The 144,179-nt window shown below is 42.1% G+C and overlaps 2 protein-coding genes across 5 annotated transcripts; both read right to left on the reverse strand.

Annotated features, from left to right (window-relative positions):
* Window positions 1–706: 706 nt before the first annotated feature.
* LOC129815662 (ectodysplasin-A-like) lies at window positions 707–76,528 on the reverse strand. Of its 2 annotated transcripts, none has more exons than XM_055869671.1 (8): window positions 76,082–76,528; window positions 30,155–30,263; window positions 11,616–11,651; window positions 6,228–6,413; window positions 6,101–6,123; window positions 5,966–6,017; window positions 5,575–5,696; window positions 707–5,017 (listed from the first exon to the last, which is right to left on the reverse strand). In XM_055869671.1, the coding sequence occupies exons 1-8, from the start codon at window positions 76,379–76,381 to the stop codon at window positions 4,757–4,759; spliced, it is 1,089 nt and encodes a 362-aa protein (XP_055725646.1). In that variant the 5' UTR covers window positions 76,382–76,528; the 3' UTR covers window positions 707–4,756. The 2 variants fall into 2 exon arrangements, with proteins under 2 accessions (XP_055725646.1, XP_055725640.1); XM_055869665.1 differs by having other exon boundaries at window positions 5,575–5,705.
* A 3,802-nt stretch (window positions 76,529–80,330) lies between these two features.
* Window positions 80,331–130,976, reverse strand: LOC129815673 (NALCN channel auxiliary factor 2-like). Of its 3 annotated transcripts, none has more exons than XM_055869696.1 (4): window positions 129,789–129,875; window positions 114,114–114,316; window positions 83,334–83,505; window positions 80,331–83,198 (listed from the first exon to the last, which is right to left on the reverse strand). In XM_055869696.1, the coding sequence occupies exons 2-4, from the start codon at window positions 114,204–114,206 to the stop codon at window positions 82,888–82,890; spliced, it is 576 nt and encodes a 191-aa protein (XP_055725671.1). In that variant the 5' UTR covers window positions 114,207–114,316; window positions 129,789–129,875; the 3' UTR covers window positions 80,331–82,887. The 3 variants fall into 3 exon arrangements, with proteins under 3 accessions (XP_055725671.1, XP_055725661.1, XP_055725654.1); XM_055869686.1 differs by having other exon boundaries at window positions 114,102–114,316; XM_055869679.1 differs by lacking the exon at window positions 114,114–114,316 and having other exon boundaries at window positions 129,789–130,976.
* Window positions 130,977–144,179: the final 13,203 nt, after the last annotated feature.

Raw genomic sequence — 144,179 nt, forward strand, 5'->3', positions numbered from 1 at the left:
AGCCCAGTCTAGCTCTGTGGAAAGACAAGATAGGTTTGATTTTCTTGTACTGGTGGAGCAGGATGATGCCATGGAATCCACATCTACTGTCTCAATCAGATACTGATTGGATCATCTTGACAGGTGACAAAAACCACATGTTAATGCAAGGTGTAACCAGGCCTTTACATACAGCTTGTTGCTAGCTGGGCCCTTTTTAGGGTTTAGCATTTTAGCTAACCTTATCCCATTTCCTATCCCTAACCTAATTATCCTAACCTGCCATGTTAAATATCCTAACTTCAGGTCGTAGCTGTATTCTACCTAGTCAGAACCCCTTTTTAGGTGTACGTGTTCCCAGAGGACTTGTAATGATGGACATTGATATTGTACTTTATGTAATGGTAGGCCAATAATATTGTCTTATTTTCATAACTACATGTATGAAGGTGAATACCTGTATGGTGGGTAAAGCTGGTTGATTGAGGTTACGCTTACACAGTCACTCTTAGTATGTCCATGGCCCCCATGGGTGGAAAGCAAACAGCATTTTAGCCTGCATCAAACCTGCAAACAGAAGCTTGCAGCAAGCTACATACAGTATATTTGCTCTATTTTCAAAAGAGGCAATATATACCTCAGTATGTCAATACTGGAGAAGACTATGGTTTTAATGGAACTTTTGGCTGCCATATGCATTGTTAAAAAATATATCATATAACAAGTGTGAATTTAATACAATTTAATATTATAAATCAATTCAATTTACAAAAACAGAATTATATTTTCTATACATATTTACAATCACAACAGAGTATACAAATGTACATTATATTCAACAAAGCAGGGAAACAAATATATCCTATTTACCTACAAACAATCCAAATAATGCATATTCCAACACAAACCACAATGTACACTTCAACTAAACAAAGTTTTATTTAAGGGACATATAGCTACCAGAGTTTGGGCCAATTCTATCTTGACTCAACTTGACAAAGGCATTGAATTTAATCGCAAAGCATGAATTGGAGAATTAACCATTCTAAGCACTGAATTGAACCAAAGTACTAATAATACGTAATACTACAACACCATGGCTCACTGTCCTTTTTGGGCATGTTTGTAAACTGCAAGTTGTAATGTTTTATACCAACTCTTACTGCGGAAATTAGGCTACTGGATAATGTAGAATTACCATAATAACTTGAAAAGTAATATGTTTGAACTTCCTTTGGTAAATGGTTTAATATATGAAGAGTTTCGGTTCCAAAACGCTATATCCACCAATTTTTCACATTTGTACTTTTTCATCAGAAGTGATTGCTTATGGGTACCTTCATGTGTGTGTAAAATATACCTGTTCTCAGGTTTTTTATGAATAGATTTTAGATTAAAAAGTTTTTTTTTTGCAAAATGCTATATATACATTGTTAAGCCAAAATGGAATGTTCATATCTTGTACATTTGACTGTGATATGTGGTTGTCTCACCTAGCTATCTTAAGATGAATGCACTAACTGTGAATTGCTCAGGATAATAGCATCCGCTAATGACTAACATGTCAAATATAAATATTTTACATACAGATCTCATATAAAGCTTGCCAGCACGTAGTCCTAAAAATTGGAAATGAGTTACATCTGGTTCAGTCAGCCATTCCTATGGGGAAAATTAATGGGGAAAGAATAATGTTTTGGGATGAACACTGAAAATAAGGTCTGAGGTTAACACAGGCTTAGGAGATCTTATACATTTTGTTCTATGAGATAATGTCAGTCACATGACCTTTATGAATTATGAAGCCTTTATGTGCTTTTTAAATGACAAAAAGGCAAAAAAATTCACAAAAAGTGACATTAGCTGATGAAGATGATCCCATAGAACAAAACGTATAAGATATCCTAAGCCTGTGTTTACTACAGACCTTATTATCAGTGTTTATCCAAAAACCCTGGTGGAGTTAGTGCCTACAAAAAGACGCCTTTACTATTGCTCTCTACTCCTGTATTGGTTCATTTAAAAAAAAAAAAAAACATTTAAATATGGATGTCACAAATATATAATGTGTACAGTTCTTTATTATAAATGTAGTTATTTGTCACATTTGACTGTGTAAAACCTAGCAGTACTACTTACAGTACCAGTCAAAAGTTTGCACACACCTACTCATTCAAAGGTTTTTCTTTATTTGACCATTTTCTACATCGTAGAATAATAGTGAAGACATCAAAACTATGAAATAACACATATGGAATCACGAAGTAAACCAAAAAGTGTTAAACAAATCTAAATCAATTTTATATTTTAAATTCTTCAAAGTAGCCACCTTTTGCCTTGATGACAGCTTTAAACAATCTTGTGATTCTCTCAACCAACTTCATGAGGTAGTCACCTGGAATGCATTACAAGTTAGGTGCCTTGTTAAAAGTTAATTTGTGGAATTTCTTTCCTTCTTAATGCGTTTGAGCCAATCAGTTGTGTTGTGACAAGGTAGGGGTGGTATACAGAAGATAGCCCTATTTGGTAAAAGACCAAGTTCATATTATGGCAAGAACAGCTCAAATAAGCAAAGAGAAATGACTGTCCATCATTACTTTAAGACATGAAGGTCAGTCAATCCGGAAATTTTCAATAACTTTTAAAGTTTCTTCAAGTGCAGTCGCAAAAACCATCAAGCGCTATGATGAAACTGTCTCTCATGGTCAAATTGCTGCAAAGAAACCACTACTAAGGGACACCAACATGAAGAAGAATAGACTTGCTTGGGCCGAGAAACACGAGCAATGGACATTAGACCAGTGGAAATCTGTCCTTTGGTCTGATGAGTCCACATTTGAGATTTCTGGTTCCAACCGTTGTCTTTGTGAGACGCAGAGTAGTTGAACGGATGATCTCCGCATGTGTGGAAGGGTGGCTACTTTGAAGAATCTAAAATAAAAAATATATTTTGATTTGTTTAACACTTTTTTGTTTATTACGTGATTCCATGTGCTATTTCATAGTTTTGATGTCTTCACTATTATTCTACAATGTAGAAAATAGTAAAAATAAAGAAAAACCCTTGAATGAGTAGGTGTGTCCAAACTTTTGATTGGTACTGTACTTCTCTGAGAGTGAGGCGGATATATAGCGTTTTGCAACAAAACATGATTATTTGTCTCTCTGAAATTAAACCATCAAGTGATAGATTTTAAACAAATATATGTCTCTCATCGAACAACCCCATGCCAAGATTAGATGGTGAAAACACAACAATCTCTTTCATAAGTTATCTAAACAATAAAAACTAATTTACCAACATTTCTGAAAATGTATATATAGTGTTTGGAATGAAACTCTTCATCTATTGTTCCTTCCGTAACTGTTTTGAAACTTTTTCAAAACAACTGGACCAGATTCTGCTTTTGTCACCAATTTTCCAGAAGGTTGACTGCATGGTGATCGACCAAACCGTGTAATAATAACAGTACATGCACAGTGCAGAGCAGTTTCATAAACATCCAGAAACTGCACGTTGACAGATACTCTGTGCCCTTAAATTATTCCTTAAAGACTAATGTGTTCACTCACATATAAACATGAACATGAGAAGGAGTTATATGCCGAAAAATATTTTGACTGTGTGTGATATTTACAAAAGCGTCAAGCTGCCTATGTATATGGAAAGACAGAATTCTTCTGAGAAAAACTGAAACACAAATGGCCTTCCAGAAACAGGACATGACTGGTTCAGCTCAAAGGGAATGACAAGTGAATTAGTTATTTCAAACAAACCAAAGCAGAACTAAATAAAGAAAGGAAATATAACCCCATCCAGAAAAGTATTGTGATCATGACCGGTCAACATAGTAAAATTATGAATAGCATTTCAGGTCATGCTATTAGTAATTTGGAAAAATAAAACATTTAATCTACAGTATTATTCCAAGTGATTCCATATTTGACAAACAACTTAATTTCAAATAAAAAAGAAACATTCATACTGACCTTTTTATTATGAGAGAGAGAGAGAGAGAGAGAGAGAGAGAGAGAGAGAGAGAGAGAGAGAGAGAGAGAGAGAGAGAGAGAGAGAGAGATGCTTTAACCAGTGCACATTCTAACAGAGAAATGTTTTTGTTTCAGCTATAAATGTTAATTTCATCAGACAACTTCCACACATTGTATTTCTATACTGTTTTCAAAAACTTTTACAGTATGTACCTATGTTGTCTAACTAACAGACAGTTCTTTCAGTGGAGACATGACTGACTCCTGTCAACCTTGGTTTCTCAAGCATGTCATGACCAGGGAAACCAAGTTATTATCTATAAATGCACAATTCTAAAAGTAAAGTCTAATGTATTTTTTCTTCTAACAACTCCTCCCTTTCTTAATGCTAAGACACGTTGGGTGCATATTTGTCCATCATCACCTCCGAAGGTCTTAGTCCTCATCGCTCTGTGGAAGCAATCTTCCATTAAAAGATAACAGGCAGCGGTTAATATCATTACACCAGGTCATCCCACTATTATAAGGGAGGGTGGGGCTTATCAGCTCAGTAGTAGCCTGAAGGGGCGGGCCTGGCCCAGGCTGAGGGCAGATACTTTAGTACTGTACATGATGTCATCTCTGGAGTAGGTGGTTATCCTCATCTCCTATTGGTTGATATGTGATAGGTGGTGGTGATGGTTGTAGAGGAAAAGTAGAATGGGAGGAGCCTCCCCCGGACCATAAGTGGATATGCTGGTAGAGGGGTGGGTTGTGGCTTGACAAACAGGTTGGTAGGCCTGCCTCTTCAGGAGTGGCTGGCCAGGGGGGCATCCCCGAGGCGGATGCTCCCCAAGAAGGTGGTGTGGTTGGTCATACTGATGGAGGTGTCCTCGTACACCATCTTGATGGAGATCTTCTGCCGGGCACGCAACAGACACACCCCAGCCGTATAGCAGGTGTTGAACTTGCGCTGTCCCGTCTCAATGCTCCGCGTACAGCGCAGGAACGGCGTCTTGTCCACCATCACCTCATAGCTAGCAATGTCAGTGAAGTTCAGGTAGTAAACCTGGTAGGCAAATTTATGTGTGCACAAACATGCCAAACATATTATTTTAAATTCTGAGGAAATAACACAAATATGAGAATACAGATAATGAGACTACCGTACTTATTTAACTGAATTTATTTCCAATCATGAGATATAGCAGGCAAACTGGGCAAAAATTACCACAGCATATGAGTCACTTTGTACAATGTGGTTCAGTTTGAAGGGCATACAATACATTCACTTCACTCATCCAGACATTTCCCTATGCAGCCAAAAGCACAGTCAAAATCAACCATATGTGTTCTGAGAAATGTAGCCTACAGTAATCCAGATAATTGCTATTTAATATAAGTAATTTCATGGGGAAATCTAATTTGGATTTCTGTCAATAATAAAGTTTAGACTCAATGCTAAGGATTCATTATAGATTATGCCTAGTATAGTCAGCCTTACCACAGCCAATTTAGATTTTTTGACCTTACTAACCTTTGAGATCATAATTCACTGGGACTGCAGAGAGAAAGGATGAGTGACATGCAGGCGATAGGAAGAGTTAGGCCTAAGACCGTACTCACTTCTACCTGACTATAGATGAAGTAGGTGCCATCTACCAACACCTCCAGCTCCCCAGATCTCGAGTGCATCTTGAACACCTTGTGATGCATGGATATCATTTTCCAGTTTCTCAGTACGCCTTCTGAAAGATCTCAGCGTGAGAAAAGGGCAGTCACTCAACATCCGTCATTGCCATACAATTATAGACAGGCAAAAAATAAACTGCAGTAAATACAATGTGTATGTGTATGTCTCCTGCAGTGACTTCATGTCTTAACTTATTCCGATCTATTCTAAGAGAAACTAATAACAAATAATAGACTTCTTGAAAAATATTTCTGACTGTAAATTTGCGTTTATTTGAGTAATTCAGGGATGTGAGGACGAGAGGATCTAAAATTTAACTCTTACCTTCCTTGACCTGTATTGTTGTTTCCTGGCCTTGGAGATGTACCACAGCAGGCTGTAACACAACAATAAATAATTCATTTGTGGAAAAATGGACATACATAAAATAAATCATAAAAAATTGAAAGAGTAACACACCTGGCTATCTCTGACTCTGCCCCCTGTAGATTAGAAAACAATTATTGTGTCAGTTTTTTTTAATGAAAGGTTGAACAACACAAATAAATCAGGATTTGGGCCAAATGGAATGAAAGTGTGGAGGTACCTGAGGGTCCTTGAAGACCAGGGGGTCCCTGTGGCCCTGGGGGTCCAGCAGGGCCTGGAGGTCCGGGTGGTCCTGAGGGGCCCATGGCGTTGTTTCCAGGGATGCCTGGAATGCCAGGAATACCAGGTGGCCCCTGTGGCCCTGGAGGGCCTAGGGGGCCAGGTGCACCCGGAGGGCCCTTCTTACCTAAAAAGTAAAATCTGAATTCGTGGGTACTATGACATGAAAGAAAATACAAATAACCTCATCAGCACTGCACCATCACCTGTAGCAATGGAAGCGTTCACTTAAAGGAAAGATCCACCCAAAACCACTCATTCCTTTAATTTACAGTGTTAAATAACACTAATAAACTCAGCAAAAAAAGAAACACCCTCTCACTGTCAACAGCGTTTATTTTCATCAAACTTAACATGTGTAAATATTTGTATGAACATAACAAGATTCAATAACTGAGACATAAACTGAACAAGTTCCACAGACGTGACTAACAGAAATGGAATAATGTGTCCCTGAACAAAGAGGTGTCAAAATCAAAAGTAACAGTCAGTATCTGGTGTGTTTGGACCATGATAGTTTGTTGGTGATGTAGACACCAAGGAAATTGAAGCTCTCAACCTGCTCCACTACAGCCCCGCCGATGAGAATGAGGGCGGGCTCGGTCCTCCTTTTTCTGTAGTCCACAATCATCTCCTTTGTCTTGATCACATTGAAGGAGAGATTGTTATCCTGGCACCACACTGCCAGGTCTCTGACCTCCTCCATATATGCTGTCTCATTGTTGTTGGTGATCAGTCCACTACCACTGTTGTGTCATCGGCAAACTTAATTATGATGTTGGAGTCGTGCTTGACCATGCAGTGATGGGTGAACAAGAAGTACAGGAGGGGTCTGAGCACGCCCTTAGTCCCAGGGTCCTTAGCTTAGTGATGAGCTTTGGTGTTGAACGCTGAGCTGTAAACAATGAACAGCATTCTCCCGTAGGTTCCTTTTGTCCAGGTGGGAAAGGGCAGTGTGGAGTGCAATAGAGATTGCATCATCTGTGGATCTGTTGGGGTGGTATGAAAATTGGAGTGGGTCTAGTGTTTCTGGGATAATGGTGTTGATGTGAGCCATGGCCAGCCTTTCAAAGCACTTCATGGCTACAGATGTGAGTGCTACGGGTCGGTAGTCATTTAGGCAGTTTAGCTCTGTGTTCTTGGGCACAGGGACTATTGTGGTCTGCTTGAAAGATATTGGTATTACAGACTCGGTCAGGGATAGGTTGAACATGTCAGTGAAGACACTTGTCAGTTGGTCAGCGCATGCTGGGAGTACAGGTCCTGGTAATCCTTCTGGCCCTGCAGCCTTGTGAATGTTGGCCTGTTTAAACGTCTTACTCACATCAGCTACGGAGAGCGTGATCATTCAATCGTCTGGAACAGCTGATGCTTGCATGCATGCTTCAGTGTTGCTTGCCTCGAAGCGAGAATAGAAGTAATTTAGCTCGTCTCGTAGGCCCGTGTCACTGGGCAGCTCGCGGCTGTGCTTCCCTTTGTAGTCCGTAATAGTTTGCAAGCCCTGCCACATCCGATGAGTGTTGGAGCCGGTGTAGTACGATTCAATCTTGGTCCTGTACTGACGCTTTGCCTGTTTGATGGTTTGTCGGAGGGCATAGCAGGATTTCTTATAAGCATCCCGCTCATTGAAAGCGGCAGCTCTACCCTTTAACTCATAGCGGATGTTGCCTATAATCCATGGCTGGTTGGGGTATGTACTGTGGGGATCACTGTGGGGATGACGTCCTCGATGCACTTATTGATGAAGCCAGTGACTCAATGCCATCGGAAGAATCCCGGAACATATTCCAGTCTGTGCTAGCAAAACAGTCCTGTAGCTTAGCATCTGCGTCATCTGACCACTTCCTTATTGAGCGAGTCACTGGTACTTCCTGCTTTAGTCTTTGCTTGTAAGCAGGAATCAGGAGGATAGATTTATGTTCAGATTTGCGAAATGGAGGGCGAGGGACAGCTTTGTACATGTCTCTGTGTGTGGTGTAAAGGTGGTGTAAAGTTTTTTCCCCCTCTGGTTGCACATTTGACATGCTGGTAGAAATGAGGTAAAACGGATTTAAGTTTGCCTGCATTAAAGTCCCCGCCCACTAGGAGCGCCGCCTCTGGATGAGCATTTTCGTGTTTGCTTATGGCCTTATACAGCTCGTTGAGTGCCGTCTTAGTGCCAGCATCGGTTTGTGATGGTAAATAGACAGCTACGAAAAATATAGATGAAAACTCTGTTGGTAAATAGTGTGGTCTACAGCTTATTATGAGATACTCTACGTCAGGCGAGCAAAACCTCAAGACTTCCTTAATATTAGATTTAGTGCACCAGCTGTTATTTACAAATAGACACAGACCGCCACCCCTTGTCTTACCGGAGGCAGCTGTTCTATCTTGCCGATGGACCAAAAACCCAGCCAGCTGTATGTTATCCATGTCGTCGTTCAGCCACGACTCAGTGAAACATAAGATATTACAGTTTTTAATGTCCCGTTGGTAGGATAGTCTTGATCAGAGCACATCCATTTTGTTGTCCAATGATTGCACATTGGCTAATAGGACTGATGGTAGAGGGGGATTACTCACTCAACGTTCAGATCCTTACAAGGCACCCCAACCCACGTCCCCGATATCTCCGTCTCTTCTTCATGCGAATGACAGGGATTTGGGCCTTGTCGGGTGTCTGAAGTAAATCTTTCGCGTCAGACTCATTAAAGAAAAAAGTCTTTGTCCAGTACGAGGTGAGTAAATTGCTGTCCTGATATCCAGAAGCTCTTTTTGGTCGTAAGAGACGGTGTCGGAAACATTATGTACAAAATAAGTTACAAATAACTCTTCAGAGATGTGAGTTAACCTTTTCTAAATAGGGGGGTGCTGTTTTCACTTTTTAAAAATTCGTTCCCAAATTAAACTGCCTCGTACTCAATTCTTGCTCGTACAATATGCATATTATTATTACTATTGGATAGAAAACACTCTCTAGTTTCTAAAACCGTTTGAATTATATCTGTGAGTAAAACAGAACTCCTTTTGCAGCAAACTTCCTGTCAGGAACTGAAAAATCTGAAATCTGGGGCTCTGTTCCAGGGTCAGTTTATAAATCTGCATGTAATCTATGGGTCGACATGCACTTCATACGCCTTCCCCTAGATGTCAGCAAGCTGTGAGAATTGGAATGGAGTTGCTAGGTAGATCTGAGGCAGTATAAAGGCTCTTGGAACGGGTGGTGCACTCTTTTCAACGTTCGTCATGGCGCAAAGCAGACCTCAGGATGGCATTCTGAAAAGCTCTCGTTATAGGCCTTAGATATATCCGTCTCTGATTTTATTCGATATAGGTGTTAAAAACATCATAATATAGTTATTTTAAACCGAGTTATATCAGTTTATATCAGTATATTGCGATTTTAGTAATTTTCTTAGTGCTGCGTTATGAATAGTTGGACACGTCTGGGCCACATAGCTAATGTTTGCTGCTAATTCCTAAGTTGAAGACGACAATCTACAACCGAGCAACGATGATTCTGGACAGAGGACAACTTGCACAAGATTCTGATGGAAGCTCATCAAATAGTAAGAACTATTTATGATGTTAATTTGTTGTTCTGTTGAAAAATGTGAAAGTATTATTCCGCTATTCATTTCGGTGCGGTCTCGCTTTAACGCACACTGTATGTCGTAGTAACGTTAATTTTAAAAATCTAACACAGCGGTTGCATTAAGTACTAATGTATCTTTCATTTGCTGTCCAACCTGTATTTTTTAGTCAAGTTTATGATTAGTTATTGATTAGATTAGGTGCCTCTCCCAAGATTTCTCCCGACATTTTGTTTGTTGTTTGGCTACTATTCATATTGTATAACCACGATTTGTGCCGCTAAATTTGCACATTTTCGATCAAACCATATATGTATTGTGTAATTTGATGTTATAGGACTGTCATCTGAAGAAGTTTGAGAAGGTTAGTGAAAAATTAATATCTTTTGCTGGTTTATTCGTTATCACTACTGTTGGCTTGAATCAATTCTGTTGTGTGGTTGGCTATTGTAGTAAGCTAATATAATGCTATATTGTGTTTTCGCTGTAAAACACTTACAAAATCTGAAATATTGGCTGGATTCACAAGATCTTTGTCTTTCATTTGCTGTACACTGTGTATTTTTCATAAATGTTTTATGATGAGTATTTAGGTAATTCACGTTGCTCTTTGTAGTTATTCTAGTTGCTTTGGTGAGAGTTGTGATGGTGGCTGCAATGTAAAACTATGATTTATACCTGAAATATGCAAATTTTTTGAACAAAACATATGCTATACAATAAATATGTTATCAGACTGTCATCTGATGAAGTTGTTTCTTGGTTAGTGACTATTTATATCTTTATTTGGTCAAATTTGTGATAGCTACCTATGCAGTAAAAAAATGGTGTGAAAAAAAAGTTGGCTCTTTTGCTATCGTGGTTAGCTAATAGAAATACATATTGTGTCTTCCCTGTAAAACATTTAAAAAATCAGAAATGATGGCTGGATTCACAAGATGTGTATCTTTCATCTGGTGTTTTGGACTTGTGATTTCATGATATTTAGATGCTAGTATTTACTTGTGGCGCTATGCTAGTCAGCTTTTTTACTGATGAGGGTGCTCCCGGATCCGGGATTGTGTGCAACTAGAAGATAATTAACTTGCTCTCTGTAATATCGTATAGTTTTGGATTCATGACATTACGTATTTTAGAGGACAATAGTCACGTTTCTCGACATATACACTGACTTTGAGAAAGGATTGCGTGACGATTAGCTTAGCAATCGCGTGACGCAGCATGACAACGTGAACGAGATTGGTTGACAGTCTGCTGGGTGGGGCGTTATATGTTCCTTCATTCTTTGGATTCCTATCTCCTTTCTCTACTATCTCTGGCAACGGCACCATGCAATGTACCCTGGACTGGAGAGGCAGACAAATAGGAAAAATGTACTAGATCCTCCATTAAATTACAAATTTCTTAAGGTAAGAATGTTGCAAAAATATGATCAATGGCTCATTCGAGAGAAGACATCCTCCCGAGTTATGACATCGGCCAGTATTGAAATCTGACATTTATGATAAACATTTTCGCGATCTAAAAGTCGGATTCCTATTAACTTCCAGTGTATTGAGAGCGACTATATCACAGTGCTACATCATACTGGCCGGATTTCTGCCTGCTTGAAAGCCTATAACTCAGATAAAACATGAAATGACCCAGTGAATCGATAGAACATCACTCAGAGATACACAAAAGCAATATAACATTCAACATGTGGGAACCTTTCCTTTAAGGATAGATGTAGGAATGTTTTTCTTTTACTGTACCTTTTTTCCTTTCTTTTCGTTTGTTTCCATGTGATTCTGATGTGATTCCATCCATGTGAAAGAGAGAGAACATACAGATAGAGAGAGTCAAACAAGAATAGGGGGATGCAGATGCAGGACATTACAGCTTAAAACACTCCACCCCTGGCACAAGATGTATGCCACTTCTGATCAGTTCTCAAAGCTATGTATTTACGGTTTTCCATCTCATCTTTCCCCTAGTCTGGATTGCAGAATTACAGATAACCCATGAGTCATATAATAGTGTAGAAGCATGTGGAGTAAATGATTGGAGTTAGTTTGAGGATGTTTGTGGCTAACACAAGCTGAACCCAAATGCTATGAAAAGAATCAGCATGTTATTGACCTGAATTCAATAAACTCGACAAATATGATTTTAAAATAGTCTGTTCATGAAATTAGAGGGCTTAGTTTTGAGAGGACACCCAGTATGCCTAACCATTGTAGATGTATCAAGATAATGTATCGAGACATAAACAGACTTTCTCATTTTGGACATTTTGTGAATGCACAAAAGTTTGTAATTTCCACTTTAAAATGTTTCTCTTTAATAAGTGATATAAAATCTGGAACACATTAAGAGTGAAACATCTGAAATGCCAAACCCTTTGTGAAAAGTCTAGAGCAGGAGGTGGTCTGGGAGTAATTATCATTTAAAGACTCAGGAATTTGACTGATTTGAGGAAAATGTCTCTGAAGGTCGTTTTCATTGTTTATACTGCTGTATGTTGCAGTAGCTTTGGCTATGTCAAACAACACAAACAGAGACTTTGAGTTGACCATTGCTTGAGAAGCTTCTCTCCCAAATGTTGACATGGAATGAAAAGAAGTTAAGAGCATTGTGTGTTACATGAGCCATAAGAACAACTTTTAAGAAAGCAAAACTGGGGAAATCTCACATTCCAAAAGTTACATAAATATTTATTTCAGAGATGTTAAAAAATCCCAATCACTGTGTCCATGAAAGCCATGAGGGCCCTGAGCTGAAACACTTGTTATCAGTGAGAGATGGTGTGGCGCTGTGCCCGCTGCTGTGCTCTGTGGTCTATTTGGACCCGTTTCTTTGTATAAAGTGTGTTAGGGTTTCCTGAAAACAACTTCCCTAACCACAGCTTTCTGCCAGGTACTGCAAGCATGGGACTTGCTGAGCACAATGTAATTAATGTCAGGACTCCAAAAACAACAAGACTTGGATATTACTGGACCCGAATCAGAGTCTGGGATGGACAGTGAAAGTAAAATTCACTGTAATGAGTGCACAGCACATGTCATTTATTTGAGTTGAATTGCATGAATGGACCCATCCAAAGCGCTACAATTATACAATTGGAAAATAATATCCTAACATCCTTGTTCAACTCAATAAACAACATCTGTACAGCAAAAAAAGTGAAAATACGTAAGAAGACTGTCAATCACACTGTAAGACCTGTGATATGCACTTTTGTGTGTCTGTTTGAATTGGCTTAGAAGTTGTTTTCTCAATAAATGTCATCATTTTGCTGTTTTAATTACCATTGTTTCTTAATGTTTTCTGGTTGTCTTCTCACGCAATATATATATTTTTCTCAAAACATAAGAGATCAAAAGTAAGAAGAACAATTTGCTTAAGACGCTAGCTTAAATGCTGTATTTATTCCAGATGACTTTCATTTCAAATGAATTGAATAGTTTCTTTGATGTGCAAAGTAAACATGTATTGCATGGCTAACTATGGATCTGAATGGTGAACAACTTTACATTGAAGATGAGAAGATGAGTATGAGAGCACATGAAACAGACTCCAAAACATTCCAATTCACTGGATCTTCCTTCGTTTTGTCAATGTGCATACAGGCCCAACTGTGCTAAAATGTGAAAGACTTTACATGCAGGAACTATATTGTATAAACAAGATAGAAGTCTCCTCATATTAAAGGAAACTGTCCACCTACAACAACACCCACTCACTAATCAATCTGTCTAAAACCCTAGCAGAGAATCTTGGAATCTGTCATAGCCAGAAAACAGCCAAAGGGAGCATTACTCATTAAACAACTTACTAATCGGTTGGATAAGTGATAACAATACTTTTCACTTTGTTTTCATTGGCAGACGTCTAGGAACAGACTGTTTTACCGGAAAGAGGAATTGAAAGCTAGATGTAGGATCTTAAATTTGATCACTCTTTTGTTGCTGAAGGCTTCTTAAGTTTGTAATTTCCACTTTAAAATGTCATACTTGATTTGCCCTAACGCAAAATGTATCAACCCCTAAGAAAAATTTCAATTCATTATAATACACATAATATTTCACATTTCCTGTTGCTGTAGGATTATTTTTCTGCTGTAGCAATCTGGCTCAAATTAAGATCTCTCATCTGTAACAGATCAAAATGCCTTCAGCAAACCCTCTGCATACAGATAGTTCGGAAAACAAACCCCATGTCGATTAATCATCAATCAGATATAAGATTCAAAAGATTAGAAAAGAATAAGACTTATTTGTACTCTGTATTTTTATATAACTACCAAAGCATCCATGTCCATATGTGAGAAAGAACAAAATGATTGATCTTTTCACTGAGGAGTTTTGTGTATTTACACATTGTAATGTGTGTATAATATATGAGTTAACACTCCTTTGCTCTGTTTGGATGAAACATGCAATGGTTGGAGAGGGAGACAGAATCATTGAAGTCTCCATTTCTGACCTAACCGAATAAACACTTGTCTAAGATAGTTATGATGACATTGCGCCTTGAACAAATCCAGTTTGACAAGAGATTTGTACAGATATAACAAACATTTAAACACAATCTCCCCTCCATCCCAAGTATGTCTGCTTACTCTCATGGCCGTACTGTATCAGTCAACATGGGCAGCTTTGTTACCAGTAGATAGATAGTTACGGTAATGCTTAAGCTCTTCTACTCTGCCGCCATAAGTATGTTTTATGTTCAGGTTGTCAGTCACAAAATGTTGACACCAAAGGCCAGCATGTCCACAGCCTTGGACACACCCTGCCTGCCTTGACAATAGACGAGCGGTAAATGTTGATGGGGAAACCGTGGTCAACAAGCATATTCTTGTTGAGTGAAAATAAGAACATGATGACAAAAAAAATATATATATATTATTGTCACATACACCGGATAGATTTTTACAGGGTCAGCCATAGTAGGACTGCACCCCTGAAGCAAATTAGGGTTAAATGCCTTGCTCAAGGGTACATCAACAGAGTTTTCACCTTGTCGGCTCCTGTATTCAAACCAGTGACCTTTCGGTTACTGCCCCAATGCTCTAACCACTCATCCCAACTAGCAAGGTCAAGTCCTCCTCCCATCACCCTGGTAAAAAGGGACTGGTCCTGGCCCAGATGAGCTCCATTACACACACACACACACACACACACACACACACACACACACACACACACACACACACACACACACACACACACACACACACACACACACACACACACACATTACTCAGCTGTTTTTACAAGAGGTGTCCCCACTTAGGCACACGGCTCAGCACAGCCTCCAGAGGTGCACCAGGAAATTAATGGTTGGGGATATGGTTAATAAATACTGGTAAATGTGTTATGGAGAGGCAGGGGAACAGAACAACAACAAGAGAGAACAAGGCTGTCCCCAGTGTGACACAGCTCTAATGTCCGTACACTCATGATAATTGATTTCTGAAAATAATCTCCCATATTTCATCTATAAACAGATTGTGACAACAAAAGTGGTACAATACTTTAATGAATGGAACAAATTAGCATCAAAGAGGTCCAACATTGAAAACACATTTTCACAACACGTACTACAAAAACACATCTGCTGTGAAATGGCTTGCAAAGGCAAACTGCATATTTATGAAGACAAAGTGCATCTTACATGAAAGAGAAATTATTATTTTGGCAAATGCTTCAGTACCAGCTCCTTTGGCTTGATAGTGCAGAGGGCTCTTTTAAGTCCTCTCCCAGGGCCAGCTGATATACTTCCATCATTAACACATCCAGTCATGGCTCAACAGCTGATATACTTCCATCATTAACACATCCAGTCATGGCTCAACAGCTGATATACTTCCATCATTAACACATCCAGTCATGGCTCAACAGCTGATATACTTCCATCATTAACACATCCAGTCATGGCTCAACAGCTGATATACTTCCATCATTAACACATCCAGTCATGGCTCAACAGCTGATATACTTCCATCATTAACACATCCAGTCATGGCTCAACAGCTGATATACTTCCATCATTAACACATCCAGTCATGGCTCAACAGCTGATATACTTCCATCATTAACACATCCAGTCATGGCTCAACAGCTGAGGACTCTGTTGTATCCCACACTTTAGTGTTAACTGTTAACAGTCAAAAGATTACAGATGGTCCCTCGGTCTACCATTTGGAATCAATACAAAACATTTGCACTGGGATAACGTCTGTTATTTTGGATACATGTGACAAACACTGTTCTACATAGCACTGTGCACAGTCTGGCATATGTCAGATATCATGTCATACTGCCGGAAGCATACTTAGCTATGATGTTTGTTAGCATGTGTTAAACAAACAAATTGCAATACGTTGAATTATAGATACATACCAGTCTCTCTGTCATTCAATCACTTTGTCATTAGTGAATTGAAATCTAGCAGTGAGGGAACAGAATCCATATATTATGGCGATCAAACGGAGAACATAGAGGGAGTCAATGTGTGAAAACACTCAGTGTGTCAACACTGAGGGTTGGGAGTGTTCACTGTCAACACTTTGGGTTGGGAGTGTTCATTCCTGCTCAAAGCCACTAATGCAAAATAGCCTGATTTAAAACAAGGATACTTAATCTCTTGTAATGGCTAGAACTTTGAGAAAATATTTCTGCTTTGTTTCTTCTGTACTAACTGAAAGTACATACATGTACTACCACATGGCAACATACCTATTCCCCCCCAAAATCTAATAAAAAAGGCACAACGCAAACCTAAAATATCTGACTGTCAAGAAGCCCTCACCAGTTGTCCAAATGGAATAAGATCTGCTTTGTGTAACCTCATACTGCATCGGTCCTGCACAGTGCAGCTCTAACCCCTGAGCTCAGACTGTGATTCATGGCATGGGATTGTAATACATGGTCTTTTTTTCTTTTAATCAAAATAAAAGGACAGACCTGCCAGGAAGCAGGTGGGGGAAATTGTTAACATGCATTCCTCAGGCCTGAGAATTTCGCTATTTGCTTTAAAGCTCAGCCTTAATTGAATAAGCTTGTAATGTAGAGCTAAACTCACATATCCATTTGCTAATTCAACCATACTCAGCTTGTTCGATAACATCATCTGTCTTTTTAGCTAATTTGGAAAGACCTTTAGACCGGGGCTGCTTGGTCCTTAAAAGTAATGGACAAGAAATGTTTAAATCAAATTGAATTATAAAAACAAACAGCTGTTATTCTAGACAATGAGTAAGCCAATGGTCACATCTGAAAATTTGCTCTACTCTCTCCTGCTCTACTTGAAGGGGAAAAACATCATTATATAATCCAGTGAGCTGGTGTAAGGCCAGTCCTGCCAAAGGCCTTGTCATGGTATGCTGTCTGAGAAGAGGAGTGGCCCAGGGGAACCTAACACAAGCAGAGAGGGGATGAGTGGGGGGGTAACAAGAAGATGAGCCAATTGGCCAATCTGTCGTCTCTCTGGCTAATTTGATTTAAAAAAGAGTGAAGTTAGCCAGCAGCTTCATTGTTGCAATTTGGACAGGTCTCACAGTAGGAGGCCGGATCAGTTGCGGCCCATTACCAAGCAGTATTGACATGACACTGCATTAGTTCCTTGAATACTTTTAAAGTTATGTCTTTGTAATTGACCTTTGTGGATTTGTGAGGTACGATATGTACTCTGCACATTATATATTGTATGTGCAGCTGTCTTATGGCTTGGGAGTAGAAGCTGTTTGTCACGATCGTGTGGCGGATTGACGGACCAAAATGCAGCAGTTGGAAAATAAGCCATCTTCTTTTATTTTAACACGAAGATGAACACGACACAAAAACACTTTAACAAAACAACCAAAACAACAAAACGACCGTGAAGCTACAAACGTTGTGCACAAACATACAGGCTACTAACGTTCTTACATAGACAATTACCCACAACCAATGAGAGCCTATGGCTACCCTAAATAAGGCTCCCAATCAGAGACAACCGAAATCAGCTGTCTCTAATTGGGAACTCATTCAGGTAACCATAGACTCTCCTAGATAACTAACCACCATAGACAATGCTAAACATCTACACTCAACCCAAAACCATATACTACACCCATTAACCCCTTTACCAAATAAACACCCAAAACAACAAAACATAAACATTCCCCATGTCACACCCTGACCTAACTAAAATAATAAAGAAAACAAAGAATAATAAGGCCAGGGCGTGACATAACCCCCCCCTTGAGGCGCGAACTCCGGGCGCACCATACACAGTCTAGGGGAGGGTCTGGGTGGGCTCCCCTCCACGGTGGCGGCTCCGGCTCTGGTCGTAGTCCCCTCGTCACCACAGTACCTAACCACCTCCTAGGCTTTCTCCAAACGACCCCCCTCCACATTAACCCCATTGCATCAAGGGGCAGTTCCGGACTAAAGGACAGTACCAGGGTAAGGGACAGTACCAGGATAAGGGGCAGTACCAGGATAAGGGGCAGTACCAGGATAAGGGGCAGCACCAGGGTAAGGGGCAGCACCAGGGTAAGGGGCAGCACCAGGGTAAGGGGCAGCACCAGGGTAAGGGGCAGCTCCAGGGTAAGGGGCAGCTCCGGACTGAGGAATGGCAGCTCCGGACTGAGGGACTGCAGCTCCGGACTGAGGGACTGCAGCTCCGGACTGAGGGACGGCCCATGGCTGGCTGACAGATCTGGCTGCTCATGGCTGGCTAACGGATCTGGCTGCTCATGGCTGGCTAACTGATCTGGCTGCTCATGGCTGGCTGACTGATCTGGCTGCTCATGGCTAGCTGACGGATCTGGCTGCTCATGGCTAGCTGACGGATCTGGCTGCTCATGGCTAGCTGACGGATCTGGCTGCTCATGGCTAGCTGACGGATCTGGCTGCTCATGGCTAGCTGACGGATCTGGCTGCTCATGGCTAACTGACGGATCTGGCTGCTCATGGCTAGCTGACGGATCTGGCTGCTCATGGCTAGCTGACGGATCTGGCTGCTCATGGCTAGCTGACGGATCTGGCTGCTCATGGCTAGCTGACGGATCTGGCTGCTCATGGCTGGTTGGCGGCTCTGGCAGATCCTGTCTGGTTGGCGGCTCTGGCAGATCCTGTCTGGTTGGCGGCTCTGGCAGATCCTGTCTGACGGACGGCTCTAGCGGCTCCTGTCTGGCTGGCGGCTCTAGCGGCTCCTGTCTGGCGGACGGCTCAGTGGGCTCATGGCAGACGGGCGGCTTTGCAGGCTCATGGCAGACGGGCGGCTTTGCAGGCTCATGGCAGACGGATGGCTCAGATGGCGCTGGGGAGACGGATGGCTCAGATGGCGCTGGGGAGACGGATGGCTCAGATGGCGCTTGGCAGACGGGCAGTTCAGTCATTGCAGTGCAGACGGCAGACTCCTGCCGGCTGAGGCGCACTGTAGGCCTGGTGCGTGGTGCCGGGACTGGTGGCACCGGGCTGGGGACACGCATCTCAGGGCTAGTGCGGGGAGCAGCAACAGGACGCACAGGACTCTGGGGACACACAGGAGGCTTGGTGCGTGGTTTAGACACTGGTGGTAAAGGGCTGGAGACACGCACCATATAGCTAGTGCGTGGAGGAGGCACTGGTGGTACTGGGTTGGGGCGGGGAGGTGGCGCCGGTAATACCGGACCGTGCAGACGTACTGGCTCCCTTGAACGCAGAGCCTGCCCAACCTTACCTGGTTCTATGCTCCCCGTCGCCTGACCAGTGCGGGGAGGTGGAATAACCCGCACCGGCCTATGTAGGCGAACCGGGGACACCATGCGTAAGGCTGGTGCCATGTACGCCGGCCCGAGGAGACGCACTGGTGACCAGATGCGTTGGGCCGGCTTCATGACATATGGCTCAACGCTCAGTCTAGCCCGGCCGATACGTGGAGCTGCAATGTACCGAACCGGGCTATGCACGCGTACAGGAGACACCGTGCGCTCTACTGCGTAACACGGTGTCTGCCCGTACTCTCGCTCTCCACGGTAAGTACAGGGAGTAGGCGCAGGTTTCCTACCTGACTTCGCCACACTCCCTTTAAGGCCCCCCCCAAGAAATTTTTGGGTTGTACTCACGGGCTTCCAGCCTTGTCTCCGTGCTGCCTCCTCATATCGCCTCCTCTCGGCTTTCGCTGCCTCCAGCTCTTCACGAGGGAGGCGATATTCTCCAGGTTGATCCCACGGCCCCTTACCATCCAGTATCTCCTCCCATGTCCATGAATCCTGTGTAGGTAGGTCCTGTTGCCGCTTTCCATGCCGCTTGGTCCTATGGTGGGTAATTCTGTCACGATCGTGTGGCGGATTGACGGACCAAAATGCAGCAGTTGGAAAATAAGCCATCTTCTTTTATTTTAACACGAAGATGAACACGACACAAAAACACTTTAACAAAACAACCAAAACAACAAAACGACCGTGAAGCTACAAACGTTGTGCACAAACATACAGGCTACTAACGTTCTTACATAGACAATTACCCACAACCAATGAGAGCCTATGGCTACCCTAAATAAGGCTCCCAATCAGAGACAACCGAAATCAGCTGTCTCTAATTGGGAACTCATTCAGGTAACCATAGACTCTCCTAGATAACTAACCACCATAGACAATGCTAAACATCTACACTCAACCCAAAACCATATACTACACCCATTAACCCCTTTACCAAATAAACACCCAAAACAACAAAACATAAACATTCCCCATGTCACACCCTGACCTAACTAAAATAATAAAGAAAACAAAGAATAATAAGGCCAGGGCGTGACACTGTTAAGGAGCCTTTTGGACCTAGACTTAGTGCTCCGGTACTGCTTGCCGTGCGGTAATAGGGACAACAGTCTATGACTTTTGTGCCTTTATCTGACACCGCCTAGTATACTCCAGGCTGCATCACACCCGGCCATGATTGGGAGTCCCATAGGGCTGCGCGGATAGGCCTTCATTGTAAGTAAGAATTTGTTCTTAACTGGCTTGCCTAGTTAAATAAAGGTTCAATAAATAAATAAAATGGATTGGCAGGAAGCTTGACCCCAGTGATGTACTGGGCTGCATGTACTACCCCCTGTAGCACATTATGGTCGGATGCCGGGCAATTGCCATACCAGGCGGTGATGCAACCGGTCAGGATGCTATGAGGATTATGAGGATCTGGGGAGCCATGCCAAATCTTTTCAGTCTCCTGAGGGGAAAAAGGCATGCCCTCTTCACGACTTTCTTGGTGTGTTTGGACCATGGTAGTTTGTTGGTGATGTGGACACCAAGGAACTTGAAACTCTCAACCCGCTCCACTACAGCCCAGTCGATGTGAATGGTGGCGTGTTCGGCCTTCCTTTTCATGTAGTCCACGATCATCTCCTTTGTCTTGCTCACGTTGAGGGAGAGGTTGTTGTCAGTCTCTGACCTCCCTATAGGCTGTCTCATCGTTGTCGGTGATCAGTCCTACCACCGTTGTGTTGTCAGCAAACTTAATGATGGTGTTGGAGTCGTGCTTGATTACACAGTCGTGGGTGAAAAGAGAGAAAGGAGGGGCCTAAGCACGCACCCCTGAGGGGCCCCCGTGTTGAGGATCAACGTGGCAGATGTGTTGTTGCCTACCCTTACCACCTGGGGGCAGCCCGTCAGGAAGTCCAGAATCCAGTTGCAGAGGGAGGTGTTTAGTCCCAGGGTCCTTAGCTTAATGTTGAGCTTTGTGGGCACTATGGTGTTGAATGCTGAGCTGTGGTCAATGAACAGCATTCTCACATAGGTGTTCCTTTTGTCCAGGTGAGAAAGGCCAGTTTGGAGTGCAATTTAGATTGCATCATCTGTGGATCTGTTGGGGCGGTATGCGAATTGGAGTGGGTCTAGGGTTTCCGGGAAGATGGTGTTGATTTGAGCCATGACCAGCCTTTCAAAGCACTTCATGGCTACCGACGTGAGGGCTATGTGGCGGAAGTCATTTAGACAGGTTACATTCGCTTTCTTGGGCACAGGGAATGTGATGGTCTGCTTGAAACATGTAGGTATTACAGACTCGGTCAGGGAGAGGTTGAACATGTCAGTGAAGGCACTTGCCAGTTGGTCCACCCATGCTCTGAGTACACGTCCTGGTAATCCGTCTGGCCCCGCAGCCTTGTGAATGTTGACCTGTTTAAAGGTCTTGCTCACATCAGCTACGGAGAGCGGGATCACACAGTCTTCCGGAACAGCTGATGCTCTCGTGCATGATTCAGTGTTGCTTGCCTCAAAGCGAGCATAAAGGCATTTAACCTGTCTGGTAGGCCTGCGTCACTGGGAAGCTCGCAGCTTGGTTTCCAAGCCCTGCCACATCCGATGAGCGTCAGAGCCGGAGTAGTAGGATTCAATCTTAGTTCTGTATAGACGCTTTGCCTGTTTGATGGTTCGTCTGAGGGAAAAGCGGGATTTCAGAAAGAAGGCGAGAGAGAGCTTTGTACGTGTCTTTCTGTGTGGATTAAAGGTGGTCTAGATTTTTTTCTCCTTTGGTTGTACATGTGACATGCTGGTAGAAATGAGGTAAAACAGATTTAAGTTTGCCTGCATTAGAGTCCCCGGCCACTATGAGTGCCACTTCTGGATGAACATTTTCTTGTTTGCTTATGGCCTTATACAGCTCGTTGAGTGCGGTCTTAGTGCCAGAGACGGTTTGTAGTGGTAGTAGAAGGCTACGAAAAATATAGATGAAAACTCTTTTGGGAGATAGTGTGGTCTTCAGCTTATCATGAGGTACTCTAACTCAGGTGAGCAATACCTCGAGACTACCTTAATAGGGCCCCTGAGTGGTGCAGCAGTCTAAGGCACTGCATCTCAATGCTAGAGGCGTCACTACAGATCCTGGTTCGATTCCAGGCTGTACCACAACCGGCCGTGATTGGGAGTCCCATAGGGCGGCGCACAATTGGCCCAGCTTTGTCCAGGTTAGGATTTGGCCAGGGTAAGCCGTCATTGTAAATATGAATTTGTTCTTAACTGACTTCCCTAGTTAAATAAAGTGCACCAGCTGTTATTGACAAACAGACACACACCCCCACCCCTCGTTTTACCAGACGTAGCTGTTCTGTCCTGCCGATGCACGAAAAACCAAGCAAATGTATATTATCCATGTCGTCGTTCAGCCACGACTCGGTGAAACATAAGATACTACAGTTTTTAATGTCCCGTTGGTAGGATAGTCTTGAACTAAGCTCATACAGTGATTACACGTTGGCTAATAGAATGGATACTAGAGGCGGGTTACCCACTCACTGACAAATTCTCACAAGGCACCCTGATCTCCGCCCCCTGTATTTAATTATTTTCTTCATGCTAATGACAAGGATTTGGGCCTTGTCTGAGAGCAACATTGTATCCTTTGTGGCGGACTCATTAAAGAAAAAATATTTGTCCAGTTCGAGGTGAGTAATCTCTGTTCTGATATCCAGAAGCTCTTTTCGGTCATAAGAGACGGTAGCGTCAACATTATGTACAAAATAAATGAGAAACAATGTGAAAAAACACACAAAATAGAACAATTGGTTAAAGAGCCCGTAAAACGTCAGCCATCCCCTCCGGCACCATTCTTCCATATAACAGTAGAACTATGACTGCACCAAAACAGACTAAGAATTATTTGACATAATAAGCCTCTGATTTAGTAAGGCTGCAGTCTTTCCCCTTAGATCCATGAAACTCTGTACCTGTCTGTGTTTAAAGATATCCCCTATAAAACTGACAAATCCATTTTGCGGTGAGACAGAGAAGAGGCATATCCGGTGTACGAAGCATATGTAGGGCCAACCAACTCTGAAGACTCACATATGTATGTATACATATGTCATTCTGATAGTCCCCATGCTGAGTGTTCCAGTTTACACTATGGCACACAGAGCATACAAGGACAAGGCTTTCATGACTCACTCTCAGAATCCATTTCCAATGCAACCACAAACTCTACACTCCAGAAAGAATGAATAAATATCTTGGAATAAAAATTCTGTTAAACTGAATTAGATTCGACTGTGAAGCGAAGACAGATGGGTTTTGCGGTGTGAACACATCTCTGTGAATAAATTCAGTGACACATGTAGGTGATAAGGAGGAGGAACTTCATGACAGGTGAACATAAAGCTCTTCCTTTCAACAGCAGCAGTCGTCTGTGTCAGGGCATGTCTCCCAGCGATCCCACTTCTACCGGTTACAACACTGACCCCGTACTCTTTGACAGATGAAAAATCACAATCATTTTGTGCTTGTAAAGATTAATGCCACCCTCAATACATTGTTAAATCTCCCCAGGGAGGAAGTACAGAAGGAGTAGGTTCCCTCCCTTCCTCCTGCTTTGTCTCCTAAACCCAAGGTGGTATGATCAAAACAGATAAGGTGTCACAGAAGGTTTGTTCACCGCACAAGCGTCTCGTCTGGTTCTAAGGCAGGCGGAAGTGCCCTAAGCCTGAGCAGTGTGATCATACACGAACCGTCTGGTGTATTTTCAGTCCAGTGAAAATATACATTTGCAGTTGCTGTAGCCCTCCATATTGCCTATTCTTGTCACATTCTTTTGGGGGCTCTTTCGGAGAGGCCTTTCCTTCCATACAGTACCTGTTCTCTTTCCAATACTTTTTCTTTGGATGTTTGTAGGGGAGTCACTCTTCAATGCTGATCTTGGGAATGCGTGTAGTTCAAGGCCAGGCAGGCATTTCTGAGTCAGCCAAAAACCCTGTCATTTCTGGGCTCTGCCAACACCTATCTTGCAATACTCTGTGCTCTGGCACACTTCATATGGCATGCAGAACCTTTGTGCTTGTGTGTATCTTTATCACCAGTGGAAACCTTTCCTGGCACCAATCTAACATACTACTTTCTAACTCCTAATATCCTATTCCCTAATTGTTCTTGGTGACTGACACCTCATCAGTGACCATCAGGGGAGATCCTCAGCATTAAAGGAAAGAGTCACCCATTTTTAATGTTATATATACACTGAACAAAATATAATCGCAACATGCAACAATGTCAAAGATATATGATCCCACAGGTGAAGAAGCCAGATGTGGAGGTCCTAGGCTGGTGTGGTTACACGTGGTCTGCAGTTGTGAGGCCGGTTGGACGTACTGCCAAATTCTCTAAAACAACATTGGAGGCAGCTTATGGTAAGAAATTAACATTACATTCTCTGGAAACAGAGAAGCATAAATGTCTGGTGGACATTCCTGCAGTCAGCATGCCAATTGCATGCTCCCTCAAAACTTGAGACATCCGTGGCATTGTGTTGTGTGACAAAACTGCACATTTTAAAGTTCTTGGTATGCCACACCTGTCAGGTGGATGGATTATCTTGGCAAAGGAAAAATATTCACTAACAGGAATGTAAACAAATTTGTGCACACAATTTGAGAGAAATAAGCTTTTGGTGCATATGGAACATTTCTGGGATTTTTTATTTCAGCTCATGAAACATGGGACCAACACTTTACATGTTGCATTTATATTTTTGTTCAGTGTAGTTTTTGTGCATCTCTGATATGCATATTTTGTCTCAGAGATAAGAAAAAAATATAGTAACATTCAAAATGGGTGAATCTTTCCTTTAAGCCAAAAGAGCAGCTCTCCAGCTGGAATCACAGCACCACTTCTTCCCTACAGTACCTCTCCAATGAAAACACTGGACCTGCACCATATTTACATGTAAATACATCCTCAGAGCAGAAAGCAGCAGCGTCCAAAACACATGTCAATCATCTCCTCAGCCTCCCCTGACTGGAGGTAATCCGAGGAAAGGAACAATGCCTCACCAGCAGATCCTAATTCTGGCAGGATCATACCAACCTTATTGTGTGAAGCTGAAATATGTAGACTCACTTCAACTGATATCTAAGCAGCAGCAGTAGCCCACAATGGAAAGAGAGAGTGAGGGAGAGAGAGAGACTTAAACCCTCTAATGACAGAGCGCCCAAACAAATTACTGCATTGTAAATGTTCCAATGCAATGCATGTCAGGCTTTGAACTGAATACCACATCAAAAATCCAGTGCTCACTCCTTTCAAACCAAGAAATCAGGAGAACGGCCGCAAAAATGTAATTACTTATATTCTGGTTTTATACCAACAACATAGAAGTGGGGAACAACGTCTCCCTCCCAAAGTGCATAGATCCAGCCTCTGTAAATGCAACTAAATGGCCTGCCCAGTGAAGGAAAGGCGCCCTGTGTAATTCTTTAAACATGAGAAACAGTGACATGTACTCTGAATGACCTAAAATGATAAACCCAATTGTGATGATCGCCCAAAAAATCTCTTTCGCAATCTAAAGACATGCCTAATATAAGTAACCAGACATTTGAAACACTTTAAGGGTTTATGAGAATTCAAATTAATTTATTGAATGTAATATGTGTTTAGCCATGTCCTTCAGTACTGCCGATGTTCGCCTGTAATGAGAGAGAAATGCATGTTAGAGTTCACGCCAACATTAATTTGGTTTTGGATGCGCCAGCCATTTGTTTGTAGCGCTATGTTACTCAGTCTTAGTATGCTTCAAGTGCAAATATTTTGGTGATGCAATCGCTAGGTTAAAGGTAAAAAATTGTTTGCAAACATACCGGTAATCTTCGTTGAATGAAGAGGTGAATCCTTTGTTCCTGCTGCATCAGGAGGTGTGTCAAACACAGCAGTGTTCAGGAGCGCTACTTATCATGTGTTACTGAGATCTGTAATGTGGTTGAATTCCAAGGGAGAACAAATGTTACCCTGCTTTATGCAGGGTCCTACACTATTGACTGAAGTGTGTATATATTTAGTAATATATTGATTATTGTCTGAATATGTTTATTGTGCATTCATGCCTGTATTTGAACATGCTTTCGACATGCTTTCGAAGTCAAGGCTTTCGACTCTGTCAATCACCGTATCCTTATCGGCAGACTCAACAGCCTTGGTTTCTCAAATGACTGCCTCGCCTGGTTCACTAACTACTTCGCAGACAGAGTTCAGTGTGTCAAATCGGAGAGCCTGTTGTCCGGATCTCTGGCAGTCTCTATGGGGGTACCACAGGGTTCAATTCTCGGGCCGACTCTTTTCTCTGTATATATCAACGATGTCGCTCTTGCTGCGAGTGATTCCCTGATCCACCTCTACGCAGATGACACCATTCTGCATACATCTTGCCCTTATTTGGACACTGTGCTAACTAACCTCCAAACGAGCTTCAACGCCATACAACAGCTCCTTCCGTGGCCTTCAACTGCTCTTAAATGCTAGTAAAATCAAATGCCTGCTTTTCAACCGTTCGCAGCCCGCACCCGCCCGCCCGACTAGCATCACTACTCTGGACGGTTCTGACTTAGAATATGTGGACAACTACAAATACCTAGGTGTTTAGACTGTAGACTGTAAACTCTCCTTCCAGACTCATATTAAACATCTCCAATCCAAAATTAAATCTAGAATCGGCTTCCTATTTCGCAACAAAGCCTCGTTCACTCATGCTGTCAAACATACCTTCGTAAAACTGACTATCCTACCGATCCTCAACTTCGGCGATGTAATTTACAAAATAGCTTCCAATACTCTACTCAGCAAACTGGATGCAGTCTATCACAGTGCCATCCGTTTTGTCACCAAAGCCCCTTATACCACCCACCACTGCGACCTGTATGCTCAAGTCGGCTGGCCCTCGCTACATATTCGTCGCCAGACGCACTGGCTCCAGGTCATCTATAAGTCTACGCTAGGTAAAGCTCACTGGTCATGATAACAACACCCACCCGTAGCACGCGCTCCAGCAGGTATATCTCACTGGTCGTCCCCAAAGCCAACACCTCTTTTGGCCGCCTTTCCTTCCAGTTCTCTGCTGCCAATGACTGGAATGAATTGCAAAAATCGCTGAAGCTGGAGACTTATATTTCCCTCACTAACTTTAAACATCAGCTATCTGAGCAGCTAACCGATCGCTGCAGCTGTACATAGGCCATCTGTAAATATCCCACCCAATCTACCTACCCCATCCCCATATTGTTTTATTTACTTTTCTGTTATTTTGCACACCAGTATCACTACTTACACACCATCATCTGCTCATCTATCACTCCAGTGTTAATTTGCTAAATTGTAATTACTTCGCTACTATGGCCTATTTATTGCCTTACCTCCTCACGCCATTTGCACACACTGTATATAGACTTTCTTTTTTTCTCTATTGTGTTATTGACTGTACGCTTATTTATTCTATGTGTAACTCTGTGTTGTTGTTTGTGTCGCACTGCTTTGCTTTATCTTGGCCAGGTCGCAGTTGTAAATGAGAACTTGTTCTCAACTAGCTTACCTGGTTAAATAAAGGTGAAATAAAATTGAAAAATTAAAAAAATGCTAATTGATGATTGGTTAATAATGGTGTGGTCCATATTGAAACTGATACTTGATGATTGGTTAATAATTGGACGGTCCATAGTGAAGGTTCCAGGTAGGCTATCTAAGCCTCTTTCTAGGCCAGGCAAGGGACTGGTTGTGGACAGGTATTATTAAGTTCGGAGTTGTTTGAGTGCAACTGTTTTGGGAGTTATCCCCAGTTTATGTTCCTGTTGCAACTTCCAGTTTGTTACTTTCTTTTGTAAATAATTTTAAAGTTTTTGGTGGCTTATTTTCCTGTTTGCTAGTAAAAGCCTCACCCGGGCAAGAAAAGTAAAGAACTGCTGTTGTCTCCTCACTGTAAAATCCTACCGTATGGTCTCTCACTCATCTTGGTATAGTAGGTCTACTATTGAAATACATAAATTAAGCTTTCAACTGTGTCAGAAATTCATACGTTTCAGATTTTTTCAAAATGTTTTCAAGTTTTCGCTCTCACCATTTAATAAAAAATAGAAAAGCAACATAATTGGATATTCTAAATCCAAATCAGGAGATCACTTTTAAGAAATGTAGATTTTTGAGTGTAGTTACCCTTTAATTCAAGTGCACAGGCACTAGCACTGTTGTTTGGTTAGTGGTGTTTCTGTAGCGCACATGAGATGGAGTTTGCAAAACCAATGTCCACTGGATTGATGCAAATAATCATGATATCATTCTGCCAGGTAGGCATAGGCTACTTTATAGCTAGTTAACATTAAATGAGAAAGATTTTGGTAAAGCCTTTCCATCTAGGCTACCAGAAGACGATAGGCCGATCACTAGCATCACTATATTTTTCCTGTTCCTTAATTGTTTGAATCCTGGATGTTTTACTTCATATTATGAGGCATGTCTTACTTTTGTTCAAAATAGCCACACCAAAAACCGAACATAGAAATAAATATTTTATAAACAGTTCCTCATATGCAGTCTCCTGTTCTCTTGGCTTTCAAATCAACTTTCTTTCAATGTCTAGGAGGTCAAAGGCATTATGCTAGTCATATGTGGCTTGTTCTATCATAATCAGTCACATTGACCCCTAAGCACATGGAAGTTATATACACGGTTGGAAAGAGGACATTTTAAGCTTCAAAACAATGTATAATTTGAGTATTAACTATTCCAATAGAGCGCAGCATAGCTAGTTACAACGGAGGTCTCCCTGATGAACTGTTTATAGAAACCACCCTCAAAGTTTGTAGAAGACTTATATTGTTATTTAACATCACTTGAAACTGTCTGGCTACTAATTTAACAGTTTGACAAGATAATGTGCTAGCTAGCTGGTTAATATGATTAAAACAAGTTTGTGGGTATGCTAGCCAGCTAAACAGCTAGTTAACTAGCTTGTCAGTAGACTAGACTGTTAGCTAGCCATTGACTCGTTTTGATAGATGGTTGTTCTTATCATGTGACATTTAAACGTGTACTTAAATTATGATTTAGGTCATTTAAATTAATTAGGTTGGCTAGAAAACATGTTCTAGTGAATTCTCTTGTAGGCCTACCACTGTGTGCACATTCCTTGCTGCGCTTAAAATGTGAAGAAATAATAGTTTATCAACATTTTAAGCTAAACATTATGATATATTCCATCAGCCTTATTAATTGATACGGCTTATAACTCCACTACACTATTTTGATACGCATCAGTGGGGATTAAGAACTGAATATACGCAATGTACACTGAAAAGAAACAGGGTTACGGTGTATACCTGCGTATAGTTTCCATTATACCACTGCCCACCATGAACCATACAGCATACTGGGTTCAGGCCTGCTCTATCCCTGCTGTCTTGAGTCTTTTACCTGGAGGTAAAACCTTGATGTATACCCATCCGTCCAGTCATTTAACAAATTAGAACATGAAAGTTTAAGGCATTCTCTGAACGTAATGAAATCGTTGTTCCAAGAAAGAATCCATACCCGAATCAAGTCGTTTATTCTGCTGGCTCCTTTTGGTGCGATGGACAGCATTGTCTCTGTCTTCTTTGAGGTGAGAGCTTTCGTCACTGTTCCCCAGAGGCAACCTATTCTGTTGGTCAGTGAAGGAATCAAGGAAAAGTGTTATAAAATTGAAATAGAACTGTTGTTTGCATTGGAGTCTTTATCCTTTCAACAAGCAAGGCATGAATACTTGCATAAGATAAACAAAATGTGTTCCTATTATCTCATAACATTCATGGAAATCACGGGCAATGTGTGCAAAAGAAGAAAAAGTGTATGTTCTTTCAAATTATATTTCATATCCAGACTGGGGTTAGATTTGTCTGTTTTTTTTGGCCTTTGTTGACACAGGATTGAATTACTTGGCTTTGTTCACTTTGAGTATTTATGAGACCTGCACTTATGGAACATAAATTAGACCAAACTGCAACGCGATAAGCAGAGTTCCTCTCCACAGATACTAAGAAGAGGGGATAGGAAGAATGGGAGAGGGAGATAGTGTGCAAGAGATGAACATTTCAGATGCATGCCCAACTCCAGGGGAAACCATGTGAAAACCTGATTCCGTTGACGGAAGGCATTAGGCTTGGGTACAAGATGCAGAAAACCAAACCCAGGCAGTCTCTGTCTGTTGGATAGTAGACAATCCTATGTTGAGCTCATAACGCTGCCCTTGGCAGAGCAGGCCGCTCGTTGCAGAGGATCCTACTTGAGATGTGGTATTGATTACTCATTGAAAATAGCACATTTTATGACAATAGAAAGCAGCAGCCATCAATTCCAAAAGTCCACCAATAACCTTAGGGCAGGAAAATAAATGTTACTCTTGACTGGGTTTAAACATGGGTTGTCTGCATTCCAAAAGATTGTGTTAGCCTGCTTATACAAAGCCTGGGTGAACAGTTATAGGGAGTTTTGCCCCAATACATTACAGGACACTAATACCTCATTTTCACTAGTTCCGTTTTCCATAAACGTGTCTTCAAACTACTGTTTCAAAAGCCCTACATAAATGAGTGACGCTGATTAAGGCAATAACGTACCTGTAAAATTATGGGAAAATGTGCAAGAGAGACTAGGGCTTGCCAAACGTGAACAATGAGCATTACCCATCTGTCACATGACTCCCAGCCAAAAGTTTCATTTTATGGCCCCTCTACATTCCTTTGGGGTGATAGTCCACTTCCACCAACTATCATTAGACTCTTCAGAGGTGAGTCTCATATGCTGGTATACGCGTGTCAGCGTTTATAGAGTAGTCTCAGTTCTATATGGATATTGCACTGATATCAGGGTACTTACTACCTTACATGACATACTTTACTCTAAAATATTGGCGTTCAGGACAGGAATGTTACACGAAAACTGTAACCAATGGATACAATCAAATACAATGTAATAACAATGGATTTATTCAGCAGTACTGAGGATGTACGGTCATACTGTAGCTGAGTGATACCAACAACAGGCATGCTTCTGTGGATGCTTTGCTCGCTGCATGCCGGCTTAAAAATGCTAGAGTTTGTGCTTAACTCTGCACCTGGCCAACATTAAAACCGGGCAGGACAATAAAGGGTGAAAGCAGTGGTGGGAGTTTATTTTGTTTATCAGCGGGGCCTTTGATATCCCAGCCAGCCCGTAAAGGGAGAGGACAGCCAAAACTTTAGTTACCCTGACAGGCACTCATTATAGTCTGTAGAGCCTGAGACAAGACCTCTGAACCGCAGCTTTGTGTCAACTTGACTCTCACCAAGTACTTTTCCATTGAGGTATTATAACAACCAAATAGATGTAGTTTATACAGTATGCTGTTGCTCACCTTTATGATACAAATGCTATCTACATTACAAAAAGTTATAAATATGAAGAGTAAATGTGTACCTTACAATCTAACAAGAGGCTTCCATCCAATTATTACAGAGGAGATCCTCAGTCCCCCAAAAATGACAAGTATGGGATGACAAACACTATGATGTAATCTCATTTGATTCACCCCAACAGAAGATCACTACATCCTGACAATTACTGAGCATGTCAATCAAATATATACTGAATGAAAGAAGATATCTGCAAACACAGCCTATAGCGAGAAAGAACACAATGTTGTTGGACAAAATAATAACAATTATTTCATTTTAATTTTCAATTATTGAACAACCGAACAATACAACACAGCAAGAGTAAGTACTACAAAAAAAGCTTATTCAGCCCTCCCCACCCCTCCCCCCAAATATTTTTTTTATTAAAACAATTACAAATTACATTTAAAAAAAATAATAATGTTTGAATAATACTAATGCTAATAATGACTAAATAAGGCAAAAGACAAGAGAGACCAACGCATACATAAAGCAATATAAACAGTACATTACGGAGAGACAATATTAACATCGATCTACAAGCACATATCACCAACCCCAATGGAAGTATTTCCATATAGTCCAGGAAGGTTTGCCATACAAAGTAGTAGTTGAATTTATTTCTTAAAGCATAGGTCATCTTCTTAATAGGAATACACTTATTAATTTCAGAGAGCCATCTTGGAATTAGGAGAGGGGAATCAGATTTCCATGTCAATGCAACACATTTTCTTGCAGTGGCAAGGGCGATTTATTGTAAATATGATATTGAAGTTATTCCTCAAACTCACATTTGTAAAGTTACCCAGAAGGCATATTTCAGGGTCAAGTGGGAAAGGGACCTCCATAATTATATAGTACACTGCCAAGTAGAATGCAAAAAAATGCCTTCTGTTGTTCCACATCTAAAACACATTTCTGATATTTCAAGGTTAAATATATGTAGCCTCTGAGGTGTCAGATAGAGTTGGTGGAGGAAGGTGTAATGTACAAGTCTGTATCTAGTGTTGATAGTCACTGACACACTATCTTGGCATAGGTCCGACCATACCCCCTCATCAATTGTAATATTCAAATCAGATTCCCATTGCTCTCTTGACTTATGTACATCTGGTTTTGGTCATTGTTGCATTAGCAATGAGTACACTCTGGATATAAATCTATATGAGTCATGGTTATTATGGAGTAGTCGTTCAATACTTGATAGACGTAGAAAAGTAATGTCTCCAAGACTGCTTCTGAGAAAGTTTCTTAACTGTAAATAACAAAATAAACTATTACTGGATAACTGGTATATTTCTCTTTCAGCTCAAATGACATAAGCAGCCCATCTATATAACAATGTTCTAAATGACATAAGCAGCCCATCTATATAACAATGTTCTAAATTACATAAGCACCCCATCTATATAACAATGTTCTAAATGACATAAGCACCCCATCTATATAACAATGTTCTAAATGACATAAGCACCCCATCTATATAACAATGTTCTAAATGACATAAGCACCCCATCTATATAACAATGTTCTAAATGACATAAGCACCCCATCTATATAACAATGTTCTAAATGACATAAGCACCCCATCTATATAACAATGTTCTAAATGACATTAGCACCCCATCTATATAACAATGTTCTAAATGACATTAGCACCCCATCTATATAACAATGTTTTAAATGACATAAGCACCCCATCTATATAACAATGTTCTAAATGACATAAGCACCCCATCTATATAACAATGTTCTAAATGACATAAGCACCCCATCTATATAACAATGTTCTAAATGACATTAGCACCCCATCTATATAACAATGTTCTAAATGACATAAGCACCCCATCTATATAACAATGTTCTAAATGACATTAGCACCCCATCTATATAACAATGTTTTAAATGACATAAGCACCCCATCTATATAACAATGTTCTAAATGACATAAGCACCCCATCTATATAACAATGTTGTAAATGCGTTATTCACTTCTCATGCCACTGTTGAAATGTTTTGCTATTCAAGATCATTGGCAGGAGTCTGTTTTGCCACAGAGGTGTATTGGGTGACAAGTCTTGTTTCAGACCAAATAACTTACTAAATTGATGGTACAGGGATTGCTCGTTTTTGTTGATATAGTCTTAGGGTTCCACTTGTAGATAATATTACTCCCAACCTTTTCATTAAGAGGAAACATTTCCAAGAAAGGGCTGGTTCAGTTTCAAATAAAAAATACATATAATTTCTACAGGAAATCACGGACTACAAAAACAAAATACCACGTCACGGATACCGATGTCACGCTTCCAGACAAACTAAACCCCTTCTTTGCCTGCTTTGAGGATAATACAGTGCCACCGTCGCAGTTCGCTAACAAAGTCTGCACCCCCACCCTCTCTTTCTCTGTGGCTGACGTGAGAAAAACATTTAAACATGTTAACCCTTGCAAGGCTGCAGGCCCAGACGGCATCCCTAGCCACGTCCTCAGAGCATGAGCAGACCAGCTGGCTGGTGTGTTTACGGACATATTTAATCGCTCCCTATCCCAGTCTGTTGTCCCCAGATGTTTCAAGATGGCTAACATTGTTTCTGTACCCAAGAAGGCAAACTAACTGAACTAAATGACTACCGCCCCGTAGCACTCACTTCTGTCATCATGAAGTGCTTTGAGAGGCTAGTCAAGGATCATATCACCTCAACCTTACCGGCCACCCTAGACCCACTTCAGTTTGCATTCCTCCCCAACAGGTCCACAGATGACGCAATCACCATTGCACTGCACCTATCTCATCTGGACAAAAATAATACCTATGGAAGAATGCTGTTCATTGACTACAGCTCAGCATTCAACACCATAGTACCCTCCAAGCTCATCATCAAGTTGGAGGCCCTGGGTCACAACCCCATCCCTGTGCAACTGGGTCCTGGACTTTCTGACAGGCCGCCCCCAGGTGGTGAGGATAGGTAACAACATCTCCACCCCGCTGATCCTCAACACTGGGGCCCCACAAGGGTGCGTTCTGAGCCCTCTCCTGTACTCCCTGTTCACACATGACTGCGTGACCATGCACACCTCCAACTCAATCATCAAGTTTGCAGACGACACTACAGTGGTAGGCTTGATTACCAACAACGACGAGACGGCCTACAGGGAGGATGTGAGGGCACTCGGAGTGTGGTGTCAGGAAAACAACCTCTCACTCGACGGGAACAAAACAAAGGAGATGATCGTGGACTTCAGGAAACAGCAGAGGGAGCACACCCTATCCACATCGCAGGTACAGCAGTGGAGAAGGTGGAAAGTTTTAATTTCCTCGGCGTACACATCACGGACAAACTGAAATGGTCCACCCACACAGACAGTGTGGTGCTAGAAGGCACAACAGCGCTTCTTCAACCTCAGGAGGCTGAAGAAATTTGGCTTGTACCCAAAACCCTGAGAAAATTTTACAGATGCACAATCGAGAGCATCCTGTCGGGCTGTATCACAGCCTGGTACGGCAACTGCACCACCCTCAACAGCAAGGCTCTCCAGAGGGTGGTGCGGTCTTCTCAAAGCATCACCGGGGGCAAACTACCTACCCTTCATGACATCTACAGCACCCGATGTCACAGGAAGGCCAAAAAGATCATCAAGGACAACAACCTCCCCAAGCCACTGCCTGTTCACACTGCTATCATCCAGAAGGTGAGGTCAGTACAGGTGCATCAAAGCTGGGACCGAGAGATTGACAAACAACTTCTATTTCAAGGCCATCAGACTGCTAAACAGCAATCACTAACTCAGAGAGGCTGCTGCCCACATTGAGACCCGATCACTGGACACTTTAATAAATGGATCACTAGTCACTTTAATAAGGTTTACATATCTTACATTACTCATATCACATGTATATACTGTATTTTGTACCATCTACTGCACCTTGCCTATGCCGCTCGGCCATCGCTCATCCATATATTTATATGTACATATTCTCATTCACCCCTTTAGATTTGTGTGTATTAGGTAGTTGTTGGGGAATTGTTACATTACTTGTGAGATTTGTGTGTATTAGGAAGTTGTTGGGAATTGTTAGATTATTTTTTAGATATTACTGTACTGTTGGAACTAGAAGCACAGGCATTTCACTACACTCGCTTTAACATCTGCTAACCATGTGTATGTGACCAAAAACATTTGATTTGATTTTAATTTGCACTGCCCAGTAATACATGTTGTTAGACAAGATTATTAATGAAAAGTAATTTGAGGTCTTAAAAACGATCACACAAGCATTGTATACATTGAAATTAGAGTAAAACTTCAACCTAAATAAATGGACTTAACTTGACTAATAGGTTGTTACATCAATCTAATTTCAATATAATCATCAGAACTATGTACTGTATGCATTGAAATTGTGTTGAAAATTCCACATATTATAATCATTTTTTTGATCATCCTATACTCATTGGTGTTAATTAGGTACACCCATGTATCGAGTCAGACCCCCCCTTTGCCTCCAGAACAGCCTGAGTTCTTCGGGGCATGGATTCTACAAGGTCTGGTGTTCAAACATTGCGAAATTGGTGTCAAGGGACCTAACGTGTGCCAGGAAAACATTCCCCACACAATTACACAACCGCCACCAGCCTGTACTGTTGACACCAGGCAGGATGGGGCCATGGACTCATGCTGCTTACGCCAAATCCTGACTCTGCCATTAGCATGACGCAACAGGAACTGGGATTCATTGAACCAAGCAATGTTTTTCCACTCCTCAATTGTCCAGTGTTGGTTGGTGATTGCATGCCCACGGGAGCCGCTTCTTCTTGTTTTTAGCTGATAGGAGTGGAACCCGGTGTGGTCGTCTGCTGCAACAGCCCATCCGCAAGAAGGACCGATGAGTTGTGCATTCTGAGATGCCATTCTGCACACAACTGTTATACTGTACCATTATTTGCCTGTTTGTGGTCCGCCCAAGGTGCGATTTTACAGGGGAGCCAGGTGGGGCACAGCTCCCCTGAATGAGACATTAGCTCCCCAGTAGCAGTGTGCGGGTAAAATCAATGGGGAAAATTCAACCACACATTTGTTTTATCACAAAACCGGATAGCAACCTCTGTCCAGTGAAGTCCACAAAGCATATTGCACGTACAGTAACAGACAGTTACATGACCTACAGAATGGTCAAGCAAGTTAATGTTTCCAATATTTTCTGACCACAAAACAACTATTGATTTATAACCACAGAGAGTTACCGCGAGTCACAAAGAAAACAGGAGCTGCCTCCACTATTCCAGCACCATTTCAACTTTGACATATCAACATCATCAAATCACCTCTGCTTAGTCTAATACACTGACAACTAAAAGATACCAAAAACAATTTAGTCCAATCAATGTAAGCTAAATATGTTGTGGCTGTCCATGGTTCTGATTTCTGTGTGTGTGTGTGCGTGCATGTTTGTGCAAGTAGAAAACATGTGCTGACTCACCCTACTTGCAGAGAAACGCCAATACCATCCTTCTCTCTTTCATGTTAACCAAACTGTCCACCACTCTGTCATACAGTACACACTTATATTTTTTGTTGTCCTAGGCTACTTGGCTAAAAGCCTAACTTACATTCATGGGAAATGTTAGCTAGTTAACATTAGCCTTATACATCTAGCTACATATTGAACTTCCATCATTTAAGGCCAGGGGCACAACAATGTATGAATTAATGGTTGGATCAGAATCGTCGTTATAATCATTGGCCAATACGGAGAATTAAGTAAAACCACAAGTCCAATTCCCTATCTCCATCCATGGCTAATTTAGTAAAGGGACAATTTTTGCCAGCTGGCTAGCTAGCCACCGGAGGATAACAGCAAAACCAGATGCAACAATTCAAGTTTTTCTGTCAATGACGTATGCTTATGGGATTTGATAGGAGTGAAGCCAAATCCAAGCTGGGTTCCCTTTACACTTTTTTTTGGTGCGCCAGGACCATTCACAGTTGAGCTCGCTCAGATTAGCTCAACGCTGATTGGCTAATTTTGTACACTTTTTTTTTATCAAGGGAGGCCAAATGCTCGCTGGTTTCCCTTGCCTTCAATGCTACCGGTGGTGACAATGTCATACTCATTTGGACCAGACAGCATCAGATAGATGGCCTACACGTAGAGAGACAGAGGGGCACAGTTTCACTTGCTCGAATGCTTTCTCCTGTGAGATACATTCAGCCACTTGCGAATTGAAGGAAAATTATGAAACACAGAGAGACGAAAGATAAATAATTATATGTTTTTTTGTTGGATCATTTTTTTTGAGAAGCCTGATTTTCCTTGGCATCCATGAATACACACTACTGTAGCACCACTAAATGCAACAGAAGTCCAACATTGGGTGGGGGTGGAGAGGGTCTCTAAATAATGCTAATTTAACCATTCTCCTATTTGTTTAAAATGTAGTGGAAAATATGTTTTACTGTGGTAAACATGAAAATAAAAGCTTCCATATGAAATTAACACCTCCACCTCTCTGTCATGGCTTAAAACATTGATTTCTATGTTTCAGTACTGTCCACTCCAGGCAGATCACTCGTGATACAAGTACGTTTTCGACGTCCATCCATGTCTGAGGACATCAGGAGACTGCATGAAAACCGGCCACTAGGGGCAACAATGAGCACTGTTACCTTCAAGTAGGTTTCGGTTTTCTAGGGCGTTGTGGACGTGGATGATGGATGGGTGTAAGCATCTGCCTCTGATTCCAAAAGGGCAAATGTTGCATGCTCAAATCCACCAATAGAAATATATTTTTGTAATGGTTAGGTTTAATTTGACGTTTGGAACTACTTTGATAATCTTTTTGAAACATGGATGAACGTCTAATTCTGACGTGAGACTGTGAGAGCTGGTTGGTCCACTCAGTAGTGCTGAATTTCAGCCTAAGCTGAGATCCTTTACGCATAGATTTTCCTTTGTACTTCCTCATTTTTGTCATTTGTTTGCCATGCATCCTTGATAAAAAGAGCCTATATTTCAATGCATTAGATGTATTTGTTGAGTCATCATTGTTTGCTTTTGTCAGTCAGCTGTTTAGAACGCTCATTGCTTTGTTTTCCAGGTGCGCGCGGATACTGGTGTTCTCCGGCACCATCTGTGGCCAGAAGTAGTAGACCATTTATGTAGCTTTATTATTTTCTACCAATATTATTATATTATATTTGTTTTTTTTCCTGGATCAGCTGATGATGGTCGACAATATCACTAGACAACTAGCCTACAGCTAGACAGTAATGCGCATCCAATCCATCCAACAAGTATACGTTAATGACAGTAAGCCTATAAGATGACTCTTTCGGTTAGAAGAGGTTAACATTCGTTTAGAAGCATTCGATTTTGCAATGCGATAGGCCTACATTATTTTGGATTTGTGTGCCCATGAGAACTGTTTTCATGATGAAACGTAATGAAGTGTTAGGTGGCACAGTTACACTTACAGTGCATTTTCAGAGATCTCCAAGATCCATAAAGGGTTTAAGTTCAATGTTCTAATTCAATTGTTAAATGCTTAATAATGACAATTAATACTCTCATAAATGTCATTAACGTAAGGAAAGAAAGGTAGTGTTTTATGTTGCACAATCTGTGAAGACTCCAAGCATTAACAACTCATGAACTAGGGTGTAAAACATGTTTTGATTCAATGAATGTATTATATTGAATGTAGGCTACCTGTTCTCTGTGTATTTATGTCTGCAAAATTGCCTCGGCTGAGAGGGTAAGCTACCGGCAGAGGTGGCCTAGTGTAGGGTAAACGCAAGTAAACACTGTTTATCCACCTTTTTCTGAAAAAATTCAGAAAAAAGTATAGGGAGTGTAATTTGTTTTTGCAGCATCCGGCAATCAGAGTTTACCCACCTATTTCTTTACCACCACATCACTGGCTGCCTATTTGAAGTTCATGGTAATACACATTGCAGCGTAGTCTAGTAAATTCACCATGTGTTAGGGTGACCATCCCGTTTTCAAGGAATAGTTTCAGCCCCTTTTCATGTGTCCTAACTTTTCAGGCTACAAAAAAGATACATTTGTCAGCAAGACGTATCAATTCATGTAGGCCTAATCAATGGCAATTGCTGATTGTCATTAGGAACACTTTTTGGTGTTTTGTAACAGATGTCTATTTCCATTCATCTAATGGCACGAGTATACATGCAGTTTGGATGCTGAAATTATTTTGGACTGGACGAACATGCACCGGTAGCCTACTTTTTAAAGTGATTTGTATGACAATCATGACTGGTTGTGTTTATGCCACATTACAAGGTGTTTTACCTTTTATTATTTTACCTTTATTATTAGGCCCATAAAAATTGCACACGCTAACCCCCCCAAATGTCACTATTCTTGCCATTCTCCTTCGACCTCTCTCATCAACAAGCTGTTTTTGGCCACAGGACTGCCGCTAACTGGATGTTTTTTTGTTTGGCGCACATTTCTCTGTAAACCCTAGACACTGTCATGCGTAAAAAGCCCAAGAGGACGACCATTTCTGAGATACTGGAACCGGCGCTCCTAGCACCGACGATCATACCACGCTCAAAGTCGCTTAGGTCACTCGTTTTGCCCATTCTAATGATCAATCGAACAGTAACTGAATGCCTCGATGCCTGTCTGCCTGCTTTATATAGCAAGCCATAGCGACGTGACTCACTGTCTGTAGAGAATTTTTTTTTTGTGAATAGGGTGGTGTACCTAATAAATTGGCCATATTGGGTTGAATTTTAGGTTTAATTAGACATGTTATTTGACCTTGTTTCAATGTTGATAGTAAAATGTTTGTTTGAATCAACATCATTGTTTCAGCGTCATGCTAACAACCTAAATAAAGAGTTAGATTGAGATAAAATGTGAAGCCACAGTCCAACGATACCATCCTGATGCCTACCTCTATGTACGCTGCTTAGCTTTGGAAACAAGCTTTTTTTAATATCAGCTGAGCTATCATGTCAAAATATTCAGACATTGATCAGCTTCTATACTCATTTGAGTAGACTACCTAAATAACATTGAATAGTTGAAAGTAACTCTAACTTTTCTTAAACAAGCTGTGTGTGAAAGTAAATTCGGAGTGAGGTTGGCTTTATGTAGGCTCTATTAACATCTGATTTGCCCAAAGCACACCATCATTTCAACGTGAAGCTAGCTACATACAATATACTATCATTCGTCTATGGTTGACTGGATCTTTTGAAATTTAGAAGTAGTTACCTTAAGCTCTATAAATAGGATGCCAAATGCATGGTATTAGTAACACAATTTTATCTTTGGATATTGTCTTGTATATGATTCAACAGAATTTCAACCACCCAATACATTGAATATAGGATGAGGAATTTTCAACGCAATTTCAACGTATACAGAGTTCTGATGATTATGTTATAATTAGATTGTCTTAACCTGACTAACAGGTTGTTATGTCAATGTATTTAAATTGAAGTTTTACCCTAATTTCAGTGTTTACAACTGTTTGAAATTAGATGAAAACAGTACTGGTTAATGAGTTTAAAAAAAAATCCAATGTATTTTCCCTGTTGATTCCACGTCACAATACATAGAAAATTACATTGAAACAACGTTGATTCAACCAGTGTGTCCAGTGGGAGCGTTCCTTAAAGCATTTATTAAAGGTATTGGGTTTCCTACTTACAGGATTAAGAATTAAGGTCTCAACAATTGGCAGGAGAACATGCTCTCCGAGCAGATATTGTCTTTCAGTGGGATGGGTAAAACTAACAATCTGCTAGGTAAACTGTGTTCACAGTACTCTACAGCAGTTGCCATATGTATGGTGCACAAAGACATGTGAAATCTATATGTGATGGCTCATGGCATGACAATTACAAATATGTACTTAGAGTTCTATCATGAAACCCTCCCAGAAGAAATCCAGACCAGAAAGAATATGCAAAACATGATAATACTGTACTCATAGCAGTGGAGGCTCCTCAGAGGAGGAGGGGGAGGACCATCCTCCTCAGTGAATTTCATAAAAATCTAAATAGTGAAAAATTAAAAAAGTTATTATTTTTAGATAAAACTATTCTAAATATATTCACATCACCAAATAATTGATAAAAAACACTGTTTTGCAATGAAGATCTACATTAGCCTCAGCAGCACTCTGTAGTGTAGCCCCGTGGTGTAGCCGGAAGACAGCTAGCTTCTGTCCTCCTCTGGGTACATTGACTTCAATACAAAACATAGGAGTCTCATGGTTCTCACCCCTTCCACAGACTTACACAGTAATTATGACAACTTCCGGAGGATGTCCTCCAACCTATCAGAGCTCTTGCAGTATGTTGTCCTCCCAATCAAAGGATTAGATAATGAATTTAGTACTGAAAGCATAAGCTACAGCTAGCTAGCACTGCATAAAATGTGGTGAGTAGTTGAATCAAAGAGGGTGAAAGACAATAGATTAACAGTTTTAAACAAATTAATTTCTTTCAAAATTAAGGAGAAGAGCGAGCTAGCTATATTTAGTAGTATTTTTTTTTTTACTTTCACTTTCACTTAGCTAGCAAATGCAGCTAGCTAGTTTAGCCTACTCAAACACCCTGCTCAAACAGAGAGGAATGCTATGTTCGCTAGCTGGTTATGGCTATCCAACACTGGAACTCATCCAAATCAACGTAAGCTTTTGGTTTTATTCATTTATTGCCACTGGGGCCCACTGGTAACTGCTAAACTGATTTCTGACTGTACAATGTACTGCATGATTGTAGCGGGTTTACTAACGTGTTAGTTCTAGTAGTTTTAGTTGACAACGATGTAGGCTGTGTGTAGTGGTTAGCTGTCATGATATGAAGGTTTGGCTTGGAAAGGTTTTTTCACCTGGTCACAGACAGCACTGAAGTCCACAAGCGAAGGGAAAAGGTGAGAGGAGGGGAGCGTGTAGATAGTTGGAAGAAGGAATTATATATACATTGAGCAAAGTGATCATGCTGTTTGAATGTGGCTGCTATGAAAGTGAACTGTTTTGCATGTGATCAGGGGTGTATTTATTTCCGCCGATTCTGTTGAAAAACGTTTCTTAAACGGAACCAAATGGAACCAATTGGGGATAAACATACCTGAATTTGTCCAATATAAACTCTAATTTGCAATTGTTGGACTAATGTTTACACCCTAGATCAGCTAGATGCAGGCAAGAGTGTGCAAGGTGGTATTGAATGTGTCACTGTCTGTCACCTTGATTACTCAAAATTCTCTCGACCTGTGTATCTATGTTGTAAACTTTCATCCATAGGCTAGTGTCACGTTCCTGACCTGTTTTCTGTTGTTTGGTATGTGTTTAATTGGTCAGGGCGTGAGTTTGGGTGGGTAGTCTATGTTATGTGTTTTCTATGTTGGGTTAATGGGTTGCCTGGTATGGCTCTCAATTAGAGGCAGGTGTTTGGCGTTTCCTCTGATTGAGAGTCATATTAAGGTAGGTTGTTCTCACTGTTTGTTGGTGGGTGATTGTTCCTGTGTCTGTGTAACCCACATGGGACTGTTTCGTTTGTTCGTTCGTTTTAGGTAGTCTGTTCCTGTTCTTGCGTCCTTCGTCTAATTGTAAGTTAGTTTGTTTCAGGTCTGTTGCCTTCGTTTATTGTTTTGTAGTTTGTTCTAGTGTTTTGTCAGTGTTTCGTCTGTTTGTAATAAATCGTTATGTATTCAACACCCGCTGCGCCTTGGTCCGTTCATACACCACCAGACGAACGTTACAGAATCACCCACCAAACCCGGATCAAGCAGCGGGTTAACGGACAGCGCACAAAGCAGGATTTCTGGTCTTGGGAGGAAATCATGGAAGGAAAAGGACCATGGGCTAAAGTTGAAGTGAATCGCCGCCCATGGGAACAGCTGGAGGCAGCTCGAAGAGCGGAGGAAACCGGAGAGAGGAACCGGCGTTATGAGGGGACGCGTCTAGCACGGAAGCCCGAAAAGCCCGCAAGTACAACACAAACATTTCTTGGGGGGGGGGGGGGGGATAAGAGGTAGTGGGTTTAGGGCAGGTAGGAGACCTGCGCCCACTTCCCAGGCTAACCGGGGAGAGCGGGAGTACGGGCAGACACCGTGTTACGCAGTAGAGCGCACGGTGTCTCCTGTACGTGTGCATAGCCCGGTGCGGGTTATTCCACCTCCCCGCACTGGTAGGGCTAGATTGAGCATTGAGCCAAGTGCCATGAAGCCGGCTCTACATATCTGGCCACCAGTACGTCTCCTTGGGCCGGCTTACATGGCACCAGCCTTACGCATGGTGTCCCCGGTTCGCCTACATAGCCCGGTGCGGGTTATTCCACCTCCCCGCACTGGTCAGGCGACGGGGAGCATACAACCAGGTAAGGTTGGGCAGGTTCAGTGCTCAAGGGAGCCAGTACGCCTACACGGTCCGGTATATCCGGCGCCACCTTCCCGCCCCAGCTCAGTACCACCAGTGCCTACACCATGCACCAGGCTTCCAGTGCGTCTCCAGAGCCCTGTTCCTCCTCCACGCACTCTCCCTGTGGTGCGTGTCGCAAGCTCAGTGCCTCCAGTTTCGGCACCACGCATCAAGCCTCCTGTGCGTCTCCAGAGCCCTGTACGCACTGTTCTTTCTCCCCGCACTCGCCCTGAGGTGCGTGCCCTCAGCCCGGTACCTCCAGTTCCGGTACCACGCACCAGGCCTATAGTGCGCATCGAGAGTCCAGTGTGCCCTGTTCCTGCTCCCCGCACTAGCCTTGAGGTACGTGTCTCCAGTCCGGTACCACCAGTTCCGGCACCACGCACCAGGCCTACTGTGGGCCTCAGCAGGTCAGAGTCGGCTGTCTGCCCAACGCCGCCTGCACTGCTCGTCTGCCCAGCAGCGTCTGAGCCATCTGTCTGCCCAGCGCCGTCTGAGCCATCTGTCTGCCCAGCGCCGTCTGAGCCATCTGTCTGCCCAGCGCCGTCTGAGCCATCTGTCTGCCCAGCGCCGTCTGAGCCATCTGTCTGCCCAGCGCCGTCTGAGCCATCCGTCTGCCCAGCGCCGTCTGAGCCATCCGTCTGCCCAGCGCCGTCTGAGCCATCCGTCTGCCCAGCGCCTTCTGAGCCATCCGTCTGCCCAGCGCCTTCTGAGCCATCCGTCTGCCACGAGCCATTAGAGCCGCCCGTCTGTCCCGAGCCATTAGAGCCGTCCGTCAGTCAGGAGCCGCTAGAGCCGTCCGTCAGTCAGGAGCTGCCAGAGCCGCCAGCCAGTCAGGAGCTGCCAGTGCCGCCAGCCAGTCAGGAGCTGCCAGAGCCGCCAGCCAGTCAGGAGCTGCCAGAGCCGCCAGCCAGTCAAGAGCTGCCAGAGCCGCCAGCCAGTCAGGAGCTGCCAGAGCCGCCAGCCAGTCAGGAGCTGCCAGAACCGCCAACCAGTCAGGAGCTGCCAGAGCTGCCCTCCAGTCATGAGCTGCCCTCCAGTCATGAGCTGCCCTCCAGTCATGAGCTGCCCTCCAGTCATGAACTGCCCTCCAGTCATGAGCTGCCCTCCAGTCATGAGCTGCCCTCCAGTCATGAGCTGCCCTCCAGTCATGAGCTGCCTTCCAGTCATGAGCTGCCTTCCAGTCATGAGCTGCCACTCAGTCCGGAGCTGCCACTCAGTCCGGAGCTGCCACTCAGTCCGGAGCTGCCACTCAGTCCGGAGCTGCCACTCAGTCCGGAGCTGCCACTCAGTCCGGAGCTGCCACTAGTCCGGAGTTGTCCCTCTGTCCTAAGCTACCTCTCTGTCCTTAGCTACCTCTCTGTCCTTAGCTACCTCTTTGTCCTGAACTACCTCTTTGTCCTGAACTACCTCTTTGTCCTGAACTACCTCTCTGTCCTGAGTTGTCTCCTCTATTGTAGAGGGACGTTGGTGAAGGTTCCTGGACCATGGTCGGGGGCGAGGGTCGCCACTCAAGGGACGCTAAGGAGGTGGACAAAGACAGTGGTGGAGTGGTGTCCTCGTCCACCGCCGGACCCGCCACCGCGGACAGATGCCCACCCAGACCCTCCCCTTGAGTTTTAGGGGTGCGCCCGGAGTTCGCACCTTGAGGGGGGGGGGGTTCTGTCACGTTCCTGACCTGTTTTCTGTTGTTTGGTATGTGTTTAATTGGTCAGGGCGTGAGTTTGGGTGGGTAGTCTATGTTATGTGTTTTCTATGTTGAGTTAATGGGTTGCCTGGTATGGCTCTCAATTAAAGGCAGGTGTTTGGCGTTTCCTCTGATTGAGAGTCATATTAAGGTAGGTTGTTCTCACTGTTTGTTGGTGGGTGATTGTTCCTGTGTCTGTGTAATCCACATGGGACTGTTTCGTTTGTTCGTTCGTTTTAGGTAGTCTGTTCCTGTTCTTGCGTCCTTCGTCTAATTGTAAGTTAGTTTGTTTCAGGTCTGTTGCCTTCGTTTATTGTTTTGTAGTTTGCTCTAGTGTTTTGTCAGTGTTTCGTCTGTTTGTAATAAATCGTTATGTATTCAACACCAGCTGCGCCTTGGTCTGTTCATACACCACCAGACAAACGTTACAGCTAGGTTGTAGCAACCTCATGATGGGTACAGGGAACATTTGAGTATCATGTAGAAGCCAAAACCTATTGCTGCTACATTGAGCTGGGTGAATGGAATATGAATGACAGTCATCCAATATGCTGTAATAGAAATAAGGCCATGCTCATAAAAAAAAATAATCCTCCCTCATCTTAAACGGCACCGACCGCCACTGACTCACAGTGAAACACACATCTACTGTCTCGTTTTAAATCCCTTTACAATACAATCTATTGTACAGTACATGTTCCAATATAAGCCTCTACTTTGATTCTACCTTGTAGTATGTCAAATGTGCACACAGGTTGGAAAAGGATCAAATTAGGTAACATCTGCAGCTTGGAGATAACAGTGATTCATTAGACAGGTCAAACAGCATGAGATGTGGGGAGAAGAGAGACTGTGTTTATTTTATATTTACCCTTTATTTAACTAGGCAAGTCAGTTAAGAACATATTCTTATTTACAATGACATTTCTAAGAACAGTGGGTTAATTGCCTTGTTCAGGAGCAGAACGACAGATTTTTACCTTGTCAGCTCGGGGATTTGATTTCCCAACCTTTCGGTTACTGGCCCAACGCTCTAACCACTAGGCTACCTGCCGCCCCAGGCGGTGTGTAAAGCAACAGGAGAACAGTTACTAAGTAAATCAGACAGGAGACAAGATAGAAGGTAGCAGAGAGAGAATGAGAGAGAGGTTCCCTGGGGAGCAAGGGGAACACATCCAATATTAGAGGAACCCAGTGGGGGCTGGGGCGGAGTGGGGAGTATCACCACTACCGGAACAGATGCTGACCTGCCAAATGCTAACCTAATGCGCCGGGGCTCTGAAAGGCTGGAGAGACGCGCTGTCTAGACTATGCAACATGAGTCTGCCGTGAGACATGGAACATTTCTATACAGGTGGCGTTTCCAGGTGCGTTTTAAATTGCACCTTTTATACTGATGGTGGACATTGCCATCTCATTCATCACACTGTAATAGGGGAGATCAGAGTACAGACCTTTCACCCTGTTTCTAGTAGTGCAGCTGGGACTGGGACCGGGATGATGTACTCAACTGAACTCCACACAGTCAAGAGACCCGGAAGGTCTATAATGCATGGACCCTCCCACCAGGCCATTATTGTACACAAAATAACCACTTCCAAAAAAGGTTTGTCACAAATTGTTTATCACAAATCAGACCAATTAAAATCAGGGACACATTTGTTGATTAGCATAACAAGGGGTGTTTAACATACTTTGTTTAGCACTTGTTTGCATATCATGCCTGATACTGGAACAAGCTCAGTAGACATGTTTCCAATGTGCTATAACCTCAGTTTTGTGTCTGGCAACATGTAACATATCAAACAAATGTAGGCCCGCTAAGCATACTTGGGCAAGGAAGACTGCATACATCATTTCAGTAGAACAATGGTTATAACAACTTTAATTAGTGTGATATTCTTGCCCGCACGAACTGGATTGAAAGACATTGAATGATGCCTCAATCATAAGGTTACAACAAGTCCACATCTGGAGCCTGAGGTCACATCAACATGTACTTGGGTCTGAGGCTTGATTTAAAGGCTCCTATGTCAGATATGTGTTCTGCTTAGGGGCCAAGCCCAAGAGGGAGCCCACAGCCAGTCAGACACACACGCTAACCCCTGAGGGGGCTGGAGAGACAGTGGGTAGAAAAACACAAGAGATTTGACTTATTCCTCATCACTGCTGAAAACAGACCACCCAGTGTCTTGCCCTTGACGAAAGGCCAACACTGTTCTATTCTGTGTGGAGTTGAGTTTGAAAAATGTCTTTCCTCTCTCTGTCTAAACAGCATGTACTGTTGCTGAGGGGTCAGTCTGAATGATTATGCGACATTGGAGTGGAAAAGTATGTACTGTCCATATGCAGTGTTTTCCCTAGGATTTTTTCAGCAGTGATGGCAAAGGGTAGTGGGGGGAGGGGGTGCATTGCAACTAGTGTTAGTGCAATGCCATACTAGCTGTTCACATAGACTTCCAGTCATTGAGGAAACAACTATACATTTAAAAGAGCGTCTCGGCAGAACTATGTACACTATCGTTCAAAAGTTTTGGGTCACTTAGAAATGTCCTTGTTTTCGAAACAAAAGCAATTTTTTGTCCATTAAAATAAGATCAAATTGATCAGAAATACAGTGTAGACATTTTTAATGTTGTAAATGACTATTGTAGCTGGAAACGGTTGATTTTTTATGGAATATCTACATAGACGTACAGAGGCCCATTTTCAGCAACCGTCACTCCTGTGTTCCAATGGCATGTTGTGTTAGCTAATCCAAGTTGATCCTTTAAAAGGCTAATTGATCATTAGAAAACCCTTTTGCAATTACGTTAGCACAGCTGAAAACTGTTGTTCTGATTAAAGAAGCAATAAAACTGGCCTTCTTTAGACTAGCTGAGTATCTGTAGCATCAGCATTTGTGGGTTCGATTACAGGCTCAAAATGGCCAGAAACAAACAACTTTCTTCTGAAACTCATCAGTCTATTCTTGTTCCGAGAATTGAAGGCTATTCCATGCGAGAAATTGCCAAGAAACTGAAGATCTCATACAACGCTGTGTACTACTCCCCTCACAGAACAGTGCAAACTGGACATAACCAGAATAGAAAGAGGAGTGGGAGGCCCCAGTGCAAAACTGAGCAAGAGAACAAGTACATTAAAGTGTCTAGTTTGAGAAACAGACGCCTCACAAGTCCTCAATTGGCAGCTTCATTAAATAGTACCCGCAAAACACCAGTCTCAATGTCAACAGTGAAGAAGCGACTCAGGGATGCTGGCCTTTTAGGCAGAGTTCCTCTGTCCAGTGTCTGTGTTCTTTTGCCCATTTTAATCTTTTCTTTTTACTGGCCAGTCTGAGATATGCTCTGCCTAGAAGGCCAGCATCCCGGAGTCGCATCTTCACTGTTGACGTTGAGACTGGTATTTTGCGGGTACTATTTAATGAAGCTGCCAGTTTTGGACTTGTGAGGCGTCTGTATATATATATGTGTGTGTGTTAAACAAATTGCGTCAGAATTTTAGCAACGGTGACAACAATTTCGCAGCGATGTGCCACCACTGCTAATGAATATAGGGGAAACACTAATATAGGAAAAAACTCAACTCATTCCAAAATCGTCCTAAATTCAGTCCTGCAGTGACATGTCAAGCATTTTTGGCACAGCGGGTAGTGCTATCACTTTTGGGAACGCTTTTGGGAAAGAGGAGCCATGGGTGGAACAGTAGAGCCTGAGGCTACTGCTTTATTGATTCATATTCAGTCTGTGTGCGTGCCATGCTGGTCCACACATTTTTAGTTATCAGATACATGTTGGATAGCAGCTCTACTCATCCATAATACATGGAAATTGAAGACAACTATATTTTGCCAAAGTTACAGTATATGTAAGGTGAAAGGTGGTTTGATATTGCTGGAAAAGGATCAAGAAGGATCTCGTTTTCTGCAATGCTGGTGTTTAATCAAATGTTTGGATACCTCAAGATGATTCTGATGAGAGGTATTTGGATAGATAGAAGGCCTAGCATGTGGTTGATTCTGATGAGAGGTATTTGGATAGATAGAAGGCCTAGCATGTGGTTGATTCTGATGAGAGGTATTTGGATAGATAGAAGGCCTAGCATGTGGATGATTCTGATGAGAGGTATTTGGATAGATAGAAGGCCTAGCATGTGGATGATTCTGATGAGAGGTATTTGGATAGATAGAAGGCCTAGCATGTGGTTGATTCTGATGAGAGGTATTTGGATAGATAGAAGGCCTAGCATGTGGATGATTCTGATGAGAGGTATTGGATAGATAGAAGGCCTAGCATGTGGATGATTCTGATGAGAGGTATTTGGATAGATAGAAGGCCTAGCATGTGGATGATTCTGATGAGAGGTATTTGGATAGATAGAAGGCCTAGCATGTGGTTGATTCTGATGAGAGGTATTTGGATAGATAGAAGGCCTAGCATGTGGTTGATTCTGATGAGAGGTATTTGGATAGATAGAAGGCCTAGCATGTGGTTGATTCTGATGAGAGGTATTTGGATAGATAGAAGGCCTAGCCTGTGGTTGGTAGTTTGAGTTCAATTAAAAGATGTTTCTGTGGGCACTGTGGCCAATATGTTTAGCAGTGCTTGGATCACTGGGACTGAGAGGGAGAGTGATTACCCTGGATGTGTGGGCATGTTTCACAGTAGCTTCCTCTGCCTTCATATTTATTTGTACTTGTCGTACAAACCCAAGCATGCCTTCATGAGTAGTGTTTTTACTTCATGAAAAATGTAGTTAGTCATTATGCTGTGAACAGCCCATAAAAACACCCGCAATGAATGTGTGGAACATTTCATGACCTTCCACAAGAATGATTTAAATAATAAACACAACTGCTATTGTTTAAACTGCACAGAATGTATTGTATATAGAGAGAATATAGGCATAAATTACTGTTGTAAAGAAGGGGAATAAAACATGTCTTGAAGCGCACTGCCTTACATGAACCAGTCAGCAGACACCATTCTCAGAGGCCCATGTTTGAACTGGGCACTGGGTCCATGTTAGACCAAATGTGTGAGTGTTAACAGTATTCAACCTTGTCCAAGTGCTCTCAATCATAGGAACTCATTGCTGGAACACTATTGCTCATGTCATTTCAAACATGTCAAATTAATGGGGGTGAACATAAATCACTTGACATGTTTAGTAGCTACTTGTTAATAGCTAACAGTTCAACTACAACCAATATGTGCAGCAGCCCTATTGGCAAACTAAAATTAAAGATCAGAATTGATTCATACATAGTTTTAACCCAAAACTTTGGAGTGTGTGCAGACGTCTGAACACCATGAGGGATGTGTAGGGTGGAGGAGGGGGGAGTGACTCATGAAGGGAGACACATCAGGGGTTTCACTGAGATATATTTGTATTCAGAGACTCACTCATCGTAACCATGACGGTAGTAGCTACAGTACACTGCCTCAAAAAAGGATTCCCTGGTGTGGAGGGTGCTCATGACGTTTGTAAAGAACACTTCCATGGAGAACGGGGGAGTAAGCCCATCAATGACTTAGTCAATAAGTGACTGTGGTTGAGGAGATTGCCCCTTTATATATTCATTCCAGGACACAAACCAGTGCAACACATTCTGCTTTTGTGTGTCATTATGTCATTTCAGATCTACAGGCAACCAACTGGATCCACTGATGTGTCAGAAACTGCCATGGTACAGCCCAGACAAGCCTTACTGGTTGTCTCTGGCACGAATAAATCAGAATTAAACTCATGTTACAAGCCTTTTGGAAATTGAACAGTGTAAGCACAATGAAAAAGTCACACATGCAGAACATTACAGCCTTTGTACGTAGGAGTCAACAGACTTCAGTATTCATTACCTCTTTAGCTATAATATAGGAATGCTGACATCAGAATATAATGAACAATTGTGCTGACTGGAAGCTCAAGTGGGGTCTACCATCTACATTAGTAAAGAGCACTGTTCGCCTCATTTACAGTTTTGCACAAACTGAATACATCAACGTGTTGGGGATTGGGAGCTACACATTGTATAGTACTTTTCACTAGATTGAAGAACGCACAAAGTCAATTGATCCACATTGTATCTTCAAAACAAGTCAGACCATCCATAAGGCATCAGTGACAAAGCAATTGAAAAAGTTTGAATTGACAATCAGAAGAGATCTGGCCTTCTCTTTCTTAAAGGGAATTCCCCAGACTACTTTAATCATACATACTGTCAGAATCTTGCATCACATCAGTGTTATTGTGATACAGGCAGAAGGTAGCCTAGTGGTTAAGAACGTTGGCCAGTAACTGAAAGGTTGCTGGTTTGAATCACAGAGCTGGCTGGGTGAAAATGATGTTGATGTGCCTTTGAGCAAGGTGCTTAACCCTAATTTCAACTGTAAGTAACTCTGGATAAGAGTGTCTGCTAAATATGTCAAATGTAATGATTCCTTAGACATGAGTCTGGTCAGATTTACACAGAGATATTGAAAGAAGAGGTTTGGACATTGTCCTCCTCTCATCCAGATCATGCACTGACACCAGCAACTTTAATAGTATGCAGATTCCTGTTTGCCAAGTTGGGAAAAATGCAGAAACAATAATGATGACTTCAGGGGACAATGGAGATATATGTGAACAATTATGTGATCATGATGCCTCACTTGACATGGTCTAAGAAGATCTATTCCTGGCTTCCTTTTTAAACATTGTATTTATAATCCACCCTATAACCTTGAGTGTATGAGAGTTCATAGCAAAGCATATCCATTTCCCAGGGACTAAGAGAAGAGAATCTGGTGGTGGTGTGTGCTCAGAGATGTCATGCCCACAGGGTGCACAGGGCCACGTGCCCCTTCAGGTTAACAAACATTAAAGTAAAAAAAAATAACTGTTCAATTAAAATAAATACAAAACAAATAATTACTAAACTTCATTTTTATGCCCATGTTTTATCATAATTATTTATAAAAATATCTGTCAGCTGTATTTTGAGGAGGGGGCACACTGACTAGACAAGGCAAAGAGTACCTCTGCTATTCTCCCTAGTAAGTGTTTCCTTCTGAGGTGCATGGATCCCGTCAGTAGAGGAGATTGTAGAGCAGAGAAGGAAGAGGATCCCAAATTTTTTCTGTTTCAATGGAATTCAATGAGCTAAGTAGACCAGACCCAGCTGGTATCGCATTGGTGTCTATGGGGGCGCAACCCCCTTAAGTAGACCGGAGCGGACCATTGTTTTCAATGGTAAACGGCCTGAATTGACTATATTCACAGAGTACCCACCATCTTCGGTGTAGAGGGACACACATGGCGTAGCTGCTGGTGATGGACAGGACTCACAGGAGGTATGTTTGGAAATGAATTTGATCACCAAGAAGCCATATCAGGCTATCAAGTTTGAGTAGCTAGCTTGTCTATCCTGACTGGCATCACTGACGTAGCGGAAACCTCCGCAGCCCACGCAAGGTGGGGTGGCCCACGAGCTCTGGGGGCCAATGCGCCTGTCATCTCACACCTACAGTATGTCTAAATTTGATACATTTTTTAAAGAAATACATTTGACAGGAACTGTCCTTTTTAATTTACACATGTAGCAAGTGAGGTATTTGTGTTGTCCAGGCTGCATGGTAGTAGGTGAGAGAGACAGACAATATAGTTGTCATGCATCTAATTACCTATTTCTAAGCGGTGCCAGTGGTAGAAGCCTCAGCCGCCGCACCTAATTGGCTATCAAGTTCAAAAAAGTGTGCGTTGCTCAAGATGGATAAACAAAAGGCAAGACCAAGTGGTGCACAAAAACACCTGATCAAGTGCGTGCCAAATCTCGACCGACGAAACATCTAACAGGTGGAAGCTAGGAGGCCTACTTTTGCAGCAGCTAGCACTAGCAGCCTCCCAGTCCTGACAGAGACCACACTGCTCAGGCCCGGCAACCTCCTCATCTTCCTCCACTAGCCTGAAGGTGCGTGTCCTTAACCCGGTACCTCCAGTTCCGGCACCACGCACCAGGCCTACAGTGCGTCTCAGCCGCCCAGAGTCTGCCGTCTGCCCAGCGGCGCCTGAACTGCCCGTCTGCCCAGCGGCGCCTGAACTGCCCGTCTGCCCAACGGCGCCTGAACTGCCCGTCTGCCCAACGGCGCCTGAACTGCCCGTCTGCCCAAGCGCCGCATGAACTGCCCGTCTGTACTGAGCCTTCAAAGCCGCCCGTCTGCCATGAGCCTGCAAAGCCGCCCGTCTGCCATGAGCCTTCAGAGCCGTCCTCCAGACAGGAGCCGCTAGAGCCTTCCGCCAGACAGGAGCCGCTAGAGCCTTCCGCCAGACAGGATCAGCCAGAGCCTTCCGCCAGACAGGATCAGCCAGAGCCTTCCGCCAGACAGGATCAGCCAGAGCCTTCCGCCAGACAGGATCAGCCAGAGCCTTCCGCCAGACAGGATCAGACAGAGCCTTCCGCCAGACAGGCTCAGCCAGAGCCTTCCGCCAGACAGGATCAGCCAGAGACGTCAGCCAGACAGGATCAGCCAGAGCCGTCAGCGAGCCATGACCAGCCAGAGCCGTCAGCGAGCCATGACCAGCCAGAACCGTCAGCGAGCCATGACCAGCCAGAGCCGTCAGCGAGCCATGACCAGCCAGAGCCGTCAGCGAGCCATGACCAGCCAGAGCCGTAAGCGAGCCATGACCAGCCAGAGCCGTCAGCGAGCCATGACCAGCCAGAGCCGTCAGCGAGCCATGACCAGCCAGAGCCGTAAGCGAGCCATGACCAGCCAGAGCCGTCAGCGAGCCATGACCAGCCAGAGCCGTCAGCGAGCCATGACCAGCCAGAGCCGTCAGCGAGCCATGACCAGCCAGAGCCGTCAGCGAGCCATGACCAGCCAGAGCCGTCATCCAGCCAGGAGCCGTCATCCAGCCAGGATCCGCCAGAGCCAGCCAGCCAGGATTTGCCAGAGCCAGCCAGCCAGGATCCGCCAGCCAGCCAGGATCCGCCAGAGCCAGCCAGCCAGGATCCGCCAGCCAGTCCGGTGCTGCCCCTCAGTCCGGAGCTGCCCCTCATTCCGGTGTTGCCCTTCATTCCGGTGCTGCACCTTAGTCCGGTGCTGCCCCTTAGTCCGGTGGGGTTAATTTGGAGGGTGGACATTTGGAGGAGGCTATGGTGGAGTGGGGGCCACGTCCCGCACCCGAGCCGCCGCCATGATGGGGCCCACCCCGGAACCTCCCCTTTCTATTTCAGGTTGTGCGGTCGGAGTCCGCACCTTGGGGGGGGGGTACTGTCACACCCTGGCCTTAGTATTCTTTGTTTTCTTTATGTTTTTTAGTTAGGTCAGGTTGTGACATGGGGATTGTATGTGTTTTTTTAGTGTCCAGTGTAGTTGTCTAGTTATGTCTATGGCTGCCTAGATTGGTTCTCAATTAGAGGCAGCTGTGGTTCATTGTCTCTGATTGAGAGCCATATTTAAGGCAGTCATATGCATTGGGGTTTTGTGGGTAATTGTCTGTGTCTATGTTCTATGTTGCATGTGTGCACTTAGTTCATTTATATAGCTTCACGTTCGTCTATTTGTTGTTTTGTTTCGTTTTTCTTCTTAATAATAAAGAGAAGATGTATTTTTAACACGCTGCGCCTTGGTCCACTCTCTCGCCCTTAGACAGCCGTGACACTTGGGAGGAAGTATTGGAGGGAAAAGGACACTGGGCTCATATTGGGGAATATCGCCGCGCTCGTGAGGAGATGGAAGCAGCGAGAGCCCAGGAGCGGTGGTATGAGGAGGCAGCAAGGAGACGTGACTGGAAGCCCCTCGAAGAAACCCCAAAAATTTCTTGGGGGGAGGCTAAGAGGTAGTGGGCCAAGGGCAGGTAGGAGACCTGCGCCCACTTCCCAGGCTAACCGTGGAGAGCGGGAGTACGGGCAGACACCGTGTTACGCAGTAGAGCGCACGGTGTCTCCTGTACGTGTTCATAGCCCGGTGCGGGTTATTCCACCTCTCCGCACTGGTAGGGCTAGATTGAGTATTGAGCCGGATGTCATGAAGCCGGCCCTACATATCTGGCCACCAGTACGTCTCCTCGGGCCAGCTTACATGGCACTAGCCTTACGCATGGTGTCCCCGGTTCGCCTACATAGCCCGGAGCGGGTTATTCCACCTCCCCGCACTGGTCGGGCAACGGGGAGCATTCAACCAGGTAAGGTTGGGCAGGCTCAATGCTCAAGGGAGCCAGTACGCCTGCACGGTCCGGTATTTCCGGCGCCACCTCCCCGCCCCAGCCCAGTACCACCAGTGCCTACTCCACGCACCAGGCTTCCAGTGCGTTTCCAGATCCCTGTTCCTCCTCCACGCACTCTCCCTATGGTGCGTGTCTCCAGCCCAGTGCCTCCAGTTCCGGCACCACGCACTAAGCCACCTGTGCGTCTCCAGAGCCCAGTACACACTGTTCCTTCTCCCCGTACTCGTCCTGATGTGCATGCCCTCAGGCCGGTGCCACCAGTGCCGGTACCACGCACCAGGTCCATAGTGCGTTTTGAGAATCCAGTGTGCCCTGTCCCTGCTCCCCGCACTAGCCTGAAGGTGCGTGTCCTTAGCCCGGTGCCTCCAGTTCCGGCACCACGCACCAGGCCTACAGTGCGTCTCATCCGGACAGAGCCATCCGTCTGCCCAGTGCCATCTGAGCCATCCGTCTCCCCAGCTCCATCTGAGCCATCCGTCTCCCCAGCGCCATCTGAGCCATCCGTCTCCCCAGCGCCATCTGAGCCATCCGTCTCCCCAGCGCCATCTGAGCCATCCGTCTCCCCAGCGCCGTCTGAGCCATCCGTCTGTCCCGAGCCATTAGAGCCGCCCGTCTGTCCCGAGCCGTCAGAGCCGTTAGTCAGTCAGGAGCCACTAGAGCCATTCGTCAGTCAGAATCTGCCAGAGCCGCCAACCAGACAGGATCTACCAGAGCCGACAACCAGACAGGATCTGCCAGAGCCGCCAACCAGACAGGATCTGCCAGAGCCGCCAACCAGACAGGATCTGCCAGAGCCGCCAACCAGACAGGATCTGCCAGAGCCGCCAACCAGACAGGATCTGCCAGAGCCATGAGCGTCCAGAGCCGTCAGCCAGCCATGAGCGTCCAGAGCCGTCAGCCAGCCATGAGCGTCCAGAGCCGTCAGCCAGCCATGAGCGTCCAGAGCCGTCAGCCAGCCATGAGCGTCCAGAGCCGTCAGCCAGCCATGAGCGTCCAGAGCCGTCAACCAGCCATGGGCGTCCAGAGCCGTCAGCCAGCCATGAGCATCGAGAGCCGTCAGCTAGCCATGAGCGTCCAGAGCCGTCAGCTAGCCATGAGCGTCCAGAGCCGTCAGCTAGCCATGAGCGTCCAGAGCCGTCTGCCAGTCATGAGCTGCCCCTCAGCCCAGAGCTGCCATTTATCCAGAACTGCCCCTCAGTCCAGAGCTGCCTCTCTGTCCGGAGCTGCCCTTCAGTCCGGAGTTGCCCCTCTATCCTGAGTGGCCCCTCTATCCTGAGTTGCCCCTCTATCCTGAGTTGCCCCTCTATCCTGAGTTGCCCCTCTATCCTGAGTTGCCCCTCTATCCTGAGCTATATCTCTGTCCTGAGCTACCTTATCCCGGTGCTGCCCCTTGTCCCGGTGCTGCCCCTTATCTTAAGGTTACCAGTTAAATTAAGTGGGTGTAAGATGAGGGTGGTCATTCTAAGGGGGAGACGTAAGCTGGGATTGACTATGGTGGGGTGGGGACCTCGCCCAGAGCCTGAGCCACCACCGTGGTCAGACGCCCACCCAGACCCTCCCCTAGACTTTTGGTGGTGCGTTCGGAGTACGCACCTTGAGGGGGGGGTTATGTCACGTTCCTGACCGGTTTTCTGTTATTTTGTATGTGTTTGACGGTCAGGGCGTGAGTTTGGGTGGGTAGTCTATGTTATGTGTTTCTATGTTGGTTAAAGGGTGACCTGATATGGCTCTCAATTAGAGGCAGGTCGTTTTCATTTCCTCTGATTGAGAGCCATATTAAGGTAGGTGTTTTCACTTTGATTGTTGTGGGTGGTTGTCTCCTGTGTCTGTGTTTGTCGCGCCACACGGGACTGTCTCGGTTTGTTTGTCCGTTCGTTCGTTTTGTATGTAGTCTGTTTCCTGTTCATGCGTTCTTCACGTTATATGTAAGTTCGTATCCAGGTCTGTCTACATCGTTTATTTGTTTTGTAGTTTATCAAGTGTATTTCGTTTCGTCTTCGTCTTGTTTAATAAATCATTATGTCATATTCCAACGCTGCATCTTGGTCGAATCCTTGCTCCTCTTCTTCGGATGAAGAGGAAATCCGTTACAGTGTGTCCAAACTTTGACTGGTACTATATATATATTTTGCTATATATATATTTTGCTGGTAATATATATACAGTGGGGCAAAAAAGTATTTAGTCAGCCACCAATTGTGCAAGTTCTCCCACTTAAAAAGATGAGAGGCCTGTAATTTTCATAGTTGAAGGTACACTTCAACTATGACAGACAAAACGAGAAGAAAAAAAATCCAGAAAATCACATTGTAGGATTTTTAATGATTTTATTTGCAAATTATGGTGGAAAATTAGGGCTATGAAACTGCTTTTTTCCTGCAATCTAGAGACATAATCATCACGCTTAATTCTATGTGAAATGGTGGCTATTTTTCTACATATCTAAGCATACTTCTTGAGTTGTCGATATCCTCCTCACTGATGGTTCTTTTTTTAAATAAAATAAATACGCTTCTTTGCATTTCTGCTAAAATCTGGGTAAAAGATTGAGAGCAATGAGTGTTATTCCGTACATTTAGTAATTGCTTGCTTTTGTGAAGAATAGACAAAGAATAGACAACCGATCGCTGTCCATGATTCTGAAATTGTGACGTCTACACGGCTGCCTATCAGATTATGTGGTGATAGTGCTTGTAGTAGTCTATAGCTTTGCTTTAATGGATTCATGTTTATTTTTATTTGGTCAACATTTTCTCATGTTAATATACTTAATATATACTTAATATATACCCTTTCTTGGCCTAACGTTATGTTTCACGAAGCTGTAACCCAACGGTGTCACAATCCTGCTATTTAGAATGCTGGATGGCGTCAATAATGTGTTTACTTGTTCAGTAATTAAAGTGGGAAATTCAAACGGCAGGTAGCTTAGTGGTTAGAGCATTGAACTAGTAACCGAAAGGTTGCAAGATTGAATCCCTGAGCTGACAGGGTAAAAATCTGTCGTTCTGCCCCTGAACAAGGCAGTTAACCCACTGTTCCTAGGCCGTCATTAAAAATAAGAATTTGTTCTTAACTGACTTGCCTAGTTAAATAAAAAATTAATTTAAAAAATGGGTTAAATATACAACTGTCCTTTAGGCCTACAGCATACCTTTGCCGTTGTCGAGCTCTCTCGCAGCTTGGATGTAAAGTTTGTGCTGTGTAAAACCAGTCTATTAATGCCAAATAATACAATAAGTCCACCGTCAAAACAATAGCTTACTAGGGATTAGCTTACTAGAGTTTTCTAGCTATATACAGTATTTAGCTGGTTATATATATATATACAGTGGGGCAAAAAAGTATTTAGTCAGCCACCAATTGTGCAAGTTCTCCCACTTAAAAAGTCCCCCCCCCCCCCCCCCCCAGCTATCATCACCTACTTTGTGCCCCTCAGATTTTTGGGGTGCATGACGCCTCTGTGTGCTGAGTGGCATGATGACGGTGACCCACGCTGGATGAGATGTTACAGCTAGAGCACTTGTCTCGTACAAGACGTGAACATGTTCTCACCTCATAAGCCCAGTGTTAGCCCAGATAAAGTCCAGTGGAGGAAAGAGAGAGAGAGACTTGTCTGTCCACAGAGCTCCAGATGTTGCACCAGTCTGCAGCCCTGGCCAGAAGGGACACAGCTGTACTGTATTGAAGAAACGCTAGCCTACATCACATCACAGCACTGACACTAGACCTGAACCTGACACAGCAAACCAACCTCACCCATTACATGCAATCTACAGACCTCATACATACTAACCCACTCCGAACTGTGCTCCTTCTCCTCAACCGTTTTCAGAATACCAACAAAGTATTGCCAGCTTTGCCTCTATAAAATACTAATATACAGTAGGAGTAGGAATAGGGTATAAAATACCAATGTCAGAGAATAGTATTCGACAATCCAGAATTGTATGGGACATTACCCATGATGATGATTTATTTTAAAACATCACTCATCATGACAGAGTTGAATGATAGTCAGCCCTGGAGTTCAACGGAGAGGGCAATCCATCTGAACCCATAATCAGGATTGTTTAATACTGCCATCTGTGCAAATAAGTGTGTGTAGTAAAACATTTACAGCTGCACAAGTGTTTTCACCCCAAGTATTGCCATCTGGTCCTACACATCAATATTTGACAGTGTTTTCACTGAAAGATCACAGAACATGAAACATGAAGAATGGTGCACAACGAGATGAGAAAATGACAACAGAATTAGATCTTATTGATATGAAGTAATAGCTGATCAGGCCATCTGTGACACAACAATTCTTAACAAAACGAAGGCCGGTTATATCATCCATCTCTAGTCTTTTGAGCAGGTTGACGTTCATTGTCATGAGTTTTGCCCTGGAGACAGAACTGAGTGGTTTACGCTAGATGGGCCAGCTGCAAAGTAAAAACTGGCTATATTGCAAACATTTATGACAAAAAAACAACATTTTTGGTCTTCATTTAAAGTTGGGGTTAGGCACTAGGGCTAGCAGTATGGTTACGGTTAAGGTTAGGGTTAGGTTTTATGATTTTGTGGCTGTGCCAGCTAGTGACCACTCTGCAGAGCTGCCTCCAGAACATGAGTCATCTCAATAAATGCCAATGCGTCAACAGCATGAGAGGAGTCTTTTAGGCAATGAACAATGATTGCCCAATAGTCACTCGGTCAGAAACAACAAGAATCAATGAATACATCTTTGTCCTCCACAAACCAAAAGGCTTTGGTAAAAACATGAATTTACTTCAAAAGAGATTCAAAAGTCAAACAATACACTTTGAGTAGTAAACTATCCTACACAAAGAGAATCATGGTGAGCCAAAACCCTCTATGAGTAAACATTTTGACATTCCTACCCAAAATAACAGCTATTCATCACCAAGGTCTGTGCAACACAGGGTTGGTGGATGGGGTTCAGTACCCTACATTGTATCTTCAGCAGTGTGATAATTCAAAGACTACACTGTCTGCACCGCCGGCCGATGTGGAGGAACTGCACACTCACTTGTCATCGCAGTAGCAAAAGCCACAGCTTTGAAAAACTCATCTGTATGTGTTTGTGACTCTCTTGCGGATTTGCTCTCTTTACAAGAAACAGGATTTGGTTACACTTAGTAAACACACTTCATGTTGTGCCACGACAAGTTTTGAAAGCGGTCTGTTTTTTTTCATAGGAAATTAATCTTTGATTAAAAGCATGTGGGGCATTAGCCTGCACTGGGTTGAGACCCAGCTGTGCTTTCTTCAAACCAATATAATTAGCCTTATATGAAATGTAAAAGCTGCAACTAACCATGAGAAAAGCTCAAAAGGGGAGAAAATAGTCTCAACAATTGCATACAAAATTCACCGGATCAAACCTCTGATGAAAATGTTAAAAAACAGGAACCAGCTGTTACATATTAGTTTGAGGTCTTCACAGTAACTGAACTACACACTGTAAATATTTTGGATCTGGTACATTGTGATTCAGAGTAACAAACAAAATTCACAATGATTCTCAATCTTTTCCGTTCAGTTCGTTATGGCCAGTTTCAAATAGTTTTCATTGGGAAGTCTTAAATTGTGACTTCATGAAAGTTGCGACTAGTCTGGTTATCACTATCCAATCTGTGGCCATCAGATGGAAACCAAAGAACTTGTCAATATAAAATATTTTCACAGTTTTTTTATTGTTATAATGTAATCTGATGGAACGAGAACATCCAGTGCAGCTTTGGGAATCAGTGTTACTATGGAAACAACTCTGGTCATGTCAACACACTCCAATAAGACTTCAAACAAAGACTGGGCCCTTTCAGCAAGAGTTATGAGAAGAAACATCTTTAAGTGCTGGGTTTTCCTCTGTCTGAACACAACAAACAGTATATAGCCTCTTTAAACAATAGCCAAGATGCCTGTCATATGACTCATTGGTTTCTCTCTTTAAACTATAAAAAGTAATATTGAGAATATACTATTCTAACTACTCCCAAGCTCAAATTGTTCCCACAAAAGGTCAGAAACCAGAAATCCCTTTTTGACTAAGCAATGGAATGAATCTCAAATAACTGAGAGATTGGCAATCAGCTGCACTGTTCTAGAGATGGTATGATGAGAGATTTTACATTTGCGCTGCAGGACCCATACACATGGGGGGAGTTCATAAAAACCACTCCATAAAGTGGATAAGTAATAAATCGAATCAAATAGACATGCAATACTCTAGGCTGTAGCCAGCCAATTCATGTATTACATGCAAAATCAAATATGAATTAGTACATAAGGCCAGAAATAATAAACTAAGATTGTGTCACTGACTTAAAGAATACATGAAAATACCAGGGGGAAAAGCATGTTCTCTTTCAGCTTTTACCTTGAGGCTCCAAACATACAGTTCAAGACCCCCACATTCTTGACCTCTCAGGAGAAAAGTTAATGTAAGTCTGAGGCCCTCAGTTTTCTCATTTTCTTCACTAATCCCAAGTCATTTGGTCCTCCTCATGCAGACTCTTAATATGTCATGGCCGTGGATGTCCACAATGGTATAAGTTCATAGTTACCACTCTTGTCATGGTGAAATAGCATGAAGGGAGAAACAGCTAAAGCTGCAGCTTTATAGCAGCAGGTTGGGAAACTGAATCAATGGTAAAACACGGTCACCGGCTGTAACGTTTTAATAAATCCCAATATACTGTATAAGAAAAACTAATTTCAGCTGCCATATTACAATCCAACATGCAAGGCACACCTTCATCAGCTACCTGCAAACAGGGAACTGATTAATCATAGAATTATAGAAGAATTGTTGGAATGGCATTCGTGTTGAAGGGTAGCCTACATGGGCGATGCATGGTGAGTCAGTTTGAGAAAGATAAAACAGAAAGTAGCATATATTTTTTTATATCTTGTGCCTTTGCTTTTCTTGAAATAAAAACGCTACTTTAACGGAACATCTGTATGTAATCTAGTAGATAATAAAATTATTATTGTAGTTAATTCTACATCAATTAGGAAATTCAAGAAATGAAACAGATCATAATTCATATCAAGTCAGATAATTTATCCCAGCACCTCGTAAAGCCAGCATCAAACATAGTAAAGTCACAACATTGTGTAATGACGAGGCCACCTTGTTTCAGAGAATAGAGAATGTGTGGTCTAAAAGAATTACAGGACTTGCACGTATGTACAACTACATGCAATTAAATCCAAACATATCTAGAAACCTTCAAATGATTTACACATACTGCACATGTGCCCGTTAGTTTGAATGTAGCCACAGGTGCAGATGTAGATTTGATCAAAACTCCCAACAATGTCAAAAGTAAATGATTGACAACTCAGAAATGCAGTTCAAAAGATGGCCACTGAATATGCCCTCCACTACGCGAATACTGTATATGTCTCTCGTACTTTCTTTATCTCTGTCTTTTTCAGCAAAGCCCTTGTACTTCATCCTTCAGTGGATATTACAAATCAAAAAGGGAACCCCCTCATCCCTGTAAATGAGTTTTATAGCTCTCTAAAATTGGACTAAATCACAAAGAAAGACAAACTGGGATGTGTTCGCTAAAGCATAAGTCATACAAGGCTTTCCAACATGACACTTTTTTTTCTCCATAAGCCAAGCTGCACTGAAACTGACATCAAACACTTTTCATATCAACAAAGGGCCTGGGACGTTTCACACACGCCTTATCTCATCTAGTCCCAGTAATGTCTCACAGCTGCTTTCAGTAAGGCAGTCACGAAGGCCTTTGGATGTTGCTCTGCGAGAAACTAAGATACTGGATCTTCACAAATGATACAGTCATAATCAGCTGTCTCTATGGCATCAAAAGACAAAAGAGGGAAAGAGAGATAAAATTTGTGGAAAACAAACTTTTCTCAAAAGAAGAGATTCATTTATGGATGTTTACTTTTGGGATGTAGAACGTCATTGGGTTTTCAGAGAATCTTGGTCCATGAGACAATTTACTCATAACACAGACACCATGCATGTGATGTCCTTGAGTCCTTCATCAACTTTAGTTATTGAAAGATCAGACAGCTCAGTTATCTGTGCCATTTGGCTTTCCCAAATCACTCTCAACAGATAGCCTTGCAGAACATGATTCTGGATATGACACTCTTCTGTAATACTTTAGGAGACAGCCTGACAGTATATGATCATCTGGTTGTTTCAAAGAAAAGACTGGAATGTTTTAACATCTTTAACACATGATCATGCTTTTTGTCGCCCCAACGTTCTTAGTTAGAGTTTTTTTAACCAGATTTTACAGGGTCCATAAAAAGTAACCCTCCCCCTCCAAAATACACATTCTTTTGAAGGCTTTTAAGGATTAAAAATAGATGTATGAGAGCCTTAAGGACATGGGCTTTCATTTATAAAACAATTATGCTCAAATCTGAGCATTAAGTGAGCATAGGCCATCATCACACAAGGTTCGAGATTGCTACATTTGAACATGAACCCATGATTAAATCTAAATTCAAACCTCTGCTCGTGCATGATGATCTCCTGTGGTGAACAAGTGGCATTGCTTGACATGATCTTATGCCCTCTGTACACTACACTACCTTGACTACACAAACTAGGTCCAGGAGAGACACTTGTGTAGTGTAGAGACGGATCTAGATTCAAATCTCTCTTTAAGAGATGTCTCCCACACTACCTCTGGGGGGAGACATCTACACCATGAGTGGTACAGTGTAAAGACAACAGCTTTCTCACGCCCTGCAAGAATTAACTTAATTACCTTAATACCAGCAGACAGCATTTTTGCTCTGTTACCCAAATAAAAAATGTAAGGCTTTTAAAATACAGTATTCAGACCCCTTGACTTTCCCACATTTTGTTAAGTTACAGCCTTTTCTAAAATGTATTTAAAACATGTTTTGCTCATCAATCTACACACAATACCCCATAAGGACAAAGCAAAAACAGCTTTTAATATTTTTTTGCAAATGTATTAAAAACCAAAAACAGAAATACCTTATTTATTCAGACCTTTTGTTATGAGACTTTAAATTGAGCTCAGGTGCATCCTGTTTCCATCATCATCACTGTCTTGATTAGAGTCCACCTGTGGTAAATTCAATTGATTGGACATGATTTGGAAAGGCACACACCTGTCTAAATAAGGTCTTACAGTTGATGGTGCATGTCTGAGCAAAAACCAAGCCATGAGGTCGAAGGAATGGTCCGTAGAGCTCCGAGACAGGATTGTGTCAAGGCACAGATCTGTGGAAGGATACCAAAACAATTGTGCAGCATTGAATGTCTCCACGAACACAGTGGACTCCATCATTCTTAATTGAAAGAAGTTTGGAACCACCAAGACTCTTACTAGAGCTGGCCACCCTGCCAAACTGAGCAATCAGTGGAGAAGGGCCTTGGTCAGGGAGGTGAACAACAACCTGATGGCAATTCTGACAGAGTTACTCTGTGGAGATGGGAGAACCTTCCAGAAGGACAACCATCTCTGCAGCACTCCACCAACCAGGCCTTTATGGTAGAGTGGCCAGACGGAAGCCACTCCACAGTAAAAGACACATGGCTGCCCACTTGGAGTTTGCCAAAAGGCACCTAAAGACTCTCAGATCATGAGAAACAAGATTCTCTGGTGTGATAAAACCAAGATTGTACACTTTGGCCTGAATGCCAAGTGTCACGTTTGGAGGAAACCTGGCACCATCCCTACGGTGAAGCATGGTGGTGGCAACATCATGCTGTAAGGATATGTTTCAGTGGCAGGGACTGTGAGACTAGTCAGGATCAAGGGAAAGATGAACAGAGTAAAGTACAGAGTGATCCTTGATGAAAACCTGCTCCAGGACCTCAGACTGGAGTGAAGGTTCACCCTCAATCAGGACAACAACCCTAAGCACACAGCTAAGACAACGCAGGAGTAGCTTTGGGACAAGTCTCTGAATGTTATTGAGTGGCCCAACCAGAGCCCGGACTTGAATTTGATCGAACATCTCTGGAGAGACCTGCAAATAGCTGTGCAGCAACGCTCCCCATCCAACCTGGCAGAGCATGAGAGGATCTGCAGAGAAGAATGGGAGAAACTCCCCAAATACAGGTGTACAAGCTTGTACCGTCATACCCAAGAAGACTTTGAGGCTGTAATCGCTGGCAAAGGTGATGTAAAGCTCGCCGCCATTGGGCTCTGGAGCAGTGGAAACGCATTCCTGGAGTGATGAATCCCGTTTCACAATCTGGGAGTCTGACGGACGAATCTGGGTTTGGCGGATGCCAAGAGAATGCTACCTGCCAGAGTGATTAGTGAAACTGTAAAGTTTGGTAGAGGAATAATGGTCTGGGGCTGTTTTTCATGTTTTGGGCTAGGCCCCTTAGTTCCAGTGAAGGTAAATGTTAACGCTACAGCATACAATGACTTTCTAGGCAATTGGTTTGTTGAGATCGATGTGGGAGAACTTGACTGACCTGCAGAGGCCTGACCTCAACCCCATTGAACACTATTGAGATGAATTGGAAGGCCAACTGCGAGCCAGGCCTAATCACGCAACATCAGTGCCCGACCTCACTAATGCTCTTGTGGCTGAATGGAAGCAAGTCCCAATGTTCCAACATCTAGTGGAACGCCTTCCCAGAAGAATGGAGGCTGTTATAGCAACAAAGGGGGAACCAACTCCATATTAATGCCCATGATTTTGGAATGAGATGTTCGATGAGCCAGGGTCCACATACTTTTGGTCATGTAGGGTATCTACCCATTTGTGAATCATTGCATTAATCTAACGTGGTCTCGGAGCATTTTGTATTATTTTGTATGTAAATCTGAGACACTCCATTTAGTGTGATATGTTACGTTTCATATGGTATGTATTCATTTGTGGATGTTCATCACCCATTTTGTATGATATGTTACGAATTGCAATTCGTACAACATGTTACTAATTTGCAAAATGTACAATATGTTACAAATTCGCAAAATGTATGATATGTTACGAATTCCAATTTGTTGTGGCTAACATACGGAGCTTCCAGACCGCATTGCCAGATCAAGCATAAATGGTATTTTAGGGATAGGGTTAGCTAACATGCTAGTTGCAAAGTAGCTGAAAAGTTGTAAGTAGAGGCAAAGTTGCTAATTAGATAAAATGCTAAATTTGTCCATGATGAGATTCAAACATGCAACCTTTGGGTTGCTAGACATTTACGTTATACGCAAACCCATCTACCCCGACCAACCACCCTCCTTTCATTTTTGCCTTGAGTAACCTTCCGTCTTATGTAACCAAACGTAACATACTCATTTGAGTGTCCTGGATTTACGTTTACTATTTTTGTTATTGTCTATGAGACCAGTCTGATTAATCAAGTGTGCAACACTATATGCAATATGTTTTAGATGAGAAGCTCCTGTATAGTTTGATTTGCTATCCTTATTTTGTTTGTCTATATACCATGGTATTTACGGTATGCTAATAGTTGCACTCACACAAGTTAGGAATGAGGCTTTGGCCACACCACATCCAAGGCCAGTGTAAACAGAAAAGTAACTAATCTGATGTTAAAGGGAGATAGCTCTTACTAGACATATTTTACTAATGTAAATCCACCCTAAAGTCTCTATCAGTCAGCTGAGCTAACACAATCATGCTCAGATCAGTACCTATTGTGAATCCCCACAATATGTCCAGCTAGATGCACTGTAGGCCTACATCATTCTGTACCAAACTATGCACAGCAACCAATCAATTGACATTGCGTCTAAAAACTGTAGCTCTGAACACACAGATTCTTGCAAGGCACGTGAGTGGGTTTAAATAAATATCAACAAAAAAAATCCCAACAAATATGCCAACAACTTGGTGCTAGACAGTTGTGGGAAAAGTACTAAATTGTCATACTTGAGTAAAAATAAAGACACCTTAATAGAAAATGACTCAAGTAAAAGTGAAAGTCCCCCAGTAACATACTACTTGAGTAAAATTCTAAAAGTATTTGGTTTTAAAAATACTTAAGTATCATTAGTAAATGGAATTGCTAAAATGTACTTAAGTAGTAAAAGTAAAAGTATAAATAATTTGAAATTCCTTATATTAAGCAAACCAGACTGCACAATTAGTCTTTTTTTTAATTGACGGATAGCCAGGGGCACACTCCAACACTCAGACACAATTTACAAACGAAGCATTTGTGTTTAGTGAGTCCGCCAGGTCAGAGGCAGTAGGGATGCTCTCTTGATAAGTGCATGAATTGGACCATTTTCTTGTCAAAATGTAACGAGTACTTTTGGGTGTCAGGGAAAATGTATGGAGTAAAAAGTGCATTATTTTCTTTAGGAATGTTGTGAAGTAAAAGGAAAAGTTGCCAAAAATATAAATAGTAAAGTAAAGTACAGATACCCCAAAAAACAACTTAAGTAGTACTTTAAAGTATTTTTACTTAAGTACTTTACACTACTGGTGCTAGGTAGCTAAAATTGCCACATCTTGCTTTGAGTGGCTCTTAGCCAAATTCTGAAAGCTTGTTCAATTCCCCATGCTGGGTTTTCTATTTGAACCTTCTAACCAAGGCTTTGGAGCACCTGTCAGCAATTTGGCAAATATGTTTTTCCACCTGCTACCTCGTTTTCCTCCCTTTGTTCCTCCAAGTGCTCACCCTACCCTTCCTCCTGGCACAGTTTCTGTGTGTTGTGGCTTTAAAACAATTCCAATTTGGGACAGCCAGAAAACCACATGAAACATGTTTCGTAAATGTGGGCCCACATCTGCTCTGCAGCAAGGTTGACAACTTGCTTTCACTACTCCTCTATTTTTCATAGTCTCTTTCAAAACTCAAACCACTATAGAATGGGAATATGATGACTAGGCTGATAAATAGGCCTCTATTATTTATTTCATTGATATAATAGCAGTGTTCATGATTTCAATTTCTACTTCAGTACATTGTTATTACATGTATGCAAATTATTAATTGAAGATTAAACTATTGCAGTATTTGTTGGGGTCATTAAATGTTCCCCAATAAATTAACAGTAATGGGTAATGCAATTAATACACCAACAGACATTACAGTGTAATTAAGGTTAATATTACATGCTTTACAGTGCTGAAGGCAGGATGTACTGTAGGTCCAGCAATGGGCACAGGAAGTTGCTATGATCACTATCTGAGTGAGGTGCAGGGAGGGTAGAAGGGAAGAAATGCAGGAAGATGTTGGATTCTGAAATTAATTATTTGTGATGGACTTGTGAGAATGAGAACAAATTTGTTTTGATCAATCTCCTCGATATGCTTCTTAATAATGTTAAGAATTTGGGATGCTCATATACATGAACGTCCAGAAAAAAAAGTCCTTTAAGAGAATATATTTTTTTTATACAAGAACAATATTATGCACAATCACTTTGTAAACTCTTTCTGCTCAGACTTTTGTTCAAATTGAATTAGGCACAGACCTCAAGTCAGTATAAGGCCATCATTTTATGGGTATTGATTTATAATGCGCTGTCCTGAGATTATTTTAAAGGATGTGTTCTAGTTAGTAAACAAATTGGTTCACCCACAAAAAAATACAAAATCCAGAATGGCATGTTGGCTCTTCTAAACTCAAGCAAATGTAATCCTGCCTTTTGTAAAAACTCTCTCATAAAGTGGCTGTGCCGTGGTCTTCCATCACAGGACAGAGAGACAACAGTTTCACAAGAATTCCTCTCAAGTAATTGCACAAACTGCTTCACCAAAAATGTCTGGGCTTACCCACACAAATTGAACTTCACAGAGAAGAGCAATAACAAAACATCCATGGTTGGTCTGAAAATACAAGTTGAAAAATAAAGGACAAATTGTGGCTAGCCAAAAACCACAAAAATGACTATACTGTTCAACTGTTGATAATATGACAAATTGACAATACATGATTGATAGTTGAATGAGTTAGTGTCTTGTTTAGTACTCTTGCTTCCTAAAATGAAATGTAACTCCCTCTTGGCTGGTCTCCCGGCAGGCGCCAAAGCTCATGTAGAATGCGGATACACCTTGGTCTCCAACTGTTCTGAGTCATGGAGGTCCATAGCCCTCCATAGCCTTCCAGGACTACTAGGAAATTAAAGTAAAATGGCAGAACTGCCTAATAGTGTCTGCGCTACTATCATGATGGAATTATGAAGCCTGATCTTTTGTAACAACTGGGATACTGAGTGAAAAGGTCACTGATGCATGCAGGCCTCTTTGATAATCTACAATATGGCTCAATAGACTTTTAGTATGTTCAATATACACAACTCAAGTTACATGACCTCTACGTTTATATGACAAACGTGTGGAGTCACAGATGATTTAACTGGGAATTGAGGCTACTTTGAAGACACATATTCTTGTGAACCTCAAACCAACGCTGTTTTGAGTTTCAGAGTGGGGGGGTTAGAAAAAATTGTGTGATTACTGATCTCTCAGAGTTTTCTTTGAAATAAACCACTCTAAAGTAAGTGAGCACCATATTTCAGCAAAAGCTGACTAAAGACTATATGATAGGTAACATCGTATGGACATACAGTACTGTATGTCAAGGTCACTTCAAAGCAGTGGTTTACCTTACAGATTAGTGGTGAAAACAATACATACATTTTGGCACATAAGTAAATGCATATTGTTAAACTGTTAGTTCACCGCTATACGATTGCTCAATTTTTGTCTCCCTCAAAAATAGTTGCATGTGATTTGGAACGTACAGTACCAGTCAAAAGTTTGGAAAAACCTACTCATTCAAGGGTTTTTCTTTATTTTGACTATTTTCTGCATTAAAGAATAATAGTTAAGACATCAACACTATGATATAACACATATGGAATCATGTAGTAAAAAAAGTGTTAAACAAATCAAAGTATATTGTATATTTGAGATTCTTCAAAGTAGCCACCCTTTGCCTTGATGACAGCATTGCACACTCTTGGCGTTCTCTTAACCAGCTTTATGAGGAATACCTTTCCAACAGTCTTGAAGGAGTTCCCACATATGCTGAGCACTTGATGGCTGCCCTTTCCTTCACTCTGCGGTCCAACTCATCCCAAACCATCTCAATTGGGTTGAGGTCGGGTCATTGTGGAGGCCAGTTCATCTGATGCAGCACTCCATCACTCTCCTTGGTCAAATAGCCCTGGAGGTGTGTTTTGGGTCATTGTCCTGTTGAAAAACAAATGATAGTCCGACTAAGCGCAACCAGATGGGATGGCGTATCGCTGCAGAATTGTTTATTTTAACCTTTATTTAACTAGGCAAGTCAGTTAAGAACAAATTCTTATTTTCAATGACAGCCTAGGAACAGTGGGTTAACTGCCTTGTTCAGGGGCAAAACAACAGATTTGTACCTTGTCAGCTCAGGGATTTGAACTGGCAACCTTTCGGTTACTATCCCAACGCTCTAACCACTAGGCTACCCTGCCACCCCAGAATTCTGGTTAAGTGTGCCTTAAATTCTAAATAAATCACTGACAGTGTCACCAGCAAAGCACCATCACAGCACCTCCTCCATGCTTCACGGTGGGAACCACACATGCAGAGATCATCCGTTCACCTACTCCGCATCTCACAAAGACACGGCTGTTGGAACAAAAAATCGCAAATTTGGACTCATCAGACCAAAGGACAGATTTCCACCAATCTAATGTCCGTTGCTCGTGTTTCTTGGCCCAAGCAAGTCTCTTCTTCTTATTGGTGACCTTTAGTCGTGGTTTCTTTGCAGCAATTCAAACATGAAGGCCTGATTCACGCACTCTCCTCTGAACAGTTGATGTTGAGATGTGTCTAAACTCTGTGAAGCATTTATTTGGGCTGCAATCTGAGGTGCAGTTAACTCTAATGAACTTATGCTCTGCAGCAGAGGTAACTCTGGGTCTTCCTTTCCTGTGGCGGTCCTAATGAGAGACAGTTTCATCATAGCGCTTGATGGTTTTTGCAACTGCACTTGAAGAACTTTCAAAGTTCTTGACATTTTCCGGATTGACTGACCTTCATGTCTTAAAGTAATGATGGACTGTCATTTCTCTTTGCTTATTTGAACTGTTCTTGCCATAATATGGACTTGGTCTTTTACCAAATAGCGCTATCTTCTGTATATCCCCCCTACCTTGTCACAACACGAATGATTGGCTCAAATGCATTAAGAAGGAAAGAAATTCCACAAATTAACAAGGCACACCTGTTAATTAAAATGCATTCCAGGTGACTACCTCATGAAGCTGGTTGAGAGAATGCCAAGAGTGTGCAAAGCTGTCATCAAGGCAAAGGGTGGCGACTTTGAAGAATCTCAAATATATTTGTTTAACACTTTTTTGGTTACTACATGATTCCATGTGTGTTATTTCATAGTTTTGATGTCTTCACTATTTTTCAACAATTTTTCAACAAAGTAAAAATAAATAAAGACCCTTGAAATTGTAGGTATGTCCAAACTTTTGACTGGTACTGTACACTGAGTGTACAAAATAAGAGGAACATTGATATCGATATATCAGAACAGCCTCAATTCGTCGGGGCATGGACTCTACAAGGTGGTGAAAGCGTTCCACAGGGATGCTGGTTGACTCCAATGTTTCCCACAGTTGTGTTATGTTGGCTGGATGTCCTTTGAGCGGTGGACCATTCTTGAAACTGTTGAGCGTGAAAACCCCAGCAGCGTTGCAGTTCTTGACACACTCAATCCGGTGCGCCTGGCATCTACTACCATACCCCGTTTAAAGGTACTTCAATCTTTTGTCACCCTCCGAATGGCACACATACACAATCCATCTCAATTGTCTGAAGGCTTAAAAATCTTTCTTTAACCTGTCTCCTCCTCTTCATCTACACTGATTTAAGTGGATTTAACAGGTGACTTCAATAAGGGATCGATCATAGCTTTCACCTGGATTAATCTGGTCAATCTATGTCATGAAAAGAGCTTGCGTTAGCTCCCAAAGCTAATGCCATTGCCTAGACAGGCTCTGTGGGCTAACACAATCTTGAGTCGTGACCCAGGTTAGAAACTAATTGGTCACACTAATTAGCTGCTCCAAACAATGAAAATGTGTTATTTTGTCCAGTCTCATGCAAGAGGTAAAGCCCTTTATGATGTAAAAAGCTTTCACCTTCAAAATAATACTCAACAGGAAACCTTTTTAGACTTTTTTACTTTTTACTCTTTAGTTAGCAGTAACGGTCCCTCTGTTTTCTAAACATACCGAAAGACATAAAATGTTTTGTTTGTATGAATAGCTTCCCATAAGAAAGAAAAATAACATCTGTGTAGCCACTAGCTAAACCCTCAAGACAATCTAAAGTGAAGCAGGTGCATATCATGGCAAACATCATCCACAATTAGGGACATTCAAACATTCTTTCCTAACTCCCTTGCAAACATAACAAAACTAGCAACAGTCTTGACACCTGTCCCCAGTAACAAATATGGCCCGAGGCCCATTTGTTCCTTTGAAAGCATTCCAAATATCAATTAAAACCTACAGCTAAAGTAAACACATATTTCTTGACCACACATCTACAGTTCATCATCAGGGAATGATCTAATTGAGGGGAGGGAAGTGGTGTGTCATGTGTTGGTATGTGTGTGTGTGTGTTAAATGTATGTGTGTTTAAATGTGTGTTTACTTATGTTTTATTAGCTTGAGTGGTGGGTATTACAATAGATTATGTAAAATGACACATGGCCCATCCCTAACTCTAACCTCTATAACTACAGCCCTCAGATTGAACCCTGACCGCATACATACTCTGGATGGTTCTTTGGTTCAGGTTTTTGCTTAAATCTATGGTAGAAAGGACTCAATGCAATTGACAATACAGACAAATACAAACGCAAACAATAAACACATCCATAAACGTAATTCCAAATATGGTGCCTAAATCAACTCTAAAACGTCTCTCACTTCTTATATATGTCTGCATCTATATTAACATGTACTGCCATATGTACATTCTCCCACAATGCTCCATTTTAATGGAGTTGAGTAATTGAGTGGATGTAATTACTTGCGTTGCACAACGTTGCTTTTAAGGTAATATCCTGTAAGAAATCTCATACTGCAACAGAGCACAAAGTCTGATTTAATAGTGATGTTGAGGGTTGGAACCGGATATTTGTGTGGAGCTAACTGTGCTAGTTAGAGATTTCACACTGAGCTCTGGAGGCAAGCCACAATGCCTGGGGAAGTTGAAACGACGAAGCAAGGGGTCGTATACCTGCTATAGTTCATTCACAATCTCATTTGGTCTTTTTTAGGTCTTTTTCTCAATATAAACCTCTATGAACAAATCATCCATAGGCCTACAACAAACATAGTGACTGAACCTAAAAGCTAAGGATTTTTTTGATAAGTCTACTAGGGGAATTAAAAAAAAGAAAATTGCAACCACTAGTGCTGTGTAGTACTTTCACAGCTGGTAGCAAGACAACAACGTGGATTCTGGAGAACTCAGAGCAACATGATCACAACCAAATCATTCAACTTTTCATCTCATCTGATTATAATGTCGATGAGGGCTAGATGGATCTTAACATTGTCGAATTATGTGTAATTTAATTGATCTGAAATTGAAAGGCATCCACTGACTGTCGTCTTCCTACCATACGTTTCTGTGCAGTAGTACTTTTCACATGGCTTACCATGCCATGTAAAATAATATTTCAAACCACGCACGTTTGGCATCGTACACACTATAGCCTCAGACAAGTGGGAGCTCTGTCCCATTATGTCAATTCACAGGCTAAAAGAATAGCTGACAAGAGAACTGTAGCGCCTTTTAGGATTTGATTCCAGTAACAACTTCAATGGCCCCAGGTGTTTTCTGCCCTCATGACGAAATTGTAGGCGATTATAATATGCCAACAATGCAGTAAAATGTGTGAGTGGCTTGTTAATACATGGAGGGGATGGGTGTAATCTTACTGTGCCACATGCTGATGGCATGCAGTATTCTCGTAGGTGTCTGCTCGTCTCAACATGCACCACCAGGTCACTCAAATCATACACTCACTTTTCAAATCCTCGCTAAACCACTTTGGAAAAAGTACTTTCACCAAAAGCATTATTAAGCATTATCAATCTCAAGTAACAATAGAGAATTGGGCACCACAACTGTGAAATTATGATTTGTATTACTAGAAGCATACTGCCAACCTGCAAAGAGACTGTATCATAATCAAAGAAAGCCTAAGTAGTTCTCATTTGAGAACCATGGACCAATATATTATTCTGTCTGATCAAGGACTAATGAAAGGTTCTAACTGACGACAGTCAATAGCCTAATCATCATACACATTCATGATAGACATTGGCAGTTGTTTCAACATCCCACAAGTGAAAAATATGTTAACCATGTGATCATTCCAGGCACTTTACGCAAAGCACACCCGTGTAGGAAAATATCTCTGCATGAGGTCCCCCACGTTCTAGACATCATACCGTTTATCATCAGTAGGCTAACCATGTATGCCACCCTGGGGGCAGTTGTTCATCTGGTCAGTTAGGTTAAATATTGAGAATAAGCAACTGAAATGCAAAGTCTTACAAAGATGTTTAAAGACCAAAAGTGATGTCCATATTGAACTTACAAATACAGTTATTTGTAATAATAAATTATCCATAATCTGTATAAAATAATATGGTGTATAAGGCTACACTTTGGTCCCTGATGTGTATTTCAATGCATTCTTACAAAATGTAAATATGTGTTTAGTGTTAAGTTAGGCGATAATTATCCTACCTGTAGATCAGCTGGGTAGCTGATATCGAACAGCTGGAATACTGGAGAATATCGGTCATTCATATCGGTTGCGGCCGGTGACAGTGTCTCCTCTCTGTTCTTCTGGAGAATCTCGCGTTTCACTTCGGATCTCAGGTCCAAATAACAGAAAAGCGTAACTAGATGCAATGAAAGGGATAAGACGAAGAATCCCAGAAAGATTTTACAGTTCTTACACTGTTTCCTGCAAATGCAGGTAGACTCTTTTAAGTCACTGTCCTCTAAATTTGCTAACTTTTCAGAAAGCGATTTGGGTGCCATGTCTAAATACTCTTTCAGTCGTTGCTATTTCAGCATACTCGGCTTTTGTCTATGATGCTATGTCCCTAACCTGAGCTGACTGATGCTCAAACGATAGCACAGTGACAGTTATCTCCATCCACATCTAGTCAGGGGGACGGTACGGTAACCCACACACTGATACCGTAAAATAAAGTGTTCCCGTTTGTTAGATCCGCCCCTCCATCTCTCATTGGCTATTACACGCCACTCCGTTGGAAAAAAAGGTAATTGCTATGCGGGGTCCTTGAGACGTCCTTACCATATTGAAGTTGAATTGTAAAATGGTTAAGCCAAGGGTTTAGGTTAGGGTTATGGCAGCAGCTAATGGGGATCCATAATAAATACAAATCTTGAATATAATGTAACCTGTCTTGAATATAATGCAACCTGTTAGAGGTCAATATTCTGGCTTACCTGAGACCACACATAACCTAAGTGTATTTCAGAGACACACATTCTGAATGCTTAGCCATGCACCATAAATTACAAGTGTTACTATGTACAGTAACCGGGATCTTCTGGACAAAAGCGTTCACCTAAAAATGAGTAAGGGATGCTTTTAACATTTCACATGTCCGCCACTAATTAGGGTCCCCTGAGAAACATCAACCAAAAGTATGTTCTTATGCTGTAACACTATTTGGGGGTATCAATAACCTTGGAGTCATGCTATGTAAATTATTTTGGTGACATATCTTTTCTGGGTGCATGCCCACAGCCCCATTGCTTGCTCACTGGTCATGCCCCCAACATTATTACAATATCAACAGCTGAAGACATACGAGCCCTTCTGAAAGCACATAGAGCTGACATCTTTAAAGTGTTAATATAAAAGTCATTATAGCGTTATAGTAACATATGTAGAGCGATATATTTTCATACCCTCAAGCCTGTCAGTTAAAAGGACAGGAATTGTGAAATTCATATGTCAAACAACTTTGAATAAACATACACGCATGATCAAGTTCTGTTTTCTGCCAACAAATTCAGCCATTCTTCCACTATGGCTGATGGTCAGTGCCCATTGTGGCATGAAGCACATCCTGTCATCAGCCATGAGAATCTATGACCTTATCCATCTACTGTATGTATGTATTGGATAGGGATACACCTGTATTACTAGCTGTTTGGGGTTTTAGGCTGGGTTTCTGTACAGCACTTCGAGATATTAGCTGATGTACGAAGGGCTATATAAAAAATAAAATTGAAATTGATTGAATGGATATACATTTTGGTTCTGTGACAGTGCACTGTTTATGTCTCATAATGAGATCATGTGGGATACAGTTGGATATAGTGACGATGATGCATCATGTGAAAATGGCAATGGAAAACCATGATGGCTCCCTATTAATTTCATCTTCTAAACACTGTCATTTGTGTAAAATACACATTCATATTTTCCATAGTTACACATTTAAACCCACTATAAACAGATGCGGTGCAGTGTGAGTTTCTTCATGACCTGACTGGATTTACCAATCCGCCCATTCAAGTCAACTCAGACATTTTGTTCACAGCTGTTTGGTTATAATTATATGCTGTTTAAAACATGTCTAATGAATCCCTCTCTCTCTCACACTCACTGCCTGTCACACGTTCAGGTCCACAGGAGTATCTCAGTGGGCCTGTGGAGGTGGGGGGGGGGGGGGGTTGAACCGGGACTGGTATTCCACTTTCCAGCGCTGAGCCCCTTCCATGTCAGAGCTATCCGTAATCCTCAAAGTGTTAGACTCCCTTTGAAACAGCAGGATCTGTCAGCTCTTGGCATGGGGAGAGAGAGCGGTGCTGCCCAGCTCACTCCTGTCTAGGCATCTGTCACAGAACACTTGGCTGCAAGACTTCAAATATTATGGATGGTGTTTGGCTATAAATTGGAAAAATATGATTAAAACAGGAGAGTGTAATAATTTCCTCATGCCCACTAAAAAGATCAACGTAGTATATTATGGGGCCTCATTTAAGCCCCACCCCCTCAGCCATCTGATGATTTCACAGTGAAAAGCATTAAAGCAAATAGAATGGCACAATGACAAGGCCCTCAGCATACAGTACTCTAGTACCTGGATCCCTTTTTAGTTGTTGTTTGTTTGAAGGATTTGATGAATAGCTGCATACACTACCAGTAACAGCCTGTTGATGTCAGACTAGTCACTTCTTATTTGAGTCCCTGAGAGCCTCTGGCCTCTCACACAGTAATGGTGTAAAACATTGGCTGTGACCTATATCCTTCCTTGTTGATGTAATCTCTCAGGTCATAAGGTAACATTATGTGTTGACCTTCTGAGTTTATTTGACCAACACATGAACACTGGCCATAGATATATTGTTGGTAAGCCTGGAAAGCTACAGGAAAGCTTTAGGATCTGCTGGTTTCTGTTTTGTCAATGTTTCAGCACAATAGTCAGTAAGTGACTCCATCTGGTTTTCCAAGTCTAGATCTGTTGTGGATTGGTAGGCAACCCCAGGAGCCTGCAGACACCAAGGCCCCCAAGGGTAAGGAATACCCATCACTGTCATAAAAGAGTAAAGCAGTGATTCCAGCACTGTTGTTTTTATGCATAGCAGAACAGACATGAACATACATAAAATCCCAGACAACCCCTGTCTATCACCCACTAACATTCAGTGGTGCTATGTAAATACAGGCAAAACAATCACTGACCCATACTTATTCTATTTAAGTATGCCCAAGAATATCTCCAGCGTTAACTAGATGATGTTCATGTTTCTACATAGTGATACATTTCTACAGACATGACAGTGGTGGGTGGGAAGGTAATAGGTAATACATTGACTAAATAAAACAGTTTGTGGGGAACATACCTTAAATCATGGATCCTTTGTCTCCATCCCAGAACCAAGTGGGGCTGTCCCTATATCTTTCATGGGCCATGTCTGTTCCTTAAAGTATTAACTTTAGAAAGGACTTTCTGTAGAAGCATCATTCCAAGAGCAATAAAACAAGCTTCATATAAATATGCCTTTTATCACTTTCCAGCATTGGGAATGGATCATGCTTTTAGAGGAGCTTTATGAGATCCAATGTTCAGAATGAGATTTGAACATCAATACAACAGAGAACTGGGAAACTGCCCTTTTCTGATGTGAAGATTTGCTGTGATCCATTATTTTTCTCAACATCTGACAGATGTCAACAGAACAGCAGACGTATTAGAGAGACCAGGCCCTCATACTGCACTGTTTGAAGAGAAATATAACAACATTATTGCAAAAATCAATCAGACACAAGTGCTGTCAGAGTGGATATACTGTACACTGTAGTACCACCAAATAATGTTGGAGACTACTTCAGCAGATAATATGCATAATTCACAAGGACATGAATAGGCCACTCACAAGGTAATCATTTCAAATCATTTCAAAAGGTGTACCATTTATGAAACACTTGACCATGCTAATGTGGTTTCTCACTCCAGTGTTTAAAGCGAAACTAAAATAAGAACATACTTACACACAGAGTATACTTTTTTGTTTTCTAAGGCAATTTGCTTATCAAGGCATACTGTCACACATCACATTTGAAATGTGATTGTGATAATCCAATGTGCAGTAGTTGGTGTCTATTTGTTGATGTTCCAGGAATTTGACTGATCATATAACAGTAGGAAGTTAAATCATATTGTTTAATAGCAATCAGTATAAAACCTTCTCACTGACATTGATGCAGAAATAGTATGGTGCTGCAGACAGTTCTCTCACAAATATACAGCATACGGATTTTCTCACACTTCTCACTTAACAATAGCTCTCTCTACTGGTAAAACAGAGTAACACGGATGACATGATTTATGTGACCTATCAACTGATATATTTCTCTGCATGATTATGATGGTGATGCTCACCTTTAATCTAAATGTCAGGTTGTATAACATTGTACTGCTGACAAAAAGAGAGGCTGGTGATGAACAATTGTATTACTTTATTGGGCTTTAACAGTGAACAGGCACTGATCCGCCCAAAATACAATAGAAACAGAAAACCGATTTCATATATACAGGTTAGCTAGAAACACAGATATGGGATAATATTTGTTTTTTAGAACGGAATTAATTAGCACAGTTTCAAAACAATCTCAGAGAAAAATAAATGTTATTAGAACTAGTGCAAAAAGTTCTAAACATTAAAGCACAGTGTATAAAATGGCATAAGAAGTATTTCCCTTACAGAATACAGGCTTAGGACACCAGTGTAGATTCATATCCCCTTTTCCCTCATCTGATAGAGGTACGATTCCTTCATATTCTAGTAGGATGAGCAACAGCCATGACTGATATGAATGAAGGGTACAAGTGGCCTTTTTGGAAATAGGGAGACCAGACAATGTTTCACACGTTAGTCATACAAGGCAGGCAGGATTTTCAATCCCAAGGTATAGTTATCAACATGGTTGTCTCTTTTACAGTGATTGGTATCTTCAACCAGTTTATAAATCAGCATGTCAACAATGTCTGTTAGATATTCAGTTAAACACCACAGTCAGTCATAAGAAAAATAACTATCTTTTAGCAATATAAACTAAAGAAACTAGCAGTTCGTTAGACACTGACATAAAATGAACGCCTACTAATTCATTGTAGGCATTAAAAGGCTACAGTGATATTATATATTTTATTTAGGATAAATAAAGAATATCATACATGTCATACCTTTTTATATCATATATTCAAATCCAAGTTCAATTCATATACATATACTCTGTAAAAACCTCTGCTATGATATAGTTTTTCAATAGTAAAATAGTTACAATAGCTTTGTTAGGACATAAACAGTATGCCTGTGTTGTGGTAGACCAAGGTCACATACAGTATGTGTTTGGGAGGTGAACCCAGGATTACCCTAAAACAATTGTTTTGGCTTAGAATAACTTTGTAAGATACAAATAATGTGTCAAATATATTTGTATTTGTGAATCAATTTGTCACATTGGAAGACATCTTATTTCAGCTTCCCAAAGACAAGCCCAAATTTAAAAAACATTATTTAAAAAAAAAATAATACACAGATTATGCCAGGAAAAGAGAGGTCAGAATAATTTTATTTTATAAATCAGAAACACATGAGAACCATTTATATAGTCATACTCTAGCTCTTCTTTACAAATAACAATACCGTGCCAACAGATGACCTTTATGAAATAAATCAAGGTGGATCTTTTTTCATATATCTGATATTTAGAATTTAGAAGTAATATATATATATATACGTTTTGGTTCTTTCCAAATAATGTAATCACTCTATTTCACATTGAGGGCATAGACACGCCCTAAATCTCTACTGTGACAGAAATTGTTTTTGATGATGCGATGCATTCGCATCTTGAAAATATTTTCTTAAACATTTAGCCATGATTAAGGGCCTCCTGCTCCAATTAGCCACTCTGGGTCTTTGTTATATGTTATATGTGGTAAATTGTCTGTTTTATGAGTAAGAAATGATTGGTGTAGTTATAATCCAGACAGTCTTCCATGGCACAATCATCTACCTTCTGTAAGCGATTAGACACCCAGGGGGAGTTTCCACTGGTTTCAATCAGCTTTGCATAGACACATGTTCCTCCACAGCATTAGTAGTATACCTCTGACATCTATCAAAAACAACATGGTTTACCTTCGGTGAGGATCTGTAATCTAATATTTGCATGAAATGATTCTGCTTGGTATATGACAATGAGGCTAGTGTTACTGAGAATAATAATAACTATATTTACTGTAAGCCAAACAAAGTATTTCTCGCATGTATACTATTAGCTTGATAGATGTAATGATCACCTGATTTCATGTGTTGGGTCATATAAATTATATTGCTGACTTGTTCAATGCATTTACACACACACACACACACACACACACACACACACACACACACACACACACACACACACACACACACACACACACACACACACACACACACACACACACACACAACTAATAAAAATAGCATACAAGCCTGCAACTCACGCTTTTCCCAATTGTGCAGTTCACAAACTCAACCTCGTACGTAACTCCCCAAAACCATCACTCAACGTATTAAATAGAGTGGTGATAAGCGAAAAAGGCCATTTGTACCCAAACCCTTCTTAGAAACAGCATTCAGTACCTCTTTCAGCATGATGGGAGACCCGCCTCTTTCCCCATGCCCTCTCATGTCCTCCTTACACGTGAGATATGGCTGGCTCTCAGTTCCGAAGCCTTATCTACTACCTCCATATCCCTCTGTGTTGCGGGAGGGGAGGGCCCGTGCTTCGCCACTTCTCTAGTGTGTTGGAGGGCGAAGAGGTATACCGACCTGTAGCCTTCCCTGGAGCGGTGTATAACCTCCTCATTCCTGATGTCCTGTGGAGGGGACTGGATGGAGAGAGAAGGTTATAACGCCTCACTCCTCAGGTAGTGGGAAGGAAGGGAGTCTCTGTAGACTGGAAGCCGGGGGGGGGGACAGTAGAAACTCTTGTTCATCATCAGTCACTCCTCTCGGGCAGAGCTCTCCTCCAGGGGCAGGGGTACCATGGCCTCCAGGCCCACAGCGCCACTGCTCTGGACAGTGGAAAAGGAGACGACAGTGTGCAGCAGGATGAGGACCAGAACACACAGTCTGAGTCTGCTGCTGCACAGCCGCGATGCAGCTGACACGGGCGGGGAGCTGCGCCGCTGCCATGATGATGACCCCGGAAGCTGGGTCAGGGCACACGCCGCCCCCACAGAGGGGTCGCAGCCACTCCGTCTGACGTCACAACACTCTGGGTCTGCATTGGTTAAATGGTTTTCTAGTAGCCCTGCATCACACACAGAGAAGAAACAGATTTCTTCAGATGACAAACAAGTTACAGTCCCTGTGAAATTATGGGAGGTGAGAGAAAAATGGCAACACAAACAACAGAATGTCAGTCAAGGCCCCAATCATACTGTACCTGTACAGATGAAACTGGATTGTCCTCCATAGACCAAGTCGTCATTGTCTGGTAACACAAAGGGGCACATGGTCTGGACCTCCAGACAATATTGCTTGCAGGGAATCCTGTGGTGACACTGGCTCTGGGTGGCGTTGAAGTATTCTGAGCATAACCAGGCTTTGTAGACTGACTGCAAGAGAAGAGCACAGCGCCTGTCAGCTTTCACACACAGCAGGTTTTTGTCATAGCAGTGCCCGAGGTGATAATGGGTGTAATTGAGGCTAATGGATGGACATTAAAACCATTTCTACAGTATTAGCAGCTTTTACAAACATCTACTATCTTCTGCTGAGGTGGCCATAAGTGGACAGATGATACTAATTGGGCTGACTACAGTGCAAGAAAACCTTGTCAAAACAAAGTCAACCCGGTATACACTTCATCAACAGTTTACTCTCAAGGCTATAACCACAGAACCATATAGTGAAACTTACTGAGTCAGCATATGTGGTACTGCACACTGTAAATCACTGTAACAAGCACTGTTTGGGGCAAACTGGAGTACAGTACAATGTATCTAAAGGAGCATATTTTCAACCTACTCAGAAAGCTCTTCACCGGGCCCTGTGTATGATAAAGTAAGAGAGATAAATATAGCTGTTAATATGAGCAAGTTGGCAGCAGCTCTCCATAGACAGATGCACAGGAAGCAGGGCAGCAGTGATGTAGACAGAGGACCACAGCAGTTTCTTCACCTCCGCTCTGCTGTGGAGCCAAGGGCTACTGCTGTCATGGCAGCAGGATGAGCCAGAGCCTCTTTCACAGCCATTATATTTATCATCGGTATAGTACACACAACACTACAACCATCTTTTGCTCTATTCACAAGAGGATAAGATGATGCTTATCCAGTGACACATCAACCCAAGGAGATGGGGTTAATCTAAAGGACTAAAGTCACCTGCCCCACCAAGAATAAACATGGTAGATCGCTAAAGGAGGAGGATACTCAACAGATACTCAATTATTTTCTCGCACAATTAAAACAAACTACATTGCACACTATTACACCTTAGCCCAATGTTCAGTATGTCTTCCTCTGCGTGCTTCCTCGGTTCACCTTTCAATTACAAACTCCTGAGAGACACAGATATGAGAGAGGAATTCCCTGACTACATTTCCATACACATTAACCTGCAGTATATTGCTGACAGATGGTACGCTGGAATTGTGTTTCGAGAATGACAAAGACCATCTAGGGACTCAGCAACATCCTCAAGAACAAGGGGCCTCAGAACTGAACTCATCTGAATAAATAAGTTCAAACCACAGAAGTTGACTCTAACATAAGATGTTATCACCATTTTTGTACTGTATGTACAACCTATTGCAACACAATACTAATCCTGTAATAAGAAATAAAATACTTGAGGGATGAGGGGATTAGAAGAATAAATTGTGTATCTCATCCATTCATACCAATTTTGTTTACTGTAGGTCTACTTTCTCCCTCTTTGGGTAGAAACCATCGATAATATTCCAACATTAGTTTCTGACATGTTTAGCATTAAATGCTACTGAAAAGCACTTGATAATAAACCCTAGTGCATGGTGACAGACAGTAGCTGGCAGAGAAAGGAACCAATGACGGGAGGGATAAATCGATTTTAGGTGTAATCAATGAGCCTCCAGCAAGCACTGATTCATTCAATCTCAATCTGGGATTAAGTTCAAAACTCCTTCATCCTCTTCTTGCGATGCCATGTCTGCAATCTGTACAAAGACTCCATTTTATATGGTTGTATTGGGGACAATTTAGCTTCACCGCACACAGCAATCAAAGATGGTGACTATCACATTCGTGCCAAATTCAAACCCTGTTCACACATGTGTGCTCTCCACTAAATTATGAAGTTCCCCAATTTTGCTACTGATTTTAAACACGTGACTATGAAATATCAGTTCTGTGTAATTCAAGTGGAGTTTTTTCCTCCAACTGGTGCATTTATTTGGAGTGCATTGTGTTTGTCATGTATTGACACTGCTTTTCCCTATATAGAGTCATAGAACACTAGTCACTTTAATCATTTGTACATACTGTTTTACCCACGTTATTAGTATACTGAACAAAAATACAAAACGCAACATGCAACAATATCAAAGATTTTACTGAGTTACAGTTCATATAGGGAAATCAATCAATTGAAATAAATTCATTAGGTCCTAATCTATGGATTTCACATGACTGGGAATAGAGAAAACCAGTCAGTATCTGGTATAGAGAAAACCAGTCAGTATCTGCTATGACCACCATTTGCCTCATGCAGCGTGACACATCTCCTTCGCTTAGAGTTGATCAGGCTGTTGATTGTGGCCTGTGGAATGTTGTCCCACTTCTCTTCAATGGCTGTGCGAAGTTGCTGGACATTGGCGGGAACTGGAACACGATGTCATAAACAACGATCCAGAGCATCCCAAACATGCTCAATGGGTGAAATGTCTGGCGTGTATGAATAACTGTGACATTTTCAGCTTCCAGGAATTGTGTACAGATCCTTGCGACATGGGGCCGTGCATTATCATGGCGGCGGATGAATGGCACAACAATGGGCCTCAGGAACTCGTCCTGGTATCTCTGTGCATTCATATTGTCATCGATAAAATGCAAATTGTGCTCGTTGTCCGTAGCTTATGCCTGCCCATACCATAACCCCACCGCCACCATGGGGCACTCTGTTCACAACGTTGACATCAGCAAACCACTCACCCACACGACACCGGTACAGTTGAAACTGGGATTAATTTGAGAAAGGCCTGTGAATATGTTGTTATGATGATAGTCTGCTGTAGCCATTGTAGGCTACAATGTTTGTCTCTGTGTTGGGTAAAAGAGGCTACTAGTTAATTGGTCATTGCTCATTGTGGTTTAGCTCACGACGTGGCACCAGGTATTTCTACCTACTGTAGCTCTGCCAGGCTTCTGTAGTGTTGTTTGAGAGTGTTGATGTGGTAGGCCACTTTTGTTGCTATGCTCGTAGCCTGATTCTAGGCCAGATCTAGTGTGGATTATTTTAGGTTTGATTTTGATGTCAGAACCTGTCAAAACAATGTCATTGTTCGTGTGTTTTTGTATTTTCGCTTATTTTGCGGACATTATTTATTCTGACCACCGCTACCATCACTACAATTGACTTGTGAATGAAATCAGATGTTTTTCCTTTTCTTATCCTTAGCCTGCCTCCTCGACCGCAAGACACATTTACCTTTTCAAAGTGTAAAAACAGCTGGAGCATTATAGCACTTTGGGATTTTGGATAATGCCTCTGAAAAACTTATATCTAGTAACATTAAGTTGACTTATCTCTGTAATAATATCACAATGATGAACGGACACAAAGTAAATGCCACCTATGGCCACCCCTGAGTTCACAATCAACACTGTCGAGGCCAGCTTGATTGATGCTGACATACAGTTGAAGTCGGAAGTTTACACACACCTTAGCCAAATACATTTAAACTAGGTTTTTCACAATTCCTGACATTTAATCCTAGTAAAAATGTCCTGTCTTAGGTCATTTAGGATCACCACTTTATTGTAAGAATGTGAAATGTCAGAATAATAGTAGAGAGAATGATTTTTCAGCTTTTATTTATTTCATCATATTCCCAAGTTTACATACACTCTATTAGTATTTGGTAGCATTGCCTTTAAATTGTTTAAATTGGGTCAAACATTTTGAGTAGCCTTCCACAAGCTTCCCACAGTAAGTTGGGTGAATGTTGGCCCATTCCTCCTGACAGAGCTGGTATAACTGAGTGAGGTTTGTAGGCCTCCTTGCTCACACGCTTTTTCAGTTCTGCCCACAAATGTTCTATGGGATTGAGGTCAGGGCTTTGTGATGGCCAGTCCAATACCTTGACTTTGTTGTCCTTAAGCAATTTTGTCCCATCTTTGGAAGTATGTTTGGGGTCATTGTCCATTTGGAAGACCCATTTGCGACCAAGCTTTAACTTCCTGACTGATGTCTTGAGATGTTGCTTCAATATATCCACATAATTTTCACCCCTTGCGATGCTATCTATTTTGTGAAGTGCACCAGTCCTTCCTGCAGCAAAGCACCCCACAACATGATGCTGCCACCCCCGTGCTTCATGCTTGGGATGGTGTTCTTTGGCTTGCAAGCCTTCCCCTTTTTCCTCCAAACATAACGATGTTTCATCAGACCAGAGGACATTTCTTCAAAAAGTACAATCTTTGTCACCATGTGCAGTTGCAAACCGTAGTCTGGCTTTTTTTATGGCAGTTTTGGAGCAGTGGCTTCTTCCTTGCTGAGCGGCCTTTCAGGTTATGTCGATATAGGATTCGTTTTACTGTGGATATAGATACTTTTGTACCTGTTTCCTCAGAGACAGAACGCGTCTCCTTCCTGAGCGGTATGATGGCTGCGTGGTCCCATGGTGTTTATACTTGCGTACTATTGTTTGTAAAGATGAACGTGGTACCTTCAGGCGTTTTGAAATTGCTCCCAAGGATGAACCAGACTTGTGGAGGTCTACAATTTGTTTTCTGAGGTCTTGGCTGATTTATTTTTGATTTTTCCCATGATGTCAAGCAAAGAGGCACTGAGTTTGAAGGTAGGCCTTGAAATACATCCACAGGTACACCTCCAATTGACTCAAATTATGTCAATTAGCCTATCAGAAGCTTCTAAAGCCATGACATAATTTCTGGAATTTTCCAAGCTGTTTAAAGGCACCGTCAACTTAGTGTATGTAAACTTCTGACCCACTGGAATTGTGATACAGTGAATTAATCTGTCTGTAAACAATTGTTGGAAAAATGACTTGTGACATGCACAAAGTAGATGTCCTAATCGACTTGCCAAAACTATAGTTTGTTAACAAGAAATTTGTGAAGTGGTTGAAAAACTAGTTGTATTGACTCAAACCTAAGTGTATGTAAACTTCTGACTTTAACTGTAGATCTACAGCACCGACCAACGATACTGTAGGAAAAAAAATTGTGGACTCGTCTTGCCAAAGCAAACTGCACAAGGTACAAAAACTTAACAGAATCAATGGTTTAAGTTACATTTAGGCCTAAAGTTAACTTTAAATGCTGCACACAGTTGGATGAAGTCTACTCTTCAAGCTAATTGGGGGCTCTTTAATGTCTGCTTTTTAACAACCTTTCCATGGATTTTCTCATGACATCAGGGCTTTGTCTGCCTTTTTTATTAGGCCTATTAAAAAGTCTGCCCTCGGGTGTATTCATTAGTCGGATTCTGTTGAAAACATTTAGTCTGTTGGAAAACGTTTAGCAACAGAAACCGTTTACCGTTTAATTTATGAACCAAACGGAAAAAGCAATAGAAACTGTTGTTTTCGTTGCAAAACTTTTAGTCAACCGTTTACTCCAAACGGAAAACGTTTTGCAATGAAAACAACAGTTTCTATTAGACAAATGAATGTAGGTCCCTCCACGTTTGGTTCATAAATTAAACGGTAAACGATTTCTGTTGCTAAACGTTTTGCAACAGACTAAATGTTTTCAACAGATCCAACTAATGAATACACCCCTGGGCATCCCCAGTCAGTCGACAACACCCTTTTAAAACCAGGCCTGTCTTCCACACAGCAATCCTTTGCACAGTTACAGACCACACAGCGTGACATGGGTAGTCAAGTCTTATAAAATGTCTGTTTTGATTGTACTTCTTTGGGCACGGCTTTGCACATACTGCTGTATAGTCTACTACAGTCTTTCTGTCAATGCAAAAGTTGCCTGCAGTATTCTTTTCACCAGCAGATGTCCTTACTGCTACACCGAAATCCTGTTTGTGTCACCAGAAATCATACAGCATGGTTAACACCCAATGATTCAAAATAATTTCCTATAAAATGTGAAGAATCACAAACCCATAATTTATTTTCCAATCATAATAAAACTACCTTAATTAAACAAACTTAGGTGTGTTTGATGTGAAGAGTTTTAACAGTCAGAAAGCAATCAGTAATTTTATAGAGCAGTGCAATTGATTGAGATGGCTTTCAGACCGACACCATTACATTAATGCATTGAATTCTTGGTAAAATAGACTTTGAGTACATTATGAGCCCAAACCCAAATCATTAAATTATGTTCTACATAAAGGTGATAGTCTGCCTGCTAGAAGGGCTAAAAGCTAGCTTGACTTTGCTTTCCTTGAGTCTGTGAAAGACCACAATCAGAGTGCGCTAACCTGACAACCTGGCTTTGTGTGGGTCTCAGACTAAGGAGTGTTAGCCGCTTGTCTGGCTCTGAATGTGGGCCTGTTAACCTGGCTGGCTGGCTATCCTTATACAGCCCAATGAGCTGGCTCTATGCCCGGCCCGGCAGACAGACGTACAGCACAGGGCTGCTCTAACAGGCTGGAGACAGTCAACTGCATGAGACCAATGATTTTTCAAGTGCTCAATAGAAAAACACAAGAGACACAGTGAAAAGAAGCCTTCTACCACTCCTACAGTTTTTCACATGCTGCTGTAACGTGTTTCCATTCCTGTACAGTGTAGCTAAAGTGCAGATGAGTGATGTATTTAATGTAAGCACTTTTAAAATGTGTGACAGATGTCTTGTGTATGCAGCAAGTGTCTAGTATGTAAAGGTGAGGTAGAACGAAATGAGTCATATTCACTGTCTGCGGCAGGTCCTATATTTGGCCAGGACTGAAAGTGATGAGGAAAGCATCCAGAGCAGATTCAATTAAAGCAAAGTACGTCTGCACTGTTTTAATCACCTCGTTAAGCATGGTGTTAAGCAGGTATCTAATCATGAACCTTTTGGAGTCAGTTCTATGGTGGAGCCAGTTAGCAGCCAATGTCTCTCAGAGCAGATGTGATTTGCAATATTTTTTTCTCCAAGATAAGACCATAACTACCTCAATGTTTGGATAAGCCAAAGCAAAACAAGCCCTTTCACATCCAGGTGGCAGAGTGGTCCTCTGTAGCTCAGTTGGTAAAGCATGCGTTTGTTACTTCCAAAGCCAGGATAATGGGTTTGATTCCAGGGACCATGCATACATAAGAATCTATGCATGCATGACTGTAAGTCACTTTGGATAAAAGTGTCTGTTTAATGGCATAGTATTTTATTCAGAACCTCTTAATTTGTTCCATTTATCAATTAGTCAACTCATGAGTTTTTCATCAAACATATGCAGTAGTTATGCTTATTCATTTCACAGTGCAAGAACCAGTGTGAGTGCCTCTCCTCTCCACTCCTGCCACTACACAAGCAAACCTGTCATTATGCACAGCTCAGGAAAAGAGCAGAGAGCAAGTTAAGATCATGAGCCTCAAAGGTTCGCTTGGAGTTGCCAAAACAAGTCTAGAAAGTCCTAGCATTATGGAGTGTGTTGTATTCAATTTACCTACAGCTTATTACAGTATTGCCTACTCAAATCTTCTACTATTTTAATTTTCCCTCCTATACTTTTAGCTAGGATACATTTTTTATTTCACCTTCATTTATACAGGTAAGTCAGTTATGAACAAATTCATATTTACAATGGTGACCTGTCAAACATTAAAATGCTCCATGCCCGTGGAGCACCTGGCTTGCTGTTAAATCAATAGGTAGCTTGTTGCTAAGGGGAGGAACCACACAACTCCAAATGAATTGTTCCAAGAGAATCCTTTGGAGTCTGTATCAGTTCTAACGAATATGACCTCAGATCACACTCAGTTAGTACAAAATACAGACCAGTTTTAGTCCAACACATTTGAGACATTGACAAGGGACACCGTCAAGTATCTTTTGTTGCAGAACTAACCAGTGGTAGCTTTAATAGATCGGTTTTCAAGTATTTATGACCTATAGGGAATCTAGAATACAAATATACTTAGCAACCCCATATGGCTACCTTTGGGACAAAAGCTATACTGTATGTTATAGGAATATATTATTGAAGACGGTCTTAAGAGCTCTCTCTCTCCAAAATAAATTATCATTGCTAAAGGGGATAGAAGTCCCCTTTAGCCCCCCCCCCCCCCCCCCTTTAGTCCCCTTAAGAGCGCTCTTTCTTTCTGTATCTCTCTCCCAAATCTATTCTCATAGCTAAAGGGGTCAGGTGACAGTGGGCCTACACTGCAGCTCTATGGCAGCTGGGTTCCTTTTCAGTAACAGTGATGTGAAGCAATTATACATGTATAAATTGGGTGGAAATGGCCCAGCATACAGCTGTCATAAACATGTATCCTCTGAATAATCAGGACGATCAAGTCTCACTGAAGACCTGGATCAAGGAACACCTTATTGTTGGAAAGAGAATACTGGCATGGGTCAGAAAAATGTATCAGGAGCTTCGGATGGGTCAACATCTGACTTAAATGATCACAAGATCATGTTGAACATTATAACATTAGTTGATCACTTTTCCCCCTGCATGACTATACTACTGGAGTTGTATTACAGGATAATGCAGTGCTAAGCATAATGGCACATTAAAACATGATACACAGGAATGTGACACACAGGTATCTGTGTGTCGGTCTGGAAGATAGAGACCATAGAATACTACAGTTCCGGATGGAGGTTTCCAGTCAGTGGCCAGAGTGGAGATACAGATACGATTAAGAGCAACAGATGCCCTAGTTTTGCCCTGTGTCTTCCATGTCGGTTGCCAATAGATGAGTCACTCTGCTTTCTCTGATGTCTACTTGCAATAGTGCTATTCCCTATTCTAGGAAAATAATATATTCTTCCAAGTGTATTGTTTGTAATAAACTGGTAATAGATGTGCTTTAGATATATCTCTCCCAAATATTTCAAAATATGCATTCAGACATTTCCATACACTACATGTACAGTAGCAAGATAGGGAGACCGGTAGGTTTCAGGAAGAGCCCTGATGTTCATAACATGGTGCATCAAGTCCACTAAACATCTGTTGTAGGAAGTTCTTGTTAATCAACGTCCACCGCAATAGCTGTTGTATTAAGACCGGTATAGTACCTCTGCTATGTTGTACTATAAGTAGCATTAAAAGCACAGACACACCTTTGGATGGAGGTTTTGATCTGTTGGTTGATTGGCATCTACAGGAGCAGGTGTTTGTGGCATACTAATCTCAGATATCTATGAAGACTAATTTTAGGATTAACTGTGAAGTTTCTGTCAGAAAAAGCTAATTGCTGGAGGAAGAATCTTTGACTGCTCCTGAATATACGTGTAATATGTTGGCTACAGATGATATCGCTTCAAACAGTTGTGTTGGCTCAATCCTTTGGATGTCCCTCTGTTTTCTTATCTTAACTGTGAGATGTTTAATATTATTGACTCTACTTTATCTCTGAAGAGTAAAATAAAATGTGGTACACTTCACGGTAGAACTTAAAACGCAATGCACCCTACATTTCCAGGAATAATTTCAGATTGAGTGGTGCCCATCTAATCAATGTGACAGTTTATGACAATTCTGGAATTTCTAATAACTTGAACAATCCTATCACCATTCACTACTTATCTCATCTGCACATGGTCAAAGTATCTAAATATCTGAAAAGGGACATTATTGGTAAACCCTTCAGAGGCTAGTTTAAATTGAAACATATCCTTTCTAATTGTGATTATTCTCTAAGCCATACAGAGGAAGGTTGCTAGGCACGGACTGTGGTATCTATGGTAACTGTCCCGAGGGAAGGCTAGGAGCTTGTGAACTGCCAACCCTTCATTTGGACACACTCAGCTGCCTGGACAGCTAAATAAAGACAGAGGAAACGGATCACGCAGACAGGGAGTTTCCTCCCACACATCACAGAATATAACACTGACTGACTGCATCCATTTCATGGACAGAACATACCCAGGACCATACACATGGAGGAGAGCAGCTTAGCACATGCCACACATAGCCTACAGTGATGTGAGAGGTGGGGTGGCAGAACATTATGACCAATAGTAATGGGAACTACATTTTCATGTCAATTAACACAGCTTCAATGTTATATAACCATTGACAAGATCTTTGGAATATCCTTGTGGCAAAGAAACGACACACACATAACCTCAGCGGTGGAACTAAAATCGAATCAAATTTTATTTGTCACATACACATGGTTAGCAGATGTTAATGTGAGTGTAGCGAAATGCTTGTGCTTCTAGTTCCGACAATGCAGTAATAACCAACAAGTAATCTAACCTAACAATTCCACAACTACTACCTTATACACACAAGTGTAAAGGGATAAAGAATTTGTACATAAAGATATATGAATGAGTGATGGTACAGAATGGCATAGGCAAGATGCAGTAGATGGTATAGTGTACAGCCTATACATATGAGATGAGTAATGTAGGGTATGTAAACATAAAGTGGCATAATTTAAAGTGGCTAGTGATACATGTATTACATAAAGATGGCAAGATGCAGTGGATGATATACAGTACAGTATATACATATACATATGAGATGAGTAATGTAGGGTATGTAAACATTATATTAAGTGGCATTGTTTAAAGTGGCTAGTGGTACATTTTTACATAATTTCCATCAATTCCCATTATTAAAGTGGCTGGAGTTGAGTCAGTATGTTGGCAGCGGCCACTAAATGTTAGTGGTGGCTGTTTAACAGTCTGATGGCCTTGAGATAGAAGCCCGACAGGATGCTCTCGATTGTGCATCTGTAGAAGTTTGTGAGTGCTTTTGGTGACAAGCCGAATTTCTTCAGCCTCCTGAGGTTGAAGAGGCGCTGCTGCGCCTTCTTCACAACGCTGTGTGTGTGGGTGGACCAATTCAGTTTATCCGTGATGTGTACACCGAGGAACTTAAAACTTTCCACCTTCTCCACTACTGTCCCGTCGATGTGGATAGGGGGGTGCTCCCTCTGCTGTTTCCTGAAGTCCACAATCATCTCCTTTGTTTTGTTGAGTGTGAAGTTATTTTCCTGACAACACACTCCGAGGGCCCTCACCTCCTCCCTGTAGGCCGTCTCGTCGTTGTTGGTAATCAAGCCTACCACTGTAGTGTCGTCCGCAAACTTGATGATTGAGTTGGAGGCGTGCATGGCCACGCAGTCGTGGGTGAACAGGGAGTACAGGAGATGGCTCAGAACGCACCCTTGTGGGGCCCCAGTGTTGAGGATCAGCGGGGTGGAGATGTTGTTACCTACCCTCACCACCTGGGGGCGGCCCGCCAGGAAGTCCAGGACCCAGTTGCACAGGGCGGGGTCGAGGCCCAGGGTCTCGAGCTTGATGACGAGTTTGGAGGGTACTATGGTGTTAAATGCTGAGCTGTAGTCGATGAACAGCATTCTCACATAGGTATTCCTCTTGTCCAGATGGGTTAGGGTAGTGTAAAGTGTGGTTGCGATTGCGTCGTCTGTGGACCTATTGGGTCGGTAAGCAAATTGGAGTGGGTCTAGGGTGTCAGGTAGGGTGGAGGTGATATGGTCCTTGACTAGTCTCTCAAAGCACTTCATGATGACGGAAGTGAGTGCTACGGAGCGGTAGTCGTTTAGCTCAGTTACCTTAGCTTTCTTGGGAACAGGAACAATGGTGGCCCTCTTGAAGCATGTGGGAACAGCAGACTGGGATAAGGATTGATTGAATATGTCCTTAAACACACCAGACAGCTGGTCTGTGCATGCTCTGAGGACGCGGCTGGGAATGCCGTCTGGGCCTGCAGCCTTGCGAGGGTTAACACGTTTAAATGTTTTACTCACCTCGGCTGCAGTGAAGGAGAGCCCGCAGGTTTTGGTAGCGGGCCGTGTCAGTGGCACTGTATTGTCCTCAAAGTGAGTAAAAAAGTTATTTAGTCTGTCTGGGAGCAAGACATCCTGGTCCGTGACGGGGCTGGTTTTCTTTTTGTAATCCGTGATTGACTGTAGACCCTGCCACATACCTCTTGTGTCTGAGCTGTTGAATTGCGACTCTACTTTGTCTCTATACTGGGACTTAGCTTGTTTGATTGCCTTGCGGAGGGAATAGCTACACTGTTTGTATTCGGTCATGTTTCCGGCCACCTTACCCTGATTAAAAGCAGTGGTTCGCTCTTTCAGTTTCACGCGAATGCTGCCATCAATCCACAGTTTCTGGTGTGGGAATGTTTTAATCGTTGCTGTGGGTACGACATCGTCAATGCACTTTCTAATGAACTCGCTCACCGAATCAGCGTATTCGTCAATGTTGTTGTTGGACGCAATGCGGAACATATCCCAATCCACGTGATCGAAGCAGTCTTGAAGCGTGGAATCAGATTGGTCGGACCAGCGTTGAACAGACCTGAGCGCGGGAGCTTGCTGTTTTAGCTTCTGTTTGTAGGCTGGAAGCAACAAAATGGAGTCGTGGTCAGCTTTTACGAAAGGATGGCGGAGGAGGGCCTTATATGCGTTGCGGAAGTTAGTATAACAATGATCCAAGGTTTTACCAGCCCTGGTAGCACAATCGATATGCTGATAGAATTTAGGGAGTTTTGTTTTCAGATTAGCCTTGTTAAAATCCCCAGCTACGATCAATGCAGCCTCAGGGTGTGTGGTTTCCAGTTTACAAAGAGTCAGATAAAGTTCGTTCAGGGCCATCGATGTGTCTGCTTGGGGGGGAATATATACGGCTGTGATTATAATCGAAGAGAATTCCCTTAGTAGATAATGCGGTCGACATTTGATTGTGAGGAACTCTAAATCTGGTGAACAGAATGACTTGAGTTCCTGTATGTTGTTATGATCACACCACGTCTCGTTGATCATAAGACATACACCCCCGCCCCTCTTCTTACCAGAAAGATGTTTGTTTCTGTCGGCGCGATGCGTGAAGAAACCAGCTGGCTGCACCGACTCCGTTAGCGGCTCTCGAGTGAGCCATGTTTCCGTGAAGCAAAGAACGTTACAATCCCTGATGTCTCTCTGGAATGTTACCCTTGCTCGGATTTCATCAACCTTATTGTCAAGAGACTGGACATTGGCGAGTAGTATGCTAGGGAGTGGAGCGCGATGTGCCCGTCTCCGAAGCCTGACCAGGAGACCGCTTCGTTTGCCCCTTTTACATCGTTGTTGTTTAGGGTCACCGGCTGGGATCAGATCCATTGTATTGGGTGGAAGGCAAAACACAGGATACGCTTCGGGAGAGTCATATTCCTGGTTGTAACGATGGTGAGTTGCTCTTATATTCAGTAGTTCCTCCCGATTGTATGTGATGAAACCTAAGATTACCTGGGGTACCAATGTAAGGAATAACACATAAAAAAACTAAATACTGCATAGTTTCCTAGGAACGCGAAGCGAGGCGGCCATCTCGGTCGGCACCGGAAGTAGGAGGCCATCATTGGTCTGAATAACTAGTGGTCTGAATAACAGACAGTTGCTGTTCTGGAGCAAAATATCACAGAATTTCATATCTGAAGACGCAGTCTAATGTAACTGCTGCCCTCTGCCATATGAAGATATTAATGGGTGACAGTTATACCTGTAATGCTGGAGTGTCCATAGATCTCATCAAACATCCCCGAAAGGATTCATTAAAAATCATTAGAAATCTGGCATTCTGACAAAGGTTATGGTTAATAGATAGTAAATGATGGCAGTCAGTCAATTCCGCTAAGATGCCACACAAAACAGTTGCAGCACAGAAGTAATAGTATACCGCTTCATGTTACAAATAGTGGCTTCATAAGAATTCAATGTTACAAGTGATTTTAAGTTGTAGACAAACTGATTGGCTTTGGCAAGAAAATGATGAGGAAACAAAACGATCTGGACAGATGATGGAGCGCTGTGTCCCTTAAAGCAGAGGGTGGCTGCATGGGAGACGAGTTGGAGAGTACAGGTCTCCCAGGTGGGCACCAATCAGGCAGGGCACCAAGACCTTGTGAGGGTTACACCAGCTTTGGGCAGAGAAGGCCATTACTATACTACACTTTGTTATCCCGGGTGGCCTAACGCTGAGCAGTACCTCTTACTAAAGGCCTCTGAATATTTGTTTGATAGTCTCACAATGTCGGCAGTGTTAGAAACCATTGTAGGAAGTGCTATGGTGTGTGAATGGGCAGTTGAAATGATGAAATCTGTGTAATGAACCCCTATAGAAAAATGCTCACAAAATAATCAGCAGAGGGATCTCTGGTATTGTCATGCCCTGACCTTGGAGAGCCTTTTTATGTCTCTATTTTGTTTGGTCAGGGTGTGATTTGGGGTGGGCATTCTATGTTTTGTTTTCTATGATTTTGTGTTTCTATGTTTTGGCCGGGTATGGTTCTCAATCAGGGACAACTGTCTATCATTGTCTCTGATTGGGAACCATACTTAGGTAGCCCTTTTTCCCTCCTTTTTTGTGGGTAGTTGTCTTTGTTTGTGGCACTATAGCCCTTAAGCTTCACGGTCGTTTTGTATGGTTTATTGTTTTGTTGGCGTCATTTTAAATAAAGGGAAAACGTACGCTCACAACGCTGCACCTTGGTCTTCTTTCAACGGCCGTGACAGGCATACACACTGGATAATGGGAAATTAAGAGCTTTCCTGTGTTAACAGAGCTCATAATGGACATGCCAATTCTGGAGTGAGGATGATGATTGAGTTATGGTCCTGGACATCTTGTGCAGGCACAGTTACGGGAAGAGGAACAGAAAAAGTGAGGTATCTTTAATTTACAGTGTGTCTCTGATCCTTCTAGAGAGTTACATCCCCTTCCCCTGATAGGCACCCTGAGATGGAGAGCTGATTAAATACGCAATCTTCTTAGTTTAAACCTCCTTTCAGAACATAAAGTCTGTGGACATGGCTAAATAATGGCTAAGTAAATGAGTTCTCACTTCGCTTTGTTGTCTTACTTGACTACCACTTCACTACCAGTACATCAATCTCTCACCATTCTTTTTGAAACTGCCCTTAAATTATGACACATTATCCAAGTCTAATTTGATAAAGTATCTTCACCCCTTTGATAAAGTTATTTGTGGCAAATCTTAAAATAAATGCAGATGGATACAATTTTATTCAATAAAATGCCCTTATGCAACAAAATCAAAAAGTAAATTAGTCATCAGGTGTCCTCGGAGTTTTGTTAACTTGAAATGCTGATGCCAAAACCATTTTACAGTGCCTTCAGAAAGAATTCATACCCCTTGACTTATTCCACATTTTGTTGTGTTACAGCCTGAATTAAAAATCTACTAACAATACCCCATAACAACAAAGTGCGCAATTTTTTAAAATTGTTTTTCAAAATTTAGTGAAAATGAAATGCAGATATCTAATTTACATAGAGTACCAGTCAAAAGGTTGGACACACCAACTCATTCAAGGGTTTTCCTTTATTTTTTACATTGTAGAATAATAGTGAAGACAAACTACAAAAGAACACATATGGAATCATGTAGTAATATATATATATATTTGAGATTCTTCAGTGGCCACCCTTTGCCTTGATGACAGCTTTGCACACTCTAGGCATTCTCTCAACCAGCTTCATGAGGTAGTCACCTGGAATGCATTACAATTAACAGGTGTGCCTTATTAAAAAGTAAATTTGTGGAATTTCTTTGTGACAAAGTGGGGGGGGGGGGGGGGGTATACAAAAGATAGCCCTAGTTGGTAAAAGACAGCTCAAATAAGCAAGACATGAAGGTCAGTCAATGCGGAACATTTGTTTCTTCAAGTGCAGTCAGAAAAACCATCAAGCGCTATGATGAAACTGGCTCTCATGAGGACCGCCACAGGAAAGGAAGACCCAGAGTTACCCCTGCTGCAGAGGATAAGTTCATTGGAGTTAACAGCCTCAGAAATTGCAGCCAAATAAATGCTTCACAGACACATCAACTGTTCAGAGGAGACTGCGTGAATCAGGCCTTCATGGTCGAATTGCTTCAAAGAAATCACTACTAAAAAGGACACCAATAATAAGAAGAGACTTGCTTGGGCCAAGAAACACGAGCAATGGACATTAGACAGGTGGAAATCTGTCCTTTGGTCCGACGAGTTCACATTTGAGATTTTTGGTTCCAACCGCCGTGTCTTTGTGAGATGCAGAGTAGGTGAACGGATGATCTCCGCATGTGTGGTTCCCATTGTGAAGCATGGAGTAGGTGGTGTGATGGTGTAGGGGTGCTTTTCTGGTGACACTGTCAATGATTTATTTAGAACTCAAGGCACACTTAACCAGCATGGCAGCATTCTGCAGCGATTCGCCAATCGCCATTTGGTTTGCACTTAGTGGAACTATCAATTGTTTTTCAACAGGACAATGAGCCAACACACCTCCAGGCTTTGTAAGGGCTATTGGACTAAGAAGGAGAGTGCTGGCGTACTGCATCAGATGACCTGGCCTCCACAATCACCCGACCTCAATGCTATTGAGAAGGTTAGGGATGAGTTGACCGCAGAGTGAAAGAAAAGCAGCCAACAAGTACTCAGCATATGTGGGACCTCCTTCAAGGACTGTTGGAAAGCAGTCCAGGTGAAGCCCTTTGAGAGAATGCTAAGTGTGCAAAGCTTTCAAGGCAAAAGGTGGCTACTTTGAAGAATCTATAATATATTTTGATTTTTTAAACACTTTTTTGGTTACTACATGATTCCATTCCATGATTCTATATGATTATTTCATAGTTTAAGTCTTCACTATTATTCTACAATAAAGAAAAACTTTTGACAGGTACTGTAAGTATTCACACCCCTTTGCTATGCCACTCGAAATTGAGCTCAGGTGCATCCAATTTCCTTTGATCGTCCTTGAGATGTCACTGGAGTCCACCTGACACCAATTAAATTTTTTTTGGACATGATTTAGAAAGAAACACTCCTGTCTATATAATGGTCCCAGTGCATGACCAAGCAGAAACTATACCATGAAGTCCAAGGAACTGTTAGTAGATCTACAAGGTAGAATTGTCATGAGGTACAGTGCATTCGGAAAGTATTAAGACCCCTTCCCTTTTTACATTGTTACTTTAAAGCCTTTTTCTAAAATGGATTCAATTGAAATGTTTTCCTCAATCTACACAAAATACCCCATTATGACAAAGTTTAAACAGGTATTTAGAAATGTTTTGAAATCAGAAATACCATATAAGTATTCAGCTATGAGACTCAAAATTGAGCTCAGTTGCATCCTGTTTCCATTTATCATCCTTGAGATGTTTCTACAACTTGATCGGAGTCCCCCTGTGGTAAATTCAAAAATGTAATTGATTGGACATGATTTGGAACGGCACACCTGTCTATACAAGGTTCCACAGTTGACAGTGCATGTCAGATCAAAAACCAAACCATGAGGTCGAATTAATTGTCTGTTGAGATCTGAGACAGGATTGTGTCAAGGCACAGATCTGGGGAAGGGTACCACAAAATGTCTGCAGCATTGAAGGCCCCCCAAGAACACAGTGGCCTCCATCATTCTTCAATGGATGAAGTTCAGAACCACCATGACTCTTCCTAGAGCTGGCCGCCCGACCACTCTGAGCAAACGCGGGAGAAAGGACTTGGTCAAGGAGGTCATCAAGAACCTGATGGTCACCATGACAGGAGCTCTGGAGCTCTGTGGAGAACCGTCCAGAAAGACAATCATCTCTGCAGCACTCAACCAACCAGGCCTTTATGGTAGAGTGGCCAGACGGAAGCCACTCAGTACATGCCAGCCGCTTGGAGTTTGCCAAAAGGCACCTAAAGGACTCTCAGACCATGAGAAACAAGACTCTCTGGTCTGATGAAACCAAGATTGAACTCTTTGGCCTAAATGCCAAGTGTTACGTCTGGAGGAAACCTAGCACCATGCCTACGGTGAAGCATGGAGGTGGCAGCATCATACTGTGGGGATGTTTTTCAGCAGCAAAGACTGGGATACTAGTCAAGATCAAAGGAAACATGAATGTAGCAAAGTACAGAGAGATCCTTGATGAAAACCTGCTCCAATGTGCTCAGGATCTCAGATTGGAGCAAAGGATCCCCTTCCAACTGGACAACGACCCTAAGCACACAGCCAAGACAACACAGGAGTGGCTTTGGGACAAGTCTCTGAAAGTCCTTGAGTGGCCCAGGCAGAGCCCGGACTTGAACTCGATCGAACATCTCTGGAGAGACCTGAAAATGGCTGTGCAGCAGCGCTCCCCTTCCAACCTGACAGAGCTTGAGAGGATCTGCAGAGAAGAATGGGAGAAACTTCCCAAATACAGGTGTGCCAAGCTTGTAGCGTCATACCCAAGAAGACTCGAGGCTGGAGCACGTGATGCTGCGGAGCTAAGCAGACGTTGACAAACCGAGCTCTTCAAAGTTATTCTATTATTACCTAAATAACAACGTTGAAACAATATTCTAACATCGGCTGATAAATTGTCAAGTACTTACCTTCCCAAAGAGCCATGGACCTCCGACCGAGAGGCAAGAAGGACGACCAAAACGTTGTTGATTCCCAAGATAACGATAACGCTACAGGTAGCAAGATTAGCATTAGCCCTCATAACTCAAACGACAGTTCCAGACTGTTGCTCTTGGCCTCTTGCGAGCCTGCCGACATGCTGGCTACTCTCCTCCGGGAAATTCAGGATGGTAACAAAGGTCTTTCTATGAAAATCGATAAGAAAACGGCTGAACTCCATTCTTCCATTGACGATCTGAAATCCTCCATGAATGATCTCCTTTTGAGAACGACTGAGGCAGAGTTGCGCATTAGCACAGTTGAAGACACCATCGCTCAACATGACCAGGTCTTGATACAACTGCAAAAGGACAATGCCTACCTCAAAAACAAGGTAGATCAGATGGAGAACCAGAGCAGACGTAGTAATATCCGTGTGGTGGGATTGAAAGAGGACAGCGAGGGCCGTGACCCGGTCCGTTTCTTCACTCAATGGATCCCGGATGTCCTAGGCATAATCAACTTCACCAAGTCACTGGAAATCGAACGCGCCCACAGAACATCAGCGCCGAAACCCCAGCCAGATGAGCTCCCACGGGCCGTCCTGATCAGGTTCCTCCATTTCCAAGACAGAGAGAAGGTACTGCAACTTGCAAGAGCCAAAGGGGACATCACCATTGATGGCAAGAGGGTCAGCCTTTTCCCGGATATGAGCGCGGATCTCGCAAGACGTCGCAAGCAGTTCAGACCTGCCGCCAAAGCACTGAAGGAGAAGAACATCACCGGCTACCTCATCCACCCTGCGCGGATGAAAGTTCAGTACAAAGGCTGAAGCCATCTCTTCAACACACCGGGAGAAGTGTACACTTTTCTCAAAGAACTGAGCAACGTCTGAGCCAGGACGGTCTCTTTGGGGATAAGATGCAGTTTGTTTGTTTTCTCTTATCCGGACTGAACTGCTGATATCCTCCGGTCGCTATAATTGATTTGTACATTTTCAACTAACCGTATCCTTCCGGGGTGAGTTCTATTACATTTACAGTAGAGTATATTTTGGTTTAGTCCATATCACTGGGCGAAGCAAATAAGTGGGTTTAGGTTCACTGCTTTCCCCCTCATTTATGTTAATCTTTCGAAAAGAGACTCAAGCAGCCCTTACCGTGGGCAGTAAATATTCAGCCATAAATGTCTATTCACAACGTTTGTTTTCAATTTAGAGAGCTCGCAGGTTTTAGTTTACGCCAAGGTTTAGCTAGTAAGAGCAAGATGGAAAGCGAGCAGCAACGTATCTCTACAAGTGTATTCATGTTTGGTTGTTGGGATTGTGGTTTTAGTCTAACAATCAGGGTGGGTGGGATTCTTAATTTTTTCCCCCTTTTTTCTATGTTTATTGTTTCCTTCCTAAAGAGACACATAGGTCACTTCTGTGTTCAAACCAAAGTTGAAACATTTCCTAACTATCTACATATGATAGATTTCCATTCAGTTACATATTTGAAACCCAACTATGCTTAACCCACTAAAATATGTCACATTCAACGTAAAAGGTCTTAACAGACGATTAAAAGGAAGAGAGTCTATACATACCTTAAGAAATTAAAGGCTGACATTGTGTTTTTCCAAGAAACACATCTTACAGCCAGTGAACACAAGAAATTGAAGAGGGAATGGGTAGGACAAGTTTTTGCGTCCTCTTTTAACTCCAAAGCAAGAGGAACTGCAATTTTGATAAGTAGACACATCCCCTTCTGCGTCAACAACACCATCTCTGATCCCTCTGGCAGGTTTGTTTTGGTGCAGGGGCATATGTTTTCAGAGTCTTGGACCCTATTGAATATATATGCTCCTAACTTCGATGACCATATGTTTATTCAGAATGTCTTCCTTCAGGTTGCTCAAGCACCACCAGGATGTTTACTGGTTGGAGGAGATTTTAATTTTTGTTTAGATACAGTTCTTGATAGGTCCTCTGATAAACCCTCACTTCTTACCAAAGCCAGCAAGCTCACCATGTCATTCATGAAAGATCTCAATTTACTAGACATCTGGAGACAGTTGCACCCACAGGATAGGGACTACTCTTTTTATTCACACCCACACAAGACACACACACGCATAGATAACTTTTTACTGTCGACACAACTGTTTCATAGAGTGTTAGATGTCGAGTATCTCCCCAGATTGCTTAGTGACCATTCTCCCCTGGTATTATCAATCTCCATTCCTACCAAGGTAAATGGAGCATATAGATGGAGACTAAATTCTACACTCCTAAAGCAACCTGAATTTTGTGCATTCATCAAAGAGCAGATCAATATTTTCACTCTGACAAACAAACCCTCCACTCCTGACAGTTTCATTCTTTGGGACACATGGAAGGCCTATCTGAGGGGACAGATCATTTCCTATACTAAAGGGCTGAAGAGAAAACACGGTGTGGAACTGAGTGCCCTTGAATCTGAAATCTCAGAGCTAGAGAAAACCTACCAAAGAGGCCAGACTAAAGATCTATACAGGCTTTTGGTAAATAAAAAAACTGAAATATAATATTCTGAACACATATCAAGCTGACAGGGCCATCACTAAATCAAAACAGCGTTATTACGAGCTTGGAGAGAAAGCTCACAAAGTATTGGCATGGCAACTGAAAGCAGAGGAAAGTAAGAGGACAATTAATGCTATAGAAACTCTTACTAATGAGATATCTTTCGACCCTACTGAAATTAATAATACTTTTAAGAAATACTATGAAGACCTCTACACTTCCCAATCAAGCGATGATCTATCAGAGATCGACTCCTTTCTCTCCTCTCTCAACCTCCCATGCCTGTCAGGGGAAGACAGCGAGCGCCTGAGTGAACACTTCTCAGTTCCTGAATTGTTGGAGGCCATTAAATCCTTACCTTCTAATAAATCTCCTGAGGAGGATGGCTTCTCTCCAGAGTTCTATTAAGAATTTAGGGAGCTGTTGGTCCCCTACCTTATGGAGGTACTTAAAAAGGCAAGGGAAGACAACTGATTTCCAGAGTCTTTCTCTCAAGCAGTGATTACTGTAATCCACAAGAAAGGGAAAAATCCACTAAAGTGCGCCTCATATAGACCAATCTCTCTCCTTAGCATCTTGGTGACCAGTTTACAATCTGTGTTATCTAAGAGACTGGAGTCATGTCTTCCCCTGTTGGTCAACCCAGATCAGACTGGCTTCATAATTAACAGATTGTCCTCCAATAATCTCAGAAGGTTCTTTGATATAATTCACCTTGCTAACAAACACAAAATACCTAGTGTCGCAGTCTCCCTCGACGCTGAGAAGGCCTTTGATAGGGTTGAATGGCCATACCTCTTTCGCGTCTTGGAAAAGTTTGGTTTAGGTACCGTGTTTGTAAATTTGATAAAATCACTCTACAAATCTCCTAAAGCTAGGATTGCTACCAATGGGATTACTTCCTCCTCTTTCCCTCTCTATAGGGGGAACAGACAAGGTTGCCCAATTAGCCCCCACCTCTTTGCCCTCGCCATCAAACCGTTGGCTGAGGCTATTAGAACGTGCCCTGACATACATGGCTTTGAGGTGGGCCCCCATACCCATAAATTATCACTCTTTGCGGACGACCTTATCTTATTTCTAACAAACCCAGAACACTCCCTCTCTCACTTACAGATCCTACTACATTGTTATAGTTCTTTCTCTGGATATAAGGTCAATTTAGATAAAAGCGAAATCTTACCGTTGTCTGTCTTTGACCGTCATACCATCAAGCACAAGTTTCTTTTTAGATGGTCGCCTATGGGCTTCACATATTTGGGCATAATGGTGGATGGTAACCTGAACAACCTCTATAAACTCAATCTGGCCAGTTTGTTGCAAAAGGTGGAGGGTGACCTTTGTAAATGGATGGACTTACCTCTCACTCTACTGGGTAGAATCAATGTAATTAAAATGAATGTCCTGCCCAGATTTCTATATCTGTTTCAATCTCTCCCTATCCCTGTGCCCGCAGCATTCTTTTCCTCTCTCGACAAGATGACCAGACGGTTTATCTGGCACGGCAAAACCCCTAGGGTAGGCCTGGATAAACTGACCCTGGATTACAGTCAAGGGGGCTTAAACTTCCCCAATTTTAGAATGTACTACTGGGCAGCACAGTCTAGGTTTCTGGCTCAGAGGTTTGACAAGGGTCCCTCTCCCTCATGGTTGAACATTGAAAAGCTTGAGGTAAATGATGACACTGGGGCAGAATTGTTTTACAAATGGGACAGTAAATCTATAAAAACCATCACAGACAACCCTTTAAATCATACATTCTGTCCTGGCATGGTGCAAACTGCATGACCTGTTCGGACGAGGGGGATTCCTTTCCCCTAAAACCCCTTTATGGAACAATAGATTGATTCCTATGTTTTTCCAGAATAGTAACTTTAGACCATGGTCTGATAAGGGGATCACTCTTCTGGAACATTGTTACGAGGAGGGAGTTCTTATGTCTTTTGATCAGCTGAAACAGAAATACCACTTGCCTAACAGGGACTTCTTTAGCTACCTACAACTACGAAACTTTATTAGGGTGTCTCTCAAGGGACAATGGAACCTACCTAAGATGTCACCTATTGAACAACTCTGCCACGCAGACCAACCACTGTTCAAGACCATTTCCCGTGTTTACGATGCTCTTATGTCAGGACTAACACTGCCTGGGCTAGATAAACCCCGACTTAGATGGGAAAAAGATCTGGGTATTGATCTTGATGAGGGTCTATGGAGTGACCTATGCAGGGATGGTGTTACATCACGCATTGAACTCCAGATACAGACTGATCCAGTTGAATTTCCTCCATCAGCTCTATATCACCCCATCTAGACTGCACAAGTTCAACCCTGATATCTCCTCCCTATGTTTTAGATGTGGCTCAGATGAAGGAACATTCCTCCATTCCACTTGGCAGTGTTCAAAACTACACGGTTTCTGGCAGGGGGTATGCGATACCATATCCTCAATTCATGGGGTTGCATTCCCTTTAGACCCAGAGGTCTGTCTACTGGGCAACTTTACTAACACCAATCTTAGGCAAAGCCATACTATAAAGCTAACAGAAATATTGCTAGCGATTGCCAAGAAATGTATCGCCTTGAAATGGAAATTGGATTCCCCCCTGCCAGTTGCAATGTGGCTATCAGAAGTTAATAGTTGTATCCCACTGGAGAAAATTACTTACAGCTTGAGGAATAGGTTAAATACATTTTACAGAATTTGGCAACCTTTAATTGACTATATGGAGAATCTCCCCCCACATCACATTGAATGAATCTCTATATAATGTTTCACACGTAATGTATAATATGTAGCCTACGGCAGGTGACCATATGATCCAATGTCTCATTATCATTTTTTTTAATTGTATGTTTGTATATATAATTATAATTTGTTATATTTTTTCTTTCTTTGTTACGCTCATCTGCCACTGTCACTTTGTCCTATTGTTGTCTAATATCTTTTCACGTTTGTCTTGAATGTTGTTAATTGGAAAATGCAAAAATAAAATTTTCAAGAAGACTCGAGGCTGTAATCGCTGCCAAAGGTGCTTCAACAAAGTACTGAGTAAAGGGTCTGAATACTTAGGTAAATGTGATACTTCAGTTTTTATTTTTAATACATTTGCTAAAACCTGTTTTTGCTTTGTTATTATGGGTTATTGTGTGTAGATTGAGGGAAAATAACTTAATCCATTTTAGAATAAGGCTGTAATGTAACAAAACGTGAAAAAAGTCAAGGGGTCTGAATACTTTCCAAATGCACTGTGTGTGTGTGTGTGTATTCCAAGAGTAAATTGGTCTCAATCATTGGGAAATTGAAAAAAAATATGGAACAGACTCTGCCTAGAGCTGGCATCCGACCAAACTGAGTAACTGGGCAAGAAAGACCTTGGTCAGGGAGGCGACTAAATACCCAATGACAGAACTACAAAGTTCCTTGGCTGAGATGGGAGAACCTGCCAGAAGGACAACAGTCTCTACAGCACTTCACCAATCTAGGCTTTTTTGGGAGAGTGACCAGACGGAAGCCACTCCTGAGAAAAATGCATACGACAGACCAAAATTTTACTCTTTGGCCTGAATGTAAAGCGCCATGTCTGGAGAAAACCAGGCACACATCTAACATCATCCCTACTGTGAAGCACAGTGGTGGCAGCGTCATGCTATGGGGATGCTTTTCAGCTGCAGGGACTGGGAGACTGGTAAGGATAGAATGAATAATGAGTGGAGCCAAATACAGGCAAATGCTTGATGAGAACCTGCTGGAGTGAAAATGACAGACTGGGGGCGAAGATTTACGTTCCAACAGGACAACGATCCCAAGCATACAGTCAAAGCAACACTGGAATGGCTTCAGAACAGAAATGTGAAAGTCCTTGAGAGGCCCAGCCAACGCCTAGACTTGAATCACATTGAAAATCTGTGGAAAGCCTTGAAGATTGCTGTTCACCGCCACTCCCTATCTAATTTACCAGAGCTTGAGAAAATCTACAGGGAAGAAAATCCCAAAATCTAGATGTGCAAAGCTGAAAACATACTCAAGACAACGCAAAGCTGTAATCGGCGCCCGAAGGGGCTTCTACATACTATAGTATTGACTCAGGGGTGTGAATACTTATGTAAATTAAATACTTAATTTTCAATAAATTTGCAAACATTTCTTAAAACATGCTTTCACTTTGTCATTATGGGGTATTGTGTGTAGATGGGTGAGAAAATACTTGTGAAGCGCCATGTCTTGAATATTTACAGAATATTTAATCCATTCTGTTTTCAGGCTGTAACATATGGAATAAGTCAAGGTGTATGAATACTTTCTGAAGGCACTGTAAGACATCATCCTATCTAATTATTGAAACTGGTTCATGGAGAGATTGTTTCTGAAAATAAAACTGCCCCAATTCTGCAGTCTTTTAAAAGGGCCTTTATATGAAGCCCAAGTGTAATGAAAGTAATAAAACTTTCATAACTAGCTATATTTACAAATATTTTCTCAGGTGGACACCTCAGACTATACTACTAAATAGATTACATATGAGGACACTATGTTGTTGAAAATTGTAACCTCAATGAGGAAAAATCTTCTTAAATTATCATTCATACATTATTATTTAACCAAATTAGATGGAATAAACAAGTCATTTTACCAATTGTAATGAATTCTATAAATGCAAAGCCAAAATCATAAAAATACAAACAATCAGCTTTTACTTGAAAACCTCCAATGTTAGGCATGGAATTGATTAACTGCATAAAGCAAATATCCCTTTGTTTAGGTTTTGTTTACATTAGAAACAGTCGTTCTCCCTGTGGTGCCACTCATCTGTGAGCACATTTATAATATTGCCATCCAGGACAACAGAGGGAGGGCACATTACACAGCTGATGGAGCCCATTCACCAGGGTGATAAGCAGGCAGACAGCATGGCCTTCCGTCAAGGCAAGCACATCAGCAGTAGGATCCTGGAGGGAGTCTTCACTGCTTTCAGGAAGAAGGAAAAAAAGATCAGGGCAACGACTTTATCAGCATGTAATTCACAACGTTAAGATTACTATTATTATGACTTCCATTTAGGATAAATGTAATGATTTCCCAATGCAAGATGTCACTCCTTATACTGCAAGTATTCACAGCACAGATGTGATGCAGTATGCTTGTTCCTCAATGCATGGGGTGAATATGGATGACCGCATGCTTATGAAAGAGATGGTCCAGGCTAACACCCTTTTATTGGTCAGATGATGCCAATCAGCAGCCAATGGTCTGGACTAATACTGGTGGTGTGGGTGTGACAACCCTTTCGTAAATCCTTTAGGAAGCTCCAGCTTGCCTCATTGATATTCTAGAATGCTGTGAGTCAGCTGCTTTATACTCTGCCACTCTCTGAGCCAGCTGTGTTACTTCAAAACCCAGCCCTCTCTGTTCCAAACTACCATCCTTTACATACTCCTAGGTTAACAGGTGCATATGGGGTCAGATGTGACATCCAACATCATATACACCTGTTTACATAGAAGCAAAATACTCCTAGGTTATGGATGTATATTTTTATGATGCAATTAGTAAATACACATTCACACAAATAATGGAAAGCAATATTGCTGAAAACGTGTGTGAAAATGTGTTTAAGAGATTGATATGGGTTAAGAATGTGAGTGTCAGGGGTAAATATTAATATACAGTACTCATTAAAATTATAACATTTTCTTTACTTCCTGCAATAGGAAATAGATTTCAAAGCAGCTTGGTGTGGTGGCTATACTATCATATCTAAAAGCAGAGTGCACAGCTGCTGCTCCTGCTATTCCGTCAAGAAAGCTAATGTCACATAAGATTAACAGTGATTAAACATGGATTCTGATTAGACACACTGCTAGGGTGTGTTTACTGGCTGCCTTTGTGCAGCAGCAGCAGAAGGGGGATCATACATAATTGACCATATCATATTTTTAAAATAGTGAGAGCTGGTCCAATACATTAGCAAATATGTAGAATCAAAGCTAACAAATATCCTACACTCTACTCAGATAATGATATGGTAACAGGAAAGTACTGTAACTGAATATTAGGATAGGCCAACCGGTTAAGCTGAACTTGAGAAATGTGCACAATACAGTACATGGTTGTAGAGACAGAGCAGTTTTACAGAACACAAAGCAGTTGTAATGTTTTAAGAGTAAATGTGTATGACTCAAGGCATGAGACAGGTAGGCACAGGGACAATCCCACTAATCCACTGCACCTATGAAATGTGTCCATTCATTTATGTAAAGTATTAGCCAGTATACATAACAGCTTAGACTTGACACTCCCATGTTAAAACATAACTGAAAGTTATCTGTATATGCCCCCACCAAGATGTTGACATCATCCATAACAGTTATGCCTGAAGGATTTCAGTGTTCCGTCACCAAAGAAGACTGATCTGTAAGGTCACACTGAGAAAAATAAGATATTTGTCCTTGGAAAGAGCAATAATTCTGACAAACAGGGGAATGCTTTCGGGAGTATTGGACAAGGGCCTGGAGAGACAGTCTGAAATAACAGCAACTGTAGCCTACATAAGAGGAAAGATAAGGAATTAGACTGTGTGGGCTGTCACCTCCTATCCATCTCTATTTTATTTTACTACTGCAACCATAAGTCCAGTGTAGGATCACACAAACAAGAATATCCACAGCAAAGGAGATCAGACATGTGAGAACTAAACGGACTCTGACAGCAACATCTTCTGAACTAAAATATTTCAGTTCATGGCCCTACTCACAGACCCTTCTGGATGTTTACTAGTGAAACGAAGAAGCCGTGTGGCTTTCTATTAAATAAATAGGCTCACTGTACATATACTGACCAAAAATATAAAAAAACGCAACATGCAAACATTAAGACTTTACAGTTCATTAGGAAATCAGTCAATTTAAATAAATTCCTTAGGCCCTAACCTATGGATTTCACGACTGGGAAGACAGACGTGCATCCGTTGGTCAAAAATACCTTTAAAAAAAGGTAGGGGCGTGGATCAGAAAATCTGTCAGAATCTGGTGTGACCAACATTTGCCTCGTGCAGTACGACACATCTAGAGAGAGAGTTGACCAGGCTGTTGATTGTGGCCTGTGGAATGTTGGCCCACTCCTCTTCAATGGCTGTGCGAAGTTGCTGGATATTGGCGGGAACTGGAACACGCCATCATACACTATCGATCCAGAGCATCCCAAACATGCTCAATGGGTGACATGTCTGGTGGTGTATACAGGCCATGGAAATGTCAAGCTTCTAGGAAATGTGTACAGATCCTTGCAACATGACACGGTACAGCTGAAACCGAGATTCATCTGTGAAGAGCACACTTGTCCAGTGACCATTGAAGGTGAGCATTTGCCCACTGAAGTCAGTTACGATGCCGACCTGCAGTCAAATCAAGACCCTCGGGAGGAAGACGAGCACGCAGATGAGCTTCGAGACAGTTTGTGCAGAAATTCTTTGGTTGTGCAAACCCACAGCTTCATCAGCTGTCTGGGTGGCTGGTCTCAGACGATCCCGCAGGTGAAGAAGCTGAATGTGGAAGTCCTGGGCTAGCGTTGTTACACGTGGTCTGCAGTTGTCCGGTTAGACGCATTTCCAAATTCTCTAAAACAACATTGGAGTCGTTTTATTTTTTTACCTTTAACTAGGCAAGGCCGTTAAGAACAAATTCTTATTTTCAATGACGACCTAAGAACAGTGGTTTAACTGCCTTGTTCAGGAGCAGAGCGACAGATTTTTACCTTGTCAGCTCGGGGATTCGATCTTGCAACCGTTCGGTTACTAGTCCAACGCTCTAACCACTAGGCTACCTGCCGCCCCGGTAGGTAGCCTAGTGGTAGACAAATGATCATTACATTCTCTGGCAACGGCACTGGTGGACATTCCTGTAGTCAGCATGCCAGGCTGTTTCACAATTTGGCAGTGATTGGGAGTCCCATAGGGCGGCGCACAATTGCTGGCCCAGCGTCGTCCGGATTTGGCCGGTGTCGGCCGTCATTGTAAAAAATAATTTGTTTTTAACTGACATGCCTAGTTAAAGGTTATATTTATATAATATTTATTTTTTTAAACTACACACTTCATCAACTTGAGACATCTATGGCATAATTAAGAGTGGCCTTTTATTTTCCCCAGCACAAGGTGCACCCGTGTAATGAACATGTTTTTTAATCCGCTTCTTGATATGTCACACCTCTAACAGGGATTTACACAAATTTATGCACAACATTTGAGAAATACATTTTTGTGTGTGTATGGAACATTTTAGGGGGGCTTTATTTCAGCTCATGAAACATGGGACCAACACTTTACGTGTTGCGTTTATACATTTGTTCAGTGTACATTCCCTCAAATCCTAAAGTATTTCCTTTGGTCTTATTAAATTAATTGTTACTAACCAGGCTATTTTAATACAGGAATACACCAAATTATTTTCTATTTCACATTGTTTTTCTGCATTTTGGACATTTGTGAGAAAAACATTTGACTGATTTGAAAACATGGAATGGAAGGCCTGCTGAGTGAAAGTTGCTGTCCCCTCTAGCTTCTGCACTGCAGAGACTACTGTTGGGACAGGTTGATTTGGTATAATACATTAGGTGCGCTAGAGGCCACATCCATGCTAAAACCCCTCAAACCAATTAGCCACCCTGTCAGAAAGCATGAACTCTGTAGTCCCATGGTGCCTCCACTTGTCTGGGATAGCAAATCTGCCATAACACAGGGTGTCAGTAGGGACAACAGGGAGGGGACACGTGTCACCACCCTACAGCCGAGTGAAAGAGAGGGAGATCTGTTTGGATAGGCTTCCTTAGCTGACAGGCGTTTCTACTAGACGCTCATTAAAAATTAAATGTGAGAGTGTGCCACACTAGGAGGGCAACCGATGTGCTCTACAAAAGGTGACCTCGATACAACCTTTTAAGACCGTCTTGTTTAAGAGGAAGACAGGGTGCCTTGCTTGTTTTTGATATTTATGCCACACAGCTCTTACAACAAAAAAACATGATTAAAATGTGTAGTTTCACATGTGAAATCACATTGTCATATGTGAAATAGCTGTTTCCACATGCTGAGCTTAAATTTCATGTGAAACCATATTTTCACATGCACTAATTTTAGAGTTCACATGTTGATAAAATAAGAAACCCGCACACTGCTCTTGCTAGTATCACTGCTCTTTATTAAGCTTACCAATCGGCCTCAAGGCATTAATAAAAGCTCTGTGCGCAGGTTTCTTATTTTTTCTCATCTTATTCAATTGTTACCATGCACCTGCAACAAACATAACTCAGATGTGCGAGTGCCTTTTGAATAAGGGTTCACATGTTAACACCACCTTTACACATGTGAGAAGAATAACATGTTTGTTTTCACACCTTACATGTGAATTGCAGTTGATTATGTGAAGTTTGCCGTTTCAAATCTTAAACACTTTCTCATGTGTAAATCTAACGTTCATATCGGGTATGAAGATAAACCCCAGATGCAGACAACGTTGAATTAACAATGATTTAATAATCCAACAGGGGCAGGCAATAGACGGGTAAAGGCAGGCAGGGGTCAGTAAACCAGAGGTGGGGCAATGATACCTGACGGCAGGCAGGCTCAGGGTAGGCAGAGGTCAATAATCCAGAGGTGGGGTAAAGGTACAGGTTGGCAGGCAGAGGACAGGCAAGGGTCAAAACCAGGAGGGCGAGAAAAAGAGACTGGGAAAAGCAGGAGCTGATAACAAAAACACTGGTTGACTTGACAAACAAGAAGAACAGAGAACACCGGCATAAATACACAGGGGATTAATGGGGAAGATGGGCGACACCTGGAAGGGGGTGGAGACAATCACAAAGACAAGTGAAACAGATCAGGGTGTGACAGTAACCCCCCCCCCGGGGCGCCGCCTGGCGTCCTACCTGGGCGCATACCTGGTTGACCGGGGTGCCTGCGGTGGAAGTCAGCGATAAGGGCTGGGTCCAGGATGTCTCTAGCGGGGACCCAGCACCTCTCCTACGAGCCATAACCCTCCCAGTCAACCAGGTACTGGAAACTCCTGCCCCGTGGTCGAACACTCAGGAAGCGTCTCACAGTGTATGCCAGATGGCCATCGAAGACACAGGGAGGGGTGGGCCTGGAAACAGAAGACAAAGGGCTGTGAGACACGGGCTTAATCCTAGACACATGGAAAGTAGGGTGAATACTGGAGGGTACGGGGTAACAAATGACAAACAGCAGTGGTGCTAATGACTCTAGAGATGGGGAACGGGCCGATGAAACGGGGGGAAAGTTTCCGGGACTCCACCCAGAAGGGCAGGTTTCGGGTGGAGAACCATACCATCTGCCCGAGCCAATAGTGTGGAGCAGGGGTCCGGTGGCGATCTGCTTGTCGCCTATACCTGGAAGTGGTCTTCAGAGTGGCCAGGGCTCTCTTCCAGGTACGGCAACAGCGGCAGATTAACTTCTGTGCAGAGGGATCACTGACCTCCTCCTCTTGTTCGTGGAAGAGGGAGGGTGATATCCCAAGGAACACTCGAAGGGCGAGAGACCCGTGGCAGAGCAAGGAAAGGTGTTGCGGACATACTCAACCCATACCAGTTGCTTACTCCAGGTGGTACGGTTGGCGGAGACTAGGCAGCGAAGAGTCGTCTCTAAGTCCTGGTTAGCACACTCCGACTGGCCATTGGACTGGGGGTGGAATTCGGAGGACAGGCTGGCCGACGACCCAATGAGTGTGCAGAACGCCTTCCAGAACCGGAACGAGAACTGCGGACCCCTGTCGGAGACCATGTCCACTGGGAGTCCGTGGATCCGGAAAACGTGCTGCACCATAAGCTGGGGCGTCTCCTTGGCCGAGGGTAGTTTGGGGAGAGGAATGAAGTGGGTGGCTTTGGAAAACCGGTCGACCACAGTCAGGATGGCAGTGTTGCCCTCAGATGGGAGGGAGACCCGTGACGAAATCCAGGGATATATGGGACCAGGGACGGGGAGGGACAGGCAGTGGTTGGAGAAGACCAGCCGGAGCTTGCGAGGAGTTTTCTGTGTGCAGACCGTGCAGGTGGTGACAAATGTGGCAACATACAGAACCAAAGTAGGCCACCAAAAGTGTTGTCGCACAAAGGCCAGGGTCCGACGAGAACCCGGGTGACAGGCAAGCCTGGAGGAATGGGCCCACACCAGGACCACGGAGCGGACAGCATCAGGCACAAACAGACGGTTATTTGACCCCGGCCGGTAGGAGATGGAAAAGTTCAACTGGGTAAACAGCAGGGCCCATCTCACTTGCCTGGAGTTGAGGCACTTGGCAGAGTGGAGATACTCCAGGTTTGTGTGGTCGGTCCACACAATGAACAGATGTTCCGCCCCTTCTAGCCAGCGCCTCCATTCCTCCAACGTCATCTTCACAGCGAGAAGCTCCCGATTCCCCACATACTAGTTCCTCTCTGTGGCATTGAGGCGGTGGGAAAAGGCGGCGCAGGGATGCAGCTTAAGGTCCAGGGCAGAACATTGGGACAAGACAGCCCCGATATCCGAAGCAACGGCCTCCACCACAAACTGACGGAACGTGTCAGGATGAACCAGGATAGGAGCAGTGGTGAAGCGGTGTTTAAGGTCCCGGGACGCCCTGTCAGCAGCAGAGGACCTTGTGAACAGAACCTTGGTAGAGGTGAGTGCAGACAGGGGGGAGGCCAGGGTGCTATAAGCCCAGATAAAGCGTCAATAAAAGTTGGAGAACCCCAGGAAGCATTGCAGCTGCACGCTGGACGTAGGCTGAGGCCAATCCACCACCACTCACCTTCTCAGGATCCATCTGGACACTCACAGCAGAGATGAAGCCCAGAAAGGGAATGGTGGAGCGATGGAACTCACACTTTTCCTTGGAGCACGTATTCTTGGGGGGAACAGGAGAAGACAAGGATGTCATCAATGTAGACAAAGACGAACCGGTTCAACTTGTCTCAGAGATCATTCACCAGTGCCTGGAACACAGCAGAGGTGTTGGTGAGGCCAAAGGGCATGACCAGATATTCGTAGTGGCCGCTGGCCGTGTTGAAGGCGGTCTTCCACTCGTCCCCCTCTTGTATCCACACCAGGTGTTACGCATTTTGTAGATCCAGCTTGGAGAAAACAGTGCCCCCCTGGAGCGGCTCGAAGGCAGAGGAAATGAGTGGTAGTGGATAATGGTTCTTCACAGTAATGTCATTGAGTCCCCGGTAGTCAATGCACAGGCAGGGTCTTGTCCTTTTTCTCCGCGAAGAAGAACCCTGCGCCAGCAGGAGAGGGACGGATAAATCCTGTAGCTTGGGAGTCCCGAAAGTAGATCTCCATAGCCTTGGTCTCTGGTCTCGACAGAGTACACATGTCCCAGGGAAGCGTGGTGCTAAGGAGAAGGTCAATCCCGCAGTCGTAGGGCGGTGCGGTGGAAGGGAAGTGGCCCGGGACTTGCTGAACACCTCCCAGAGGTCCTGGTACTCCGCGTGAATGACGGAGAGGTCCGGAGCAACTTCCGAGCCCACAGGAAGACATCCCCGGGCAGGCTGCGCCAACTTCAGACAATGGGTGTGGCAGAACTGACTCCAGCCCATGATAGCACCCGTAGACCTGTTGAGGAGAGGATTATGTCGCTGGAGCCAGGAGAATCCCAAAACCACGGGAATCTGGGGGAACTTGATGAACAGGAATTGAATGGTCTCGCTGTGATTCCCTTACACACGTAGGTTGATGGGAGTGGTGTTATGGGTGACCCGATCTATAGAGCGCCCGTTCAGTGCTCTAACATCCATGGGAATGGATAGGGGCTGTTCAGCTCAGAAAACAGTGTGGCATGGCATCCATAAGGCTCTCATCAGCCCCAGAGTCAATGAGGACCTGGAGATATTTGGACTGGTTACCCCACAGCAGAATGACATGAAAAGGGGTGGACAAAAAGGACACAAAAAGTCCCACAATACAGACAGCTCCATGTGTTGATCCAGTGTTGCCGTTCCGCTGGCGACAGCCCAGCTCTGCCTAGTTGCATAGGCTCGGGAAACAGTGCCTTGCTCACCTTTGGTGACTCTCGAGGAAGGTCTGGGGAACCTCGGGTGCTCTCGGCAATTGCACCGTCAGGGACTTCCGGGATGACTCTGAGGCAAGGTGGAATCCTTGGGCGTGCGAGCGAAATCAAATTTCCTCTCCATCTGTTGTTCCCGCAGTCGCCCATAGATGAGGATGGTCAAAGCGAGGAGGGAGTCAAGATCAGTGCTTAACTCCAGAGCAGCAAGCTCGTCCTTAACCTCCTCCGAGATGCCTTGCAGGAACATGTTCGAACAGTGCTTCATGGTTGCACGTACTCTCTGCTGCCAACGTGCGGAAATCCACCGCATAGTCGGCCATCCTTCGGGCATCCTGCCGGAGCTGGATTAGCTTGCGGGCAGCTTCTCTCCCAGAGAACGGGGCCTCACTCACGTACATGGCCGGCTGTTGTTCCCAAACGGCGGTAGCCCAGGTGAGAGCCCTCCCAGACATCGTGATGAGTTAGGCTATTTTGAAGTGATCCGAGGGGAAGGACCAGGGCTGGAGCACGAAAATAAGGGCACATTGAGCTAAAAACACCCGACAGGTGCTCAGCTCTCCATTAAAGCGTTCTGGGGGAGGTAAACGGGGCTAACCGCCGAGTTACTGAGGGGCGGTGGGTTTACCACCGTGGCAGGCTACCCCCCAAATACCCCGCAGAATTGCTCCAGCAGCATGTCCAACACCCGGTCATGGCACTCAGCCAACATTTGGACCCCCTCTAAGACCACGAAGCAATTCCTCGTGCCTACCAATGGAGGCTCCTTGGGAGGAGATGGCGTTGCGCAGCTGGCCCGGGTCTGCTGGGTCAGTCATGGCCAGTTCGTACAAACAGGTATAAAGGTAAGACCCAGATGCAGTCGAATTAACAATGGTTTAATAATCCAAGAAGGAGTAGGCAAAAGACAGGTAAAGGTAGGCAGGGGTCAGTAAACCAGAGGTGGGGCAACAGTACCTGGCGGCAGGCAGGTTCAGGGTTGGCAGAGGTCAATAATCCAGAGGTGGGGCAAAGGCACAGGTCAGCAGACAGAGGACAGGCAAGGGTCAAAACCAGGAGGGCAAGATAAAGAGACTGGGGAAAGCAGGAGCTGATAACAAAAATGCTGGTTGACTTGACAAACAAGACGAACTGGCAACAGACGAACAGAGAACACCGGTATAAATACACAAGGGATAATGGGGAAGATGGGCGATAACTGGAGGGGTGGGGGTGGAGACAATCACAAAGACAAGTGAAATAGATCAGGGTGTGACAGTTCACATGTAGAATTACAAGTTCACGTGATGTTAAAAGTGTTATTCTCACGTGAAAAGGTGGTGTTAACATCCCACATGAACACTATAGTATAAATAATATAGAATTCACTGTAGTGTTTTTGTTGACTTTACTGTAATGATCTTAATTTTATTTGTCACATGCGCCAAATACAACAGGTGTAGACCTTACCATGAAAAGCTCACTTACAAGCCCATAACCAACAATGCAGTCAAAGAAAGAGAATATTTACAAAATAAACTTAAGTAAAAAAAAATGTATCAGAAAGTAACAAGAAAATTACATAACAACAAGGCTCAATACAGGGGGTACCGGTACCGAGTCAATGTGCATGGGTACCTGTTAGTCGAGGTCATTTGTACATGTGGGTAGGGGTAAAGTGCCTATGCATAGATAATAAGCAGTGAGTAGCAGCAGTGTACAGTGTAAAAACAATGGGGGGGGCAATGTAAATAGTCCTGGTGGCCATTTAATGAATTGTTCAGCAGTCTTATGGCTTTGTCCGTAGAGATTAAGGGTATACAGTGCATTCGGAAAGTATTCAGACCCTTTACTTTTTCCACATTTTGTTACGATACAGCCTTATTCTAAAATGTTTTCAAAAGCCCCCCCCAAAGTATGCAAGATGGCTGTCATGTGCCTTTTACTGTGGAGTGGCTTCCGTCTGGCCAGTCTACCATAAAGGCCTGATTGGTAGAGTGCTGTCGAGATGATTGTCATTCTGGAAGGTTCTCTCATCTCCACAGGAACTCTGTCATGGTGATCATCAGGTTCTTGGTCACTTGCCTGACCAAGGCCCTTCTCCCCCATTTGCTCAGTTTGGCCTGGCGGTCAGCTCCAGTAAGAGTCGTGGTGGATCCAAACTTCTTCCATTTAAGAATGATGTGTTCTTGGGGACCTTCAATGCTGCAAAAATTGTTTGGTACCCTTCTCCAGATCTGTGCCTCGACACAATCCAGTCTAGAAGCTCTACGGACAATTTCTTCTTTTTCATGGCTTGGTTTTTGCTCAGACATGCACTGTCAACTGTGAGTCCTTATATAGACAGGTGTGTGCCTTTCCTAATCATGTCCAATGAATTGAATTTACCACAGGTGGACTCCAGTGAAGTTGTGGAAACATCTCAAGGATGAGCAATGGAAATCAGATGCAACGAAGCTCAGTTGAGGCTCATAGCAAAGGGTCTGAATACTTATTTACATAAGTTATTGATGTTTTAATTTTTTTATACATTTGTAAATCAATTCCACCTACCTGTTTTCGCCTTGTCATTATGGAGTATTGTGTGTACAGTAGATTGATGAGGAAAACATTTAATCCATTTTAGAATAAGGTTGTAACGTAACAAAATGTGGAAAAGGTCAAGGGGCCTGAATACGTTTCGAATGCACATCCGCCGTTTTCCATGTTTGTTTGTTTTTTGTAAGGGAGACAATGGCCTAGTGGTTAGAGCTTTGAGCCAGTAACCGAAAGGTTGCTAGATCGAATCCCCGAGCTGCCAAGGTAAAAATCTGTCTTTCTGCCCCTGAACAAGGCAGTTAACCCAGAATATGTTCTTAACTGACTTGCCTAGTTAAATATAAATATGTAAACTGAGAAGTATGTCATGCCTGAGACAGTCACTAAGACTGACCTCTGAGCAGTTACGCAGCACCTGGTATCCAATTATTAGCACCTCGCCTGTATGCAGAAATATGCACATTAAGTGTATGTGTGGGGTCAATTTTACATTTTAAATTCATCAAGATTGAGGTTGTAATTAAATAGAGATTAAGTAAGATAACTTCTAAAATTTTAATTTGATAACAAGATTACATTACATGAAGTTGTTACTTTGCAACTTATAGACAGCAAGAAAAGGTTGATGTGCTCCTGTGGCCTTCTTGCTTGTGTTTTTCCTGCATGGAATGCAGGGCTACCCCGTTTTTAGAACATTCATGCCATTAGGTCTGAACATTATGACAACCATCAGAAAACATTACCTTTGCTCTATGTAGCGTACATCCTCTGTTTGCTGGAATCACTCTTTCTGATCTTAGGGCTGTTCTTAAACCTACAGCTGTCAATACGGTGCAGTGTCTCACCTTCTCTCTCCACTTGTGCCACCCTGAAACAGTAGTTTCAAAGCCTAAGAAATACCTGGTTGCTGCAGCGCTCATTAGAGTCCTGGGCAGCAACTACACTGTAAAAAATATTATTATTATTTACAATATTTAACTGTTCATTTCTACATGTTTTTCTATATTTATGAATAATGGTAGAATACTGTGAAATTACAAGGATAAACTTATTTAACTCTCGCCGTGTAGAATAATATGAAATGTCAGTAAATGCAAAATATATTAAACTTCCTATATTTTTACAGACATGCATACCCTTTTCACAACAATAATCTGTAGAAATACAGTAATAAAGAAATAACTACATTTACCATTGTTTTATGGATATTTACTTTAGGTTTTACATTCTAAATGCAGAATTATAGTAAAAAAAAGATTTGATGTTTATAAAACTATGCAAGAGAATGTAAAAAGAATCTGATTTAACTGATATTGATCACTACATTAAACATGAACTGTAAAATGATGAGTATTTACAATACCTCAATGAAAGTGAATACATATAATTTAACAGATACTGACTGTTCACAAAACAAAGCTGTGAATATGTACAGTAGTCTCAGTTCCATCCTGCTTTTGCCTTGATCCAGCTAGCTGGTTTGCATTCCTACTGACATTTACAATGGAGGTAGATTATGTCCTCATAACTGCTTTGAATAGTTAGCTAGGATTTGTGGAACACATGAGGGGCGCATCTACCTAGTTGTTTTGAGACTAGGTAGGCTACCGGTAAACCACTAGTTAGCAAGGTAGAGTAACAAGCAAACTAATGACAATATACTTACACGAGTTGGTTTGCATTCATATAGCCAAGACTTTTGCTAAACTCAACTGCTTTAGTTAGCTAGCTAGGTTTTGTGTGGGCATAGTAGACTGGAACATCATAATCAAAGTTTTGATTTAGTCTATGGTAGCCTGGTTCTGACCAGTTTCAACACCCCCTTTCCCATTTGCCCTTCTGTGGCCCCTTTAACCAGTAGCTAGCTAGATTGTCAACTGCTTACTAGCTACCTAGCCAGTAGGCAGACCTAGCAGATGGTTGTATTGCATTTATGCTTCAGTACGAATCTACCCAGCTAGCTAACTAGAATACTTAAAACTATTTACGTTAAGTATTCAAGGTTTATTGCCATCAAAGTGACCATACAGAGTTGTCTACTTTTACTAGTGTGAGATTGTGCTTACATGTTATGTAATGTAGGTAGACTGCATTCTACCTTGACTCTCAGGTAGAAGACCATGCGATATTGTGATTTTCTTATATTAATATCATGCAATTTTGTCCTCATCTGAGTATGATTCATTATGATCATTCACTATGATCAAACATTCTCTTCCATATCAGACACTTCCTCCACTATATCAAAGTCACCATCCTCTATATCACTCTTCGGAACTATTAAAAAGGTTAGTGTAATTAAAGACTAGTCAATATTTCACATCGCATTTTTCCATTTGTCAAATGAATCAGAAACACGTTGGAGGCGTCATTCAAACGCCCGCGCACACAACTGGCACCAATTTAATACAGCAGCTTGGCACATGCATTGCTAGGAGAGCGGATATCCATCATCCCAAGGCAAGCACTACCACCAAACGTTTGCTTAATTGTTTAACATAAAGTTTAAATAGTTGACGAAATTGCTAGATGTGCAGCTCATTAACTTTGTGTTGTATTTGCTAGCTAATATCGTGGAGTGTGTAGTTGGCTGCTCACACATTAGCAAGATAGCTAGCTAATACTAGCCAAGGCGCTAACTACCAACCAGACATTGGCTAGCTAGCAGCAAGCCAGCTAAAACATTTTTTTTTGTAAAATATGATCGTTAAAGTTTTAATTATGAATATTGGTGCATTGACATTCAGCTATTTAGCTAGTTGCATTTCATAACCTAGCCAGCGCGCGCTAATCTTGCTAGCTAGGTAGTTTGCTGTAAGCCAATTCCATCTGATAACATATGTTTCTCACTCAACAGTTACTTGAATTGGAATTGAGGAAATTCCCTGCAATCCTCAAACTGAAGTAATATGCATAGCTAGTTTAGCAAACTGAGTAGCTTAGCATGGAAGTACAAAGAAATAATCACTCTTTGTCCCCTTTTGAAGTCTATTGTCAATCTAATCAAGCAAATCAGAAATATATACGTCAGTAGTTAATTGGAACCTAGATTAAAATCTACAAACTACTTTTTATTTTTCTTTGTTAAGTTAAATATAGAGAAATTGGGAACATGTCAGGTTTTCCCAAATTGGCACGTTGTTCCTGTGGCCTCACAGTTAAAACGTTACGATCTTGTGGTTCATCAGTCATTACACCGACATAAAGCAAATGGCAAATATGTATGCTGCATGGTTAGCTGCAAATGTCAGTTTAGAAAATATATTATCCTTTTAAAAGTCATATGTGTCGTCATCATCATAGTCTGCTGTATCAATGTGACAAGACGCAAGGGCCGTTTACATGTGAAACTCGTCATTGTCAGAAACAATGCCTTGAGCTGAAGAATCTTTTTGCTCATCTAAGGTCACGTTTCAAAAAGAGAAAAGGTCAAATGCCCATTCAGAGACTGTGGCAAAGCCTTTACATTAAGATCCTCTTTTACCTCCCACATTTCAAGGCAGCATAGGTATGTGTCCAATTATTCCATTCATTCAGTGAGTTTTCATGATGATGCTGAAAGTCTGTTCGGTGTAGATCTTATTGATGTGTGACATCAGTCAGTGCTGGATTCTCTTAATACATTGGGTGTGGAAGAGCTGGAAGACATGAAGTATGTCCAGGAGGCAGATCTTCTCCATGTCCTGAGGCCAGTAGACGCAAGGAAGCAGATAGCCCAAGTGAACGCTACATGTAAGTATCAGTTTGTTACTTAGAAAACTCATGATAACGGTCATTAAAACATGGTATTGTCACTATGTAAAATGTGTTAAGCATGGTGCGAAAATTAGAACATGGTACACGGCCTGATTCCCAAACTCTTATTTTTTTATCCAAGGTGAAAAGGATGATCTAACACCCAGAAGTGTGTCTGGTAGCCCCAAAACACCCCGCAGCAAGGATTGTTCCTTTGCTATACATAAGTACATAAAAAAAACGCTAAACTGGTTATACATTTACTTTAAAAAAAAAAATGCATATACACCCAAAACTTAAAAAAATGGGCTCTATGTATAACGATATGATTGACAATAAAGTATTTAAGGTGGGTGTCAAGTCAGGTAATATGTCTAATTCAAATCATAACTTTTGGAAAGCTTTGAGCTATACTACCAATGATTTCAATCTACACAGACATTAGAACGGTGTAGGCTCAGTTTCTCAGACTGATTAAGCCTAGTGTAGCCCTCCTATTCATGTAGTTTTATTGCTTTTATAAAAAGTTGTCATAATCATATAATTTCAAAAGCAGACAATTGATAACAAGATGTATATGTAACAATGGGAGTTAAGTTTGGATTAGAAACTCAGTGATGATAATGTATGTGGTGTCAGGGAGTAAAATGTGGAGTTAAGAGAACCCCAAATGTGTTTCTTGTGCACCTTGACAGTCTAGATACAACACTGAAAGCACAAGCTCACCACTGGCTAGTTCAACCGCATGCTCCAGTCCCAGTAGACGGACAGCAGTGAACAATAACTGGCACTTCAGTTTTGTAATTCCTTGGAATCGAATGCCATCTGAGGTTACAAGAAAGCTGGAGAACAAGGAGGGTCCAACTGGAAGGGAGAGACAAAGTTATTCACCTGATTGTAGATGAAATCCTTACAGTTTGTCCAATGCCAGGAAAGAAGCATTTTGAGTGAAGTAGCCAGAAAGATGGTGCTGACGTATCCTAACATGGTGACCAGACCGGACATGTCGCGTGCGTCGCAAAATAAATGTAGAAATCCATGTTATTCAATTATTGCACCCACACTGCTTGCGAGCGTTCCTATTTCTGACGCAGATCGCGCTGCAAGTCCTGCCTCTCCCATCTCCTCATTGGTTTATAGAAGCAGGTACCCACGTGCCATCTCCTCATTGGTTATACCCACGTGGGTGATTGAAAGACAAACTGTTTAGTCGTGGTAACACAATGAAAGTTTAGATGCGATCACCATATAAGTTAAATGATGAAAAGGCCTGGAAGGAGGAGAGATGACTAGAAACGAGTCGGTTGGCCGTTTTATGTGTGGATTAATTGTTGGAGTAGAGGTAAAGTAAATAAAGTAATCCTTCCAACCCCCCCCCCCCCCCCCCCCTTAAAAGATTTAGATACACTATTGTAAAGTGGCTGTTCCACTGGATATCATAAGGTGAATGCACCAATTTGTAAGTCGCTCTGGATAAGAGCGTTTGCTAAATGACTTAAATGTAAATGTAGAGGTCCTTGTGCATTTCAGGTAAAATAACAACTCAATGTTTATATCCCAGGACAAATTAGCTAGCAACAGCAGGCTAGCTAAATAGGACAAATTATCGTTAGCTAGCAAGTGCAAGCTAACTTGCCATACATGTTTAATGATATTCGACCTGTTAATGTCATTGGTTCAGAGTTTGTTTTGATATTTTAACCTGTGTGTCGTGATCGCATTTGGTGTGGGCGGGGCAAAATAAATGTATGCACGATAGCGCACGATGGCGCACACGCACAACCGGTTTGGGTTTCGTGTAAGGCATTCCAAGATGTTATTGAAGGTGAAATTGTTGGTAGTGGACACAACTCCCTCACTAAGCAGCTGCAGAGCCAAGTTGATAACTTGAAGCGAGGGAACACCCCCCTTTCCCAAAGAAGACAGTCAAGTGAGTCTGAGGATCCACCATCCAAGAGGATATGCCTGGATTCTTACAGCTGTATCAACTGGCGACCAGGACGTCTACCAGCCAATGAAGCACACACAAGAAAAACTAAAGAAGATGTACAAAAACAGAAGCAAAGACAAGTATTAAAAAGAAAATGGCAGCAACCTTCTACTCCCTGAGGAAAGACATAATTTGTGGTAAGGAGACCTCTGACATTGCCAAAGAATGGCCATATCTACACGAGACCCCTGGTAATCAAGACTCATTTTAGAGAACTTACTGGTGTTGAACTCAATGAAGAGCATGAGAAAGCCATGGCGAGCAAATGTGGGAGAATTGTGTCCTACTTCAAATCTCTCCCTCGTGAGTGGGGGAGCAAGATTGCCAAGACACTGTCAGGTACAGAAACTGTCAAAGAGAAGCCAGAAGCCAACCTACCTGGGTCTGTTTTGCTGCTACTTAACTTCGTTAAATGAAGAAGAGAACAAGATGTTCGTCGGAAATTGACTGTGCAAAGCTGCCAAGCACACCATGCATTGTTGTTTGTGGCAAGACATTTTCACTTTACATACCCAAGTTAAAATCAGCAGTTTTCCTACAGTGTATTATTTTGGAACCACAAGTTTTACTTTAGTACACTGAATAGTATTAAAAGTAATCATTATATAAACCTATTTATTTTATATTTTAGTATACTTATAATACAGGATTGGAAATAGGATTTTAATACACTTAAAATATATTCCTAATTTAAAACTAATAGCTTATTAAGTGTACCAAAATGGTATTTGTAATCTTGTATTAAAAGTATTGTGACCGGTCCTGCATAACAATAAAGCAGGACAAGTGGAAAAGGAACGAGACAAAAAGAACCAAGGGCAATTTAAAGTGTTTTCAATTAAATAAACAAGTCAACTTCTCTGACCATTAAGGGAAATAAAATAAACAGTAAACTAATATGCACTCTAAGGAACAAAAAAGAGACTTAACAGAAGCTATACTTATGAATAGGAGGAGAGGAGTCAGACTCCTGTCAGGGTGTTGTGAGGTATCGAAGCGACGAACATCATTAGGCACATGGTGTTGTAACTTTGACAACAAGCTTCTGGCTTACTGCATTGAATTGGTAGCTCTTTGAAAACTGTACTGGGCATCAGAGCTTGTTTTTTTAAACTCTTCCCATCTCTGCTTATTACTATTTGAATACTATATAGTGTTCTAATGTACAACTTAAGTGGTTCCAAAATAATACAAGTATACAGCTTTTTTTGCTTGGGTAACAATGTGTCAGACCTGTGTGGGTGTGTGTGAGGGAGATGGAATGGGAGTTTGAGGGAGAGGGATGGAGCAGGAACAAAAAAAGAGGGAGATGAAGTGGGTGAGGTTGCAGGAGATAATGACAGAGATGGGTAAAGAGAGGGAGAGTTTGAATGGAAGATAGTGGTAAAACATTTCATCCCTTGTCTGTTAGTACCATAGGGAGTTCTCCTCTGACTACTGGAAACTTCATGGTTTCTGTGGACCAGATCGTCCTGAATGGCATTCTTACTTTCAATGATGCCCTGGTAATGACGTTTGTGGCATATTATCGCTTTAACATAAATTACCCCTCTGATCTGGCAGCAACATTGGAGTTCCCGCAGAGGTATAAATTAATCCCTTATTACCCACTACAATTTCATTTGAAGTGACTGACTGTATAGTTCTCCCAGGATTTCTTTGTAGCACTTGGGAAAGTGTCGTGTAACATTATATTGCACACCTATTGCAATAGACATTACTTTCTTTGCAGACGTTACAACTAACTCTAGTCTGGTGTTGTCATCTTGGATGCCTTACTGTTAACTACAACGTTCAATTTCAAAACAGAACCACACAAGTCCCTTGTTGGCCAACAGAAATGTAGCATTTCAGGATACACTTTCTATGCACCCAATATACTTTCTGGTGAAAAAAACATTTGTTTCACTGTTAACTGTATCAGACATTTTCTAATATTACATTGCAAACATCCTACATGTAGCCCCTTTAATTAGATACAAATGTACCTGCAAAAATCCATGTTAGTCAACAAATCTAATTTTTGTATCTGAAGGGGTAGACGACCACTCCTAGTGATTTAAGAATGGCGGACACACTAGTATAGAATGGCATTTGTTATTTCATCCAACGCAGGTGCCTATTCAAGATCAACCCAGATAAGGGGTCCAAAGTGGAGAAGAACTCAAAGTGACATGCAATCAATCCAAAAATTATTTCTCTGATCTCAAACATTGCAGACTATGGAGGGAGTGGCCTTGCACGCACACACACAGGCACTTAAATCCACCGACTGCAGCACACAGTCAAGAAACAGGCAGATGATAAAAAAAACACTTGACCAAAATGTTAGAACTGAATATTTTTACATTAGCATGTTGTAAGTTTCTTTTAAGTGAATGTTTGACACAATATATGTAAAGTTTGAGTTCAAGAAATGTTTTTGCACTTGCATCGACATACCTTGTCCTACACACATCTCCCCCCATATAGTTGTGGGTTAGGATGACAGAATAATAACGTGACCTACATTTCATAACCAAAATGTTAAAAAAATGATATTTAAAAAATAAAATAAAAATAAACAACCTTTAATTGAATTTCCTATGTTTGACACAGTAACTATCAAGTGTATAGTTCTAGAAATGTTTGTACACTGAGATTACCTGATAGCCCTCTTAACACACCCTTCCCTTTACCATGCCACTGCACACACACAGGTTAAGGTTTGAACGTGTATTGAATAACGTAATATACGTAAGATATATATAAATATATAAGGAAATCCCTGTGTAATGTCTTAAAGTTTTTTTGCTGGAGAATTCTTTATTTTCACAACCAATAATAGTTATATTGAGAGTAAGGTTTTTGTAATCAATTAAGGAGCCGTCTGTTTTTTAGCTGACCAATACTCCATTTTCACAACTGATGCCAGTTAAATCAAGAGTAGGTTTTTGTAATATGACAATTGTGTTTTTGTGTAACTTTGGCATCAATTAAGGAATTATTAAAAAATTTTAGCTGACCAATTTTATTTTTCACAACTGATACCAGTTATATTGAAAGTAGGTTTAAGTAATATGACAATTCTGTGTTCTAGCTATATTTTGGCATCAATTCAGGAGTAATTTCTGGGTTTAAGTTGTCTAATTCTCTATTTTCACAACTGATAAATTGAGAGCAGTTTTCTGTAATTTTATGATTATAATCTGTGTTCTAACTATAATTTGTCATCAATTAAGGAGTTCTTTATTCTTTTTAGCTGGCCAATTCTTTATTTTCACAACCAATGCCAGCGAAAAAAAGATTACAGGTAAAAATAGGAGTTAATGTCGGAAAATTCCAGTAATATACTTTATTTGATGTAAAGTAATCACCGTTTTTATACAGATTATTTATGTAAATTTTGAGTCTGTAGTTTTACAGTCTATTTCTGGCACCTGTGCTGCCAGACTTACTGTAAATGAATAGGATTTGAGATGATTTAAAAAACAATAACAGTGTAGGCTATCATGGCCCTATCAATACCAACCAGGTCAAAGAGTCTGACTGTGGTCCATAATGACTCAAATAGCCCTCACCACAGACAGCCCTGTGGTCCATAATAACTGATAAATACCCCTCACCACAGATAGCCCTGTGCTGCAAGGTAGTGGAACATCAAAGGCTCTGCCAGACCACTCAGGCAACCCGGAGAGGGCACAGAGGGGTGACATCAGAGCTCAACACACAGGTGGCAAGACGCCAGAGCTGAGAAGTGGCATGAAAAACAAAACACTATTAACATGTTTTTTGTTATAGAAGCACAAGGAAACATCTGCTATAGGTAGATGTTTGTGGGAGTCTTACGCAACCATGAACCACTTATTCTGAATGCATACTAGCCTATTCATCAACTCAGTGTGAATAGTCACATTATTCATGCAGCACATTCATTGTTTCAAAATGGCAAATATTCATAAGAAGAGGTATTGTGTACATTATCTATGTAATAATTTAGTCACTTAAATATGTGTGTGTAAATGTGTTGCCAAAACATTATTGTGTGTAGCCTACACATGCCAATGGAGACTTAGGAGCTTTTACCAGCCATACACTCTTAGAGAAAAAAGAGGTGCCATCTAGAACATAAAAGGGTTCTTCGGCTGTCCCCATAGGAGAACCCTTTGAAGAATTGAAGAACCCTTTTGAGTTCCATGTAGAACCCTTTAACCCTTTTTTCTAAGAGAGTAGCCTACTGGTCCCCTGCTGAAAATAAACTGCCATTATGAGGGAACATGCACACCTGGAGAACAGGTGTAGCCTATGACAGGAAGCACAAATTGATCTTACCTTACAGTCCTCTGTGTGGGATCGGACAGAATAATCCTCTGATAAATACTTGAGAAAGAAGAAGTCAAACTCCTCATATTTTTCCTGAGCGTGTTGGTCCAGCCTCATGTAAGCCTGGATACAGATGCTGCAGACATCCTCATCATCCCCACCACTGCTAAACAAATCCAAAACCATGTTCTGAAGACTGCAATTTAAACTGTCTGGGCTTGACATCCCCAACAGTAAATCGGAAATGGAGTAAGAATCACAAAAAGAGAGGCTAAAATTCCTAAAATAATCAAGTAACATCTGTGACGAGAACGTTGATGGAGTTGAGGACCCAAAGACATTTTTTTGCCGATACAATGTGGTGCAGGCTGACTCCAGGTGAGTGTGGTGGCTTTGAGCATCAGTGCAATGAGGACCTGGAGCAGCGGATTTGGTCAAATTGCTTAGAAAAATACCACTTTTCCCCTCATTTAGAGCCGGATGGACCCCGTCAAGCGCGTTGATCCAGGTTTTGCGGTTGCTCCTATCCTTGGATCTCAGTTTAACTCCAGCACACAGCCAGAGGTGATTAGAGAGAAGGACAGTGAAAAATAATAGGGATGCCAAAGACATTCGCCATTTCTGTACCCTCTCGGAATCGGCACAGGGTTTGTCGTTTTGTTTGGGTGCACAACATATTTTTAACACGGCGTCATCTTCCCTTCGAAACATCCAAGCACCCCTGATCATATTTTTGGGGGTAGACAAAAGCGATCTCAGATGGCTTTTTCACCTTTGCAATATATCCCCCAAACAATGTCACCTACCTCGTTTGCAACATGGTGATGGGAAGCATTTTTTCCCAAGTTGTTGTGTCAAGAAATCAATCCAGCTCCAAACCCCGGAGTCTAATCCATTGCAAATAGATAACGTCCGGCATAATATTTCCTATACACCCAAAATTGTAACATGTTGTGAAATCCTACCGACACCCCCAGCACCGGTGCAGCATCACACAATAAACGCATGGCACGTACAAAAACGAAATCTTTACTCTAGATCTGCCATTCTCAAACATGACAAGTCGTATATTTTCTTCCGTTTTTAATGCAAAAAGCGACATTTGCCTCTCATTTTCTCCTTCCGTTTGACAGTCTAGTTTAATCTGTCGCCATCTTCGGTTTAGCACAGAAAACCTTCAGATTATTTAATTGAAGGGGGTGGAGCGCCTGCGCTATTGGTCGCCCCTGTGGTTCCACATCTCCTCTCACATTCCCATTAAAGGTCCAATGCAGCCGTTTTTATCTCAATAGAAAATACTTTCTGGGTAACAATTAAGTGCCTTACTGTGATTGTTTTTAAAATGGTAAAAAATAAACAAAAATAGCTTCTTAGCAAAGAGCAATTTCTCAAATAAGTATTTTGCTATGACAGTCTGTGAGTGTTCTGAGTGGGGAGGGAAAACTGAAAACTAGCTGTTAGTGGCAGAGGTTTGGAACTCTTTCTTATTGATCTATTAACTCATTTACCACCTGGTAATGTCACCAGGCAGGCTAAAACTCTATCCCACCAAAACAGGCTGGAATTATAGGCTGTCTTTTCAAACAGCTCTTACAGTAAAAGTGGATTATCATAATTTTCACAATTTCACAGAATTATTCCAACCTCATGGTGTGGAAATATATATAAAACGTTTTTGACTGCACTAGGCCTTTAACGCAAGCCCATTCATTCCCCAACTTTCATTCAATCCTTTCATTGGGCATCCTTACCCGAGGAGGAATTTAAGGAGAGAGATTAAACATTATTCATCTGGTTTGCAAGGTTTGCAAGAAAATATGAAATGTTATGTTACAAAATAATATTCCATGGTAAACAGATTTAGATTATGTTTCGAGTGTAGTAATATTACAGGTTTTGAGTGTGGTAATTCTATACACCAAGAAAATGTGAGGTCACAGGATTTTTTCAAAATGTTTGTTAATTTTACACTATTTGATGATGTTTTCCAACATATTTTAAAGAAGAAGTGGTATGGATTGTCATCAAGTACTACTGTAGGCCTACTACTAATGCCTGACTAGGCAAATTATTACTACTACAGTTTATAACCATAATAACAATACTAAATATCATCATTAGCATCATCATCAATAATCACAATAATCCTAATCTCTATATATGGTTCTGCAATCTGCACATAAGAACAACAGTGGGGTCCAAAATGTTTGACACCCTTGATAAAATGAGCAAAACTGTCTCTATAAAATAAATAATTCAAATACAGAGCTAGATGGTATGCTCAAAAAAATTGGGAAATTATATTATTTTATAGTAATGCAATTGCTCCGAGAAAGAGATTTTGTTAAACAAGTAATATTTTTTTTCTCGAAAGGGTAGGGGTCAAAATGATTGATACCCCTGTTTTCAATACCTTTCAATACATTACCTTGCGAGGATGACGGCACTGAGCCTTTTTCGAAAATGTTTTATGAGTTTTATAACACATTGGGTGAAATCTTAGACCATTCCTTCATACAGAATCCTTCCAGATCTTTGATAGCTTTCGTCTGCTCTTGTGGACTGCCCTCTTCAATTAAAAACACAGGTTTTTAATAGGTTTCAAGTCCGGAGACTGAGATGGCCATTACAAAATGTTGATTTTGAAGCCAATTACCAATTTCTTTGTAGATTTTGATATGTGCTTGTGGTTATTGTCTTGATAGAAGATCCACTTGCGGCCAAGTTTCAGTCACCTGGGAGAGGCAACCAGGTTTTTGGCTAAAATATCCTGTTACTGAGTAAAGTTCATGATGTCGTTGACCTTAAAGGGCCCCAGGACCAGTGGAAGCAAAATAGCCTCCTCACATCAAACATCCACTACCATATTTTATAGTAGGTATGGGATTATTTTCTGCTCATGCGATCTCATTTGGACGCCAAACCCACCACTGGTGCGTGTTGACAATTAATAGCTCTATTTTCATGCCATCTGACCAAAGCTCCGGTTCCAATCCAAGTGCTAATGTTGTTTAGCAAACTCCAAGCTTTTACATTTGTTGGGTGTGACATGAAAATATAACTAATTGGCCACGCACAACAGTGGTGGGTTTGGTGTCCAACCTTTTTGAGAAAAAACATGTATTACTCCTTGCAAAATGGCGACGACAGAGAAGGGCAACATCTTCCGAGTTCCAACCCGACCTAGCTTTTTTCGTGATTATGTTGACTTTTTTTGTACATAAAGTTCCTACTATTGTCACACATTCTGAATGTGAGCTCGTGAGATCAGGATGGTTCGTATGAGGCTAAAACTTACCAGGATGTTCGGGCGATATGTGCAAAATATCTAATTGCGATTTTTCAACCAAATATCGTGATTTGACTTGCAATATACTGTATACTGAACAAAAATATACACGCAACATGTAAAGTGTTGGTACCATCAGCTGAAATAAAAGATACCAGAAATGTTCCATATGCACAAAAAGCTTATTTCTCTCAAATTTTGTGCACAAATTTGTTTACATCCCTGTTAGTGAGCATTTTTCCTTTGCCAAGATAATCCATCCACCTGACAGATGTGGGATATTAAGAAGCTAATTAAACAGTATGATCATTACACAGGTGCGCCTTGTGCTGGGGACAATGAAAGGCCACTCACACAACATAATGACACACAACATAATGCCACAGATTTCTCAAGTTTTGAGGGAGCATTCCACTGGCATGCTGACTGCAGGAATATCCACCAAAACAATTGCCAAAGAATGTAATGTTAATTTCTCTACCATAAGCTGCCTCCAATGTCTTTTTAGAGAACTTTGGCATTACGTCCAACCGGCCTTACAACCACAGAGCATGTGTAACCACGCTGTAACGGCTTTCCTCTTCCTCTTCATCAGAAGAGGAGGAGCAGGGATTGAACCAAAATGCAGCGGAGTTTGTAGACATTATTTATTAAAGAAAACACGAACTCGACTATACACTAACAAAACAACAAACGACGTAGACGCACCTGAACATAAGAACTTACATATAACGAAGAACGCATGAAACAGGAACAGACTACATAAACCGAAAAACAAAACAAACCGAAAACAGTCCCGTGTGGCGCAACGACATACACAGACACAGGAGACAATCACCCACAACGAACACTGTGAAAACACCTACCTAAATATGACTCTTAATTAGAGGAACGCCAAACACCTGCCTCTAATTAAGAGCCATACCAGGCAACCCATAAACCAACATAGAAACAGAAAACATAGAATGCCCACCCAAACTCACGTCCTGACCAACTAACACATATAACAAACTAACAGAAATAGGTCAGGAACGTGACACACGCCAGCACAGGACCTCAACATCCGGCTTCTTCACCTGCAGGATCGTCTGAGACCAGCCACCTGGACAGCTGATCAAACTGAGGAGTATTTCTGTCTGTAATAAAGCCCTTTTGTGGAGAAAGACTCATTCTGATTGGTTGGGCCTGGCTCCCCAGTGGGTGGGCACATGCCATCCAATGGCTGAAATCCTAAGATTAAGACCTCATTTATTTATTTAATTTGACTGATTCCTTATATGAACTGTAACTCAGTAAAATCGTTGCATGTTGCGTTTATATTTTTGTTCAGTATACACTGTGTACAAAACATTATGAACACCTGCTCTTTCCATGACCTAGACTGACCAGGTGAATCCAGGTGAAAGTTATGTTATTGATGTAATTTGTTAAATCCACTTCAATCAGTGGAGGCAAAGGGGATTGTGTATGTGTATCATTCAAAGGGTGAATGGGCAAGAGAAAAGCTTGAAGTGCCTTTGAACGAGGTATGCTAGTAGTTGTCAAGCACACCTGTTCGTGTCAAGCAGTGCAATGCTGCTGTTTTTCACTTTCAACAGTTTCCCAGGTGTATTAAGAATGGTCCACCACCCAAAGGACATCCAGACAACTTGACACAACTTTGGGAAGCATTGAAGTCAACATGGGCCGGCATCCCTGTGGAACACTTTCAACACCTTGTAGAGTCCATGCCCAGACGAATAGCAACCTGTATTAGAGCTAGCAACCTGTATTAGAGCTAGCGTTTGCATTGCCCTAGCTAGTGGCTCCCGAGTGGCGCAGCGGTCTAATGCACTGCATCTCAGTGCTAGAGGCGTCAATACAGACCCTGGCTCGATTACAGGCTGTATCACAACCAGCTGTGATTGGGAGTCCAATATGGCGACGCACAATTGGGCCAGCGTTGTCTGGGTTAGGGTTTGGCTGGGGTAAGCCGTCATTATAAATAAGAATTTGTTCTTAACTGACTTGCCTAGTTAAATACATGTTAAATCAAATAAATACAAAAATAGTGCATTTAGCTAAAGGGCATTTAACTAGCCAGCTAGCGATTAGCTTCAGGCATATGCCAGGTTCCTTACACTAACTCGCTTTTTGCAAAAAGCAAGATAGACAAACTAATATTACAATAGGAAAACATGTGGATTCATATTTAGAAGCAACGTGGAAAGCAGTATCGTTGTTGTTTTGGAAGAATCTGTTGAGTGCATGCTGAGAGAAACATGGATAGCGTGAAGGAACTGTCTGTGTGTTGCCTGCCTGTTGAGTGACAGGGGTGGAGCTATGGAGCTAGATACCTTCCAAAAGGTTGCACGTACGTACGTTTAGGATAGTAAGAAAATCCATAAGTAAATTGTTAGGATCTTAAGAAAAGCCATGCGTGAAACATGAAACATAAATGTGACATTTCATCTGTGAACATACAAACACCGTGTTACGATTACGGACTAACATTTTAGGCTTGAACAAATGTTGTGTTGCAATTCTGACGTACAATACTACCCTTCAGAGTTTTTGGCAGTTTCATCTCACACACACAAAAAAATGTACACCAAACGGCCTGTGAGGAGTGCTACGAGAACAAGCATAACCGGAAAAAGGTATCCTGCACGTTTTCAAGTTAAAAGTCTCCATTCTCTATTACTCAGTTGAGTTTACTTCACATGTAGGTAGCTAATGTAATGGATTTGTTTGCCAGCGCAAGTCTAGATAGCACTAGCTGTATTATGCCTACAACAGTGAAGTTTCAGTCTGCTAGGTGTACAGTATATACAGCACGGGCATCCCCATGCATGCACCTTATGACTAATTCAATATTGCACCATCCCATTCTCTGGGCTCTGTCTGCAATCATAACCAGTAGTATCAACCAGGAATAATGAAACATAGAATAATAATAGATGTTTGTTGAATCTATGAATTATGTATAACCACTGGAGACTTTGCCACTCAAAATATATTTTTATAGAATATTTTGATATCACTCAAAATCTTGCCAAAGCATATTCTGTAGGGAGAGGTTAAATGTAGTCCAAGTCTGGCATAAGCTTATTCCCACACTATACAATAACTCTGTTGCAATGGTTTTTAGGTAGTCTCCATTTAGGTTATTCCCTCCATCGTGACACTGCTGCCCAGTTGAAGAGCTTGTGATCTCCATGCAGCACCACAGCACCGTCGGAAAAGCACCCCTCAGCCTCAGAAGATGCCCTTCTGGAGACCGTATTATCTCCCAAGATAATTCTCTGTATATCACCCCTCAAGCCGACACCATGACAGCCCTCAAGGAACTTCAGCATATCGACTGTAGTACTTACGCTGCTAAAACACTCGACCACTGTTACTCCAAATCAATTTTAGCAAAAATGTGGAATGCATACCAGCAAAGCCACTACACAATACAACACAACACTAAACAATACATGAATTGCACTATAACGGTGACAAATGGTGCCCACAAACTGTTAGTGCCTACATACAGCAGAGTCCCATCAGCAGTCCCAACACCTTATCACTGCTACACCTGGCTTTCAGCTGAGCCTTGTCTGGCAGCGAAACAGTTAATTCAGCCTCATTCACTGCCTTTAAAAAAAACTAAGCTGATATGGTTGACTTGCTTAAACAAATGTGGTTTCTACGGACAGTTTAGATGTACAAACTATGGCTGAAGGGAACGATGAGCGGATAAGAGGCAATCCGTCATTTCGATTAAGACATTAATGAGCAAGCGACGATGGACGTAGTCAATATAACTATTTGTTCTGCACTTTTGAAATGTACAGCGACAGAACTCAGAACATGGGCCGTTCTTACAGTATTCTCCCTGTACACCACGTCAGAACCGTAGGATAAATAAAGGGGGCATATAAGCAGACATTGAAAGCTCTTACAATATTCAATGATTACATTTCTCTAAAACAGGTTATAGGCTACATGTGCACCACCAAGTCAGAACAGAAGGCAAAATTCAGAGGTGAAAATAGACCAAATTATTAGGGTGAGGCACATTGAATACTGTTTGGGTCTTTGCGTGTCAAAAAAGATACACATCGGATAACACTATTTGACGCGTTAAATAAGCTTTATAATTTGTTATGTCAAATAACACAATTCTGTTATAGAATGTTGTTTGTGCTGAATTCGCACGTGCAAGCTAAGCGCCACCACTACTATCAGTAGCACTGTCAAAGCTGTACAAAAAGTCTGCAAACATGCACACATCGGCCACGAACGATGTGTCAAAAGAGATCCACAAAAGATATACTGTACATATAACGTGATTTGACATTATTTTATCTGTGGCCAATGACCTTGAGCCTTCTTGGAAGGGCTCTTCTAACGTAACTCTACGGCAGGACCCAAAGGGCTTAAATGTTCGATGTCTACCTTTACTAAGGACTTAGACTTGACGTGACGGTGTGTCCCCATGAGTGACAGAACACTGAGGCTATCATGGCACAATGCTCCTATTTTCTGCTGGCTTGCCCAACCACCACATAAAGCACTGAGCTAGGCTGAAACACCTGCATTTTGGAGCTGCCTTACTCAAGTAAACAAAAAAGAGACAATGTTTGTATGCGGCTTTATTAACTCAATGATATATATTTTTTTACATTGTTTGCAAACTGATATGTGAGACGTATTAATACCCCAAAAAACATGCAAAATAGGCAAGCCCACCCCACCAAAAAATACAAATTTGATTTATTTTATATTTTGCCAAAAATGGGGTGCTCGAAATAGGCTCTGCCCTGAATGACGGGTCACCACTGCTCCAACTTCCATACAAGGCATACAAGCCCCCCCCCCCCCCATTTTGCTGAGTTTGAAGGTAGGCCTTGAAATACATCCACAGGTACACCTCCAATTGACTCAAATGATGTCAATTAGCCTACCAGAAGCTTCTAAAGCCATGACATAATTTTCTGGAATTTTCAAGCTGTTTAAAGGCACAGTCAACTTATTTTATGTAAACTTTATAAGTGAAATAATCTGTCTGTAAACAATTCTTGGAAAAAGTACTTGTGTCATGTACAAAGTAGATGTCCTAACAGACTTGCCAAAACTATAGTTTGTTAACAAGAAATTTGTGGAGTGGTTAAAAAATTAGTTTTAATGACTCCAACCTAATTGTATGTAAACTTCCGACTTCAACTGTATCTGAGATACCTACTGCAGCCCTCATCCTCCACATACAACACCCGTTCTGCCAGTCACATTATGTTAAAGGTCCTCAAAGCACACACATCTCTGGGTCGCTCCTCTTTACAGTTCGCTGCAACTAGCGACTGGAACAAGCTGCAAAAAACACTCAAACTGGACAATCATTCAAAGACTCAATCATGGACACTCTTACTGACAGTTGTGGCTGCCTCGCATGATATTGTTGTCTCTACCTTCTTGCCCTTTGTGCTGTTGTCTGTGCTCAATAATTTTGTACCATGTTTTGTGCTGCTACCATGTTCTGCTGCTGCCATGCTGTCATGTTGTGTTGCTACCATGCTGTGTTGTCATGTGTTGCTGGCATGCTATGTTGTTGTCTTGGGTCTCTCGTTATGTAGTGTTGTGGTGTCTCTCTTTATGTAGTGTTGTGGTGTCTCTCTTTATGTAGTGTTGTGGTGTCTCTCTTTATGTAGTGTTGTGGTGTCTCTCTTTATGTAGTGTTGTGTTGTCTCTCTTTATGTAGTGTTGTGGGGTCTCTCTTTATGTAGTGTTGTGATGTCTCTCTTTATGTAGTGTTGTGGTGTCTCTCTTTATGTAGTGTTGTGGTGTCTCTCTTTATGTAGTGTTGTGTTGTCTCTCTTTATGTAGTGTTGTGGTGTCTCTCTTTATGCAGTGTTGTGGGGTCTCTCTTTATGTAGTGTTGTGGTGTCTCTCTTTATGTAGTGTTGTGGTGTCTCTCTTTATGTAGTGTTGTGGTGTCTCTCTTTATGTAGTGTTGTGGTGTCTCGCTTTATGTAGTGTGGTGGTGTCTCTCTTTATGTAGTGTTGTGGTATCTCTCTTTATGTAGTGTTGTGGAGTCTCTCTTTATGTAGTGTTGTGGTGTCTCCCTTTATGTAGTGTGGTGGTGTCTCTCTTTATGTAGTGTTGTGGTGTCTCTCTTTATGTAGTGTTGTGGTGTCTCTCTTTATGTAGTGTTGTGGGGTCTCTCTTTATGTAGTGTTGTGGTGTCTCTCTTTATGTAGTGTTGTGGTGTCTCTCTTTATGTAGTGTTGTGGTGTCTCTTTATGTAGTGTTGTGGTGTCTCTCTTTATGTAGTGTTGTGGTGTCTCTCTTTAAGTAGTGATGTGGTGTCTCTCTTTATGTAGTGTTGTGGTGTCTCTCTTTATGTAGTGATGTGGTGTCTCTCTTTATGTAGTGTTGTGGTGTCTCTCTTTATGTAGTGTTGTGGGGTCTCTCTATGTAGTGTTGTGATATCTCTCTTTATGTAGTGTTGTGGAGTCTCTCTTTATGTAGTGTTGTGGTGTCTCTCTTTATGTAGTGTTGTGGTGTCTCTCTTTATGTAGTGTTGTGTTGTCTCTCTTTATGTAGTGTTGTGGTGTCTCTCTTTATGTAGTGTTGTGGTGTCTTTCTTTATGTAGTGATGTGGTGTCTCTCTTTATGTAGTGTTGTGGTGTCTCTCTTTATGTAGTGTTGTGGTGTCTCTCTTTATGTAGTGTTGTGGGGTCTCTCTTTATGTAGTGTTGTGGTGTCTCTCTTTATGTAGTGCTGTGGTGTCTCTCTTTATGTAGTGATGTGGTGTCTCTCTTTATGTAGTGTTGTGGTGTCTCTCTTTATGTAATGATGTGGTGTCTCTCTTTATGTAGTGTTGTGGTGTCTCTCTTGTCGTGTGTTTTTTCCTATATTTTTAAAGAAATTAAAACATTTGAATCCCAGCCCCCTTCCCCGCACAAGGCCTTTTGCCTTGTAGATATTGGTGAGCATGTTAACATGGTCACTGAGAACTTAACATGGTCCACACACTCGCACAATTGTGAAGAGGGCACGACAACGCCTCCTGCTCATCAGGGGGCTGTTGTTGTTTGGATGAATCTGTTGAGTGCATGCTGAGAGAAACAGCCACAGCATGGAGGAACTGTCTGTGTGCCTTGGAGGAACTGTCACTACAGCCCCAATATAGCTCAGTATTTGATTTATTCATTTTATACAGTCATTTTTGCTCACCTTTATTAAGGGTGTCAATAATTTCAGACCCCACAGTACTGTATATCAAGCCTTATACTGTATTGTAAATTAATTAGTAAAGTCATCCTTAAGTCCACAAGAAATTAAGCCCAAACCTTGATGGACAAATTAGATTGTTTTTGAATTGCAGGCAAAATGACTAGCTACATCAATGAATAAAATAAGAAAACTTCCAACCATTCTCTATAATTTGGTCTGTTTAAAGTCCAAAAGGTATCAAGTACCTACTTTAACTCATTGTGTTAGACATGTCCAAAAGGTATTGAGTACCTGTTTTTACTCATTGTTAGACTGATCCTGGGTTGCTGTACCATGTCACATGCACCAACAGAAGACATCTGCTTAAAATTCATATAATTTTCATATAATATATAAAGTAGATTTAACTCTGATTCACACTATAGGGCAAATCGAGCCAATCCATGCTGAGCTGAAGTGGGCTGGTCGAGGCTGGCCTGGTTACGCATACACCTTAGCTGCTGGAACTATGCTGGAAAGGACTCTTTAGAATCTGCCCCTTTTTTCCAAATTTCACCTAAAATTACATACCCAAATCTAACTGCCTGTAGATCAGGACCTGAAGCAAGGATATGCATATTCTTAATACCATTTGAAAGAAACACTTTGAAGTTTGTGGAAATGTGAAATGAAAGTAGGAGAATATAACACATTAGATCTGGTAAAAGATAATACAAAGAAAAAAAACATGTTTTTTTTATGCAAGAGAAAGGCCATAATGTATTATTCCATCCCAGGCACAATTTTGATTTTGGCCACTAGATGGCAGCAGTGTACACGTAATGTTTTAGACTGATACAATGAACCATTGCATGTCTGTTCAAAATGTTGTATCAATACTGCCCAAATGTGCCTAATTGGTTTATTAATAATTGTTCAAGTTCATAACTGTGCACTCTCCTCAAACAATAGCATGGCATTCTTTCACTGTAATAGCTACTGTAAATTGAACAGTGCCGTTAGATTAACAAGAATTTAAGCTTTCTGCCAATATCAGATATGTCCATGTCCTGGGAAAGGTTCTTGTTACTTACAACCTCATGCTAATTGCATTAGCCTACGTTAGCTCAACCGAACCCCTGGGGGACCCACCAATCCCTTAGAGGTTAAAAGTAAGCCCTATATTGTGAATCAGGTATAATTGTCAACCATTGACCAAACTAGTTTATTTTTGATATACAGGGACACCTGTTGGAAAAAGAATGACTGACTCCCTTTAAATAACGGATGTACAGAACTAACTAATAAACTACATATTAACTTAGCATTAGCAAAGTGCTTTTAATAACAATATGTCTTATTAACTGGCACGTTTTATATAACTTGGTGTCTTTTAACGTTATTAACATGAATAAAATACATTACCAGGTAGTAAACAAGCAGACATTTTGACAGGTACAGTATCTCACACAGGTGCAGATCTAGGTATGAGGTATGTTCCCCCCTCTTTCTAGTAGTCGCATGCTAAATGCTTTACTCAGTTTTGTCAGTAAAATAATTTTTTATCAATGTTTTGTATCTGGCATTTCTTTAGTTTCCTCCCTCCAAAAACAGTTAATAAAAAGTCATGATCATGATGATGATTTGAGAGACAAACATGCATTGTTCAAGCTCTGCGTAAATCAGAGCATTTGTACAAAGAAAGTTTAAAACACATTTCTGAAGTCAGAAAATGGCCTATTGTAATGTAACTCCACGTTAGCCATGGGAGATCAGACTATATAGGGTAGCTAACCCTGTAATGCACATGAACATGTGGCTCACCTCTCCTCTGTCAGACAGGCCTTAAAGATGAAGCCTTGTCACTAGCAGATGGGGAGAATGAGCTTTCTTTATGACAGACCTTGGCACCAAGATCAAAGGTTCAATTAGAACCATCTGCCCTGATAACCTGCCAGCTACAGGCCCTAGTCATTTTAACATGGCGAGCAGCTGCAAACATTGCCCGTGCTTTATTACATTTCTTTAGGGTGTTAACCTGGATTTCATCAAACATCGTTATTTTCCCCCTCTGCCTCCCAAGTGAAAGAGTCATCAATCATCACAAATCCAGGAATAGTTTTTTGGTGCACAGATTGGGTATTTGAAGCCATGCCATACCAGCACATATCTATAGTGAAAGGAGTATCTTCAGAGAGGACACCTCTCCTTCCCTTGTGGTTTCTTTCAAAATAAATGGTCAACCACAGATGACTGGTGTGTCAGACCTGCAGGTGCTTTCGCTGTAAATGCATCTGGCTGTTGAATGTGCTCTAACATTGTCACCGTACCGGTAAGGCATACACTTGTAGAATACAATTTTAATGCAGTGTGTTGCTCACAGATTGCACGGTACCCAAATGTTCTTTGTCTATGCATTCTGTATTTTAGTGTAAGACTGTAAAACCCGAACACCAAGAGTAAATTCCACAATCAGTCCTCTCTCAGAAAAGTTCTGTCTATTATTACAAGGGGAGGCTTGGCAGAAGATGAAAGTACAGTATTTTGTGCTTAAAAATATAATAGGAGTGGAAATCAATTTCTCTCCCTTGAAATGTGGTACTTTCTAAGACTACATCAGTGGTAAATTGCCAAAGTGGAATTAGAAACTTCCTCTCCCATGATGTCAGGACTTGAGATGGATGCGGAATATGATGTAATTGATGTAATTTTTACCATGTCTCTACCACACACACACACACACACACACACACACACACACACACACACACACACACACACACACACACACACACACACACACACACACACACACACACACACACACACACACACACACACACACACACACACACACACAGTGTTTCCATGGCTTTGACAGGTTTCTCTGTAAATTCTATGGCCAAGACATGCCTGATACAAGCATAGCACAGCACCGACTTCGACCCCTATTAGTGGTAAGACAGTGGAACTGCAGGAAACTACACTGCTCAAAAAAATAAAGGGAACACTTAAACAACACAATGTAACTCCAAGTCAATCACACTTCTGTGAAATCAAACTGTCCACTTAGGAAGCAACACTGATTGACAATACATTTCACATGCTGTTGTGCAAATGGAATAGACAACAGGTGGAAATTGACAAGCCACTTTGAATACCACATGATTTCAATCAACCATAGGAAAGGAACCATTGACAATGTGGTATCAGGATACATGCCAGTACTATAAATTGTTTTGCAGGTCCCCCTGCTGGTAAGAGAATTCTAGAACAACAACGTACATATTTATCGCCAATAGAGGGCGATGGAGACCAGATCAATGATTAAAAAGTGTGTTCTAAAAGTAATGTAACAATAAGCCCGTTATCAACTATTTATCTTTACACTAAACTATTCTTTTCAACAAAGATTATATTTTCTATATGCTAAAACAATGCTTTTCTATTGACACATTCATTAAACAAAGGTTAAATAAAAAATACAAATATTCATCAGTGGGTGATGCTGTCAGTTTCTAATAATTCTGTTTAGCCACGATGACAGTTAGAGTACTGTAGATATATGCATTTTAATGCACATATTTTAAAAACACTATTAAACATTCCCCGAAACGTCAAGTCTGGCCTTTTAGAACCTAATGGGGGGTTAGGAAAGTTGTCTGAAAGCCTCTTTTGTTAGTTAGTTGTATGTTTTTCAAGTCTGTCGTTGATGTATTGCTTAGTACAATATCCTCCTGACCCGAGCCCTCATGATGACATCGAAAACTCTCTCTCCTCTGTAACCCACTCTCCTCCTCAAACCCACTCTCATACAATGAGGGCTAAAGAAAGTCAGAGGTTGTTGTTGGTGTGGGTGGTGTGTGTGTGTGTGTGTGCGCATGCGTGTGTGTGTGACAGGGTGGGAGGTGTGTTGTGAAGGAAGTCC

Source organism: Salvelinus fontinalis, chromosome 2, assembly GCF_029448725.1.
Source record: "Salvelinus fontinalis isolate EN_2023a chromosome 2, ASM2944872v1, whole genome shotgun sequence".
Classification (NCBI taxonomy): domain Eukaryota; kingdom Metazoa; phylum Chordata; class Actinopteri; order Salmoniformes; family Salmonidae; genus Salvelinus; species Salvelinus fontinalis.

Excerpts from the sequence above, each read along its gene's own strand:
- LOC129815673 (XM_055869679.1), bottom strand. The coding sequence starts at position 130,508 with ATGATCAGGGGTGCTTGGATGTTTCGAAGGGAAGATGACGCCGTGTTA. Across the intron at positions 83,506-129,788 it reads CCCACACAGAGGACTGTAAG|TCAGTCTACAAAGCCTGGTT; the intron begins GTAAGATCAATT and ends CTTCTCTTGCAG. Across the intron at positions 83,199-83,333 it reads ATCCAGTTTCATCTGTACAG|GGCTACTAGAAAACCATTTA; the intron begins GTACAGTATGAT and ends TGTGTGATGCAG.
- LOC129815662 (XM_055869665.1), bottom strand. The coding sequence starts at position 76,381 with ATGGCACCCAAATCGCTTTCTGAAAAGTTAGCAAATTTAGAGGACAGT. Across the intron at positions 11,652-30,154 it reads GAATAAACGACTTGATTCGG|AATCACATGGAAACAAACGA; the intron begins GTATGGATTCTT and ends GAATCACATCAG. Across the intron at positions 5,018-5,574 it reads TCATCTATAGTCAGGTAGAA|GTTTACTACCTGAACTTCAC; the intron begins GTGAGTACGGTC and ends TTTGCCTACCAG.